Source organism: Rhinolophus ferrumequinum, chromosome 25, assembly GCF_004115265.2.
Source record: "Rhinolophus ferrumequinum isolate MPI-CBG mRhiFer1 chromosome 25, mRhiFer1_v1.p, whole genome shotgun sequence".
Taxonomy (NCBI): Eukaryota; Metazoa; Chordata; class Mammalia; order Chiroptera; family Rhinolophidae; genus Rhinolophus; species Rhinolophus ferrumequinum.
The window spans coordinates 22,824,235-22,961,467 of record NC_046308.1 but is presented as its reverse complement, the minus strand read 5'-3'; the positions used below and the strand labels follow the sequence as shown (position 1 = coordinate 22,961,467).

The 137,233-nt window shown below is 43.1% G+C and overlaps 2 protein-coding genes and 1 non-coding gene across 3 annotated transcripts in view; all 3 read right to left on the bottom strand.

Moving 5' to 3' along the window:
• Positions 1-18,144: 18,144 nt before the first annotated feature.
• On the bottom strand, positions 18,145-106,003 carry MAPK1 (mitogen-activated protein kinase 1). Its single transcript, XM_033097341.1, has 9 exons — positions 105,650-106,003; positions 54,020-54,202; positions 51,868-52,057; positions 45,063-45,179; positions 39,162-39,276; positions 38,725-38,856; positions 28,571-28,680; positions 26,458-26,583; positions 18,145-22,048 (listed from the first exon to the last, which is right to left on the bottom strand). The coding sequence occupies exons 1-8, from the start codon at positions 105,766-105,768 to the stop codon at positions 26,467-26,469; spliced, it is 1,083 nt and encodes a 360-aa protein (XP_032953232.1). The 5' UTR covers positions 105,769-106,003; the 3' UTR covers positions 18,145-22,048; positions 26,458-26,466.
• TRNAS-ACU (transfer RNA serine (anticodon ACU)) lies at positions 50,399-50,472 on the bottom strand. Its single transcript has one exon. It is a non-coding gene; the product is annotated as a tRNA-Ser (tRNA).
• A 12,755-nt stretch (positions 106,004-118,758) lies between the features above and the next one.
• PPM1F (protein phosphatase, Mg2+/Mn2+ dependent 1F) overlaps positions 118,759-137,233 on the bottom strand; it is a 25,432-nt gene continuing 6,957 nt past the window's right edge. The window contains exons 3-8 of the mRNA XM_033097883.1: positions 133,996-134,141; positions 129,360-129,562; positions 128,567-128,755; positions 126,670-126,813; positions 124,196-124,289; positions 118,759-122,833 (exon numbers count right to left, since the gene is read on the bottom strand). Of these exons, the coding sequence (XP_032953774.1) occupies positions 122,469-122,833; positions 124,196-124,289; positions 126,670-126,813; positions 128,567-128,755; positions 129,360-129,562; positions 133,996-134,141 (1,141 nt within the window). The 3' untranslated portion in view covers positions 118,759-122,468. The remainder of the gene's footprint in view (positions 122,834-124,195; positions 124,290-126,669; positions 126,814-128,566; positions 128,756-129,359; positions 129,563-133,995; positions 134,142-137,233) is intronic.

Below are 137,233 nucleotides of genomic sequence, written 5' to 3'. Positions count from 1 at the left end.
CCGAGGGGCTCAGTGGCGGGGCCACACGGGGCGGGGCGAGAGGGTGGGCTCAGGGAGAAGCCGAGTGCGCCGGCGCGGGTTGACCCGGGCTGGTGCTCTGGGCCTGAAGGTTTCTTTTGGGTTTTGGAGTCGGCGTCCCGGGAAGCCTATGGGTCACCCACACTTGCAGCTCGCGTGGATCGGCCGAGGACACGCTGGGCCCATAGCTCCCGGGACCGACGCGGGGCGCGCGGGTCCGCGGTGCGTGGGGCCCGGGTTTTTCTGGCTAGACCCTGCTCGACCTGGTCCCCAGAGTACGGGGTCTTGAGTGTTCGCCTACTCCAACCACCTTCCCTGAACTCTCCAAGCCATTCTACCTGAAAACCTCTGTATCTGTACCTGGCCCCTAAGTTTGCTCCGCAACCCCCAAATTGGAACCGACAGAAAACCCATTCCTGGGGGCAGCTCTCCCGGCCCCCAGGCAGCCCGCCCCCTCTCGGTGTCCACACTCGTCCCCCACGCCTCTCATGACATTATTTTGTTGGCCCCACAGCCTTTCAATATAGATTGATTTTTAAATTACATAATAATTTTTAAAAACCCGTACTGTTGAGGTCACAATGTATATAACATTTTGATACATGTTAGCATCCTTTAGATCCTGTTTCTTTTTTGCAATGCAATGTATCTGTAAAGATCTCTCTATGTGTCTTTGGGTGTGCACCTGATTTATTACTTACAAAGCTGCTGGATATTGCCTTTTAAACATTTGTGGGAATTCAGCCGTTCTCCTAGCGATGTCTCCAGCTCCCTGCTTCCACAAACCTGGCTGCAAAGTAAGACCTCATGATCAGTTAAGATGTCTCTTTCAAATAAGTGTTAGCATCTCTTCATTAACTGTTAAGCCTTTCAAGTCTCCTTCTGGGTTTCCTTTTTCTTATGACTTATCAAGATTACTTTGTCTTAAATATTAGACTTTTGTTGTTTTTGCTATTGCAAATGTCTTTTCTCAGACAATTCTTTGTTGAAAAAAAAATCCTAATTTTGATGTGAGCCAAAGTTTATATAATTTTGTATTCTGCTTTTTGAAGGGGCATTTTTCTGTTATTGCAGTTTTCTATAAATACGTTTAGTGGCTGCACAGTGTTAAACTTAATAGGTAATATATACCTACCTACATAACTATGTGTGGTGGTTGGGTACTTCAATTATTTCTGCTGTTTCTGCAGACCCCTTCATTCTTTGAAAATTTTAGCACCAGACTCATTACTACTGTGTTTCCCCGAAAATAAGATCTAGACAGACCATCATCTCTTGGACCAAAAATTAATATAAGACCGGTCTTATTTTACTATATGACCAGGTCTTATATAATATAATACAATAATATAATATAATATTATAATAATATAATGTAGTGTAATATAATATAATACTGGGTCTTATATTAATTTTTGCTCCAAAAGACACTTTAGAGCTGATGGTCCGGATATGTCTTATTGTTAGGGAAACACGGTATTGTTCTTTGCATTATGGTCCCTAACTTCATTTTTGGAGACATAGCTTTTCCTTAGAATATAAGTTATTCCAGTGATGTAAGTTATTCCAGATGATCCTTCTAGCGCCCTGGCCTGTCACCTCACTGGCCTGTCTCCTGCAAAGATATTGTCCTCTGCATGGCCCCAAATACAAACCCTCTTGCTGACCACTGATCAGTGCCTTTCAAAGGTTTGTTTGTTTGTTTGTTTTTTAAACTATGACCACAGTAAGAGATACATTTTATGGGTATGCAGTTTCTGTTTGGGATAATGAAAACTTCTAGAACTAGATAGTGGTGATGGTTACACAACAATGTGAATGTACTTAATGCCACTGAATTATACACTTAAAAATGATTAACATGGCAACTTTTATGTTCTTTTATAGTACCACAATAAAAAATAATAAAAATACATTATTCGTTATGATCCAATAACACACATATATTAACAAAGTTTCATGATTTAATATGTACTCTTGTTGTGTGCAATGTCCTATCATTTTCTATCCTTTTCTGTTTTGTTTTTATTAATGACATCCTGCACATGACTCTCTACGTGATTTCACAAGGCGCCCACCAGCCATAGACAGCAGTCCGCCACCACTGTCCCTGTCCTCACCACCCTCTACAACCTCAATGTTGGGCACTCTGGGACACTGCTGTGCTCTCTGGCTCCCTCCTATTAGCGTGCTGACCACAGTCACCGCCACAACACACTGTCCCCTCCACCTACCTGCTGGCCGCCCTCTTCCCTCATGTGCTCACTTCCTCCCCTAGCCCCCTTTTCACACCACATACTTGCCTGGCAGACCCCCGTCCTGGGTAAATGCGACTGCGTGGCTGGCGAAATGCTTTACCTTGGGGAGACTAGTTTCTAGGGCAGTGCAGTCCTCCTGGCAACCCTACACCTGCTCCACCTCTTGTGTCCATTCAGCTTCCCACTTTCCTGGAAGATGATCCCACGCGTCCTCCCCCTGCTAGCTCTGTGTCCTAATTTGCTGAAAACACCCACACTGACAGGAGAGCATACCTCCTGCTCCCACCACTAATCTTCCACCAGCCTACCTCCCTGCCCTTCCCCCACGAGTTTGTCGCTTGTGTCCTCTCCAACACCCATATGTCACATGCAGTCCATCCCTGTGCATGCCGGAGGGTCGCTTTCGTCATGACCTTCTCTTTCTCCTGTATCCTCAATCCCATCTTTACTGAGTTGTCCCCGAAGAATGAGGCACACTGTCATCTCCACATCCCTCCTTCACGGTCATCGTGCTTCCTGCAACTCTTCAGAGCAAGGATTGCCCAGGAGCAGCAGAACTGCCCCCACCCCCATTTTCAGGTTTTCATCCCAACCACTGCACCTGCATATTGCCAAACCTCATGTCGGGGTTCAGCCACATCTTACTGGATGGTCCAAGCAGCATTTCATACAGGCAGGTGCTTTCTTTAAACACTTTCTTTATTTTGGTTCTGGGGCTCCACTCTGTCTCACTGGCCACACCTTCACCAGCTCACCAGCTCTCTCCTCCCTCCTGAGGTTGGAGGCCCTGAGGGCTCCATCTTTGGGCCTTTCCTCTCTCCTACATTCTTGTGATAGGTGGTCTCCACCAAGCTCATGACCTTGAATACCCGTAGCCTGACACCTCCCAACATATAGCTCAGCACAGACCTCCCCGCCCCCGGAACTTCAGGCTTACACATCCCACTGCCCACTTGGAGCCTCCCTCGGAGGTCTCTGACACACCTCAAACTCTACATGCCCTACATCAAGCTACAGTCTTTGCCACCTTGACAAAAGGCACCACTTCCTTCCAGCACGGGCCAGAGCCTCAGAGCCACTCTCACCTCCTCTCTTCCTGTCACACCCCACGGCCGACCCCTCAGCAAATCCTTTGACTCCAATTCCTGCTGCCGGCACCCAGGGCCTGAGCCACTCTCATCTCTTGCCTAGATGGTTGCCATAGCAGAAATGGTCTCTGAGAGGCACATTGTTCCGACGTAACTCTATTCTTCATAGACTCTTTTAGAACAAAAGCCAGATCTGTCACTCCTCGAAGCCCCTAGGAGCTTTCTATTTCACTTAGACTAAAAGGCAGGGTCCTTCCAATGGCCCCACATGACTTCACTCCTCCTTGTCTCTCGTTTCCTACGTCTGTCCCTGCAGGCAGTTAGCCAACCTGAACGTTTAGATGGAAAAGTCCACACGGGACCACCCTCACTTCTGACCCCAACTACAGGCTTGAGGCTCCCATGGAGGCTCTTAGGTTTGGTGATTTCCGAGAAGGACTCACGGAAAGCTGTTATACTCAAACAGTTGCTGTTTACAACAGAGAAAGGATACAGATTTTAAAATGAGCCATTGGGAAAAGCACACACTGGAGAGTACAGGAAAGTGCCAAACTGGCCTATATAGAGAGGACAGAGGTCACCAAGCCTCCTCTCCTGGCATCAGCAAGTGACGACACTCACAGAGTGGCCAAGCAGGGGGAGCTCACAGAGCCTGGGGGTTCAGTTTTTATTGGGGCTCCATCACACAGGCATGATTGATTGAATGCTCATGTGGTTGACATCAGTCTCCAACCCTCTAGGGTAGGCATGACCTAAAGCACCCACCGTAAATCCTGTATTTGGTCCTTCTTGTACTCAGCCCCACCCTGGCACTATCTGACGTGGTGTCCCCACTTTAAATCACATTGTTAGACTATCAGAAATGACCCAGGCCTCCAGGCAGGTAGACACTCCTGTCAGGGCTCACAAGATCACCTCCAAGCAGAGGGCAAAGGCCAGATCATTTTTTGGGGGGGCAAGGTTAAATTCTTTTCTATGCAGTCACCTTGCTTCCTGCTCCCTGGACACGCCTGCTCCTGGCTGCTTCTTCTCAGGGTCTCTGCACTTGCTGCCTCTCTTGATTCAGGATTCTGCTCAGCTCTGGGGACCAGCGGCCCTCACCCATCCTTCCCTCTTTCTCCTCACCCAGGTTTGGTTTTTCTCTTTGCTCACCTCCACACCCCAGAATCTGCATTTTCTTCTTTGGTTTATTGTCTGTCTCTCCTCATCAGGATGTGAACCCCTAAGGGCAGGGAGTTGGTTTGTTCTCAACCATATCTCCAGCGTTTATTTGCTGAATGAGCAACCCCTGCAGGATGACTGAGGAATCACTGAGCTCCAAGGTGGCCCAGAGCTGGCCTGGGAAATTTTGGAGTCTCTCCAGCCTCATGCAGCAAGCACTACAGCATGTGCTGGCTGACAGGTGCTGGAGCCGGACCTGCAAGGGGCTCACACACAGAGATGGCTGAGGGTTAGGGCAGTCAGCATTCCCAGAGGATCCAGTCTGGCTGGGTGGTACAGGCTGAATTGTTTTCCCCCAGATGTGACTGCTTTTGGAGATAGGATCTTTAAAAAGGTAATTAAGTTAAAATGAGGCTGTTAGGGTGGGCCGTAATCCAGTCGGACTGGCGTCCTTACGGAGATTAGGACAGACACAAGGGACGACCGTGTGAGGACACAGGGAGAATGCAGCCGTCTGCAAGCCCAGGATAGAGGCCACAGGAGAAACAAACCTGCTGACACCTTGATCTCAGACTTCCAGCCCCCAGACTGTGAGGAAAAAAATCTTTGTTAAGCCACCCAGCCTGTGGTATTTTGTTATGCCAGCCCTTGCAAGCTAGTACACTGGGTTTTAGGGGTAGACAGACACCTAACGCAGTTCTTCTACAGGGTCTTCCAGTCTGCCTTCTGTCCCCAAATTCTGCCTGAAACCCTCAGGTTGGCCAGACCAAGCATTCTGCTTAGGCGGGCTGCCCTGCAGCAGATAGGGGACCTCACCTCCTGACAAGGGGCTCTCCTCGGCCAACGGGGGGATGAAGGCTCTTGGTAGTCCCTTGAGGTCTAAAATTCTATGATTTGCTGATAGTCAAGTGCATTAGCAAGTATCCAGCTACTGTCGGCATAGCAACCACAAGCCATCTTATGTTCTTTCCAAACTAAAAATTTCCCAGCTTCAGAACTGAGGAGAGAAAGATGTAAAAGCAGAGATGAAATTAAGTTACTAATGAAAGTGGTTGCCATGGCATCATGATGTTCTTGCAGTCTGCCAGCTGCCACTGTGATCTCCCCCTTTTTCCTGAAAATGAAGTAGTCCAAGAGAAGAAAAATGAAGTATATGTCTTAATTAGAAATAGTAACGAATTATGGAAATTTACAGTTTAAGAGTAACTACAGAGGGTGCCAAAAAAATGTATACACATTTTAAGAAAGTAAAAAAACTATTAAAATTGTAATACTCAGTATATACCGATAACAAAAGATGAATACAAGTCATGTTTGACTTCAGCAATTACAAGAGGTGCTCAAAGTGGTTACCATCAGCGTCCAGACACTTTTTCTTTTTAATTGGGAAATATTAGGGAACACTGTGTTTTTCCAGGACCCATCAGCTGCATGTCAAGTCATTGTTTTTCAGTCTAGTTGTGGAGGGCGCAGCTCACTGGTCCATGTGGGAATCGAAACAGGAACCTTGGTGCTATAAGCACCTTGCTCTAACCACTAAGCCATTCGGCTGCCCATACACTTCTGATGACAGCAAACTACTGCTTGAGCAACATTGACCCAAGTGTTCACTTGTGTACGTTTTTTTGGCACCCCAGTATACATCCAACATACAGTGTTTCTTAAAATTTAAATAAACCACCTGGGATCTTGTTAAAATGCTGATGCTGAAATACAGTATGTCTGAGGTTGGGCCTGAGATTCTGCATTTTAAGTTTTAATTATGGCAAAATATACATAACATAAACTTTACCATTTTAAACCAGAGATTCTGCATTTCTAACAGGCTCTAGGTGATGTGGTGCTGCGGGTAAACGGCCCACGTTTTGTACATCAGGCCTTTCTTTGCACAATAGAGCCTTTCTTTGTACCAAAGCCTGAGGGAGGTGACAGGAGTATCAAAATGAGCAAGACACACAGTGTGCTTTCCAGGAACTTCCTGGCAAGTGGACAAGAAAAGGGGCAACATCTGAGGAGTGGACAGAAAGCTGCCTGATTCAGAAGTGTGGCTGGTATTTGCGTGTTGGAGGATCAAAGCCCGGAGGAGGTAACATGAAGACACTTAAAACTCTGTCATTGCTGTTCTGACTTGCAAGTTTGCTAGATCATTTTTTAAAGCTGGGCATAGAGGCCGCTTACCTTCTTTTTTGCCATTACAATTAATGCTGGTGCATATGCCTTTGTATATGTGGCTGTTCTCTCTACAATTATTGTCTGGGGAAAAAAATCCCCTGTAATGGAATTACTGAGTCAAAATACATCTTCTGATAGACTCCGGCCACATCTGCCAGAGTCCACTGTATTCATTTACAGCATTGTTAACAATGCCAAAGGGTACATTTTTGGTTCTTACGACTTCACAACATTTGGTTTTTGTAATTTTGCTTTTGCTGAAAAACCAGAAAGTAGGTTAGGCACAAAATGGCACTTCGTCTTTATTTTAATTTGCATTTCCCTATTTATTAATGGACCTGGATGCTTTTTCTCATGGAAGCAGATAATATTCTTTGATTGATTATCAGTTGGCAATGAGGCAAAGTGTTTGTATTTTTGTGATTCATTTTGTTTTAGAAAATTGACTTTTATTACTAGTCACTCATGGCAGATATGCCCTTAGCTTTAGTGGTTCCCACCTCTATCCCACACCGTGTTATCCATATTAGTCTGTGTTGAAACCAGAGGCAGACGTATTTCCCTCCAGTTCTCCAATTTGTCCAAGACATTGGATTTACTCGTTTTTTCTCCAACCACACCTGCTGAGTGAATACCCTGCCCTTCTAGATGCACTTGTTAGAAGAGGCATGGGTAGCAAGAATAAAAATAGGGGTGATTTTTAGTTTCTACATGTAAAGAGCTTCAAAATCATCATTCCTGCCCTCAAAACAAGAAAAAAGCTGGATAAACTAAAATCCCATGACTGTTCTTAGAGCCATCAGAGAATTGAGGTCACAGGAACCCCCCCCCCCCCGCCTCCTGCCCACCTCAAACTGTAGAGACAGGAGAAGACAGAGAATCACAGCTCACCAGAAGCCACTGGAGCTAGGAACTAGTAGGAACACTCAAGATGATCTCTTAAATGGTAACATTGACGAAATGCTGGAGGCTGAGAATGGACTAGCTTAAGCACTAAAAACTCATGGGGACCCACTCTAAGGGAACCCCACACTTTCGTAGGTTTTACCTCCAAGGATCCCCACCAGATTCTCACAGTGAAGACTGGAACAAAATCCCCTTGGTTTTGACTAGGGGGATAGGAAAATTAACCATTTGAAATACTCCCAGATTGTTCATTCTCCATAACAAAGCCCAGCCAGCAAGGTAGAGGACTTCCTCAGAGCCTCAGCCAACATGGGGGAAGGGATACACCTAACTCCAGCCCCTCTAGCCTTTCTGTTTTACATAAGGGGGCAAACAGACCCTGAGAAGCACTTGTGAAGACCACAGCCCAGAGTGACAGGCTCACTAGAAGACTGAAACTTCATCATATGATTATGGAACACTTCCCATCCCTTCAAGCCTTACCACTCCATCAATAGGGCTCCCGCACACTACAGAGGTTTACAGCTGGAAGAATGGCAAGGCTCAGCTTCTCTTTAAGAAGGGGTCTTTAGTGAAAACCAAAAATGACAGGGGAAACGAAAACAAGGACACTGGAGGAAATTTCAGCCTCTGACACCTACAGTTGAGCAAACAGTAAACACAGCCTAACTCTAGTCGGAAAAACAGAACTTCATACTAATGGCCCATCTACCTCAGTTCTATTACCCAATATGTCTGGCTTTCAACAAAAAATTACGAGAATTTAAAAAGAAAAGAAAAGAAAAAACAGTCTGAAGAGCAAAGCAAGCATTAGAACAAGACTCAGATATGGCAGAGATTTTGGAATTACTGTACTGAGAATTTAAAACAACTATGATTAATATGCTAAAAGCTCTAATGGAAAAAGTGGACAACATACAAGGACAGATGGGTAAAGTAAGCAGAGACATGGAAACTCTAAGAAATAATCAAAAGAAAATGTTAGAAGAAAAAAACTAACAGAAATGTGGAATGCCTTTGACGGGCTCATCAACCGACTGGACACCATAGAGTAAAGAACCAGTGAGCTAACAGAATGCCACTAGAAATTTTCTCAATTGAAATGCAAAGAGAAAAAATAATGGAAAAGGAAAAGGAACAGAATGACCAAGAATTGTGGGACAATTATAAAAAGTGTAACATACACATACTGGGAATTCCAGAAGGAGAAAAATAAGAAATATATGAAGTAATAATGGCTGAGAATATTCCAAAATATGACAGAAACCAAATCATAAATCCAGGAATCCTAGAAAACACTGAGTACGATAAATACCCCGAATTCTAGACATATTGTATTCAAATTGCAGAAAACAAAAGACAAAGAGAAAAACTTGAAAGAAACCAGAAGAAGGAGAAGAGAAAAAAATCCTTACCTATAGAGAAAAAAGGATAATTACATCAGACTTCTTGTCATAAACCATGCAAGCAAGAAGAGAGAGGCCTGGAATATTTAAAATGTTTAAGCAGATCTGAGTTTCTGACATACTATTTTTCCTTCTCTCTGAAGAATTTTTTTAAACATTTCTGGCAAAGCAGATCTACTGGCAACAATTTCCTCAGTTTTTGTTTGACTAAGAAAGTACTTATTTCTCCATTTTTGAAGGATAATTTCTCTGGATACAAAATACTAGGTTGCTGTATGATGTTTAACAGGAGTGGTGAGAGGAAACATCCTTACCTGTTCCTGATCTTAGAGGGAAAACATGTAGTTTCTCATCATTAAGTATGATAGCTGCAGGTTTTTTACAGAAGTTCTTTATCGAGTTGAGGATGTTCCCCTCTATTCAGTAGTTTGCTGAGAGTTTTTATGATGAATGGGTGTTGGATCTTGTCAAATGTTTCTCCTGCGTCCATTAATGATCACGTGATTTTTCTTCTTTAGCCTGTTGATGTGATGGATTACATTAATTGATTTCCAAGTATTAAACCAGTCCTCGCATACCCGAAATAAATCCCACCTGGTCACGGTGTATAATTATTTTTACACAGTATTGAATTTGATTTTCTAATTATTTTGTTGAGTATTTCTGCATCTATTTTCACGAATGATGTTGGTTTGTAGTTTCCTCTCTTGTAATGTCTTGGTTTTGATATTAAGGTAATGCTGGCCTCATCAAATGAGTTAGGTGTATTCTCTCCGCTTTTATTTTCTGGGAGAAATTTCAGAGAATTCATATAATTTCATCCCTAAAACATCTGTGCCTGGTGCAATCATGCTCCTAGGTATTTATTTACCCAAATGAGTTGAAAACATGTCTACACAAAAACCTGCACATGAATGTTTATAGCAGCTTTATTCATAATTGCTGAAAATGGGAAGCTACCAAGATGTCCTTCAATAGGTGAATAAACTGTGGTACATCCAAGAAATGGAATATTATTCAGTGATGAAAATAAATGAGCTATCATAAACAGAGAGTACAATGGTGGTTACCAGGGGCTGGGAGGGTGGGGGAAATGGGGAAATGTTGGTCAAAGGGTACACGCCTTCAATTACAAGATGAATAAATGTTGGGGAATCTAATGTACAGCCTGGGGACTCGAGTTGATGATATTGTATTGCATACTTGAAATTTGCTAAGACAGTAGATCTTAAGTGTTCTTGTCACACACACACACAAAGCTAACTATGTGAAGTGATGGATGTGTGAATCACCTGACAGTGGTAATGTAATCATTTCACAAAGCACATGTATATTTAATCATCATGTACACTTTACCTATGTACACTTTAATTTGTCAATGATATCTCAGTGAACCTGCAGGGCGGTGGGGGATGAGCTATCTAGCCATGAACAGACACAAAGTAACTTTAACTGTACAGCACTACATGCAAGAAGCCAGTCTGAAAAGGTTACATTCTGTATGCTTTCAACTATATGACATTCTGGAAAAGGCAAAATTGTGGAAACAGTAAAAAGATCTGTGGTTGCTGGAGGTTAGGGAAAAGGTGAAGAGGTGTGCCTAGGAGGGAGGAGTGGGTATGCAGAACACTCTGTGCTACCAGCTCAATCACTCTGTAAATCTAAAACTGTGCTAAAAACAAGTCTACTAAAAACAATAAGGATATGAGCAAGAGGGGCTGAGTGGCCAGATTTGGTGGAGAGGAGCTCTCAGGGGATGTGGGGATCAGGAAGTGACTAAGAGGGGATTTGAGAACCACAGTCAATGAGAGATACGGGCTCCCCATGATCCGAGAGAATTCTGACAAAGGAATATTAACTGCTTTCCAGATTCAATGCACATATTAGAGTCTTGGGGGGTAGAATGCAGTTGTAAATACAGCTCAAAGTCTACTTTTTGCAGCGTAAACAGAAGAAGGCATCGATGGGAACAGGTGAAATGAAAGATTTTTGTGGAATGTCTTAGAATTCTTAGGCCTATATGCAGCCTCCCTACTATGTAATATGGCATCTTCATGAAATGTTCTCTAATTCTAGTGATTCCCTAACCAAAGTAATACAAAGTACGACACCTCTTGACATACCTTTTTTTTTTTTTTTTAATGCTTTTAATGGGGAAGGAGAACAGTGTGTCAATCTTAGTTGTGGAGGGTGCCGTTCAGCTTCAAGGTGGTGTCCTTTCAGTCTTACTTGTGGAGGTTGCAGCTCAGCTCCAGGTCCAGTTGTCGTTGCTAGCTGCAGGGGGTGCTGCCCACCATCCCTTGTGGGAGTCGAACGAGCAACCTTGTGGTTGAGAGGACGCGCTCCAACCAACTGAGCCATCCGGGAGCTCAGCGGCAGCTCAGCTCAAGGTGCCGTGTTCAATCTTAGTTGCAGGGGACGGAGCCCACCATCCCTTGCGGGACTCGAGGAATCGAACTGGCAACTTTGTGGTTGAGAGCCCACTGGCCCATGTGGGAATCAAACCGGCAGCCTTGGGAGTTAGGAGCATGGAGCTCTAACCGCCTGAGCCACCGGGCTGGTCCTTGACACACCTTTCTGTTGACTGCACTATAGAAGTTCCCCTGCGTACCAGAATGCTACCTGAATCTGAGGACACTGGGACAATTTGTCAGGCCAATCCGTGTGGCAGCAGAGCTGCCACAGGGTGGGAGTGGAGAGGCAGTGCCCTGCTCCTGGCCTGGTTGTTGGCCTGTGATCTTGGGCCCTTTCTCTGTCCTCCAATTTGTTCTGACACTGGAACCAGAACACCGGGAGCAAATTCACCCTCAGGGCTGGGTGGGGAGAGGGCATGGGATCAGTTGGCTGGAGCTGTGGGTGGGGAGCCAGGTTGGGGCCATTGCAGGAGGGGTTTCACAGAGATCACTGTGACCTGGTGATTTGATTCCCTGTGACTGATGTCGAAGTGGGACAAATGGTGGGGACATGGTGCCGAGGACCAGAGATAGTAGTGGCAGGGTGGGGGCTTCCTTAGGGGTCTGACGTGACTTTCATAACCAAAACATGTACATCTGTTACTCCAAGAAAAGACAAAATGCAGAGCCAAACCAACAGAAAACAAATGAAATGGGAAGGGGAGTGCAGGTGTGGAACCCACTGCAGGCGTAGGACACACCTGTCCTCGTGATTCCTAGAGGCGCTGGCAGGCAGGTGCTGTCAGCCCAATTTCACCAGCAGAGACTGAGGGCTGCGATGGCCTTGCCTGAAGTCCCTCAGGTACTCAGCAGTGAGGACGAGATTGTGTCCCATTCTCTACTTGACCCCCAACTCATCTGTGCATCTCGCTGGAGCAGCGAATCAAACAAACCTGGCACTTGGACCCAGGTGGGACCTGGTCAACCGCTTGGAGGCCAGACAGTGGCCCATCAGGGTGGCTGGGGGTGCGACTGCTTTCCTTTGGAATTCCTTTGCCCACAGAGACCTGTGTTCTTTGATCTCAGGTAGGGCACCCTCCCACGACCACAGCATGTCAAGACCCGGGAGCTTACACCTACATGCAGCCCCACAGCACGTGGTGTGGGAAATGTGAGCAACAGAGAGGGTGAAGGTGTCCGTGCTAGCTCGGTGTGCTTCCCAAACCCCACAGGCCAATGCAGTCACACGCCAACCTAGGGCAGAGAGTCAGCCGCTGTGAACCCACCATTACCCATCAAATAAGGTCTCTAGTGCCTATTGGCAAGATAGTCTCATCCATCCTGTCTGAAAACAGAGAACACTTGCCTTGGGTCTGACTTGTTCTTACGGAGCTCTCAGATTTGTTGATTCTGCAACCTCCTTTCCCATTGGAGAGAAGCTTGGTGGCGGGACAGCCCCCACTCCCCACCCCCACCCTCCCTTCTCCTGCTAACTGTCCTGGGGGCAGAGGTGAATGCATAAGCCCTGGCTGCCTTCATTTGTGAGAGCAAACAGGCAAGACAGGCTCAGGCATTCTGTTTTTTCTTTTGTCATGACATCATCTGCCATTTTTGTCCTTCTGATTTCACTAAAATACTTTGTCTGCACATCGCAGGCAGTAGAGTTTGCAAAACGAGCCAACACTGTCCCTGCCCGGTTTTATTCCCCAGTGCCTTCTCGCCAGGGGAGGCCACCACTGAGAGTTCAACTCCCTCATTTTGAAACTTGCTTTGGCCCAGCATTTCCTTCTTAACCAAGACACTTTCAGAGAAGATACATCTACCTCTGCAGACTTAGGGATTAGCTGTGGCAGTGTCTTTTTAAATGTACCAGTTGGTGCCTCTATCTCATGCCTGCATTTGCTCTCCATTAAGCACTTAGCGTGTTTGTAGTTTTTACTTCTGTATAACTGTTCATTTATCGCCTGTCTTCCCTGCCAGGTTGTCACGGCCACGAGGGCAGCCCTGTTTCGTGTAGAGCAGGGCACACAGCATGCAGTGGCTGCTGCCTCTGCATTGACCCGGGGTCCAGCACCAAAGCTGGATGCTTCCTTCTCCATTGCCTTTAAATTCATCTTTCTCACTACCTACTGCCCCACCCCAGCCTTTATTTGCATGACTTCTCTAGTGGTCTTTATCATTTTTCCTGCACTTTTAAACCAGAATGACCTTACCTAATCTACTTGCGAGGTTCTCCAGCTGGTGGTGACTCCCTTGCTGCTGGCCCTTCCTTGGACACCGTGGAGGTGTTAACTGTCATTCATCTGCGGCCTTGTTCCTTCTTCAATTGCTGTCTTTGGTGGCAGGCACTCTGCGATCATTTTTTTGGTTCCTCTAGGGCAGAAGCATTATGCTATTCTGTGGGAGGAGACAGGTGGGAGTGCTGGGCTGCCCCACCCTTGCTTACTCAGAGCAGGTGAACTTTTGCTGATTTCATTTCATGAAAGGGCACCGGTGATAATTTAAAAACCAATGCCGTGTGGGATGTGTAAGAGAAGCAAAGACATCCTTTTTCAAAAGCAACAAAAGAAACACACACATTATTCTTTAAATCAGCGTTGGCTTCTCAGTACCCATCACGGTCTCTTCCTGGTCTTGCACTAGTACCCTCATCTTCCCTCGGTATTTGATCCAAACTCAGAAAACCCCCATTCTCTAGCCTATAGTCAGTCAGTTCCCCATACTCTCGGAATGGGAACGTTTTAGTGTGGAGGTAGTGGTAACTTTGGGAAGGGAATAAGCACTCTGGATTCAAAGGAAACAAAAAAGGGAGCACAGGTCCCTGGGAATGGTAATATGGCCACTGGTCCTTGCCTGACTCTCCAAACTGGCCTCGGTATCAGCTCGGTGGTTCTCTGCAAGTGGACAGCCAGCTCATGTGTCGCACTGGCAGTCTGCAGCAGACGTCCCTCCGGTGCCCAGGCCTGAAAGCTTTGATCATGGTGCTGGCCACTGTACTCTCCCTTCCCGCTACACAGATGTGCCTTCCCTGGTCTTCCCACTCGTTGCCACAGCTGACAACAGGCTTGTTACCTTTTGGTTTTACTAAAACATGTGTTGGCTCCCCTACTCCTGTGGCCAAAAAGTTCAAGAGTAATCCTCCCCAACTCCCGCCCAGTTAGGTGCTCCCCTACCCTAACATTTTTATTCTTCAACATTCCCTTCCCAAGCCAGTGAGCCACAGCATGGCTGTTTGGGGTTACCAAACAGCCTTTGGACATAGCCCAGCACATCACAGGCTGCAGTTCTGAACCAGCTTTGAGTCAGGACACAGCACCACACATAACTCAGTCGGTTGAGTGGAAAGCACTTCTACACCCAACGTGTGAACACAGGACATTATTATATAGATTCTCAATTTTAGAAAGAAATCAGGAAAAGGAGGATGAAAGGGAAGAAGGAAACAGAAAATAATTCTTCCAGGCATTAGTGATTAAAAATGCCTTTCATTTCAACATAAGGAGGTCCCTATTTTCTCTAAGCCCCCACAGCACTGGGGGCTTTCAAGTCCACGTGAGAGTGACGATGACCTAGAGGGTCTGATTCTCTCAGAAAGACACACAACTTTTCTTCTAGATGAGGATTAATTTTTCAAATTCCTGTTGTAATCATTCAGCTTTTGAATCTAGACACTTGTGGACACCACAGAAATACTATCACAAAGCCACTGGACATAGGGCTTCTCGGCCTTTTATAGCTGAAAGGTTTCCCTTTCCTGCTGAGATCTGCAACATTAGGGATTTCCTTGAAGACAGGAATTGTCCTTGATACAGACAGACCAGTGCTGGCTTTGCATCAGGTATATGGCAGGTACTGTCTGCTGGTCTGATCTAAGAGACTAGTAAATCAGCATGAAGTCAAGCAAAAGGAAATCCACACGACCGGTTTCTTCCACCGGGTGATTTGTGACTCAAAGTGGACAGGGTCTCTTCCTTTTCTGCTCAATACTGACCACCTCCTGTCACATCAAAACCCCCCAGGGTGACAACACCCAGTGCTGGTCACACAGTTCCCTGAATGGCCCTAACTCTGACAACTTTCTGCTCTCCACACTTATCCCAGGCTCTGTCACGCTGAGTGCCTGTGAGATTATAGAAAAATATATATTGGTCTCTGCCCCTGGTTCCTGACACAGGGCTCTTGAAACCAGCCTAACTTCCTAGGTGGTAAGAGGACTAGGAGTGTCTTCTGTTCCAACATTTGGTCTATGACCCTGGTTCCTGACAGAGCTTCTGCAAACCTTAAGTTTCCTGGGTGATAAGCCTTTCTTTTGTTCTGAGGTGACTCTGGGTGGGCTCCTGGATGAGGGCTGGTCACTCGAAAGACCTGGCCATGATTAGAAGCTTGGAATTTTCAGCCCTCTCACCCCCCATTTGTCTTGAGAAGGAAGGGCTGAAAACGGAGTTAATGATTGATCACGCCTACATGAGGAAATCTCCATGAAAATCCCGAAAGTGCAGGGTTTGGGGAGCCTCCACACAATGGCAGTGTGACGCACCCCAACTTCATGGGGACAGGAGCTCCTGCACTTGGGACCCTCCCAGACTTCGCCCTACGAATCTCATTTGGCTGTTCATCTGTATCCTTTATCGCATCCTGGTACATGCAAGTGTTTCCTGGCATTGTGAACCGCTCTAGTCGATTAATCGAACCCAAGGCGGAAGTTGTGGGAACCTCTGATCTACAGCCAGTTGGTCAGAAGCACAGGTAACAACCTGGGTCTGTGACTGGCATCTGAAGTGCGGGGCGGGAGGCAGTCTTATGGGACAGAGGTCTTAAGTGGGATCTGACGCTACCTCCCGGTAGACAGCGTCAGAATGGAGCTGACTTCTGAGACACACAGTTGTCCCAAGAATTGCTTGGCATTGTTTGGAAAACCCCACCCCACCAGTGTTGGAAAGTTGGGTCCCAGAACACTTACAGCTCCGTTTTCAAAAAACTTGGACATGACGGGAATCTGACCACCACCTCCTACCTTTCCACACCTCCCACATCCACTCAGCAGTGCTGGGGCCTGCATGTCAGACCTTGTGGTCAGTCACCTCACTGTCCTTTCCTAGGCCCTTTGGGCCTCTGCTTTACCCAGCTAACGACATCACTGCCAGAGAAAAATGTCCTGGCTCCACAGGTCTAGCTCACTTATGAGTGTCACCTCACCAGGCCCGCACAGTGGTGGGCGTTCCTATTTCTGCTTTCCTTGGTGGCTCTTCATTCTCGACAGACTGTTCCCCACTTCACCTGAAAAAGACATGTCATGGGGCAGAGCCTCACTCCATTTTCTCCTCTTGACCTAGAAAGTGACCTTCGTCTTCAGCTGTCCTTGGTGCTAGACTCAGAAAGAGCCCCCACGTCCCATGTCCACTTTGACCCCCTCGTTACTTGCCCTCAGCCCTGCACGGCCCAGCTCCGTCATCCCCTTAGTCTCCCGCTACTCACACTCAAATGTGGTTGAGCCCGCTCCCCTGAGAACCCATCCCTTCACTGCTTCTCTGTGGACACACCCACTCCCTTCCCTCTCTCCAGCCAGGGCTTCCGGTCTCCAGCTGCTGTAACCCCATGACCTGGGTTTGGTTTCTGCTCCTCTCAGAGGACTGCTCTGTGGTCACTGGTCAGCTCTGAATACTCTGGTTCTGATTAAACACAGCAAACTGGGTTACCCAAGATGCTGGTCCCTATCACCAACTGGAATGGCTGCATTACTGCTAAGGCAAGAAGCTCATCATAATTACAGTGGAAAAGAATATGATTATTATACATTCCTGTGTTAAATAAGGAAGAGGATTATTTTAATCGCTTTCTATAGGATTTGGGTAACAAAGAATTTAAATCTGTCAAAGGGAAAGCAAATGCTATACTCCTATGAGTGTATCAAATACTCATCACAAACTCCGTTTAGGTGGAATCAACTCATTTTCCTGGAGAAAGTTTTGGACAGGTTCTCCTCTCTCAGATTAATAGAAAGCAGTTAGTTTGGTTAGCAGACATTTTAGTGTCACCTTATAACAAAATTTAAAGAAATAAGTAAGAATTTAGGAAGATTTGCTGAGTTCTTGTTTTGAGATCCTATACTAGACCATTTGAATGTATTTTCATAATCTTTACCACATCCAGAGGAAGGAGATTGGTTTCACTTTACAGTTGAGGGTCTGAAGCACAGAGCAGCACAATGACCGCACAAAACGAGCTGTAGTTATAAGCAGAGGGTAGATTCTGAACCCAGTTTTATGGGCCCAAAACCTGTGCTCTTTCTACACCACACTAGAAATATTTCCAATACTTTGTCTTGCAAGTAAGTATGTTACCGCACAATGTCCAATATTGACAAGAACCAAATGTCCAAGAGTCCCTAGTATATTCATGATTTCTTGGTCTGAAAAAAGGCTGCCAATGACACCTGTCCTGGTGGCAGAGTCGCTTAACTTTAGGAAGGTGAGACGAGATGCACGTGGGCACTGCGTTAGGAATCCCACACTGCCGCCTTCTCCTTTTATAGCCAAAGGTCTGAAGAATAATCTGGAAAACCCGATGAAGCACTAAAATCCCAACGAACTGCAGAGCACCAGCTTATGGTTCTATCACTAATTACTATAAGCAAAGTCAAATCAGGAAGACACACTTATTGGGAACCGTTCTAATAAAGGATTAGACGAGTTCTTATTTTTCACATACGAAATTCCAATTAAACTATACATGCACAGTACTATGTTATTTTGGTAACACAGGGACACAATTTAATGATTCTAATTTTTTTGTAGTTTTTTTTTACAAGTCAGGTGCCATAAACATTCAAATAATCCATCTTTTAAAAAGTACGTTTACAACATCAAAAGAATTAAGATGAAATATAAACCTTTCTACTTACAATTTTTATACAGATTAACCAAATCACAGATACCACAAATAAATGTTAAACTGTAACAATATAATGAATAAAACATTCAGATTCTTAATAAAATCTTCCTTTAACTTTTTTTTTTTTTAACTTACCATTATACTAAATAATCTATGCAGAGTTTTGGGGTACAATACCAAGAAGGCACCAACAGTACAAAGCAGATACAAAGCAGTTTCAGAACTTTCTTGAGTGCTCTACACGGATAAACAGCACAAAAAGGCAACAAGCTTTAGGTAAACCTGGTGCAACCCTAGAGAATTCCCTCTGGATTCCATTGTTTCTGATCCATTCTGCCGACCTGGATTACAGTGAAAGAAACCACATATTTAGTTTACTGTTACAAGCTTCTCATCTGCACTATGGGAGTATCATATCTCAAACACCAGCATAACAATTTTAAAGCACAAATGCTTTAAAAATGTATAAGCAAAAGGATTGCTCAGATTTTCAAAACCACTACATTTACAAAAATATTTCCCTTAAACTTGGGATTGCTCCAAAACATTGATTTACAAATATAAAAGTATTATGGAAGGACCCAAAGCATGTGTGCATATGTATGCGTGTATTAACATACTGTTACCATACTATATAAAAGTTACCAATTTAAAAACCGTATTAACATATAAGCAAACAAAGGTAAAACAGTCTCCTCTGAATGGTCTGAATATTACGTGGCACGCGGCGTGGGCAGTATACTTGTCTGACTCCTTAGAGGCAACCACTGATGAACCACGTGTGGCTCCTGAAAACTAACAGGTACCTACGTCCACACCCATCACCTACGCCTGCAGCAGAAGGAATCACATGAACACACCACGCACTGTGTACTGCACACATATACAGTAAAATTCTTCAATCTGTGCATCAAAATGGTCTGCGTGTCTCTATGAGCTTTGAAGACTTGTGTCAGCACAGAGTTATCATCGTGAGTTCTCTCACATCCATCCCACCGGCTTGTTAGGGATTTTATTTCACACTAAATGAAAGGATTGGAATGTTTCAACAGGAATTTTTTGCTTACATTTTAGACACCAAAAAAGCCGTTAGTCTGAAAGCATACTAATCATGGAGGCATTTGGTATCACTAATATAAATTTATGACCTAATCTGTACACTTTTAGAGATGCGAGAAGATCCAAATGGTGAGTCTACCACACATAATAGCCAGTGCTTTTCACAGGTACCTTGGTTATGACAATTCTGACATGTTAAAGTTTGGCATGATGAATAAAAAGCACACAACTTACGGCTACAGTGATTCTAGAATGCAATTAGTGAATTCATGCCAATCTGACTCCACGGTACCAGCGAGTGGGAAGGGAAAGAGCCCACAGTCCCCAGGGATTAGTAACCAAGGCTATGGCTTTCTCTTTAGAGGACTGCAAATTAACCTCACAATAATACTAACATTCCAATGAAAAAGTACAAAGAAACAAGAGTAATAAAACTCAATGCTCCTTTTAAAATGGAAACTGACTTATCAATGTATCAAGTAACAGTCAAATCTATATCCTGTCAATGCTATGTGGATCTTGACATGGCAGCTCTCAGCGTGGTGGTGAAGGTCATGTATTGTAGGGCAAGAATCTAGATGTGGTTGTGATTTCTGAGGATGAGGCAGCCATCCTTCTGCAGCCTGTGTGGTGTGAGCATCAGCACCCTGGGCCGGGTGGTGTGGGCAGCCCTGCCCAGTGCTCAGCCATGCCTGGCCGCAGCTCTGGGACACACAGGCAGGCCCTCTTTAGAAAGAACCAGAGAATCCAACCTGAGACATTTGGGCTTCTTCATCAGAGTCTGACATAATATTTTAGACCTATGATTTGAATAAGGAACATGTCAGAAAAGATCTCTGCAGTGCAGAGGGGAAAAAAGGACCCTACAGAAATGCTTTCTAAATCATTTCATGTAAACCAAAGTGTTGGGGTAGTGCCCAGGTGGGAAGCCGAGGCCTGTGTGCATTTCTGTTCTAAGCACAAACTGAACCTGACTGTCCATTCGGACACGCCGATCCAGAGGAAATCGACACTGAATCTTAACATGAATATGAAGATAGAAGATGTACATTTATTTTCATGAATTACAAGTGCATTTCTGTTCATATTAGCAGGCAGTCTTTATATAACCCATTCTCCATTGCTGTCAAAAATCAAACAAGAAAAAAAAGGACAGCTGAGAAATGAAAAGCTAAAAATAGAATGATTTTTCCTAAGTGATCTGCTGGATAGCATTTTCCGTGGAACACAACTCAGAGGTAACAATAGATTTTTCGTTTCAATCATAGGCATGTGGCACTTGGACAGTCATCTCTGCACAGAAAGCTGTAACAGTCATGCGAGGGTACAGTAATTATTGAACAAGGCAAATTTCTCACCACAGAGAGCAGTGGGGGAGTCAGGAGGAGGCACCGCACTGGGACAGAACACCGAGTCCACGCCACCGTGTGCAGTGGCGGGACAAATACTTAGAGAGATCAGGGGAAGATGGGAGAGCTCCAAACGTGACTTAGTGCTAGCTTTTTCTGATGGTTTTAGCTCAGCAGTAATCAGAAATGGCTGAGAGTACTTGACGACAGAACAGTGCTCCATGTCATGAGCTCATGAAGGCTGTATTACAAACTGTTATATCGTAGGTTGAAAAATGAGCTTGAGATGCTGACATGCTGTAGGAAGAAAAAGAATTGTACACTTTCTCATTTAAAGACGCAGTGTTTATCCTCTCTGCTAAATCCTCTGGCACTGAATGTGGCACACCATGTGATGCAGCTCGGGGTGTATACACCCTGGCAGGTGGAGCTCTGCCCTGGGACAACGGGCGTCCTGCTGGCTACTTCTCCAGACACTTTCCTGAGCACCTGCTGTGATCTTTGTACCTCTCTCATTAAATCGCGAGTGAAGCTGCCACTTTAAAGCTTTTTGCATAAGTCTTACAAACACTCAGTACTGCATATAACACATGTGGGCAAGTGTTATACCTCTATAAATGGTACAAGTAACCATAGTAAATCTACAGAGTAAACTGCTGTGCAGTACATCTTTTTTTTATTTAGAAAAATGATTGAGTTTTCTAACAGCTGGGCAAATGCACATACCTTAAATATGTTAGTGACTAACATGATAGGAGGAAAGACGCTGACCAGTACCCCCACAGATTCCCAGGATGGGAGCACTTACTGCAGGCTGCAACGTCATCGCAGGTGTTTCCAAGAGTTCCTGCTCAGGGAAACAGTTATGGTGAAAAGGTGAAGTGCAAATAAGTGGCTGTCACTGACTTAAAGTGCCCTAGGTAGTAGCCTTCCCTTATCATAAAGTGAGATGCCAGTGACAAGAGCCAATTTGGAAAGAACTATCTCTGGTGTGACTGCATGGGTCAGCGGGTGTCATGAAAGAACGGATTCAGGAGGAGGAACCACTGCATCTTTCAAACCAGAAAGCGATTAGTGACTAAAGCAACGGTAAGCAGTAGGTGCACTGAAAGTACATACTGCCACAGGTCACCAGTGGGTGACACACACAGGGGTGCCAGGAACAGTTCTCTGGACTGAAGGAATTCTTTGAAAGCATAAAAGCCACAACTACCAGAAACCGCCCCTCCGAACGGCTCAAAAGAGTCAAGGTGGAAAAGCCGAGACGGGCTGGAGACAGGACCAGGGTCAAGAACTGGGAAGAAGAACACCGATGTCCGAGCACGTCCAGTCCGCTGAGCCCTCGTCCTATTGAAAAACAAACAAATAAACCTATGAGTTAAGAATGAGTCACATTAAAACAACATCATCAGCAGCATCAGGAAATGGTTAAAGTGAAAAGAACGAACTGCATTAAAACATCACCAATGGCAACATCAAGAAAAACGGAAAAGTGACAAAGCAAAGGAAAAAACCTGCAAAAAGGTAACTTCACTTGGAAGCACGTGGGCACACATAACACATGGCAGTTCTGAGGGGCGGGGCTCGCCTTCCCTTTGCAGGCACCTCTTCTCAGACATTTCTCAGAGGATGTTTCCATAACCCTCCTAGGGAAGACTCATAGCCTAGCTGGCTTGTGTTCCCAAGATGCCTTTTGTTAACCACACAATACTCACCACTCCAATGGTCAAGATCAGAGCCTGAGGGCCTTGTAAAACAGACGTCTATATGCAAAAAACTCTTCTCCCTCTCCTAGTCTTAATAAAGTCTCCCTCTCCCTGGATGACCAGGTAGGACGAAATCAAATACACACGCAGCAGAGAGCATGTTGTTATTAATCCTCAAGTTTTCTGACTTTGACACAGGAGAACAGCAAAACCAAGTGCTGGTTGAAGTGTGAGGTCGGCAGGCTTGGATTCTGGAAAGGCAGGGAACTATACCATGGTTCCCAGGGCAGAAGATGGTCTGGCATCTGTTTTCCTGCCAGGCCTCCAAGACAAGCACCCTGACAGGCAGCAGGTGGCAACCTGATGACAGCCTTCACTTGTTTTCTCCACTTGACAGCATTCACCTGGCTCTCCAGATGTTTGCAAATGGACCACCTCTAGAGGTCCACCAGGAGCGCCACACTATACAAAGTACAAGAAGCATATTTCCCCCTTCATTATCCCGATGTGTCTATTTTACTTGGAGAAATTATATTCTGAGTTAAATCTACTCTAACCATTAATTTATAGGCTAGTAGTTCTCAAACGTGAGCATCTGAGGGCTTATTAAAACACAGATTGCGGTGGGGTGGGGCACAGACAAACCACACTTTAGAACCACTCACTGCCTAAAGCATCCACTGTATGGAATGAATTAACTTCATCCCTAGGTCTCCATTAGTTTTGTATTATCTTTGGGAGAAGTGAAAACACTGCCACTCAAGCCATGTTCTATGTCTTGGTTCTGATGAGGAAGCCTGGTTAAGATGTCCGGGAGGGTAACCAAGTGTGTCAAAACGCAGACACAATCGATCTTCTCCTTGGAGACCCTAACTGGTGTGAAATGTTTGCTAGTATGATGATGTAGCAGAATGTCACCTCGGTATTTCACAAAGCACTTTCAGATGGGGGGCTTTTGACTACAAGAGTCGGGGGAGGAAATATGGGTGTGATGGCCCAACTGTGACGGGGAGACTGGCTCAGAAATGGGAAATGACCTCTATTTAGAGGTACGTCACTCTGAACTGCAGCCAAACCTACTGACTAAATATAAGTCAGATGAGATCTTGGCAACTTCCTTTGAAATGCATGAAAAGAATAAGATGGATTGATGGGTATGTGGAGGAACGACGGACAGATATGTGAGAAAGCAAATAAAGTGAAACGTTCATCATAGAAACCTAGGCGGTGGGAATGTGGATTCTACTATAAAACTCTCAACGTTTCAGAATAGTTGAAAATTGCCATTTTAAAAAGCACTGGAAAAAAATCAGGTATAAGTATGTACTGCACCTTCTGTGTCTCTGGAGGATGTGAACTAAACACAGCGCCTGCCTTTGCCACCTCTCTCCACTGGTAACAGCCCCAGTCCTGGGCTCTCAGAATTGGGGTGGACCCTGGTCCCCACCTGCTACCTCAGACTGCAGGAGGCATCCAGCCAGCAGCCATGTCCTGCGGCCCCAGGAGCACCCTCGTCTTTGTCTTGTTCCCTGTGCTCACTGCACCGTCCTCCTCTAGCAGCCTGGCCAGCAGGTCCCATGGGTCCCTGCTCTCCTAGGTTCCCCAACATCCTTACTGCCCCCAGAATCACCTGCCCCAATGCTTCAGGATCTGAAACTATCTTCAAGGGACAGGCGGGATCCTTCGCAAGCCTGGGCTGTGGCCTCTTCACAACAGGCTCTCCAGGGGCTCCCAGGCAGAGCCTGACTCCCTGGCTTTGCACCGCTGTGCCCCTCCTCCATCAGTGGAGGGCCCCTTCCCAGCACTCTGCGATGCTGGCCCTCCTCAGTCTTTGGGGCCCATACCCACCCCTGGTACAGCACTCACGGTACTGCACCCGGCTCCTTGCGTCTCCCATGTCCAGCCATCAAGCTGCGGGAAAGCGAAGCCTGGGTCTCATTCCTCTTTGTTTCCCTCTGCCCTGGCGTCAGGAAGTGCTCAAGGGTGATTCATCGAATGATGACGAACTGATAACTATGTCAACCCCAGATGCTCTTTTACACTAAAAATGTGGATGACAGTTCTGTGTATCTCTGTCCCCTATGGGACCGGGTGTTTCTTTGAGGCCACATTCAGGTCTTGTTTGTTCTGCTCACCCAAGTATCTGAGCCTGGCCCGGAGTAAGCATGCAGTATGTGTGTACTGAAAGAGCGGGGAAATGGAGGCCACCAGCTGGCTTCAGGAAAATGACCTATTAAAGGGATTGTGAAGGAAGAAGGGCAACAGATATATATTGCTCAGCTCCATCTGCTAGGCCGAAGGTCAGCAAACCTGCTCTGTAAAGGGCCAGATAAAACTTGACTTACAAAACCTGGTGGCAGCCAACCCTGTGCAGACACAGGGAGGGAAGAGAAGGCTCTTGCGAGAGAGGGCCGATCCTTTCCACTGTGAACACTGAGCAGAGGGGCCAGGAAGGAAGTCCCACGGGGACTCAAGGTATGAACATGGCTGGGTCCTGTCAGTGAGTGACCGCGCAGATCACCTCAATACATTGGCATGCCTGTGAGGTTGGAAGAGAAGTGAATCCAACTCCAGCAGGACTCTGTCCTCCTCAGCAGCTGCTAATCTCACTCTTTCTCATTCAGACTCTGCCCAGGCACGGGCTTCCTCAACACTTCACTTGCTTCGAGTTTGTCTTTTTAGGGTGTCCAGTGTGAACATCAGGCTAAGCAAGGGCTTAGCAGTGCCAGCACCTCCTCCTGATCCCCAGTTGCGAGGTTTAGAAAATCTGGAGTCTTTCAGACTTGCCTTTCCTCCCGTCTCCTGAATTCACTGCTTCTCACCACACAGCCCTAGTCCAAACCTACAGACACTTTGGTCTCATAGATTTGTTTGGCGATTATCTCCCACCCAGGCTCCTGCTCCAACCCTTTCTGCTTTGGTATCATACTTCTGAAAGCACTGTTCCCAGCGCTCTTACTCCGCCTGGCTGTGGCTGAGCTGGCCATGTCTGTTCTCAGCAACTTTCTACCCTTCTCTTGTCCTTTATTCTTAATGACAGGGCTGGAAACCTATCAACTGCACTGGACTTCCTTGGCGGTTGGCTTCTGGGGAGATTCTGCCAATGCAGGCAGGCACTGAGAGGAAAAGCCACGTTTCCTTCCTTTTTCCGCTTCCAGATCCCTGACGTCAGCGGCAGTACAGGCTGCTGACCCCTCCTCGGGATGGTGATGCTCTAACAGCTGAAGCCACAGTGGGTGCCAAGCGCCCTCCCTTGCATGGCGATCAAGGACCCTGGCTAACACCATTTTTCTTTTGCACCTTTTGCTGGAGACTGGGGACAGCCTTCTGCAGTTACCGATCTGCAGGTCACCCTGCCTACCCCTTTGCCCTGCCCTCCAGCCCTTCTAATGCCTTCTGACAGATCACACGCCCACAGTTTGAAACACCTTGAGCAGCTTCTGCTTTCAAGCCTGGATGTTGCCCAACAGAGTCAACCAGGACCCCAGCCTGAGCCATTGCCCCAGACCCTGATATATGTGAAAATAAAAAGGACAGGGCATGAGAGAATGGAATAGAGATCCAGCGAGGAAACCCTCGAGTGTGTACCACTGCAAAATCCACTCTTCCATAATGCTGGCAGGGTGGCCTCCTGTTCCAATACAATCACAGCACTCCCTCGCCCCTTGCTGTCGTCTGCACAAGACAGTGCTGCCTGCCGAGCGACACCTCCAGCCCCTCACGCTGGTCTGTCCAAAGCATTTCCCCAGCAAACGCTTCAACCCTCGGTTGTAAGTCTTTACTTCAGTGTTCACTTCTACAGAGTTCTAAAGCAAGCCCTGTTCTCTCTCCTACACATTCTCTAAAATCGAGATTTGCATTTCTTTATTTTGAGCACTTGTTTTTAAAAATCTACCAGCATCACTGCATTGTGCACCACCCCTTACAATCTAAGCCCATGAAGCTTCCACGCAAGCCCATGGAAACGCCTCTTTCTTTTAAATAACTTTTAATTGATGTTTTCTCTCACCCAGTAGGGTTTGTCTATTGTATTGTTAAAGTTCCAGGTACCTGACAAATTTAAGATCTGTATCCTGGCTGGAATCTAGCGGTCTCTTCAAAAATGAGTTCCTTGAGCTTCTCCTTAGGCAAGTCGTCCAATTCCATGTCAAACTTGAATGGTGCTTCAGCGATGGGCTGTCAGAGAAAATAAACCATTTAGTGAGACAACGGCTTTCATGGTCAAGGCAACTGCTTACTGATTCATAAAATAACTATGGCTTAGATTCTGAAATTTATATAAGATTGATGTCTACTGAAAGACGAGAGCTATGGTGTGGATGTATGTACTTGTGCCAACGCTCCTGAAGGCGCACTTCTTGTGAGTACATAATAAACGGACGGGGAGCAACGGAACCCATTCCAAGCGTTCATCTGAACTTATTCCAGAATAATTTTTCCAATGTTTTAAGGCACTGAAAGTTGAAATCACAGAAAACTTGTTTTATGGGGGTGGTGGCAGTATGTTTATACAGTTAAAACCCATGGTACTCAAATAAAAGCATTTGATTAAATACATTATTACAGTATCTTTATATGAAGAAATATAGAGCTGTTAAAAATAAAGCTGCAAGAAAGATTAATATCATGGGAAAATGTCCATGCTTGTATTAAACAGAAGGAACCCTATTTTACTTTTTAAATTTTAGATACAGAAATGTAAGACTAGGAAGGAAAACTCCAAGATTTTAATAACTGTTACAAGACTACAAAGTGATCTTTCTTGTATTTTCCCTGCAAGTTTTCATTTCTGTTTTTTAGCACACAGAGAGTCTATAACCAGAAAGCTATTTAAGTACATTCTTAAACTAATTATGTCAAAGAAGCCTCATATGTACTAAATTACAAAAAATGAAATTAGTCAATATTATTTATATTTTAAGTACTCCCAACAAATGCAACGTTATAGAATTGACCTAATGACGATACCAGCTGTCAATCATTGAATGCCTGGTAGTTATAAGGCTCTCCCAGATCTTATCCACGTATTCGTCATACCAGGCCTTTAGGGGAAGCAAACATGGACCCCACAATCTGCACTAAGCTTTGACCTCTTGAAAAGGGGAAAAGGATTCATGTCCACGAGAAAAAAACAAGTAGCTAGCTAGCCCTCCCTCAAGGGTGACTCTGTGTGGGATGACACTATGTGTCCTACCTACACCGTTCTTCCAATCCTTCCAACCCCCTACTGGGTATGGAGTACCACGCCAGCTTCTGAATAGGACACAGGGACTTTGGAAATCTCTACCTCACAGGGCCAGTAATAGCCTCAAACCTTATACTCTCACCAAGTTCCCTGTGATTTACTACGTTGTAGGTATCTTTGCAAGATGCCTCAGTTGTTTCTAGAGGAGGGGATAGAGGTAGGAGGGAAAGGTGATTAATAAATACTTCTTTTTGGTTTCTTCTTTCTCTTTATTAGCTTTTAGTTTTTCCTCTCTTTCATTTCCCCTTTAATACACTCCACTTGGCTCTCCCTCTTTTAAAAACAGGAGTCTATAAAGGCTTGTTTTCTATGCATATGAGCCTCAACTAGAAAGGTCCCAACTTTGGTTCATATTGCATTTTTCTTACCTTTGCTTGGATGCCCAGAATGTTTTGGAGACCCGCCACACCCACCTTTGGACTCACCTTTTCCCACAATAGGTTCGTGTCCCCACCTCCAGGGAGGCACACCAGATGTGGAGTCACCATGCCACCATAGGAACTGTCCAGGCTGACTTCTCCCCCTCACTCTACAACACCCCTCACCCAGCAGGCAGTGGATCTCTTCTCCATTCTCAGGGTGGGCACTCTGTTTCAGGTATCTCTTCCTGCCAAAGACCATGACAATGGTCTCCAGCCTCGGACCCCTTCCTTATCTGTGCTCCCGTTTAGGCATCCCTGCTGCAGATGGCCTGGAGGAAGTTTTCTGAGGGAAGGGACTTGCAGGATGGGGGAGGGGTTGAGCTGTGCTGACAGCACTACTCCTCGAGGCAGACAACATGGGCTTGGTGGGAGGACCAAGTATGGCACCATGTCCTTCTCAGGACAATCTAAGCATGGTATCTGGGCCCATCCTGGTTGGGCCTGCTGCTGGCTGACAGACATCCCTGCAGAAGCAGCCAGGAGTACAGGCTCTTACCTCATCACTTGGGTCATAATACTGCTCCAGATATGGGTGGGCCAGTGCCTGTTCTACTTCAATCCTCTTGTGAGGGTTAAAGGTCAACATTTTGTCCAGTAAATCCAGAGCTACAAAGAGAAAGGTTTTGCAGTGGTGAGAATCCAAAAGAATAGTCACTGAAATACTTTCCATTTCCTGTTTAAGTAAAGTGACCTGAAAACAACTGAGCTAAGCCTGCGTGGGGGGAACAGCCGGTATACTGAGTGCCAAACATCTCTGAGCTTCCTGACACTGTGACCATCTAACATTCGCGGACCCAGACTCAGAAAAGTGATGGGATCAGCCAAAAGCTGAAAGTGGAAGATCAGAATTCAAATGCAAGTCTTCTTACCAAACCTGGACTTTTCCTAAATCACTACTCTGCTTTGCAGGTGTCAAAAGCAAAGTTTTACATATGTACTTCTCTTAAGTCAACTTCAAAGTGATTTCTGCAATGGTCAGTTTATCTTTCAACAGAAGACCTCCAAGGTCACAGAAGAAAACAATCACTTGTTCTATGTGGTGTCAGCCCTTCTTTCCAAGTTCTGCTGAGAGTCATGTGTGAAGTACAGGCAACCAGGTGTGCTCTGCAGCTTGGCATCTTTCTCCAAGGCCCAAAATGAAAAGTATTTTCTTGACCTGGCCAGTAGTCAGCAGCCGAACGTTTTTTATGTTGAGATTGCGGCAGCAGGAAGTGAGTATGGGATCAACAGTAATGAGACAGAGGGGCAGCCACTGAACAGCTTACCACATTGGACTCTGTAGCTAGTGTCCAGGCATCACCTGAAGCCATGAGGATGGCCAAAGGGCATGGCTAACTGCGGCTGGGACAAGGGTTAAGGAAAATGTGACGGAATACTTCCCGTATTTAGCATCAGGAGTAGGTTTCAATGAGAAACAATACATGTTAGAAAAGACATTAAGTAAAGAGATAGCAAAAGGGGCTTTTTAAAAAAATGTCTTTCATTTAATGATGCTCAGACCAGTGATTTTTAATTTAAGCAGCCGGTCCTTTCTTGAAATTAAATCCTAAGAGGAGCCTCAAGACAGGGAGCAGATAAGCAGCTATCCCAGCCTCTCTTAAGTCCTAGCTCACAGCCCCGAGCCATCCCCGAGAAATCCAGGGCCCCAAGAAACCAATCTGAAAATCTATTACAAGTCTGAAAAAGAACACACATTTTAACAGAACACAGTGACACTAAAATAAAAAATCACTGGTATCTACTTAATGAAGCAGTTATAATTTATTAGGATATCAACCTCATCCATCTGCAAAATAGCAAATGCCACTAAGGCCTAAGAGTAGAATGGTAAAGGAAAATCATTTTAGTCATTTAATTACTAAAAAATGTTTTCAACCCTTGAGAACAGCACACCAGTGCACTTTCTGAAGTGACTGCCCGTGTACCAGGAAGTCACCTCGAGAGAGAGCAGGTGGAGGCTGGGGAAGCACCTTACTGCCTGAGTTCCCTAAATGGTGTGTGTGTGCATGTATGTGCACACGTGTTTGCATGCTCTGCTCTGATTCCTACTTATGACTCCCCTTGTTGCATGCCATAATAAATATGGCAAACCACATGTTGGATATAAAGAGAAATACCACATCACAAAGAACTTTTCTCATGTCCATGAAGTGAACTGTAAAAAAGTTTTTTTTAAAAGCACACCTAATAGATTTCTACAAACAGTACGTTTTCAAATTTATGTTTGGCCGTATCAAATAATCTTTTTAATACACGTAAGTGTACCTTAAGAAATCAGGGAACAATGACATTTTGTTTTACAGGCTAGAGAACTTTTCAGAGCAGAGCAGAGCAGCTTGGAATCTAGACCTGTTGGGATTTGACGGAAGCACTGTCTGGGCAGGAGAAGTGTTCATTTCTGTGGCCATGACACGGGGTCTCGGGCCCACAAACAGGACAGATTTCAGAGGAGGCTCTCTCAAGGGTCAGGACAATGTAGCATGATGGTCAAGAACTCAGGCACTTCCGGCTCAAATCTGAGTCCCATGGAATACCTTGCAGATGTGTAGATACATGACACACCTTTTGCTGAGTGAGTTTTAGTCTTATCAGTGATATAGGTAACCTATCGCATTTCCTGCTCCTAACCTCCCGCCCCCCCAAAAGAGCTCACAGACATTTACCCAAGAAATTTCTTGAGATTAGAAGTCATTTGTCCGTTTGCCCAATTATATACTGTCTGTGTTGGGAAAGGTCCAGGAGGGCATGGCCACAGTCTGATTCTAAGAGCATTTCTAAATCATTTGGGGGGTACCTTCTGCCTCCAAATCTTGTTAGTATTAAATAGGGAAGTACCTCAATGCACCTAGATGTTCTTCTGAAGCTTAAGCTTTTCTAAAAGAGATGTTAGTTCCTTCAGGTTAAAAAATCCTAGGCCCTTAATCTTCCAGGAACAATTTCAAAGGAAGATATTTTTTTATTTTTTTGTTACTTGAAAAATAACTAGATCTTTAGCCCCCCTTTACAGCAAGTGCTCTTTCTGCACTACTCACAGTAACAGAAGGGGAAAAGAAGAGAAATGGGAAGCAGCTGGCAGGTACTGAGCCCACAGTCAGTGCCCGGCCTCCCTCCTCCCACACCAGACAACAATCCACTGGCACCACTCCGACGGCACGAGTCACGCCGCTTGTGCGCATGCTTCCCTGGATACAGGTTTTATTTCCCCTCAAAAGACTGAAGTCCCTCTGAGGCTGACCATGATTTCAGACTCTCCCTGATGCCCTCCCAGAACGCACACTTTGTCTTTAGCTTCAGTGGGTGCTTAGCAACATGACCCCACCCTTGTGGTTCAGCCTTTTGTCCTTCCCCTCCGAGGGCAGATCCCAGGCTGGGTCACCTGACTGGCTCTCCATCGCACAACTTCTTCCATCTCATCTACCCAGAGAAACTTGGATCCTGGATCACCTCCATCCTCAGCCTGAATTTCTGAGTGGGGTCAGAAGACGTAGCTGTGTAAACTGTGCTTCTCAAACTTTCTGACCTCAGAACCCTACTTTTAAAAACTGAGGATCAATTTCAAAAAGCACCTGATTTGGCTTCTAATTCAAACAACCGCACAAGCGCTTTTCCTTGCGAAAAACCACTACATTCAGTATGAGGCAGACAGGTTCTATGTGTACTTCCCATTTTGTCACATAGAACATTAAAAAAGACACATATGAAGGATGGGATTTAATTAGTGATTGCTTATTCTTGCTTCATTCTCATTGCAGTTGGCGTCGGTTTTCAGCCGCGGGGGCATGGCACTGCTGCCGCCTTGTCCTGTGTCGACTGCTTCTGCACCAAGAGTGCAGGTGGCAGCACAGAGCTGGTAAAGAATGCCTTAGTGTCGGCATGAAAATAGTTTTATCCTCATGGACACCCTGAAAGGACCTTGAGACCCTCTCCCTATTTAAAACCAATCCACCCTGACATGTGGCCCGATCACAACCACTTCCCCCTCATCTGAACCAGTCATTTCTGTCCTTTTCATTTCAAACTTCACACTCACTGTTTTAACTACTCTTATGTGGTCACCAATGACCTTTTAATTGGAAGACTCTCTGCTCTATGAAGAATGCTGAACATGTCCTCTTTCTGTTTCTGTGACATCTTGCTCTAGTTATTTTCTTTGTCCATTCTTTCGACAGTTCTCAAGAGTTCCTATTTCATTGCCCACTGTAAGTTCACGTTCTCCAGCTTTTTACACATCTCATTCTTCTATCGTCTCAATCTCTTGCTTGATTTCAAATGCCATGTGTTAAATAACTCCCAAATCTATCTTTAGCCTAGATCTCTTGATGAGACAAGTAAACAGTTACCAGGAGCGGGCTTGTGAGCTGGTAGGAGGGGACAGGCAAAGAATTAACAGGAGCGAGCTTGTGGGCTAACAGGAACAAGGTAAACATTAACCGCTTGGGTCTGAATCCCCTGGCTGGCACTACACCTGCAAGCTGACAGCATCTTACATCCATCATAAGTGAGAACTGAACAGTTCCCAACTGCAACGGTAACCCCCTGCAAACTAACCATCACCCATCATAGACGAGAACAGAACAGTTCCCAATCACAATAGCAACCCCTGCAAGTTATTATAACATCCATCATAGATGGGAACAGGACGGTTCCAAGAAGACAATTATAACAGCAGCCCCCTTGCAAGCTGACAAACACCCTACATCTTGCATGGAAAAATATAAAACCCTAGCACTCCTTCTCATCGTGGCAGCTGTCCCCCATCGGACTCTGCCCTGGCTACACTCCATTTTGCCAGTATCTCTCTCTCTCTCTTTTTGACTTTCGAAAGATTTTTCTTTGGATACTCTTGTAGAGTCTCGTAAATTCTTTTACATTCTGCGAACAACCAGGGGTCAATTCTACACCAAGACATCTCTCACCCAACCTTCAGATTAATATATACAAATGTCTAAAAAAAGGATATAGCTTATGATCCTATTTACAATTAATATATATATTTAAAGGGCAATAACAAAGCCTAAAGCTTTTCAAACAGCAGGTTATCTGAGAAATGGAGACAGACTTCTTACATGAACTATTTTTTTTAATTTTAAAAAATAAACAAAAGTGGGAGAGAAAGAACAGGATTCCTCATCTTTTTCCATCTGTTGGTTTTACTTGCCAGTGTCCACTGCCCTCTAATCATATGGAGCTGCACTAGCTATGCGGGAGCTCTCAGGCTTGCCCACACTCTCTTGTCTGTGCTGTGGAAATGGTGACATTGGCTGGGCCACAGTCACCTGGGTGGGTTCCCTTCGCTACAATGACTAGTCAGGGATGGGGATAGAGAGGCAATGAATATCAGTCCCATATTTGGGCTGAAGCTATCAGGAAACCAGTCAGTGTGAGCCTGGAGCTGCTGATGGCCATTTTTGTCACCATGAGAAAAAAAGACTAACAATAAAGATAGCAATGCTGTAAGAATCAGAAGCCCAAATTTTGGTCAAAGTGACTGTGCCCAGGAATCCCACGACTACCGAGCTTTTTCAGTTAAGGGAGCCAGTAAAATCCTTCTCCAGGCCTAAGGCAGTCAGCAGTAGGTTCTCGTGAAGGCATCACACAGCTGATCTTCTAATCTGTGTGAACGACTCACCCAAGATCCCCTACCCCAGCACCCAGTCCCATCATTCAATGGTAACCACTGCTGATCTTTTGACAGTTTGTAGAATTTTTCTATGCGTTTTCTTTTACATAATTGAGATACTATATATAATAAATGTATTATTTCCCCAGTAAATACTGCTCATTAGTATTTTCTCATGCTATAAAACTTTTGACAAAAAAAACAAGTATCACTTTTAGTGACTTTTTTTATTCCTTTAAGGAGCGCCATCATAATTTACTCAACCATTCAACAAACAAAACACTGGCATTTAGGTTGCTTTTTTATTGCCTAAGAGGTGTCTTATATTTAACATGGTACAAACTAAATTCTCAAATGCTATTCCCTAAAGTGCTCTTCCTATAGTTTTCCTTATCTCAGAATTTCTTAATTGTGATTCTGTAGATTTCTTAATGTGTAATTTCTGTCAATTATGTGTTCTTGTCCTTTGCTCATTTATTTATCCATGGAGTTTTTAGATTTCTCTCTACTTTTTATATACTAATTAATAACTAATAATTCACTTAACCCTCCCAAATTACCCTATGAAGTGGAAAATGCAGTATGTCTTAATTTGACATGAGGAAATTATGAAATAGAGAAGTTAAATAACTTGTCCAAAGAACAAGACATGAGGTGCTGGAGTCCATCTGAAGTCAGGTACCCGATCCCAGAGCACACAGCTTAACCACTGTGCTGTGCTGCCTTCAACATGCCAGTTAAGACAGGGATCTTTTAACTCTTACGCAGTTTAGAACATTTTACACCTATTGTCCACACCTGCTCTGTTTCATCTACCTTAAGTTTTAAAGTTTTATGTAATCAAACCTACTATCTTTTCCTTATGCTTGTTTTCTTGGTTTGTTTATTTTTAAAGCTTAGGAAGATACCTAGTCATTCTCCATGCACAGATCAGAAAAACATATATACTCTAAATATTGTTAACTTTTAATGGTATGATTTTAAAAAAGTATTTAATCATTAATTCTTTTGGAATTTACTTTGATGCGTGAGTAATGATTTCAACTGATTTTCTTCCAAATAGCTATTCAACTAGCCCAGCACCATCTGTTGAATAATTTTGGACTCTTAAGCTAGACTCCTCTGAAGAAAAAGCTACAATACTACTGGTTAAAGGGACTCAGCAAACAGAAATTTCCAACAAACATGTACAAAAATATTCAATCTCATTTTTCATAAAAGAAAAACAATTAAAATGCCACTTCTCCCCCATTGGGTTGGCAAATCCAAAAGTTCAATACCCAGAATTGCTGGAACAAAAGACATGTGACAGAATTGCCAAATTGTCCTCCAGAGAGACTCAACCAATTTACACTCCACCAGCTGTCTTTGAGAACATCTGTTTCCCCACAGCCTTGACCACACAGTGGGTTTTCAAACTTTTTGACGCTTGCAACTGTGACGAGTGGGAAATAAAGGGAATTCCTTACTTTTCAATGTTCATATCTCATACAATGAACAAAATTGAGTACCTTTCCCTATATCTAAGAGACATTCACATTTCCTTTTCTGTGAACTATCATTAACCAGACTTCAAAGCATTAACGTTTCAGCTTGAAAGTTTTAATCTCTTGAGTTCCTGGAGTTCTTCCATTCATTTCTTTATGTCATTTTCATATAAATCTAGACTACTGGCTGTTTTGTAGGCAAGCTCTTAATCCGTCTTACTGCTTTCTACGTCCAAGGCCTTAGAACCCCCTTGATGGCACAGAACCAGACACCGAGAACTATTACATGAATGAATTTACCTATGTTACAGTTAAAAACTACAAACAACCTTGTTACAGATTAAATTCTTTACAGCTCCTCCCCATTGATGGGTGGATTTATTTCTTCACCTCTTGAATCTGGGCTGACTTGTGATTTGTTCTGACCAACAGATTGTGGCAGAAGTATCTGCATTTCTGAGATCTGGCCTTGAGAGACCTTGTAGCTTCTGCCCTGGCTCCTTTGGAATATTTCCATCATGAGAAGCCCAGTCTGGTCTACTGTAGGACGAGCAGCAACAGCACGGAGAACCAAATGCAAAATGTTGTGAGGCCACCTTAGATCATGCAACTTGAGGTGAGCTGAGCAGACCCACCCAGTTGCGCCCGGCTCAATGGTCTTACGGACAAGTATGTCGTGGTTGTCGAGTTGTGGAGTGGCTTGTTATGCAGCAATAGATGACTTCAATGTCCAATATGAGACCAGCTAAAGACACTATGGGTCATCCCTACCAGGGGACACTGTAGTCTCTCTTAGGAACCACAGATTTGGAAAGATGTCCAAGGCATATAAATGGAAAAGTTTCAGTCCTGAGAGCTCAGAATCTAGACCTACAAAGGCCAGTGGTCTGGACATTCACACAACCCTGTGATGCAGCTATTATTACTAACGCTACTTTATAAATGGGAAAACTGAGGCCCAGAAGGTTAAGTGGTTTGTCCAAAGTTCATACAACTAGTAAGTCTCTGAGCTGTGGAGAGAACCCAGGAGAGGTCTGGCTGCAAAGCCTATGTTTCTAACACATGAGGCTGTACCACTCACTCTAGCACCGCCAACTCCTTTCTCCACTTCACTCTATTTATACTCCTTCCCTGCTTCTTCATTATATTCATCTAAAACCTACGTTTTAAAATTAACTTCCTAGATTTTAGTGGTGTTAATTATTATCTGAATAAGACCAATTTCAAAGTTCATCATCTTAACATAAGGAAAATAAGCTAAGAAAAATCTTAGAAAAAATCTGGTAACAAAACCCATGACTAACTATAGAAAAGATTAAGGCTATAAACAGGAAGGAAGCCTGGGTGGTTTGTTTGTCGGAAAGTCTTAATTATGTACTTTTATTATGTACACACCTCTTTAAAAAGGCAACTCAGGAAATAAGATTTAGGTAACATGCTTGGGACAATATAATACAGTCAGGCACTGAATAATGTTTCACGACAGACCAGATATATGATGGTGGTCTACCTACCACTATCCAGCCTAGGTGTGTAGTAGGCTTTGTGTGAAGTACACACTCCACGATGTTCGCACAACAATGAAATTGCCTAACAATGCATTTCTCAGAATGTATTCCTGTCATTAATGGTGCATGACTGTATACAAGCCAATCTAATCAGTAACATATACAATGCATGTGAAGTTCTGAATTTTAAAAATCCTACAATTAGAATACATTACATAATTATAACTAAATAGGTAGAAGTTGTGCACTCATTGATACAGCAAAACGTTAAAGGTTATCTTGGGATTCTGGTAATTAAGAGTATTTCTTATTCTCTTACCTATTCTTTTTTCCAATTGTCTACCATAATATACCACCTTTATATCAGATTTTAAAAGATAATTCCTCCTATATCCAAAAGAAATTCAATTTTAAACCACTATACATGACCTGAGTCATATGCTGACTCAGGTCAATACATGAAATAAATTCAACATCTAAGTAGACAGTTATTAAAGTTAAAAATACAGAAACACACACACACACACACACACGCACGCAAAAATTAGAAAAAGCTAAACTTTCAACAGAAGATTGAATGAAATTATTTATTGTAAAATCATTAAAACATAAACCATATGTATGTACTTACAAGGAAAAATACTCAAAACAGAATTCTATTAACAGTGACCTTTAGGGAATAATTATAAAAAGAATTTCACCTTCTTAGTAAAATATTCTGATAATTGTTGAATTTTTACAAAAATGTTAACTTTTATAATAATTTTAAAAATAATTTTAGGTAAAATATGCCTGTGTATGGAGACAGAGAAAAATATGGAAGGACAAGCACCAAGGTGCTGGCAAGCCACTATCTCTCTCTCTGGTTCCTTATTCTGAATCCCTCTTCCACTTTCAAGGACCCTGGGCCCACCTAGATAATCCAGAATAATCTTCCTATCTTAAAGTCAGCTGACTTTAAACAATCTTAACTCCCCTTTGCCAGGTAATCTAACATATTTAGAATCTGGGAATTAGGGCCTGGACATCTTTGGGGGCGGGATCATTATTCTGCCTACCACAGCTTTATATAATAGTATACATTTTTTTAAAAGTAGTTGCCTACTATATTTAAAAGACACATGTTAAATAGGAATAAAGGAAAATACAATTATTAGATAAAGTTAACTTTAATTAAAAAAGCAAAGAATAAAATCTAAGGTATCACCTTTTTCTTTTATGAATCGTGCTCTTGATGTCCTAAGAAATCTTCATCTAAGCTAAGGTCATGAAGATTCTGTCCTGTTTTCTTCTCAAAGTTTAAGTTTTAGGTCTTATACTTAGGTCTTGTTCCCTTTTTCCTTTTTTGCATATAGATGTCTAATTATTCCAACACCATTTGTTGAAGAGACTGATACAAGCAACAATATGGATAAATCTCAAGTAGAAGAACCCAGACATAAAAGGCCGCATACTGCATAAATTACATTTATATGACATTCTGGAAAGAGCAAGACTATGGGAACAGAAGTCAGATAAGAGATCACCAGAGACTAGGGGGAGGGAACTGAGTACAAAGGAGCACAAGGCACCTTTTGGGGTTGATGGAAATACTCCATTATCTTGAATGTGGTGGTACATGACTGTCTGTATTTGTCAAAATTCAAAGACTTACACAACTAAAAAAGGGTGAATTTTACTCTACATAAATTATTCTTCAATAAACTTCACTAAAAATGATGAAATGACAAGATAAAAAAAGGAGTAATTTGTTTTGCAGAATCCTAGACTTTCTGAACTCCAAAAATGTGAACTTAATCCAAGTTAAAAAGTAGCAAAGAAACTAAAAGGCAGAAAGCTAGACAAGATACTCCCAGACTCCCCCAGCCTTCTACCACTGCTCCCAAATAAAAAGGGAAGAAAGCAATAAAGAGTGAGCACTAAATAGGCATTATCCAATAGCTATAGGCTAATTTTTCAGGCTAGTGATCTAAAGATTTAACAAAACAAACAAAAAGCTAAGCCTCAGAAAAGTAATCAATGAAATAATATTTACCTTTGGAGTCAGCATTTGGGAACAGCCTGTTCCATGGCACCTTATTTTTGTGTGGAAGAGAAAGCAAATAGTTTCTAGCTTTTAAATTGATTATGCAATTCAGGTCTTCCTGTGATGGGGATCCAAGAATACCTATCAGATAAAATAATTAGCTGTTAATCATCAAGGCCAATGTAAATTGACCACACACCATCAGCTATAGGGCAGAACGGACCCTGATAATTCATGTCTTCTCACACCACCTCCCAATGTTTACTTTTTTTATTAACAAGTTTTTACAAGGGTCCTTAACATTTTATATCGAGGAAGATTACAAATTCACGTCTTTTATAGGTTACAGAGTTGTGAGAACTCTTAATTGAATGAAGTGACTCTGATGTCAATAGTGGGCAAGTAAACTGAGTAAATCCAGCCCCTAACGTGCCGAGAACCCTTACCCAGAATGTGGTTCAGCTGGTCGAGATAATGCTTCCCTGGGAAGATGGGCCTGTTGGAGAGCATCTCTGCCAGAATACAGCCTACAGACCAGATATCAATGGACTTGGTATAGCCCTGCAGTAGAAAGGGAGAAAAAATGGAGAATGCTGTCTGGTGTTATATGACACACGAGATCTTCCTATATGACAGACACATGGCCAACAGGAGTTTTAGCTTCTCCTTTAGCTCTACAATTCAGAAATAAATAAAAATAGAGCATGGAGAAACCAATAACAACTTGGCTTTCTTAGGAGATGTTGAACAACTTTATTTGTATCTTCAAAGTTGATTAACTTATTAAATTAGAATTTCCAAAGTATATTTCATTCTTCTTTTCACATGATTTGAAGAAAAGAATTAAAATCCTTATAAGCTGAAGCTAGATAAAGGAAAAAGCAGTAAAACCCACTGCTTTAAAACATTTGTGGCCTACTCACTCATTTTGGAAACCTGGAAACCAACTCAAGAGAAGGGGCACTGTTACACTTCCAGAATATCTTTATACATTTTGCAAATCGTTTTTTAAAAAGTCAAGCTGAAAACACTTGATCTCTGCAAAAAAAAAAAAAAAAAGGTATATGCTGGTTCCATCATATTTTACCAATCCCAATTTCTTGTCTTCTTTTTCTATTTATTTTTCAGGTATAATTTTTCTTTTAAAGAAATTCTATGGAAAGACAAGGAAGAATTATCTTTCTAAATCATACAACAATATAAAAGAGATGTTTCTCCAAAGGGTGTAAGCTGAATTTTATGGAAAATGCTAGGTGTACTAATAAATTGCAGAAGAAATGTAAAGAACAGCTAGAGAAAAATAAAATCAATTAAATATTAAAGCTTAGGGAAACTCAGCAACATTTTTTGGGAAATCAAATAAGGAATTAATGATCAGATCAACAGCTATGATAAAGTGGGGTTCAATTTCAAAATAATCCTTTCCAAAATTCTTATAATCCAAAATAAATTTTGCTTTGAGCCAAAACAAAATAAAGAGGAACATTTTAAAAACACAAAAAATAAATAACTAAAGGGACCCAGGGCTCTCTGGAGAAATGGCTGCTCCAACTCTGGGACAGGAAAATACTATAAAGTAAACCTGGGGTATTGGTGCCTAAAAGCAAGGAAATACAGTGGGGACACGTCAAAAGTGGCTCCCACGGGAAAATCTGGGACAATATAAGCATCAAAATACAGAATGGCAGATAAGGATTATAAGCCATTGAATAATTAACTATGAATAATTAACCATTAATTGAATATTAACCATGAATTAATGAATGGAGAGAACTAAATAATAGAAGGAATGATAGAGTTATGAGATCATCAATGGATGGTAATACTAGTTCGTGAAAGTTTAATGAAGGTAACTTACATAGTCTTGAAGTATTTCTTCAAATACTTCAAATATTTCTAACAAATTCTTATTAGTTATTAATATAATTATTACTATAATTAACCATAATTATGGTGGAGACTTGGAGGACATCATCTTAACCAAAAGATCAACATGCATTCCACTGGTATCGACATAAACCAGATATGCCCCAATATAATGCACTGAGAAGAAGAAAACATTGTGTCTGTGGCATTCATGCTCAAAATGCATAATACAAAACTGAGGTGTATTCTACAAAATAGCTGACTTGCAACCCTTTGAAAATGTCAAGGTCAAGAAAGCCTGAGGAACTATTTCGGATTAAAGGAGACTAAAGAAACAATGCGTAGACCAGGGCAGGAGGTGGTGAGAAAAGGTACAAAGATTATTATAGGGAAAATATCAGAAATTTGAATCTAAATTGTGCATTAGATATTAGACCAGTGTTAAATTTCCTACTTTTGATTAGTGTACTATGGTCACGTTAGAGAATATCCTTCTAAGGCAGGGTTTCTCACCCTTGGCACTACTGACATTTGGGCTGGACAAGTTTTTGTTCTGAGGCTCTTCTGTGCCCTGGAGGATGTCTAGCAGCCTCTCTGCCCTCTAACCACTTGATGTCAGTAGCATTCCCCTTTCAGCTGTGAAACCAAAAATGTCTCTAAACACTGCCAAGTGTCTTTGGAAAACACTACAGCCACTGTTCTAAGAAAATAAACACTGAAATGTAAATGGTAAAGGACACACCTGTAAGTTATTCACAAATGACTCAAAACAAACACAAACACACACACACACACAAAATGAAAAAGCAAACAGGACAAAGGATAAAGAATTGTTGAGTTGATTCTGGAGTGAAAGGTATGCACAAGTTTTATCCAGCAGCAATCCAAGGGTGGGCCAGAGGCCCACATGGCTTCTAAGGATCAGAGAGGTGACACTACTTTTATACGACTACTATGTTTTCTTTTCACCCTTCTCTCATAAGTCAAATCCCTCACAGGAGATTTTTCCAGAGGCTATGTGATGTTATACATGATATACATGTGATATAATACATGAAATGTAACAATATTCAGCAAACCTGCATAATGAAGTGAACCAGTACTTTCCAAATGCTTGACATTACAAAATCATGCATGGGCATAAATGTAAGCTAGATCAATGGATTGTAATAAAACAGTACAAAAGGTTCACTAACATGGTTTCCGATTCCATGTTGCAATTTTAGGTTGGTGCAACAGTAACTGCAGTTTTTGCAATTATTTTCAATTGCAAAAACTGCAATTACTTTTGCACCAACCCTAATAACTTTTCATTGGTTGAGTTGTGGTGGTAATACCAAAGAAGAATAGCAACAAGTAGCTGAAAAGACTACTAAGGTACTCCCTTTCCCCAATTATGTATCTGTGTGAAGACTTTTCTCTATTAACTTACACCCAAACAACATACTTAACAGACTGAGCGTAGAACCAGATGAGAATCCAGCAGGATTCTGTTAAGCCAGACAATGAAGAGATTTGCACAAATGAAAATGCCACTCTTCTTACTGAAATGTTTTTATTGTGGAAAAAGAAATGACAAATACTTGAAAATAAATTACAAATATCTAATTTATGCTATAACATGTAGTAGGTTTATTATTGTTGCTTTAAAATTAATACTTTTTTAAAGTTTCAATTTTAATTCCTATATAGTAAACACTGAGAGATAAAACCCACGTAAACAAAACCTGCTTGGGGTCTTCTATAATTTTAAAGAGACTGAAGGACCCAGGGTCTTAAGGCTAGAATGGCTGAGAACGACTGCCTTGTAATTTTCTTAAAATGTTTCTGCAAGTTGAAAATTCTGTCAAAATGAAATGTTACAAATTCATACACATGCACACAGTGCTCTAGCTGCCCAAACTGGGACAATATGAATATTAAAAAAATAATAACAATAATGGACAGCACATTAAAAAGAAAATCTATGAGTCCACAGTAATGTTTTAAAAACAAAGGTGGGAGACAGAGGAAGAGAAAGAGAAAAAAGGGGAAACTTCTTTATAGAAGAGTGCCAGCTACCGTTGTTTCCCCGAAAATAAAACCTGGCCGGACCACCAGCTCTAATGCGTTTTTTGGAGCAAAAATTAATATAAGAGCCTGTCTTATAATGTAAGACTGGGTATAATATAATATATAATATAATACCAGGTCTTATATTAATTTTTGCTTCAAAAGATGCATTAGAGCTGATGGTCCGGCTAGGTAATAAATGTAAAAGGAAAAATAAATTTAGAAAAATCACCATTTGCAAAGTCCAATACTGTAACTAACAGAAGCAAGGGTCATCAAGGGGTAAACCACCAGGGGAAAGGCTGCTGGGAAACAGAAGATCCACATATATGGTTTCCAAGAATTTGTGGGGTTTAATGTGCAGGAAAGGTATGACCTAAACCTAGCCAGGTGGAACCAGTCCGAAGAATTCAGAATGTAAACTATTCTGCAAAACAATTCATCTGTACTCTGCAAAGTATTTCAATGTCAAGAAGAAGACAAGAAGGGCAGGAGGACTGTTTCTAGACTGAGTACAATGTGTGAAACTTGAACTAATGCACTGAAACCAAAAATAACTGTACGGAACTTTTGTGGAGGGCAACTGGGATGTCACTGAATTAACGCCGCTGATCTTAGGTGTGCAAAGGGTACCGTAGCTGTGGAGAGAGAACACCCCCCCTTTTTAGAAGTATTAGTATGCCCAAAGGATCTAGAAAGAAAGTGTTAGTTTATGTTGGTGAAGTGTCAGAGGGTTTGACAAAAAAGAGAAAGGAAAGGAGGGAGGCAGAGACAGACAGGGAGATGTTACTAGTGGGTGAACCTAGGTAAAGGGTATATGGCTGTTCACTGTACTTTCAGTTCTTCTAGCGTTTGAAAAGGCTCTCAATTAACAAATACACTGCCAGAAGTAACATTCGCAGGCTGCCAACAAAAAAGAATTTCACTATAGTTAACTCGGAAGGAGAAAGGAGAGCTGGGCACCTTGAAGAACAGAGGCCACCCTTCCTGGCTACTGCCGCCTGGAGGGTGACTGAGAAGTCAAGACAGCTGTGGCATGCTGGGAAGGAGGATACAAGTCCTTGAAGCTAACCAGGATAAAAAGCACACTGACAGCTCTCCTTTACAACTGGCAGGCACCAAATATATGCATTTCATTGGATAAAAAGCACACTGACAGCTCTCCTTTACAGCTAGCAGGTACCAAACACATGCATTTCATTGCCACTGGTTTGGAATGGCTGTCACGTGGTCAGTCCAAAGAAAGAACCAGGTGAGCAGGATTATTTGTAATACAGAGTTAGAAGAGAACTGACATAGCATTTTCTTCTTTAAAACATCCGTTATGCCAAATCCTTCTTTATAATGGAATTTATTTTAATGGAATTTTACTTTTATAACTGAACTAAACAAATGTTTAGTTCAAGAATATTAACTGCTTTAAACATATCCCATTTCCTCACATAAGCAATCTAATGTTCATCCCAAAGCCTTCTACTCATAATGGATGAAGAGAATCCGATTTCTGGTTCTTAGACCTCACACACGAGGCCCAATGTCTATTTTTATTGCTTTTCTTCATGTAATCTTAACGTTACATTACGGTAAATGGAATTAAGTTCAAGAATCTTATAATCTTGAGATATTAGATACAGGAAGTATGTCAGGCTCACTTAAATCCTCCAAATATGACACCTTATTCATATACTATTTGCAAACAATACATTAAAAATATTGAATCTCCATAGAAGCCCTCAAAGCTTGCCACCTAAAAAGCCTAACAAAGATGTCATACTTCACTTTTTCTTGCTCTTAGGTATTTATTTAATCATTTCTTCCGACCAAGACACAGACCTCGTTAGAAGAGTTTGCCTGGTATCTGGATGCACTCTTCACACCCACTTGGAGATCAGAGGAACACATGTCATTTGGATTACCATATAATTTTGAAAGAATCCACAGCAGTTCCTTCTTTCCACACTTATGTTTTCTCCAAATTCTATTATAATTTTGAAGAGATTCTTATGGTCAAATAAATCTGATCTTTACAGAACAGCCCTGGTCCACGTTCACAGAAGACTCACTAACAGATAACCTCTAACACAAACCCAGCCTCACCCAGCAGTGGCAGCAGCAGGTTTAAAAGCTGCCACCGGTATAAGGTCAAGAGAGCTGACCAAGGGGTGGGACAAAGACCATTTATTTTAACAGTGACCACAGAGGCACACCCTCAAACTCAATATAACACATCAGGTACTACTCCAGCTGAGGTGGAGAGGCCGAAACCCAGGGCCCAGAAGTTCAGTGCAACAGCAGATTATGACCGCACCGTGGTTCTGGCCAAACACAGGCTGGCCAGACAGGCCAAGACTCAACCCAGGTGGAAACAGGCTTACCGAGAGGGAGGCTTTTTCTTCCTGGTTTTCTTTTTATGCAAACTTGGCCCTTACCTTGGAATTCAACATAATTTCCGGAGCCCTGTACCAACGTGTGGCTACGTACTCCGTCAGGAACCCTGTGTGATCATGGTCTGGATCTGCAACACGGGCCAAGCCAAAATCACAGATCTGAGAGAGAAAAAAAGGTGACACCTTAGGGATTCTACCCAATTTAATATCGAAACATCATAAACATAAAAAAGACAACAGTAATAATTATGGTAATAAGTCGTTGCTACTGTTACGATGTGGCAGATATTTTGCTGGGAATTCTACACATTCTTATTTAATACTCACAACAACCTGAAAGGCAGTGCTAACCATCTACATGTGAGAGCCGAGGAACAGGCTGGAGGAGTCTGTATCAGGACACGTTTGAAGAGGCACATCCCACCTTTCATTATCTTTTATCCCACATCAATCTCATTTAGGTCGTTTGACAAAAACTGTGCTGTGCAAAACTGAAGTCACCAAGGAGCCTCTGGTGCTCATGAGCCTTTCTAGGGCCCTCACCTACTGGCACCCCCAGGATCATGAGTGCTAGGATCAGCTCCTCAACCGGCAATTCTACTTCTCAGACTTCACTGACTGCTGTTCTTCCACCTGTTCCACGAGTGTAGGTATTTCCAAAGAGTTTTCCCCTTCCTTGTAGTCAAATCCACTCCTAAACCTTCAAAGGTGTCTCTTAAACTGAAGACAAATCTTTTTTTTAAATTAAATATCCAGTTTCTAATTTCTCCTGATTCACAAAAGTACTGCTGGCCTTTCATTATCTGGCCATCTAATACTTTGGTGCTACTCCAGACTTCAACATATATAAAATATAACCACAATATGCTTAGTTCAATATAATTGCAGGATATTTTAAGTCCTTGGTTCTTGGGGAACTAACCTGAGAAAGAGAGAAGTATGTTAACAAAGATAGGCCAGAGTACAGAAGACAGCTTGGAAGACAGACTAGTTTGCAGGCTTCCTGCTTTAATTCAGCTAAGGATCAGGGCCAGAACTCAGGCCATAAATGGAGGCGAGAGGAAGGGCCATGCCTAAGCGATAGTCATAGGACTTAAATGGACAGCAATCTCTGCTTAGGTATCTCATAGTAGAGTGCCTCCATCATTCAGCAAGATTCAGGAATGCTCCCATTGACCTCACAAATGTCTTCCTCCGGCCTTGGACACTGGCATCACCATGTAGTCCCTCGGATCCCACAGGCCCTGCTGTTTGCTTCAACTGTAGCATTCAAGAAGTTACGTATCTGTGTTGCATAATTTCCGTCTTTTGACACATTGTCACTGTACCTTCAAAAGAAGCAAATAGCACATCTGCTTCCCCAGTTACTATTTCAAAGGCCACTTTCTATGTGTACTCTCACAGAGGTGCAGTGAGGAAATCCTCAGTCCAGCTCCGTGGCTCTGACAGCTAACTCTAGCCACCGCACTCGTTCAGTCTACATAACCTCCACCACAGGCACTGGTCTCACCTTTCAAAGCTGGCTTGCTTGCCAATGCCAGTACACCCCTGACACCCATGGGCCTGTCAGAAGATCTGGCTGATGTATGGCCATAAGCTTTTAAGGGGGATCACCGTGAGTTCTAAGTTTGGCTTACTTTATCGTGAGGCTTTCATGTACCTGCACCCTATTTGTTTCTTTAGAATCTTTTCTACCAATTCCTGTCAAGTAAATTGCAGCAGGAAGCCTTCTAAGTACTTGTGTCCAGGAGGTTCACCAGCAACATGATCCCACCTGGCACAATTTCCAACTTAGAGAAGCAATGAATGATTGATTTCTTCTTACACCTCTGCCATTCAGAGCCCTCACCTGCTATGTTGGACTACCACGGACACATCTCAATTCCGTGTGGCCTGAACTTTTCAATATCTGTGATCCGTAGTTTCTCTTTTTTTTTAGGGCTAACACTTTATTTTCTGATTCAAGTTCAAACAGAGCTAACCACTCAGTGTGCCTTCTGTAGTATAAACGGACACTTGAAGCCACATTCTGAATCATGCAGAGAAGAAATACTGTGTCTTGTCAGCAGAAAGAAACGAGCACAAGCCCCAGACCACGGCCACAGACCCTTCACTGTTCTCTAGGCACCGTGTCACACAGACTGGCTGGGTCTAGACTTGATCCATTTTTTGGTGGATCATTTGAATCACAAAACGAATCCCACATGGATTTTTTAAAAAATCAGAATAAAATAAATTCACAGGTCAATGAGGACAAATATTGAGGTTGATGTCTTCCACACCCCTCTCGACTTAGACGAAAGCTAAACTGTTGCCTATGTGTTATTTCTAAAATATAAGTCGCCTCTCTGGCTCAAAAATCTTTTAACCAATCACCTCTACCTACTGAATGAAGTCCACGTTCTTTAAGCATGCGTTTCAAGACCATTTACAAACTGCCACCAAGCCATCTTCCTGATCATGTCTCTCCCATCTCTCTCAATAAAAAAAGCAGTAATATTTGTGACAATTCCTTGTGAAGGGAGACAGATAACTAGCATATGGTACAAGAAACAAAATGACCCACAGTACTCCTACCTGGCTACTCTTTGGGCAACGTAAACTCAAATTTTCATGAAACAAAGGAAGCTCCAAAGACAGGTTTCATTTCGTATCTTCCAGAGTCCAGGCACACCCAGAACCACATATGTTGTGATCCCAGCATCCCAAGACTAATGGGATTTCTGTGGGCTCAGCCTAGCAAAAAGCAAGGATAGACTGCTCGAGAACACATCCCTGTGGCAGTTTACCAAAAATAAGTTAGCAGACTTTCCAATCCCTTGTGTCTGTGGTCCTAAGACAAAAAGGGAAAATCTACAAGAGAGGAACTCAGGAGGGCCCTGAGAGGCCAGCGTCTGCTGGGTCTCAGGGCTTCAGATAACAAATACAAAGCATGTTTATGGAAACCAAAAAGAAAGCTCATGCTGTTGGCCTTAACTGATACCAGAGTTCACAGTTAAAGGCCTAAGACACTGAGAAGAGCTGATAATCTGACAGCTCAAGAGTAAGAAACACTTCAGTCACATAGAAGGCAAAGGAAAAAGGAAGAAATGACAATTACCTATTTGAAAATTCAAAAGGCCCTAAATAATAAGAGGTGAGTAAGGCCACAGGTTACAAACTTTCTAGGCACAGGGGCCTGTGGGATGAACAGCAAGGATGACCCCAAGGTACTGAGGATGTGATGGGTGCACAGTGACTCCAGAGATCAAGCGGAGAAGACTTTTCCCTCTCAGTGCTTTCTCAACCCAGATCACCTGAACTGCCACCACACCCTGACCTGCCTTTTGGACATGCTCACCATGACAAATCTGTGACTTAGTAACATACCACACTCATCTTTGGAATGAGAGTCTCTCTGGAATATTTATGCTCATGTGAACAGCCTATACATACATTTTTAAAATGGGTGAATTATGCTGCCGTAAATATCTAGACCCTCCTATTGTGTTTCTGAGTCTGTGCATTAAACTGGGTTTTAAAAACAATTCCTGGAATAGTGCAGATGACCAAGAATATAACCTATCAGTGTAGGTGTAAATTTTGGTGAGTAGTGAATAACATGGCCCTACGTAAAGAGAAGTCCACAGTATAGAGAAAACAAAGTAGTGTGATTCTATTTGTTGTCTTTTTTATTTCCCTCCCTCCCCCGCCGTTTGTCTTCTTAAAGATGAGCATTTTCATGCAAAAGTAAGTCAACTTTCCCCAGAAATATTATGTACTTAAAACGCTGATTGAAAATCTCTCTCCAAAAACAAGCAAAAGCAATCTGCCATAATAATACTGTGGCAGAAAGAAACAGAAAAACACTAGGAGACAGAAAAATAGTCATTGTAATTTTTCAAGAAAATCACTAAGAGCCAACAAAGTGTGGCCAATCTTAAAAGGACCTTCATTCCTTTTGTTCTCACCTGGCTTTTAATTGCACAGATCCATCAGAAAGGATCTGGTTACATCCCATGTGGAAAATACATGAATCTAATTTGGAAGGATCCTAAGAGGTAACAAAGTCCAATCCAACAATTTCTGATGTAGGAAGCTGACAGTATGTCAGCCACCCTGTTTTAAACCCCCAATGACAGCAGATAAGCTGACCACCTAATGACAGAACCCACTGCCTTTTTTTAGATAGTTCCAGAAGGCTCTCCATGATTCCTTCCAACCAACCTCTCCAGCTCAGTGTCAGTGACTCCCTATTACTCATCCAAAGCTGCATCTACACACAGAAGGTCTCAGTTTGTGCACTAGTCCCTTACTACTTATTTTTATTTCTGTTGTTCCTTCTGCTTTCAATATCCTATGCCCAACACAGCCACTTGTCTACTGAAGGCCTTGCCATCCTTAGAGGGATACCTCCTTCTTCTTGATGCCTCTCATAGCCCTAGCGAGAACTAACCCACCTCTCTCCTTTGCGTTTGTACACCATTCTTTTCAATATCTCAGTTACAGCAGATATTACAATCATTTATCGTTTCAGATTTCTGACCTATCCGTTTTCAGATTTCAGGGACAGACAGTCATCTCTCTTGCCAAGTATACTGTATTGGGCTTCTCACAGGAATGTCTGTTGAACTGAAGTCCAAGAAATAATCACTGCTTTAAATCTATTATGTACTTTTTAAACAGCTTTATTGAAGTATAATTCACATACCATAAACTCACCCATTTAAAGGATACAATTCAAAGGATTTTGGTATTCACAGGATTACATAACCATTACCACCATCCAATTTTAGAACATTTTTATAACCGCAAAAAGAAATCTTGTACCCATCAGCAGTCTCTTTCTAATCCCACCGGTCCTAGGCAACCACTAATCTACTTTCTGTCACTATGGATTTGTCCGTTCTAGACATTTCATATAAATGGAACTATACAATATGTGGCCCTTTATGATTGGCTTCTTTCACTTACATTATAATGTTTGCAAGATTCATCTGTGTACTAATATGTACTAGTACTTCACTCTTTTTCACTCTATTATATGAATCTACCACATTTTATTTATTCATCATCATCTGGACATTTGAATAGTTTCGACTTTTGGGCTATTCTGATATTATGAATATTTGTGTACCATTTTTTGTGTGGACATGTTTTCATTTCATTTCACTTAGGTATACATGAAGGAGTGAAATCCTCGCCAATATTTATCATTTGACTTTTTGATTATAGCCATCCTAGTTTGTATGAAGTGGTATCTCACTGTCGTTTTGATTTACTACTAATGATGTACTTATTGGCCATTTGCATATGTCCTTTAGATAAATGTCTATTCAGGTCCTTTGCCCATTTTTTTGGTTTTGTTTTGGTTTTTTTAAAGAGGGCGCAGCTCAAAGTGGCCCATGCGGGAATCGAACCAGCAACCTTGGTGTTAGTAGCAACGCACTCTAACCAACTGAGCTAACCAGCCCGGCCACCCCCTTCCTTTACCCATTTTTAAATTGGGTTATTTATTTTTTAATTGTTGAGTTGTAAGTTTTTCATATAGTCTAGATATGTTTCTTATCAGGTCTATGATTTTCAAATACTTTCTAATTCTGTGGGTTATCTTTCACTTTTTTGATGATTTACTTTGTAGCACAAGTTTCTAACCTTGATGAAATCAAGGTTTCAAGGTTATAATTTTTCTTTTGTTGCTTGTACTTTTGATGTCACATCTAACGCAAGACTGCAAAGATTACTCCTATGTTTTCTAACTATATTCTGGTTTTACATCTTAAATTTAGGTCTTTGATCCATTTTGAGTTAATTTTTATACATGATGTGAGTGAGCTAGGGTCCAATCTCTTTTTTTTGGATGTTGCTATCCAACTGTTCTAGCACCATTTACTAAAAAGACTATTCTTTCTCCAATGAATTATACTGGCATTCTTATCGAAAATCAGTTGATCATAAACATGGATTTATTTATTGACTCTCAGTTCTATTCCATTGAGCTACATGAATACTCTTACGCCAATATCACTGTCTTGATTACTACAGCTTTTAGTAAAGTTTTGAAATCAGGAAGTGTGAGTCCTCCAACTTTATTCTTTTGTAAGATTGTTTTGGCTATTCAGAGTCTCTTGAATTGCCACATGCTTTTGAGGAACAACCTGTCCATTTCTGCAAAAAAGCCACCTGGGGCTTTGACAGGGACTGCAATGAGTCTATAGATTATTGGGGAGTACTATTACCTTAACAATACTAAGTCTTCCAATCCATGAATATGGGATGTCTTTCCATTTATCTAGGTCTTCTTGAATTCACATGCATTTTTAGCAGACTGAATCCACATCCCTTCATCATATCTAAGAAATCTGTAGAACTCCTTACTCATTTAGCTCTGCTATTAAAATAGAAATGTATTTGTTGCCCATTTTCAAGAGAATTCTCAGGACTATAAAGGATCTAGAGTTTCCCTATTTACTGGGAATGCCTTATTAGGTATTAAAGTCATTGAGGTTTTCTGAGGATTCTTGGTATAAAGTGTATTGAAAAAAATTGACCAATGAAACATCATTTTTTAACTTACACATAATGCACATGATTCTATTTATTTATGTAAGTATAGAAGTACACATGTATGTTAGCAGCATACGAAAAAAATACACCAATCTGTTATAGTGGTTACCTCTGGAGAGGAAGGAACAAGGGGATGGAAAGGAAGAGAATTAGCACTCTTGCTTTTTTGTCTTTTTGCCATAAGAATGTTTTCACGTATTTCTGGTGTAACTTTAAATATGAGTAACAATAAATAGCAACATGCCCCAGTAAAAGAGTTTTTTCAATATATATCACCCTAAGAGTAAATAACCTGGCTGACCTTGAGATCGCAGGTGGTGTTGAGCAGCAGGTTGGAAGGTTTGAGGTCACGGTGCAGTACGTTAGCTGAATGGATATACTTTAACCCTCTGAGGATCTGGTAAAGAAAATAGCAGATATGGTCGTTGCTGAGGTGTTGTGTCTTCAAGAGCTTGTAGAGATCTGTTTCCATGAGGTCTTGTACTATATATCTGTTTGGACAGGTTAAGGTGACACACCAAATAGCTAGTCACACTTAGCAAAACACTGAAAACAAAATGAACCCATTCCCCCAAAGGTCCATTATTTTATCATGAGGCCCACGAGGTAAATGAGAAACTAAAACTTGGTATACTCTTATGGAAGGTATCTGAGATAATTAATTAACTCCTCTTGAGACAAGAGACATTATAACTGCGTGATATGACTGATTATGGGCCTAAACTGAAACCTGAAACAGGCTGTTATGGAAATATAGGCTAATCTTGAAGTTTCGGCTTCCGTGTTCTCCAAGTTATTCACCATCAATAAAGCCCTTCGAAGGCTTGTTGGAAAGGACTGGGAGAAGGCATCATATACTTCCTCCTCTCTCTGGCCCAGCAATAACTTGTAATGTCACTGTTCTTTTACCTTCCTTCTTGTCCCCTTCTTTTCCTCAAAAATCAACCATAGAACTTTTGGAAATACAGGCGTAAAACATATTGCTACTAAATTCAACCCTCAGTTTATCTGACTATTCAATTAATGTTAAGATCCTAAATTAATAAGACTATGAGAAAGTCATGCTTAGAAGGAACTTGTGCTAGTTTTGCCCCTCTTGCTTTCATGCCTCTCCATGTATCTAAGTATCTAGAATTTTAGCTATGGCTAACTTCTTTCTTATAGGAATTAAATTATAGAAGCCTTTAGCTTTTAACTTTACCGCAATAGTACTTCATTAGCAATGTTTTTGCATTTCTTTTATTCATTTCTGTGTAAATATTATTGTTATGTCTCCTACAGATTCATGCTAGATGAGACATAACGTGTTTCCCCGAAAGTAAGACCTAGTCAGACAATCAGCTCTAATGTGTCTTTTGGAACAAAAATTAATATAAGACCCGGTATTATACTATACTATACTACATTACATTACATTATATTATACCCGGTCTTATAGTAAAATAAGACCAGTCTTATTAATATAATATATTATATTAATATTAATGTAATTATAATATATTAATTATAATATAATTAATATAAGACTTTTTTGCTTCAAAAGACACATTAGAACTGATCGTCCGGCTAGGTCTTATTTTCGGGGAAACACGGTAGTATAGGATTCAAAGGAAACTGACTTGAAAACGTGTCATCTGAAAGAGATTTGATTTTTATGACAAAAGGTAAAGCAGGACAACAGGTGGTAGCAGCAGGAGGCATTTCACTTAAAATATCACTACAACTTATTACCAGAGCTGTTTAAAAATGGAAAGGGCTGCCTAGAGACAGTAAGCTGCCTCTCCCGGGAGGGGCAGAATTCAAAGTAAGCAAAGTGGTAGAAAGCTGTACTAACAGAAATCGGAATTTTCTTCTGGCAGATCCTCTTCAGTACATATAATACCTATCTTTCAAATGTAGTCTTTACCCAGGTAGTATTTTCTGGACCTGCTTAGCCCATATTTCTAAATGCTGGTCACAGTTAATAACAATTTCAGAGCTGACTTGCCTTAAAGATCATGAGGACAGTAACTTAATTTTAAAGATGAAAAAACTGAGACCTAAAGACAAAATGACTTTGTTTAAGATCAGGACAGTCTCGATTTAACCAGAGAGGGCACCCTCTTTCTTTTCCTTCTCACCATAACAAACCAAACCTTGAATGGAGAAAACATGCTTGGAAATAGTATTAACCAAGATTTTCCATAATTACATTTAAAGAAATCTTTACTGAAACTGACAAGAAAAAACATCAGATTTGCCAAGACACTAAAAAAAATGGTTACAAGACATAAAACGAATCAGAGAAAAATTTTATATAATGCAAGTGTTATAGTACACGGCAAGCAGATTACAATTTCCCTTTAAAAGTGCTTTATATACTTTTCCTTTGTTCTGGTAAGTCCAGGACACTTCAAGTTACATTTACTAAATAAGGTGACCAGGCAGTGGAGTCAGCTGTCTGAAAAGGATACACATCTTTCATTTGCTCGATGGTTGGCGCTCGAATAATATCATTGATTCCAATGATGTTCTCGTGTCTGAAGCGCAGTAAGATTTTTATCTCCCTCAGGGTTCTCTGGCAGTAGGTCTGGTGCTCAAAAGGACTGATTTTCTTGATAGCTACTCGAACTTTGTTGACATTATCATAAGCAGAGCTAAAAAAAGAAAAAAAGGAGGGGGACAGATGGCATTAAAAACAGTTTTCAGAACATCTTGGCAGAAAGAATGCAAACTGGTGAAGTATTAAATGTTTAGCACTCTGGGTAAATACCTGTTTCATACACATGAAGGCAGCATGTACATTATCCACAAAAAGGCCTCAAGCTAGGGAGGACGCAGCTGGCACCGTACAGCACAAACTGAATCTCCAACCTACCCGGGCCTGCCTGGCCCTGCTACCTGTGGATGCCCATTTTCATAAGCCCAGCAACATGGGTTTATGCCACATATACGCAAAACCACTTTCCCACCGATTTTTAACAGCAATGGCATTCTGGTGAGACGAACCATTCCTGCCTCCAAAACAACTTCCGACTGTTGTACCAGACTCCTCTGACTCAGCAGAAACATTCCAATGACCATCAACTGCATCTTTATCTCTAACAAAAATGGACTCAAGAGGACACCTTGAATGCTCACACCAACTCTGTCTCACTTGCAAAATGACATGACTCTTTCCCCTCACCCCCAAAGAAATTTAACCAAGGTATCTGGGTAGTTTTATAACAAAACCTATAAAGTATTCTTCAAAAAAATTCTGTCATAGCTGTAACAAAGGTCAAGTTCTTCCAAAGTTGCCCTTAATATCTGAATTCCAAGCAGAAGCAATAATAATTATATCTTTAATTTTATGCTGAATTTGAATCTTGACTATTACTATCTATATTATGCTCAGTATTCTATTGCATCTTTTCTATAAGAGCTTACCGTATTATCTGGTCCATCAATTAAAGCAATGAAATAACACTGACAGGCAGTAAGACATTACCTCTTATTTCCTCATAACTGTTAGAAATCTAAAACAGTAAAATAAGTTTATTCTCCAGTTTGTGCTTCTATAATATTTATCAGTCTACTTATTCTGAGAATTATTTGATGCATTTGCCTGACTCCATCACAAAACTATGCTGTAGGAGGCACCTTATCTTACTCAGCTTCAATTCTCCCACACCATTAATATACTGTACGCAGGTACCCCCAATATTTTAATATGAAATAGATTTCCTTAAATAAAAGAATCATTACTCAAATCTTATTTAGCTTTGGTTTGCTGAATGAAGGCCTAAACTACTAATTCCCAGGTAGGCAAAAAACAACCCCAACAAATTAAATTTAAAAAAAGGGTATACTGCTTAAGCAAGTTTATTCAATATTGGGAACATTTTTAAAAATTTTGTGAGTAATTCAAATCATAGAAGGATCATGAGTACAACAGGAACAGAGGTTAAAATCTCTAAGATATTGGTTTAAACTTAACATTATAAATTTCTAGTTTTAGTGAAATGTGGTAATCAAACATGGCAATAAATTTGCTTTCAAGAGCAAGACTGTTGGGGGGAAGGGTTTATGGTCAGTGTGCCCCTCCAACAGTATCAACACTCAGTGATGAAATAAATAACCAAGTAAGAAAGCATGAGATCCTCCTCCTTGGTTCCCACCTGAAAAGAAGGTGTGACCCTGTCTGTGGGGTTGGGTCTGTTCCTATCTGTTCTCCTAACTCCATTCTGCTGTCTTTTTGGTTTACACTATCTGCTGAAAACTGATCACGGAGAGTTTACACTCTTCTACAATTACTCTGTTTGCTCATTTCTCCTTGGATTTCTCAGTTCTGTTTTATATATTTTATCATGCCTTTTACCATAAATTATTTGGTGTCTTTAATAGTGTTGGTTTTAAAATCACTTTGGCATTACCAATCCCGTTTTCTTTTTCTCTAAGAATTTCATTTTTGCTCATCCCCCTTCTCCCAACTACTGCCGTGCTACAGCTTTTGCTTTAAATGTGTCTCCTGTAAACAACTTATGGTTGCAGTTTGGGATCGTAAACCCATCTGTGACTACAGAGTCTTTGGATGAGCTAATTTTAGATAGTCATATTTTTCTTTTAACTGATAAACTTGCTGTTTTCAAAAATAAAAATTCAAGGTTAAATAAATTGTTCAGGGTTAAAAGAATGAAGAATTTCCTAACTCATCCCTATAAGATGAATAATTATTAAAAATAAATAAGTAAGTGCCGCCAGTACCAAAATGGCAATGTAGGAAGACCCCCAACTCACCTCATCCCACAAACACATCAAATTTACACCTACAGACAGAGCCATTGCCCCTGAAGAAGAAATGAGGGCTGACCGGACAGCTTCTGTACATCAGATAAGACAGCCCACATGGAAATGGCTAGGAGATGGAGACAAGGCGCCACGGGAACCCCAGCCTCCCAACCTGACTTGCAGTGGGAGGGAGGGGTCACTGCAGGGCCTGCAGGCACTTGCCAAAGCTGGGGTACAATGAAAAACCAATGGTTTAAAGGGCACCTAGAGTATGCCAGAAGAACATCCATTTATTAACCCTAGAGCACCTCCAAACTAGAAGGGAACTGCAACACAACATTTTTACACCATATACAAAATTAAACTCGAAACTGATTAAAGACTTAAACACAAAACCTTAAACCATAAAACTCCTAGAAGAAAACAGGCAGTAAATTCTTTGATATCAGTCTGTGCAACATATTTTTTTTGGATATATCTCTTTGGGCAAACACAACGAAAGCAAAAATGAACACACGGGACTATATCAAACTAAAAAATTTTTGCACAGAGAAGGAAACCGTCAATAAGACAAAAACGCAACTAACTGAATGGGATATTTGCAAGTGATATATCTGATAAGGGGTTAATATATCCTAAATATACAAAGAACTCCTACGACTTAACATCAAAAAAACAATACAATTTCAAAAAAGGACCTGAACAGACATTTCTCTGAAGAAGACACAGAGATGGCCAACAGACACATGAAAAGATGCTCGATATCACTAATCATGGGGGTAATGCAAATCAAAACCACAATGAGGTATCACCTCATACATGTCAGAATGGCTGTTATCCAAAAGACAACAAATAAGTGCTGGCAAGGATGTGGAGAAAAGGGAACCCCCATGCACCAGTGGTGGGATAGAAAATTAGTGCAGCGAATATGGAAAATAGTATGAAGATTCCTCAAAAATTTAAAAAAAGAACAACCATATGACCCAGCAATTCCACATCTGGGTGTTCATCCAAAGAAAACAATAATTTGAAAAGACACATGCAACCCTATGTTCACAGCATTGTTTACAACAGCCAAAATATGGAAGCAACCTAGGTGTCCACTGATGGATGAATAAAGAAGATGTGATACATATATAATGGAATTTACTCAGCCATAAAAAAGAATGAAATCTTGCCATTTGCAACAACATGAATGGACCTAAAGAGTATTGTGTTAAGTGAAGTTGGACAGCTGAAGATAAATATTGTATGATCTCACTTATATGTGGAATCTAAAAAAACAAAATAAATGAACAAACAAAACGAAACAAACTCATAGATACAGAGAATAAACTGATACTTATCAGAGGAGAGGGGAGGAGTGTGGGGGTCTGGGTAGAAAAAGGGAAGGGGATTAAAAAGTGCAAACTTCCAGTTATAAGTCACGAGGATGTAATGTACAGTGTAGGTTATAAAGTCAGTAATATCGTAAAAACTATGATGGTAACAGACGGTTAAAGGTACGTAAATGTTGAATTACTATGTTGTACACCTGAAAATAATATAATATTGTATGTCAAGTATAAAAATAATTTCAAAAAATAAAGAATTGATGATAAAGAATAAAAACCAAAACTAAAGGCTAATTTCATTTATAAGCACAAGCTTTAAAATCAACAAAAAGTAAAGAAGCAAATATAATTTGATAACATTAAAAGAATAATCTATTATGGCCAATATTTATGAATTCAAGAAGAGTTCAATTAAAAATAAGACATCATGTGAAACAGACATTTCTCCAAAGATGATACACAAATGACTAACAAGCACATAAAAAATTGCTCAATTATTAATTAGAGAAATGCAAAGGAAACTCACAAACTATCACCTCACACCCACAAGGACTGCCACTATCAAAAACAAACAACAAAACAACAATAAAAAAAACCCACAGCAAAACCCCCAAAATAAGTGTTAGAATGTGGAGAAACTGGAATGCTTGTGTACAAAGATACACAAAGTACTAAAGTCGGGAATGTGAAATAGTCCAGCTACTATGGAAAACTATGAAAGTTCGTCAAAAAAATCAGACATAGAATTATCATATGATCCAGCAATCCCACTTCTGGGTATATATCCAAAATAATTCAAAACAGGATCTCAAAGAGATATTGGCAGACCCATGTTCACTATAGCATTGTTCATAACAGCCAAGAAGTAACCCAAATATTCATTGATGGACGAATGGATAAAAAAAAAGTGGTACACACATACACTGGAATATTATTCAGCCTTAAAAAAGGAAATTTTACCACATGCTACATCATGGATAAACCTTGAAGACATTATGCTAAGTGAAAGAAGCCGGTCACAAAAAGAAACTACTGCATGATTCCATTCATATGTGGCATGTAACGTTGTCTGCCTCACAGAATCAGGGCGCAGAATGGTGGTTACCAAGGCCTGGGGAGGGGAGGGAGATACGAGGAGATGGTGTTCAAGGGAACACTTTCAGTCTTAGAAGATGAAAAAGTTCTACAGATTCGTTGCACAGGAATGTGAATATACTTCAAACTACTCAAATGTATACTTAAAAATGGTAAATTTTGTATTATGTTTTTTACTACAATTAGAAAACAAAAATTTTTTAAAGGGGAAAAAAAATCAAACATTTCAATAGATGTCAAAAAGAATGGTAGCGGTTACATGAACCTACACATCTGATAAAACTGTATAGAACTAAGTCCACACTTACACAAATGTGTGCATATGAAACTAGTGACATCAATGAGCTCTGTAAATTTTGTCAATGTCAATCTCTCAGCTGTAGGTATTATAATGTAGTTATGCAAGCTGTAACCATTGGAGGAAACTGGGATCTCTCTGTATTTCTTACAACTGCATGTGACTCTACAGTCATCTCAAAAAAACAACAACAACAAAAAACAAAAACACAAACCACTTAAAAAGAGGTCTATCAATAGGGGAGTGGGTATCCATACAGTGGAATATTATGCAGCTGAAAAAAGGAGTGATATGGAAAGAGCTTCAGGATCTATTAAGTGAAAAGAAGAAAAGGCCTAGCACTAGACAATATGCTATCTTTTTTCTAATAAAGAATGAAAGATACATATTAACATTTGTTTATGTTTGCATAAAGAAAGTCTGGAAGGATACACAAAGTACTAATATGAGTGGTGGTAGAGGGAGGGACAGAATACCAAGCTGGAGTGGGATAGACAGGGGAACAAAAAATCTTTATTGTATATTTTTTTATATTGTTTTGATTGAAGAGCCATGTGAACCATATTTTAAAGATTTTATTGGGGAAGGGGAACAGGACTTTATTGGGGAACAGTGTGTACTTCCAGGACTTTTTTCCAAGTCAAGTTGTTGTCCTTTCAATCGTAGTTGTGGAGGGTACCATTCAGCTTCAAGTTGTTGTCCTTTCAGTCTTAGTTGTGGAGGGCGCAGCTCAGCTCCAGGTCCAGTTGCCATTGCTAGTTGCAGGGGGCGCAGCCCACCAACCCTTGCGGGAGTCGAACCGGCAACCTTGTGGTTGAGAGGACGCGCTCCAACCAACTGAGCCATCCGGGAGCTCAGTGGCAGCTCAGCTCATGGTGCCGTGTTCAATCTTGGTTGCAGGGGACACTGCCCACCATCCCTTGCGGGACTCGAGGAGTTGAACCGGCAACCTTGTGGTTGAGAGCCCACTGGCCCATGTGGGAATCGAACCGGCAGCCTTCGGAGTTAGGAGCATGGAGCTCTAACCGCCTGAGCCACCGGGCTGGCCCCTAAAAATTTTTAATTAGGAAAAAAACACACGGCCGGCCCGGTGCTCAGGTGGTTGGAGCGCCGTGCTCCTAACGCCAAAGTCGCCAGTTCGATTCCCACATGGGCCAGTGAGCTGCACCCTTTACAGCTAAGATTGTGAACAACAGCTCTCCCTGGAGCTGAGCTGCGGTGAACAGCCGGAGGTCGGCGAGAGCTTCCGTGGGATGCGGTTTGCTGCCATGAGTGGCCAGCAGCCCGTGAGAGCTGCCATGAGCAGCCGACAGATGACTGGAGACCGGCTGCCTCAGCCGGGGGAGCACAAGGCTCATAACACCAACATGGGCCAGGGAGCTGTGTCCTACACAACTAGGCTGAGAAACAACGGCTTGAACCGGAATGGGGTGGAGGGTGCAGAAGGGAGAAAAACAAAAAAAAACAAAAAACCCATGTGGGAATTGAACCGGCAACCCTGTTGCCCAGAGCTCGCACTCTAACCAACTGAGCCACCCGTCCGCTCCTTTTCTGTCCACTAAGGAGCTCCAGCTATTGAGATCACCCAGTCACATTATATTCCACAGCAAAGTACTAGTGGAATACCGGAATACTCTTTAAAGGAAAAGGCACAATTACTTTAGAGTTCTTGACCAACACAAAAATATTTGAAAAATAAAGAATTATTGGGAAAAGGTACAAAGTATCTTAATTTAACCTCATTCCCACCTGAGAGAATAATCTTTAAAAGTGGAATTGGGTATATTATTTAAACAAGACATGCGCAAACACCTGAATAAAGGGAGAAACTTTTACCTAGCACTGGGTTAGTATATACCCATGACTTTTCTAAAAGGATACAAAGATTATAAATAACATTGTCTTCTTCTTTTTTTTTTTTTAAGATTTTGTTGGGGAAGGAGAACAGGACTTTATTGGGGAACAGTGTGTTTTTCCCAGGACCCATCAGCTCCAAGTCAAGTTGTTGTCCTTTCAATCTTAGTTGTGGACGGTGCAGCTCAGCTCCAAGTCTAGTTGCCATTATTCAGTCTTAGTTGCGGGGGGCGCAGCCTACTATCCCTTGGGGCCTGGTCGACCGGGAGCTCAGCGGCAGCTCGTTGGCCCATGTGGGAATCGAACCGGCAACCCTGTTGCCCAGAGCTCGCACTCTAACCAACTGAGCCACCCGTCCGCTCCTCTTCTGTCCACTAAGGAGCTCCAGCTATTGAGATCACCCAGTCACATTATATAAATGCAGCCTCAAGTCCCAGATGAATTCTATACTGAAATCCATAAATTGTGCAGAATGGGAAGGGGTCAAAGTGAGCATACTTAATTCTCAAGACAATTTCCTACTATTCGTCAATAAAAGGGAATCAACTATTGATATAAACCACACAGATCCTAAAACAATTATGCTGAGTGAAGTCAGACCAGAAGCAAAGTACTTCTATTCATATAAAACGCAAACAAGTCAGAAAGTAGATCAGTAGGGTTGCCTGGGGCTGCTGGCAGGAAGGGACTACACAAACGGAAACCGTAACTTTGGGAGGTGATGAGTATGTTTAGTCTCTTGATTGTGTTGATAAGTTTTGACACATAGCCATGAAACTATCAAACCGTACACTTCAAATATGTGCAATATACATTGTGCATCAATTACTTCTTTAAAAGCAGTTTAAAAAAAAAAAGGAACCAAGGTTCTTTGGATACATGGCTGATGCCAGGGCCGGGGTTGGGGGGCACACGTTCCAGAACCGTATCTAACCAGTAAATGTGGAAGTAAAAGCCCACAAAATTCTGGAGTAGATTATTTAACACATGTTTTGTGATCACTTAGGTAAGAAAGGGAACCAACATGAGTCAATTATGAACAAGTCATGCTCAACTAACTTCATTTCCTGTTTTGATACGGTTGCCACAACAACACAGAGTGATGCCAGAGCTGTGGTGGAGTCAAGCCACACTTGTGAAGCACTTCCCATTTGTGAGACTTCATGTTAGGACTGGTGGCAAAAACAAATAATGATCCGGCTTTTAAGAAGCTTGTAATTGAATGAGGGAAGGAGACAGGAACAGACAACATACACTTCCTTTATCATAGTAAAGCACATCTGAAACACAATAGGCTGGGTAGATTAATTCCAAATAAAGGTATTAAGGAGAGGATTAAAAGATCAGGCCTGCAGAAACCATATCCTGAAGGATGAGCAAGCTTTTGAAAGAGGAGCAAGGCTATAAAGAAAGGCAAGAGCCAACACAGGAGAGAAAAACGAGCAAGACATCTGTGGGGACCAGTGCCCGCCAGCCAGCCAGGCCCCTCCTCATCAGGAGATTTATGGGGTCCGGGGAACATGCCCACCAGGAGCCCCAGAGTCCCCCGTCTCCTGAGTCTGCTTCCAAGGCCGTGCAGGCCTCCCGCATGGCGGCTCTGCTGAGAGGAGACCGCTCCTCCAGTGCGTGCACAGGTTTGCAGGGTGTGCACCGCTCCTGGAATGTTAGGCTGGTGTCCATGCACAGAAGCTCCAGCTCACGTGGGGCACAGCGCTGGGGCTGGGAAGAGAAAGGGCTACGCCGGAGGCCTGCTCGCCTTGAATTGCTGGCACCGAACTCTAAAAAGCCCAGGAATTTTCAATTTGAACCTGACCTTCCACCAGGTCTTTAAGGTTTATCAGTCATGGTAGGAGAGAATTTATTATAGTTAATGTTTCTTGGTTTGATTTATACGGTATATGGGGCTCCGTTTGCATTCTTGACCCAGGCCTTGCAAACATTAGGGGCAGGCCTGGGTTTGGGAGGTACAAATGAAGATGGCGGGCAGGAGACAACAAGGACAGTCTTGAACTTCTGGACTAAAAAATCTAAGGATGCTTGCGGGCGATTCAGATGGAGGAAATGAAGGTCCTATACTTCCAGCATCATTAAGGAGAGAGATCAAGGTTACGAATTAGATATGGGAATCGTTAACAGAAGCCATAGTGGTAGCACTGCTGAGGGGAGATATCGAAAAAAGAGGTCTGAGGATAGAACTGGAGCAGTCAGAGGAAGAGGAACTGGCTGAAGAGAGTGAGAAAGTGGTAACTAATAATGGAATGCGAACGCTGGCTGTCCAACTCTGAAGCCCATGTGCTACACCACGGAGAACAGGACAAAGTGGTGCTTCAGAAGCCAAAGAAGGAAAGTTCCAAACAGGAGATTGAGAAAGACAAAAACTGGAAAGCACTCACTGAATCTGCAATGAGATGATTTGTGGTAACATGGGTGTGAGTAAAAGGAAGGGAATGGGGACAGAAAAGGGTATAGGTGACAACTGTTTAAGAAGGGAAGGAGGAGGAGAACGACTGGCAGATTCATGTGGACACCTGAGAGGCACAGGGTGTTATGAAAGCAGGAGCTGGTTGAAGGCTGGGGGGATGAAGTGGGGTGAAAGAGAAGGTTCCCAAGAGATAGCTAGGGGGATGAGAAGGCAGGGTGCAATTCAGGCAAAGGAGATGGCACACGTAAAGGTACACAGGTCTGTAGGAACCTGGGCAATGGAGCGTGGGACACATGGGGACACAGCAGGGTAAAAGATGGAGGCATAAGCAGGAGCCAGGCCACATTTAGATTATCTACAATTTTATCCTGGGGAGCCACCAAAGGATGTTAGGCAGAGATTTTAAGAACGGCAACACTGATGTTTTTATGAAGGTTCCCTCAGGTAGCAGATTGCTAAAGAATGTCTGGGAAGGGCAGTGCATGAGGCAGGAGCCCTTTTAGCAACTGGCAATGATGGTGGGAGCCACAGCTCTGGATATAGTGGCCATGGGCAGATTCAGAGGGAGTGGGTCCTATTTCACAAACCTCCTGTTTCCCAGCTCAGTCCTGTTGAAATGCTCTCCATCCAATAAGACTAAATTCCTCAAGAGCAGAACTATATGTTATAAATTACTCGTGTCTTCTTTATAGCATCTTAACCCAATTTGTGTGGAGAAACAAAATACTGTTCTTATCTGATGCCTCCTTTAAAGGAAGACTTGCTAACAAAATTCTGTAGTTAAGCCACAAATGCCATATGGGAACTGGAAGAGGTAAAAACTGTTAGCCACAAGCACTTCAGGTCCCGACAACTCAGCTTCTTCCTGTCTTAGCCCCTTAGCTCCAAGATACCTGGAAAACCAATGAACTCCTTCCTAATAGCCCAAGGATATTTCAAATGTAGTCTTGAGCCCGAGTTCAAAGCCAGGAAGGAACATGGTATAAGCTGCAACATAGGCCAGTTGGCGCTTCCTGTCTTATACTGTTTGATAATGAACTATGGACCAGAGATGCATTTAAGATTTGCTAAGTGAAGGATGTCATTTGACTGAAAAGGCTAATTCTGTTTTGTGTTCAGAAGATTTTGACAACTATTTGGATACTTACAGTTCTGCTCAAGTTAATTTACTAACCAATTACTGCTACCCTGTTTTCCCGAAAATAAGACCTAGCCAGCCAATCAGCTCTAATGTGTCTTTTGGAGCAAAAATTAGTATAAGACCCGGTCTTATTTCACTCTACTCTACTAATACCGGGTCTTACATTAATTTTTGCTCCAAAAGACACCTTAGAGGTGATTGTCCGACTAGGTCTTATTTTCAGGGAAACACGGTATTTAGTATCATAGGGTTGAAAATATTCTACTATATCCCATGCCCAGATCTTGGTTTCTAAATATCTGCCTCCAATAAAAGGAACCAGGGCTCCTTAGAGAAATGGCTGGTTCTAGGGGTGAGAGAAGGGAAACTACAAGATGAGCCTACAGCATGGTGTAATGCCAGAAAGGAAGGAAGTGCTCAAAAAATAAAATGGGGGCACATCACAGGACCAAAGGAATCAACTGGAAAGAGCTCCCAATGGCCAAAACTGGAATAATTTGAGCAACAAAATAATGCAGTATTAGATTATAACCCAAAGCTTAAAAGAAATATGCGTAAGTCCATATTAACACGAATGATTGATTAAATACATAAATAAATGGGGGAGAAGAGACATATTGACAGAAGAATTTCGAATATGTATAGATACTCTCTCCTCTAGAGGGAGCTGATTTCTCCCATCCCCCACACCTATAGGGTCGGCTAAGTTTAGTCACTTGATTCCAAGAATAGAATTTGGAAAGGGAAAAACTAACTTTACAGCTGCGCAATCTGGCAAATATCACCTCAACCAAGTGATCAGTTATCACCACCAGTGATGTCACGTGACATTCTGAACCCTGATAGGATGAGATGAGAAGGGCATTTCACCTCTGTGATATTCTTTCCCCAAACCGGTCACTCCAGGGTAATAATGAGAAGAACATGAGACAAACCCAAGTTGGGACATTCTACAAAATACTTGATCAGTACTCCTTAAAACTGTCAAGGTCATGAAAACAAAGAGTAAGAAAGTCACACACCAGAGACGAAGCAGATATGACAACTAAATGCATGTGGTATCCTGAACTAGATAGTGGAACAGAAAAAAGGAAATCAGTGGAAAAGCAAAATCTGAATAAAGTTGGGAGTTATAACACACTAATGTTGGTTTCTGAGTTTTGATAAATGTGCGACAGTAATGTAAGACATAATCAACATCAGCGGAAACAAATTGGGTGGGGCATATGGGAACCTCTGTACCATTTTTGCAACTTTCTGTAAACCTAACATTATTCCAAAATAAGTTTATCTGAAACAGGCATTCCCACTAATACCTCCAAAATTGATGAAACAATGTAGATAATGAGGGCTAATTTAACGAGTAGAAGGAAACATAAACATTTCATAATTAGCTACTTTAATCTCCCTTGAAAGTAAAGGTGAATGCTTGATGAAATAAAAATATTCCTAAAAAGGTTAACTGAAAACTACCTAACTGAATTTCATAAGTGAAAATTCCACCTCAATCATGTGACATTTACTAAATACCTAAATACTCACTGCACATTGAAATAATAATAATAATAAAAAACCCACCTGCCTTTCTCCCTTTGAGCATCCTTAAGAATAGGGATGATATATGAAGATATTTACTACATCACTATGTAAAAGAATAAAGCCTGTATCACCAACCATATGGATTAATATATTATGAAATGTTAATATAAGGTTTGACAATTAAGCTCGTGAACTTGTTGTAATGATGTTGCTAACCTTTTTTGATATCAGAGGGATTATTCATTATGAATTTGTACCAACTGGACAAACAGTTAACCAAGTTTACTACTTGGAAGTGCTGAAAAGGCTGCGTGGAAAAATTAGGCAACCTGAACTTTTTGCCAACAATTCATGGCTCTTGCATCACGACAATGCACCAGCTCACACGGCACTGTCTGTGAGGGAGTTTTTAACAAACAAATGTATTAGAACACCCTCCCTACTCACCTGATCTGGGCCCCCAGTGACTTTCTTTACCTGAAAATAAAGGCAATATTGAAAGGAAGACATTTTGATGACATTCAGGCCATCAAGGGTAATATGATGACAGCTCTGATGGCCATTCCAGAAACAGTTCCAAAACTCCTTTGAAGGGTGGACTAGGCGCTGGTGTTGGTGCACAACTTCCCAAGGGGAGTACTTCGCAGGTGACCATAGTGATATTCAGCAATGAGGTATGTAGCACTTTTTCTAGGATGAGTTTGTGAACTTAATTGGCACACCTCGTAGGTGATGTGATTATACAGCCATTAAACTAAGCATGAAGATCATATTAATTAAAGGTAAGATTCAAAATAAAATCAGACTCAGCTTAAAAATATTTATCTAGAGGAAAGGAATTTATAAAACAAGCTAGATGATGAGACCATGAGTGATTTAAGACATAATTTAAATTGTCTTTTGTCACACCAGTTCTGTCTATTCTACTGAAAGACAAAAATAACCAATGAAGTGTATGTAGGTTATCTAAGACAAGACAGCTCAAAATATGGAAATAACTTGATTTTAAATGAATTCTAAATACCTTCACAGGTTTTTGTTTCTAACCATGCTGAAAGAACAGGTACTGTTTACTCTCCTACCTTAAATAACTCAAGAAACCAGATCATCCTATGAAACAAGCTTTCTGACATCTGACAGCAGCAGCATAGGGCACCCAGGTAAGTCCTCTGATTACCCTGGCTTACCACCTCGAGTTTTCAGGCTGCAGTGCAGAGAAGGGAAACCCAAATGGAGCTGGCAATCTCCCTGAGTTGAGGACAGAATTCCAGTTTTGGAGAGTCCAAGTCAGACAGAATTTGTGGGGCAGAGTACAGCAAAGGAGAGGACTTCAGAGAAGGCTGGAAGATCTGCAAAGGGTTCCCTTTGAGTCTTCAGCTGAGTAATGATCAGAGCATGTGCATAATGCAATTCCAAGGCTGGGGGAAGGAACCACTAGAAAGGAGCAGATGGACTAATACCCCTGGAACACGGCTGGGAATGGCTCTTGTCCTATCACCCAGAGGGGAACAACTTCTTTACACACAGGCAAAAAATCGCATCCTCAGAAGAGTACTGACTCAGTACTGGTGCCAAATTAATCTTTGACTAAAGGCTATTTTAGACCTGCCTAAAAGCAGTTAAAAGCAAGCTTTGGGAGGGGAAAGGGGAGCAAGCTTTGAAACGATCAAACTGTTTCCAGGTAATTTAAATGTATTCCAGGCGGAAAAAAAGCCCAAAAATATTTAAAGGGATACCCAAAAAAATCTAGCACTCTGTAAAATCTACAATGTCATGCATCCAAACAAAACTGACCAATATCCAAAAAAGCAGAAAAATATGATCCATAATGAACAGAAAAGCCAATTAAAAAACACAGACCCAGAAATTACAAAGATGATAGAATTAGTAGACAAGAATGTTCAAGTAGCTATTATAAATATACTCCATATGTTTAAGAAAGTAAAGCATAAGGAGCAAAATAGCTGTAAGACTCAAACTGAACTTCTAGAGGTGGGAAAAAAACAATGGTTGAAATCAGCAACAGATTATGCACTTAAGAAAACTCTGGTGACCTACAAGACACAGCAATAGAAACTAGCCATAACGAGAAAAAACACTGGGTATGGGAGAAAAACAGCTTCAGTGAACTGTGGAACAAGATCAAGTAGCTTCACATACATTTAATTGGAGTCTAACATCTTCACATGTACAAAATCTGAGGGAAAGTAAGTACTTATTTCTAGAAAAGTATTAATGTCAAGGAAAAAAGCAACATACAAGTGCTCTCTTAACACTGGTTTTAAAACGAAGTAACAGACACAACTTAATAGCTGAGAAAGACTGTCATTACAACAGAGTGAAAACTTATTCTCATAGAAACTTACAATAATCATGTTTTATATTATTAAAAAAGCAATTATTTTCAGATTCCCACTTGGACAGGTAGGAATATTTTTACATATTCTGGAGTGTGAAAAAGAGAAGATCCATTTCAAATCTACTACTATTTGCCGGCTAGGACTGACAGCAGCAGACTTTTTTGGGGGGAAAATGTGAAGGAAAAAAGAAGGCCTTCTCCAAATTGCTGTATAAAAACTGTAACTTTTATACTTAAGAAAAGCATTATTTCAAAATTTCAGGATTTCTAGTTGTTTGGTTATTAGAGCTTAGGAACTAGAACTTATTCTAAAAAATTAATTTGAATAGCTTTACTTGTGGTATAGTTCCTTTCAATAATATTTATTTACTGTGCCTCATATTAGTATTTCCCCTGCCATCCTGAAAGTACTTGCTTTTTCTAGGTCCATCTGGGTCTGACCGTGGCCCTGAAGGTAGGGCTCTCAGCACGATTACCATGCTCCAGGACTACCACCTGGGTGGAACCACGATTACCACCCTCACAAGCTCAGAGCCGACTTGATCCCTGTAGCTACACTTCCAATACAGCCACTGCATTCTTCCACAAGCTGTCAGTGCTTGGGGTTTGAGCTGCTCCACACAACCGGTCTAAATTGCCAACTTCGAATACTGTCTGCTCCTGATCACACCTCCTCCTTCCAAAGTCTTATTGACTCCACTAGTATAAACAGCAACACTTAATATGGTTGATATCATACTTTCAAGTCTTGTTTCCCCCAGGTCAAGACTTCGGTTTTTTGGTGTATATTATTTATGAAGCAGATGAGTACTCAGTAACAATAGAAGTAACACAGAATTCTTAGGAGCTTGAGAGTTTTTTATAAAAAATGATTGATAGCACTCAACTATCATATCTATAAGGATTATTGGTGGTTTTGTGGTGACTAAGTATCAAGGATAAGAAATGTCCACGTCTATTAAATTATTTTCTCATGGTATTCTGATGTAAAAGTGATAAACATTCAAAATGAGATCAAAACAAAATTCTAAACATTAATTATTTATGCATTTACTTTATATTGTTTGCTTACACTTACTGATATATTATTGCTTTACCTCGTTTCCTGTATGTACATCACTCAAAATATTTATAGTTTACTGGGAACTAAGTTGTGCTGATAATGAAAATAAATTTCATGACAAATTCTTATTTAATAATAGCTACAATTTATTGAGTACTTATCATGTATCAGGCACTGCTCTGTGTTAGTAACTACTAGTGGACGTCTTTCAGAAAGTGGTATTTTAATGCTGGCAGATAAGATTTAAAAATGGGCAGCCTATGAGAAAGACCTGTAGAAAGGAGGAGGTGCAGGAGCTAAAGCATGGAAGATAGAGGAAAAGTGCTGGGTTCATCAGTATGGCTGCAGTTTAGAACCTATCCAGGGAAAAAGCAAAAAAAGTGACGTCAGACTGAGAAAGCTGAGAAATCTATACTTTATTCTGATAACAGAAAGAATCCTCGGACCATGCGAGTGACACAGTCAGAATTCTGAAGGAGGCTAAAACTAGAATTAAGACCAGTGAGAAGACTACAGTTATAATTCTCGAAATATTTATACTCCTCACTACTTTGAAATTATAATAGTTGTTAGACCTGCTGCTTGATCTTGCTATTTAAGGCATTAATAAAGCAGCACATACATTAAAGATGTATTTTCTCAATACTTAAAAAGTGGTATTTCAATATAACTGATTCTCTTGGTAACTGTATATAATTTATTTCATTATTTAAAAACATTAATCTGAGAAGGAGCCACAGGTTTCACTGCCTGAAAGATCCACAGTACGAAAAAGATTTAAGAACTCTCGTTATTAGGCAGTTTACAGATTCAGAGGAAATGGCAGACAGAAAACTAGTACAGAAGTTTGTATTCAAGAGAAAGAAATGTCAGTTTTGGATCTTGAAGGAGGCATACTGAATGACTTCAAAAACATTTAAATGTTAAAATCAATTTATCAAGTATTTATTAATCATTTACATTGCATTAAGTGCTATGGATACAGCACTGTAAAAATAGAAAGCTCCCCGCTCTCATGAACTTTATATAATATGGAGGAAATATAGAGACATATAATATGTATTATGAACATATTAATACATTATATTAATATATGGCTATATTACAAGTATATAAATAAATTATGATGATGCTAAGAAAAATGCAAATCATATAATAAATGTTATCATGGATAACTAGAGAACTTGATTTTTTTTTTTTCCTTTTAAGGAGGGCGCAGCTCACAGTGGCCCATGCAGGGATCGAACCAGTAACGCTGGTGTTATTAGCACCACGCTCTAATCAACTGAGCCAACCGGCCACCTCACTGAGAACCTGATTTAAATTAGGTGCTTAAGGAAGGCTCGTCGTCTCTAACGAAGTGACATTTAAAACAGAGACCTGAAGGATGAGCAGGAATTAGCCAGGTGGAGCAGTGGCAGAGAAGGTAAGTATTCTATGGAGTGGGGAGGGCGTGAGGGCTGAGTGTCTGTGTCTGGAGTGCACCAAGCAGAAGGAGAATGGCTCAGGATGAGGCCGAAGAAACAGTGACCTTGGCAGTTGTGCTAAGGATTTAAGATTTATCTTAAGTGCATTTCCACTTTAAGTTGGGGACTAAAAGTGCCCGATTTATATTTTTAATGATCTCTCCAGCTGTGTTATAAAGAATGAATTGTAAAAAGGAAAAAGTGAAAAAAGGAAACCATTTGAAGCACTGCGGTAGTACCAGTGAGATGATAGTGGCTCGGACTAAGCAACAAGCACACTAGTGGCATTTTAAGCAGGTCAGCTCATTGTCTGAAACCGAGCCACCCACTGCAGGACATTTAGCATCATTTAGCACCAGGCAGAGGGCACGATGAACTAGCAGCACTCTCAAGTCAGTAAAATAACTTAAGAAAGAAAAAGCACCACACCTCTGAGGGGAGGAGTAAAATCCTTGGAGTGAACAAGAGTGATGACAGCAGAGACAGGGGGAGTGAGCAGGACTGAAAAGCAAAGGTGCTGGGTGGGACCTTACGGATGAGCTAGGGGAATAAGCCAGATACCACCAAGGTCAAAAGGAGCTGTGCAATACATAGTACTTTTATTTAGAACATATAAAGAACTCTTATAAGATGAACCAACACAATATTTAAGATAGGTAAAAGACAACAAGACACTTCTGTGTAACAATAAACATGAAAAACTGACTGGTGAGTCATAAGGGAAATAGAAATTAAAACCACACAGCCATTAGAACAGCTAAAATAATAAAAAGACTGACCATACCAAGTGCCGATGAGGATGTACAAAAGCTTAACTCACACTCTGACGATGGAACTGGAAAATGATACAACCATTACAGAAAACGGTTTGGCAAGTCTAAAACTGTTTGAAAAGGCATAATACATACGCTTACTATACAACCTGGCAATTCCACTCCGAAGTATTTCCTTAAGAGGAATGAAAATATACGTCCACAGAGACTTGTATACAAATGTTTGTAGGTGCTTTATTCCTAATAGTTGCAAATATGGAACCCAAACATCCATCAACAAGGGAAGGGCAAACAAACTGCACTATCAACACAATGGAACAGTGCGCAGCAACGCAAAGGAAACTACTGATACATGCACCAAGGATGAATCTGAAAACCACAATGCTAAGTGAAAGAAGCCAGACACAAAAAGAGTACAGGCTTTTTCATTCCATTTATATGGAATTCTAGCAAAATTGAAGCTGATCTACAGTGATAGCTGAGCCTCGGATACCTGCGGTAAAGACGGACTGCAGAGGGGCGCAGGGAGGCTTTCTGAGGTTACGTGATGTTCTGTCTTCACATTTGCCAAGATTCACTGAACTGTGCACCTAGCTTTATTGTATATAAATTATATCTCAAAAGGTGATAAAAATTGAGCTACGCTATACAACTATGGGGTTGATTTTCTTTTATGATTCGTATGCTCACATTGAAGTCAACTCAAATGGTCGAAAAGGTTTTGAGCAACAGCGGTGTCATTAGAATAAATCCCAGCCTTCCACAGTCATTTGTAAAGCTTTTACATAAATAGAAGTTTCCTGGGATGTTCAGATTTTCTCCCTATCTTTCCTAGTCCTCTGTCATTATAGTCATTTCGTGACAGAAACTCAAAAATATTTGTGGATTATAAAGTTTGTCTAAATAAAGTAGATATCTTATCATGCACAAGCACTACATACTGTACACGGTGTTAAGCAAACTAAAATGCTACCTATCAACTGTGAATGGGTTATTTTTAGAGAAAGCTATTAAGCTGTTCTCTGAGCTACCATTTTGGTGAACTTTAATTATCTGAACACAAAACTACAGTACTTCGTTTCACAGATAAAAATTAACTTGTCATCAGATGCTAAGTAAGTTAGACTGAACCAAATTAATATTCTAAAAATACACTTAGATAGATAATACAAATGACTGCTTTAAAAGAAAACGTATTCCTTACTTTAGCTGGATTCTCTCATAATTTACTAACCAAGAAAGCCAGTGCAAAGGTTTTTTTAGAGGGTGCAAATCATTAAGTGAGCAAATAAAAGCTAAAGTCATTTTAGCTATAAAGCCCACATAATTTTACATTAAGTATAATGCTCCAATATATAGATATCACAGCTTAAAATCTGGTATCATTAACATGTATGCAACCTCTCTAGAAAAAGTGCTCTGGACAGCCCAGAGCTTGAATAAATTTGGCTGTCTATATACGCATTTTTTACTCTCTTCAGTAATAAAACAAGGGCCAAAGAGTCAGATGAATTACAATTCTGGCTCTGTCCCTTCCTAGCTGAGACATCACTGAGTTACCTAACATCTGTGAGACACCATTTGTTTGGCTCAAAAATGAGGAAAGCTCAAGGGTTGTGAAGAGTGTAGAGACAGCAGATATAAAACCTGAAAGATATTAAGACTTCCAGAAAAAAGTGGTATAGCCATTATTTATTATTATCAATTATATTTATCACATGATACCCTAAAAAGTAAGTAACATCAGACTTCAAATCAGGAGGTGTGCATTTTAGTCGTAACTCAGCTGTACCCTACATGTCTGCTCTGAGAGTGCTAGCCAAGTTATAAAAAGGAGAAGATTCCATTATTCTGTGTCAGGCTTCTTCCAAACATTAGAGTTACAAAATAAAACAAACAAAACTTAATATGTACACAAGAGAATGGGGGGAAAAACCCTCAAACCCAGTTGTATGCTTGAATATACACACATATGTGAGCACAGACAGAAACATAGAAAGATGAAGACTTGTAGTGACTAATACTCAGTAAAGCTTCCCCAAACTTTGGGTGGACTGAATGAAGTACATAAATTATTAAAGGAAAAAGCATAAAAACCTAACATTTCCCTCCTACAAACAGTAAAGATTAGTCTCCATCACTAGAGCTAAGACACCCTACCAGGATTTAGTACCGTGACTATCATCATGCTAAAAACCCACAACCAAGAAACTCAGTTGTATTGAAGTATGCTAGGGTAGCACAGAGTCAGAGTTAGTTTCTCTGCAACAGATACTCTTTAATCTAAAGCAGTATTACTTAGAAGTGACATTTGTAATTCGACTGTGCTCTGAACCTGTCATGAGAGAGACCCTGATGAAGGACACGGGTTACTCAGTTTTGGATCATTCCCCTACATCTCCGTCCCCCTCACTTATTCCCTCCCATCTTCACTGGGCAAGCCTTTGAGAATGGTCCAGGTCGGGCAGGCTAGCAGTGGGCTACAACAGCTGGAAGTAATGAAAGACTAAGAGCATCACGTCTCCACCAATGCCAAGCATTCATGGGTAGCAGCACAGGCAGCTCTGTGTGCCTCTAAAGTAAGAAATGAGAAAGGACCACAGTTTACCGGGCACTTAGTACAGTGCTAAGAGCTTTAGAAAAATCCTTACATACTGTCTTCACCACAACTGTATGGAGCATGACCCCTATTTTATAGATGAAGAAACTGAGGCAGAGGGGGAGGAGTCAATGAACTTGTCTATGATCACACAGTACGATTCAAACCCAGGTGTGCTGACCTCCCAAACCCATGTTCTCAGCCACTGCACCGTATCAGGCCAACAGGCCTCCACTGGCCATGCCCTCTTGGTAGTGATGAACTAAGAGTCGGCTCCTAATTGAGTCAGATTCTGACAGGTCAACTGAAAAGAAGCTGAAGACGGCAAAATTGAAGTGAGGACAAAAATAAAAATAATCATAATGATCACGATACAGAAAATGTTCTGCTTCTGAAAATAGCCTACTCATTTTGAAGGCTCTGGCTATTTAGATCTTCTTTCTCAGATGAGCCAAAATCTGTCTCCCCCAAAACAGGAGGCAAATATGTGCTGTAAATAAGGTGGGAGAGCAGATTTGAAGGCAGAAGATGTAAAGGCAAATAAGACACAGGGGGGTAAGAAAGGGACCTGAATGTGGATAAGTAAAAAGATCATGTTGAAGACCAGTGGAAATTAGCATCCAGAGATTTTCACTGATGCCAACCATGACAATTAAATGATTTTCTCCAGCACGTATCATCAGGCTGTAAACACAATCAGACAAAATAAACAGCTGGGTTCTTGTATTAGGTTGGTGCAAAAGTAATTACGGTTTAACAGGTTAAAAATCATTGCAAAAACCGCAATTACTTTTGCACCAACCTAATAGAATGGGCGTGGAAATCACGAGAAGTGAGACTCTGCTCAGAGGAAAGGTCAACAGTCAGAACCCAGACCAAAGCCAGACAGGACCAGTAGACTAGGAAAACCATACAGGTGAGGGTGTCAAGCCAGGGGGTTCAAGGGAGAGAGGGCAGGAGGGTAGGGAGCTAGTCTAAAACAAGGATGGACTTCGTAAGGGTGACCTTTGCACCCCTTTTAAGCTGTACCCCAACAGGGAAAGGGGGAGAGGCTCAGATGACTGTCATCATTACTGAAACACGAAGGAGTTGAGAAATTCAAGTTTCTTATGAACTACTCTGTCAGAAATATTAAACACCTGCCTCAGACATGTGAAAAATGACTCTCTAAGAGATGGGGGAAATGGTTAAACTTGAGGCACACAGTATTATTATCTAAACTCAAAAGAGTTGCCTGCACAACTAAGCAGGTGGTGAGATATTACATAACAGATGCTAAACTAGGTAAAGAAGAAAAATGTAGCACATAATTATAATTCTAAAATGCCAGTAAGAAAATCTCCAGTCAGCTCTGCAAAACTATTTTTACTTCTTTCCATTAAAAAGTTTCTGCAGTTAAAGTTTTTTTTTTTTTTTGCAGCCCATCATAGAAGAGGAAATAGACAAGGAAAGGAAGACCTTGAACAAAATTTGATAATCATTCATATGTATGTGAAGTTATGAGGTTGGTAGAAAAGTAACTGCGGTGTTTGCAATTATTTTTAAACTTTTAAACAGCAATTACTTTTGCACCACCCTAATATAAAATATATGCAAGTAACTCTCATATATTACTGGTGGGAATATAAACTAGATAACCCTTCTGGAGGGGAATCTGGCAATACCTAGCAAAATTACAGATTTGTGCCCGTATCTTTTGATCCAGCAATCCCACTCCTAGGAATCTATCTACCTTCAAGAAAAACCCCCAATGACATGAAGATACATATGCACAGGGTTATTCACTGTAACATTATTTGCAATGGCAAAATACTGGAAACGACCGAAATGGTTCCACATTGGAAGGAAGTGGAATAAGATATGGTACATCCACATGGCGGAGTACTATGCAGCTATAAAAATGACTGAGAAAGAATTCTAAGAACTGCTATAGAGTTATCTTCAAGATAAACTGTTAAGTGAAAAAAAAGCCAGGTATAAAAGAGGTTTATAGTATGTTATTCTTCATATAAGAAAGAAGGGTTAAGAAGAAAATTTATGTGCTTAATTGTATAACAGTATAGACAGGATAAACCAGCAACTAAAGAGAATGGCTACCGACAGGGAGTGGGGAGGAAAGAGGGAAAGGGGAGGATGGGAACAGGCTGGCAGGGATGAGAAGGGAGTCAAACTTCTCAGAGTATACCTTTGTGTGTAGCTCTCTTAGAATCATAGTAATGTATCACATACTCAGAAAATTAAACAATTAAAAACAACCAAGGTGTGAGAAGACTCCAAACTGGAACACAAACAGTAATAAGTGAACCTACCTAACTGTATTACAAATGAATAACATAACCACACTGAAGAGCATGAGGAAGAAACTAGCCTAAGTAACTCTGGAAAACAATATTCTAACTGGATACAGTAAAGCTAAATTCAGAAAAAATTGTAGATAAATCCTGTAATGTAGTTAGTAAATTTGTTTCTCACAATATTTGGTTAGCAATTCTGAAACTATGTATAGATGGGATTAAACACATAAGTAAACAAATGGAAAAGCCAGGTTGCTGAAAGAATTATACCCAAGGAGAAAGGCTAAAATAAACTATGTGGTGCTATATTAGAATCAGAGATATCAGTATGAACTCATAGTTTTTAATATACACAGACAGATATAGAAACACACGTGTGTGTAAGTGTGGGTTGGTATATATACATTTCCCTAGCTCTGTTTGCTGAGAAGACCTAGAAGCACCTACACCCCAGGAGCAGTGAGCAAACTTTGCACTTAAGAAGACACTCAACAAAGGGTGGGGTTTGTTGAAAGGACCTAGGAGTCAATTGGAAAGAACAAACAAAGGTCGAAGCTGCAACAATTTGAGCAACAAAACAAATAATGACAATATTAAATTGTAACCCACAGAATAAAACAAATATCCACGAGTTCATGCTGATTAAATAACTGAGTAAACAAATGCAGGAGAAGGGACAGCTCTTTCTTACAGAAGCATTCCAATAAATATGGAAGGAAAGAGAGAAACAGAAAAATTATTAGACAAATATCATGATAATTTTTTCAGGTAAGATCCATGGATGGATGCTTAAATTAGTGAGTGAAAATCTGAGACGAAAAAGGGTATCCGCATAGTCTCAAAGTACATCCCTTAAAATGTTTATTAATTATGAAGGGTTAAATAGGGGGACACCATCTAAACCAAGTAATTCAAGTTAACATCTCTAGGAATAAGATATATTGACGTCATGAACTGTCTGACATCATACATCGAAAACGGCACAACATCACTTCTGTGCCCTTGTCAAAAATGCATCGTCTCATTCCACTCATGAGAAAACATCAGACAAATGCCAAGTTGAAGGACAGTCTACAAAATAACAGTCCAGTATTTTTTGAAAGTGTCATGGTTATGAAAGACAGGGAAAGGCTGAAGAAATGTCAGAAGAAACTGAGGAGAAACCATAAGTAAATGCAACATGGGATCCTGGAAGAAAATGACATTAGTGGGAAAATGAAGAAGTCCAAATAAGGTCTGCATCTAGAATAGTGTGTTTTGAGCGTGAGCTCAAAACAACAGGGTTGCAGGTTCGATTCCCACATGGGCCAGTGAGCTGCACCCTCCACAACTGAAGACAACAAGCTACAGCTGACCTGCCGGAGGGGTGGCCAGACTGCTCAGTTGGTTACCGCCAGAGCTCTCAACAACAAGGTTGCGATTCAATTCTTGCATGGGATGGGCTGTACCCTCTGCCACTAAAGATTGAAAACAGCTACTGGACTTGGAGCTGATGGGCCCTGGAGAAACACACTGTTCCTCAATATTCCCCAATAAAATAAAAACAAAACAAAACAAAAAAAAACTAGACTTAAAAAAAAATCAAATCATTTAATAATGATATCAATTTTCTCTTGATCATTGTAAATCCTGCATTATTTTAATGTTCCTTATATTTTCATTAAACATAAAAATTATGCTAATGTTTAAGACCATGACAACTATATAAAGCCACCCAATGAGAGGGCTAGGATCAACCCTTGGTCTTCTCTCTGAATTTTGTTTTGTTTTTCCATTATACAAAAATATGCCCAGAAAGTCTTACACCAACAGAACTTTGGGAAGCTTTTAAGTGAGAAATGATACAGAATGCCTACTCCTTTAAAACCCAACAAAATAAAGAAGCATGCTATAAACAAAGAACAAAGATAAGACACAACTGAAGGAACACAGAAAGCAAATTTTAAAGGGCAACCCAGGAGCTGAGAGTGGTAACTAAGTACAAAACCATAAAGGCCCAGGAGAAAGGGAGCAGACTTGGCAGAATCAAGTCTACAAGAATGGACATGAAGACAGAAAAGGGCTCACTAACAACGTTTAAAGTGTCACATATAAGGGGAATGCTAAACAAAGATCAACCGGAATATATACTGCAGAACCATGACGTAACAAATTTAAAACAAAACAATTCTGCAAATAGCAGAAACGGGATTTTTTTTTAAAAAGAATGAGCCAAGCAGATGTAAATTATAAGATGATGATTTGTAAGATAGCAATGACAGAAATCAGACCGTCAAGTAGAAGACAATGAAGGTGCAACGATCACAGCTGGAAAACAGATAAAAGAATTAATCTTCAGTAATAGCGGCCCACAGAAAGAGTTAAGATTGTTTAGAAATCACAAAGAAAATAATCAAATAATATTTTCCTAATTTGAAATGAAACAAAAAACAAAGGACATCACTGGCAAGAATGAAAGAACAGAGTGTGCCTACCTGTCAGAGTTAAACCTAAGAGAAGAGGCTCAGAAAAGGGAAGAATAACCAAGTTAAGCAGCAGGGATAAAAAAGATCTGAGAATATAGAAAGAGAACTAGAAGGTGACATACACTTGGGCCCAACTAAGAAAATTAAAAATAAACATGATTATTCTTGAAGTTGATTTTATGGAGTCAATGCCAAATAGTAACTAATAACACTGAAGAGTAAATCCTGACAACTTAACAAAATAGTAAAATGCATGTGGAAAGATAAAGAAGAAAGAATACAAAAGTGCGCATGCACACTGGCAGGGGTTATGGAACCGGGGCTGGCTGTTAGCGGAGAAATGGGGAGTGACCACTAATGGGTGCAGGGTTTCTTTTGGGGGTAATGAAAATGTCCTGAAATTTGGTATCTTAAAAACAAAAACAAAACAAAAAAAAACAAGCATGGTCCCCCCCCCCCAAGTCAAGTTGTTGTCCTTTCCGTCTTAGTTGTGGAGGGCGCAGCTCAGCTCCAGGTCCAGTTGCCGTTGCTAGTTGCAGGGGGCACAGCCCACCATTCCTTTCAGGAATCGAACTGGCAACCTTGAGGTTGAGAGCCCACTGGCCCATGTGGGAATCGAACCGGCAGCCTTCGGATTTAGGACCATAGAGCTCTAACCACCTGAGCCACTGGGCTGCCCTGGTCTCATTTTTTTTAAAAATTCTTTTTACATGGTCTCACTTTTTTTTTTTTTAAAGCAAGCATAGTGATAACCTGATATGAGAGATCCCTTCACTCTGGAGAGCTAATAGCAACCAAAACAGGGCACAAGAGCCTAGAGCAAAAAAACTGGCTTTGAATTTTGGGGGTAGAGAAGAAGGAGAGAAAAGACATCCTGATGACACTTTTTATCTTAGCCAACCTACTTCATCAGAATAGGGAATTTGACAAGAACTCAAGGTAGGAACTCTGCTAAGAAATTAAAAAGTTACAAAAAAAAAAAAGAAAGAAAATTAAAAAGTAGACATCTGGGGAAAAAAAGAGTGCAAAGCCTTATAATGCCAGGTAAAGTTAAAAATAATAAGTTAGGCCAATGGAATAACTAGATTTCAGAAATATCTACACATTTAATGTGAAAACTCATGTAAAATTAGACAAAGTGGAAAACTATACTGATAAAAATAAACTATTAATATGGAATAAGATAAATAAAGCATCTATATTTAGCACTCTTCTCGACAATAATTTCCATACAGGTTAAAAGGCTAAATTTAAAGATTAAAAGCCTTAGTGTTATTTCACCAATTCTGAAGCAATAAAAAGACACAGCAAATAATCAGTTCATGAATGTGACTATATTTTTAAAGCTTTTAGAAAATAAACATTAATACCCAGCTTCTAGTGCATAAATGGTCCAATAATTTGCATACAGTTCAAATTTGAGTAAAACTGAAAAAAAAGTTTAGCTTTACAAATAAAACAAAAACAAGGCACCTATGAGGTTCTATCTCACTTCTATTCAATCATAAGTAAAAGAATATCATGTTGTCACAGCAAAGAGGGACTTTTAAAGATAACAGTAGCAGCATAACTTCAAATGCTGTTTCTGGAGAGCAATCTGGCCACATACTACAAAAGCTATACTTTTGACCTGGTCATCTCATTTTTGAGAAATAGGTTCCAAGAAAATTACTGAAAGGGTTGGGGTGGGGAGCCTGTTTGTGCTACAAATGTTTATAGAAGCATCACTTAAAAATAGTGAAAACCTGAAACAATCCAAATGTCTATCGAATGGGGAACTGTTATATAAAGTACCTGATTTTAATACAATTTGATGTTATGTTGACATTCCATGTTGGTTTCAGATACATGGAAAGGGAGAAAAATAGAACACAATAGTATAGTATAAGCATTAAGCAGGTTTAAGGGGGGAAAAAACGAACTTCCTGAGAACAGGTCCAACAGAGCAGAGGGAGCTGAAGGGCAGAACAGTGAACACGAATTGAAACAGAAGAAAATCAGTGCCTGAAAGGGCATGGGGGGCTGGGTAGGGTTGGCCTTTTTTTTTAAGGAGGGGAGTCATCAGGAGGTAGGAATTTGGATGAGGTCACCCAGAGAAATTGCATGGAATGTGAGATAGCCCAAGAACTAAGAACAACGGGTCAAAGACTTGGAGAATTCGGTATGTTTCAGCAAAGTAGAGGAAATTTTAAAAAAAGAAAATGCTTTATAACATCAAATCTCCAGAAAGACCAAATTTTTTTGGGGGGGTACATGGAGAGGGGCGCTATGGGGACCTTCAGGAAAAAGCCACCAATCCAGAAGGATCAAAACTGAGAAGGACTGTACATTATGTGCACAGCCCTCAGTTCTGAGTGCAGTGCTGGGTCTGAGCACAAGAGGCAAGCTCAGGAGTATTATTAGAAAGCAAAGGAAGCAGCACAGACCGTGCTGAGAGAATCTGGCTGTAAGGACAGGAGCAAAAGGGTCTCTTTCTCCCTCTTTCAGATTCTGGGGTAAAGCACAGGAAAGTTCAAGACTAAATTAAACAATGAAAAAGTACTGGATAGAGGAACAAAAACTGACGTTTTCAACAAGTGTTTTAGAGCAAAAGGCTTGTTTTGTTGATTTTAAAAGTCTTTCACCAACTGGCTAATACAACTTCAGAAAAATAAAAATATGATTTTTAAATAATATTTTAAATAAAAAATATTGTCCAAATCCCTAGTAACTTAGGAGGCCTCTAAGATCGGGAAGAAAAAAAGGATGTCTGATCTCACTATTTCTCTTCAACATTATGCTTGAGGTTCTAGCTAGGGCAATTACGCAAGAAAAAGAAAAGGTATCCACAGTGGAAAAGAAGTAGTAAAATTATCTCTATTTGTTGATGACATAATTTGGTATTAGAAAATCCTAAAGAACCCAATTAAAAAAAGTAAATGAGTTCAGCAAGGTAGCAGAATATAAGATCAATATATAAAATATACAATATATAAAATCAATTATATATATTTAAATTATTGTACATATTTCCAAACAATCCAAAAATGAAAACAATACCATCAAAATATATACTTAGGAATAAATTTAGCAAAAGAAGTGTAAAATCTACACTCTGAAAACTATAAAACACTGCTGAAAAAATTTAAAAGCAATTTAAATAAATGGAAAAATATCTTATGTTCACGGATCAGGAGACATAATATTGTTAAGATGGCAATACTTCCCAACTTGATCTACAGATTCAACACAATCTATCAGAATCCCAGCTGGTGTCTTTGTGGAAGTTGATAGCTGATCCTAAAATTCATATGAAAACTCAAGGGAACCAAAATAACAAAAACAATCCTGCAAAAGAACAAAGTTACAGGACTCATACTGCCCAATTTCAAAACACACTGCAAAGCAAGTAATCAAGACAATGTAGAATTGACACAAGGACAGAGATACAGCAGATGACTTCCCTAACCTCAAAATCTAATTCCCTTCCCCCTGGAATATAGGCCAGACTTAGCTTCTCACAAATAAAATGGGGTGGAAATTATTCTATATGTCTTCTGAGGACAGGTTATAAAAAGGTACTCTCTCCGGGGAGAGCCTGGCCAGCCACGATGAAGTGAGGATACTCAAGCAGCCTATGAAGGGGCCTCCATGAGAAGAAACTGAGGCCTCCTAGCCCTCTGTCCCCCAGCCCCTACCCCCACAAGCAGCATCAACCTGCAGACATGTGGGTGAGCTGCCTTGGAAGCAGATGCCCCAGCCCCAAGCAAGGCTTCAGATGTCTGCAACCCTGGCTGAAATCTCGGCTGCAATCTCGTGAGACCCTGAGCCAGAACCGCCCAGCTAGGCCCACTCCTCAATTCCTGACTCACAGAAAGTGAGATAACAAATGTTTATTGTTGTTTTAAGTCACTGAGTTGTAAGGCATTTATTACACAGCAACAGATTCGTAATATAGCAATAATTAGCAATGGAATGAGGAAAAACAAGATAATGGAAAGCTTTGTAGATGTCATTTGGTCTGGAAAAGGAATAGACAGACTATGAAGATTACTTAAAAACTTCTTTCTTCCAAAACTGGACCATTAACAGCACTGCAAAACAATGGGATCAGTGACAGAAAAATACGGAAAATCCTTTTCTAGGTTGTTAGCAGTATGTTTTAAAAACTAAGTAATTTTAAATTACAAATATGCACAATATGGATGATTCTCACAATGTTGAGTAAAAGAAACCATACACAAAAGAATACGTATTCTATGATTCCATTTATATGAAGTACAAAACTAGGCGAACTAATCTACATGTGAGAAGTCCAGATAATGGCTACTCAGGTGGGTAAGTGGTGGGTCGTGGCTGAAAGGAAGCACAAGGCAGGCTTCTGGATGCCAACCATGTTCTGTTCTTGATCTAGATACTAATTACCTAGGTAAGTTCAGTTTGCAAAAACCCACTGGGCTGAACAATTAAGATACACGTACTTGGCATATTTCAATAAGAGATTTTTAAACAGATAAAATGTTATTTATTATTGCTATTAGGAATAATAACTGAACCCCATAATTAATGCTTTTCTTCAGTTACAGGCCTCTCATAAAAAAACTTAACTACCACAAAGCAATTCGGCAGTCTCATCATATGCATTAAAATCATTAAAAAAAAAATCAAGTTCATACTAACTCCTGGAACAAAGAGAAGAATGCTTTCTATGCAGAAAATTCTCTCTGAGACCACGGAGGGAGGAAAATACCTCTCCAGCCCCACCTCCCATCCACAGATAAAGCAGGCTGGGCTTTCCGCTAACCTCTGGTACATACTATTCTCTGGGTACGCCCCTCCCTCTGCTCCATTAAGTGATGACGGAGAACTTGAGGGCGATGCTCACCTTCCCCATCCTCAGGGAGGCTGTAAACCCTGTCATCTGCAAGGTTTATTATACACTGAAAGTTAAGGAACATTTTATCTTTATTTCCTAGGTTTTTAATGGAATTTTAAAAGTCCTCATGATAAATTTTCCAGTTATTCAGATTAGACTTCATAAATACTCTGATACTCATAATCCCACAGGTGACTGGGAGAATTTCCATTTTCAGTGTCTGCAACCCTGCTGCTGAAGGCCCTCTCATAAGGCTGAGGAAAACGGAAAGTCTCCGTCACCTGTGGGATTGAGTATCAGAGTATTTATGAAGTCTAATCTGAATAACTGGAAAATTTATCATGAGGACTTTTAAAATTCCATTAAGAACCTAGGAAATAAAGATAAAATGTTCCTTAACTTTCAATGTTTAACATCATTAATTCATTAACAATGGTGATACTATACGACCATTTGGTTTAAGAAATTCTTTTATAATCGTCTAGGAACAAAGGGCATAGGTGGGAAAACACCTACGTCTACACACACACAGACTAAATTGTAAACTCCCTACTGTATTTAATACAGGTTCCTCTGAGGTAAGGGTTGTGGTCTTATTCACAGTTTTATGTCAGCAAGTACTTAACACACTATTTATTGAGCCACTCCCACTTTAGCTGCCAAATATCCACTGCTGGCTGACAGCACACCAAATATACGGGTACAAGATCCAGCAAAACAAGCTTTCCACCTCACTCCCATTAGGATACCTACTATTAAAAAAACAAAAAAACACACCAAAAAAATGTGTGGGTGAGGATATGGAGAAATTGGAACACTTGTGCACTGTTGGTGGGAATGTAAAATAGTGCAGCAGCTTTGAAAAACTGCTGGGGTATGAGGGGTTCCTCAAAATACTAAACACAGAATTAACATATGACCTGGTAATTCCACTCCTGGGTTTCTATCCAAAAGAAGTGAAAGCCTTAAAGAGATGTTTGTCCCTCTGTGTTTACAGCAACATTATTCACAGTAACCAAGAAGCGTAAGTCATCCACTGTCCGTCGATAACCAAGAAGGAAACCCTGTCATTTGCAACAACACGGGAGAACCCTGAGGACACGATGCTCACTTATTTGAGGTACCTAGAGGAGTCAAATTCAGCGAGACAGAAAGCAGAATGACAGTTGCCAGGGGCTGAGAGGAGAGGAAAATGGAGAGTTGTTTAATGGGTAGTCTCGGTTTTGCAGGATGAAAAGTTCTACAGATCTTCTATACAACAATATGAACATACGTTACTGAACCGTACACTCAAAAATGGCTAAGATGGTAAATTTTGTTATGTGCATTTTATTACCATTAAAAAACAGTAATTTTTAAACCTCAAAACAAGCTCCACAAGTTACCTGTGTACACAGGTGTCCAGACTGTACCCAAGTCATTCATTACAACGCTCTATTCTCTAGCCCTGTATTGGGATGCAAGAAAAATGCTCAGGATTACATAATGATTTAGTTTAGTCATTTTAATACTCAAAAGGCATGCTCTATTTCAAAGAGTGAAATGAGTCTCAGAAGTTAAATGACATGTTCTAAGTCACCCAGCTATTAGTGCCACAGCTAAGATTTTAAATGCAGTTTCTACATTGACAAATGAGACATGTTCCCTACTGCTCTTAAAAAGAGAGTTTTTAAGAGTGAAGAACTTGGGGAGAAGGTTAAGGGATTAGAAAGTACAAATTGATAGTCACAAAATAGTCACGGGGATGTGAAATACAGTATGGGTAATATAATCAATAATGTTGTAAAGATTATGTAAGGTGTCAGATGGGTACTGGACTTATCAGGGGTATCACGTCATAGATTGTGTAGATGCCAGACCACTGCGTTATACACCTGAAGCTTAAGTAGAATAATATTGAATGTCAACTATAATCTCACACACACACACACACACACACACACACACACGTATACGATCATGGGATGTAAAGTATAACATAGGGAATACAGTCAATGGTATTGTAACAGCAATATACGATGTCAGAGAGATAGTAGACTTGGGGGGGTTATCACTTTATGAAGGGTATAAACGTCTAATCATTATGTTGCTTTGTACACCTAAAACTAATACAATAATAAAAAAAAGTCCAGAACTTATTTCTTCTTTCATTCAGGTATTCAAACAATATAGGGAAGTGAATGTAAATGTGAAGAGAAGATGAAAACAGCGACAGCACAGATCTAGCCAGCCTCAATGTACCCATTACTGGTACTACTATATACATATATCTGCCTAATTCAACAAATATTTGCTGAGCACCTACTCTGTGAAATACATGTACTAGGTACCGGGGATACAGCAGGGAATAAACTCCTCATTCTCAAGGAGTAGGGCCCGTCCTTTGATTCATCTCTAGTTGACTTTCAAGCACACAACAGCTCTCTCAAACTTTCTGCACACATTCCAAGCCTCTGATCCTTCATGCAATGCACTCTTGGCAGATGCCTGAACTTACCTCCTACTTGACTCAGAAACTAAGGCCACTGGACAAAAAAAAAGCCTATGTACACTCAATTTGGCATGGCTTCCACAGTGCCATCTGTTCCTCCAGCACCCTTATTTTCTTCTCTTGAGCCAAGGGGGACGATCTCCTCTATCCACATCTGTAATCTCACTACATGTGTAACTGCTCCAGAGACACTGGAAGTTCAATATAGGCCAAAGGCTGGTTTCTTTTTGCTTCCCTGGGCCTTCCTCCCATGAATATCCCTTCTTCTAACATCGCCAATCCAGCCAGCAGAAAATAGATGACAAGATAAAGTTCACTAGAGAACTGAAATTATAAAATAGAATCAAAGAGACTCCGTTAAGAGCATGAAAAGGTAACTCTCAGAATAGGAAAGATACTTGCAATACATAAATCTAAAAAAACTCTCATGGTCCAGGATCTATACATAACTCCTAGTATAGAAAAAAATTTGCAAAAAACCTGAACACTTCACAAGAAGAAAGCCAAAAGGCTGATCTGAAAAAGAGCTAAAATAGTCAGGGAAATGCAAGCAAAACCCACGTTTACCACTTCATACCCTCTAGAATGGCAAAAACAAAGATAGAAAATACCAAGTGCTGAGAATATGGAGCAGTCTGAACTCTAATACACTGCTAGTGGGTGTGAACATGATTTAACCATTTTGGAAAACTGTTTGGCAACATCCACTGAAGTGAAACCGTTTGACGCCGCCATTCTGTTCCTAGATATATACCCAATAGAAATGTGTACGTTCCCCAAAACACATGCACTAGAATGTTCATGGTAGCTCTATTAATAATGGTCAAAAACTGGGAACAATCCAAATGTATTAACAGTATGGTGGACAAATTGTGGTACAGTCACACCATAGAATGAACAATCCACAACCATGCAAACATGGTATTGAGTAAGAGAAGCCAGATACAAAAGAGAACAAATAGGATTCTATTCATGCAAAGTACAAAACAAAATGAATCTATGCTGTTAGACATCAGGATAGAGGTTACCTCTGGAAGGAGGACTAGAAAAGGGGGTATAACCAGCTTCTGTCTGAGGTGCTAAGGTTCTGATTGTTGATCTGGACACTGGTTAGTTACATGGGTGTGTTTAGTTTGTGAAAATTTATGGTATGTGTACTTTTCTGTATGTGCCTTATACTTTAATAAAAAAATAAAAAGAGGGGGAGAAGCTGAAACGAACAATATCATGAAATTGAGGATAGTAGCTAACTTTAGAAGGGGATATGACAGGGAATTTGTAAGGTTCTCACAATGTTCTAGTTCATAATTTATACAATGATTCAGTATTTAACGTTATTTTTCAAAACAGTATATGTTTTACATATGTTTAAATATTTCAAAATAAAATTAAAAGAGGTAAGAAAATATACTCCAATAAATGTAGAAAAAAATAAATTCCTAAAAACTATAAATTAATCAAAAAGAAATAGAAAAAGGAAAGTCAAATAACCAGTTTTTAAAGAACTTTGAATGGTTTAACATGTTACCAACAAAAACAAAGGAACATCTAAACAAAGCAAAACATAAAACCACTCAGGTCCAGACTGCTTTATAGGCAAGTTCTACCAAACTTTAAAGAAATCCATCATTCCAGTTTAACAGAAACAGAAGTAGAAGAACAGATAAAGAAGGAACACTTCCTAACTAATGTTGTAAGGGTGGTCTAATTTTATAAGGGTGGTCTAATTTTGATACTAAAACCAAATTAGAAAGGAAAAAAATTACTGGCCAATTTCATTTATGAATACAATAAGGAAACCCTAGTTAGTTATTAGTAAACCAAATCCAGCAATATCTAATTATGATAATACATCATGACCAAGCTGGGTTTAATCCCAAGAATGAAAAACTTGTTCAGAATGAGAAAAATCTATTAATGCAATCTGAAACTTTTAACAGATTAAAGGAGAAAAAGCACATAAAACTTTATAGATGCAGTAAAAAAGCATCTGTGGAAATTCAACAATCATTCTGGAAAAGAAAAAAAATAACAAAACTTGTCTAACCTAAAAATAAAAGGCCTTTTAAAGTGAGAGATAACAAGCAAACTGATTTCAGGCAGAATCCCAAAGTGTTCCAATTAGGAGACAAAGGCAATAGGTATTTATGAGAAAAGGAAAGGGGAACCATTACATCAATTAAAGGCAGGCACTTCTATAGGTGCTGATAATAGTATAATATAGTGACACTAATTCTAAACAATGTTTTTAATTTTCAGTCCCATAATCATCAGTCAGTAGTCATAAATATCTGCTTTTTATTTTTTTATTATTTTTTACTAATTCTTTTTTTCTCCCTTCTTCTGCCCCCCCACCCCATCAAGCCATTGTTTCTCAGTGTTGTTGTGTAGGACACAGCTCCCTGGCCCATGGTATTATGAGCTCCCCCTCCCCCCAGCTGAGGCAGTTGGTTGCCAGCAGCTCACGCTGGCCACCCGCCGCTCATGGTGGCACACGATAGCCCTGTGGCAGCACTCAACCTCCAGCTGCTCACGGCAGCCCAGCTCCACAATTTTAGCTATGGAGGGCGCAGCTCACTGGCCCATGTGGGAATCGAACCGGTGGCCTCGGCATTAGGAGCACGGTGCTCCAACCACCTGAGCCACCGGGTCAGCCCTGATCTTTGCAAACAGTTCATTCAAGAAAAAGGTTGCTTAAGTCCCAGTCCAGAAGATATTTTGCCCTGTTTAACATTCCAAAGATTTGAGGCATAAGACATGCACGCAAGTTCCTCGGGCATGGCAGCTCCAGCTCCATTTTAAAGTGGCTCCATTTTTTTTGACAACTGTCAAAACACACGAAAAAAAAAAAATCTAATATGGAAAACGACACTAAAACTGACAGCCCCCCATTCAATTAGATCTTTCCTTTAAACATCAGTCAGCAAGATAAAAGAAATCTAAGCAATGCAAAGAAAAAAAATTGTCATGATTTTCAATTATGCTTGTCCAAAAAGATTTAAACAGATTATTGGAATAAGAGTTTATTGAGGTTGTGAGACATAAAATTAATAAAAGTCAAATGTATTCTGTAAATCAGCTACAAACAGATACAAATTATAATAGCAACAACAAATGTAAGATACCAAGGAATAAATTTAACAAAAGATGTACAAGAATAATAGCATAAACTTTACTGGAAAAAATACGTAGGAAATATGGTACTACCTAGTGAACATGCATATGCTCTACCACCCAGCAACTTTGCTACAGGCAATGGGTCTAAAGAAACTCTTGTATGTCAGGAAAGATGTACAAGATTATTCTCAGAAAACAATGTAATAACAAGAAACAATACAAATGTCCATTAAGACTAGAATGGGTAAATTGCAGTATGTTTATACATGATATTTATAAAGCAGTGAAAATTATTAACTGTACTAAAAAACACAATAATGATGAGTAAAAACAAGCTAGTTGAAGAATACATACAATATGATTATACTTATATAAAATTCAAAATCAGGAAACACTAAATACTATATTGTTTAAGAATAATCACATAAGGGAATACACATGAAGATGCTTAATGGATAACAAGCTCTCAAAGAAACAGCAGTCATGGTGGTTGTGGAGAACCTGGAGGGGCAAGAGAGTGAAGGCAGAGAGACCAGACAGAAACCAAAGTGGAAGGAAACAAAAAAGCACCAGGCCAATGATGTCATGGGGAAATTCTATCACTTAAATACATGGTAGTTTCAATGCTATCTCAGAAAACAAAAGAAAGAAAACTTCCAAATTCACTTTATGAAGCATGTGTAATAGTAAACCCAACCCCAAACCTAACAAAAACTTAGTGCGCGCGCGCGCGCGCACTCACACACACACTCACACACACATACAACTAGAGATTAATATCACTTGTGAATATCAACACAAAGTCTTCAAATATTAGCAAACAGAATCCAACAACACATTATAAAAAATAACCAAGCAGAATTTATTCCAAGAATGTAAAGGAGGCTCAATATAAGGAAATCCATTAATATGATCCTATTAATAATGCTGGAGAAAAATCACATGATCATCTCCATGGAGGCAGAAAATACATTTGACAAAATTCACTCTTTTATGTTAAAAACAACCAAAACAGGAAGTGATAGATACTTCCTTGAGTAAATAAAACACACCTCAGCCCAATGTCAGAATTTTATTTAATAGGGAAACACTAGATAGAGCCTTTCCTGCTGAAGTCAGAAACCATGTAAGGCCAAAATATTTTCCAATTTACATTTTTATACGTAAGCACTAAATTCTACCGTGTTTCCACGAAAATAAGACCTAGCCTGACAATCAGCTCTAATGAGTCTTTTGGAGCAAAAATTAATATAAGACCTGGTATTATATTATACCATACTATATTATATTATAAGACCCGGTCTTATAGTAAAATAAGACCGGGTCTTTATATTAATTTTTGTGTCCAAAAGACACATTAGAGCTGATTGTCCGGGTAGGTCTTATTTTCAGGGAAACACGGTAAGATGCTAGACAAACAATTACCAGTTCTTGAATGCTACATGCTGCCTGCTGGGGTAACCAGAAGCATTCTTATAGTTCCTATAAAACTTTGGCCTTCTAATGACTATTTCTGTCTTGTACTTTCTTGGTGGCAGGAAATAAATGGCTCTTCCTAGCAGTTATTTCAGAGTGAACAGATAATCACAAGTGTCTTTTCTTTCTAGCTCCTTTTGTACTAAAGAAAGAATTTATAACGGTCCTAAAGAATATCACTTTGATCATCACCTAAATGGTACGGGATCAGTTACCCTGAAAGGATGCTTGAAAATATTAGCAAAACATATGACAGACAGAATGGTTCAGTAAGGGAATGAACATTCCTACTGAGTCTTTGATTAATCTAGCATTACTATCGACTGGTTTTTCATTGGTCTGAAACATAACATCAAATATTTTTATATGCCTATATGGTCCTGCAGTAAAAATTAACTTATGTGAAAGGATTACATTGATCCTTACAAAAGGGCATTTGCTTCAACCATGGAACAGAAATGATGATGATTTAATGAAGGAAATAAAAGGTTATTTGAGGATAGATTCAGCACTGCTAAACTGAAAGGGGAAGAAAAACTTCAAATAAGCCTTAAAATTTTTAAACATTTTCACATTTCTATTGACGCAATAAATAACAGTACCCTGAACTTAACTTAGTTACTGACTTGAGATAAATTTTTGTAACCAAGGTAAATTCTGTAGGTTTTACTCTCTACAAGCCTGATCTGTGTTCAGTGGCAATTTAGATATTAATTGGGGAAATGAATTATTTTTGCTTTATTTTCTTTAGCTGTGCACCAAAAACTATTTCTCCTATAAATAAGACTGTACCAAGTTATTTTTTTCAGAATTGCTTTTAATCAGTTCTATTTAAGTATTTCCCTATTTCTGCAACTCTACATTTTTCATTATACATTTCTTCCCAATGACAATATGAGAGCATTAATATTCATTCCAGTCATTAGGTTAAAAACTCTTCAAACACACATGAATAATGTAATCACTCGAGATAAACTAGTTAAGTACTCTGGTACACTGTAGTAATAAGTCCCAAGTTTACCTTTAGATCATACAAAATAGTCATTTTCCTCAAGGGTTTAATTTTGGGCTTTTAACATTAAAGTAAATCATTTTTCCAGTTTTTAATAGGAAGTTTTCCTATTTTGTTATATCTCAATGATGATTATCCAGGTTTCTCAGGTAAACTACACTAAAATAGAAAGCTCTCCAATTACAGGGAAACACATAACACATACATGAGTCCTCTTCAAAAAAAAATATATACAAAAAAAAAATAAATATATACATATATACATATATATATATTTATGTATATATTTCCCCGAAAATAAACCCTAGCAATGATTTTTTTCAGGATGATATCCCCTGAACATAAGCGTCTTTTGGAGCAATAATTAATACATAAGATTTGATCTTATTTTCAGGGAAACTTATTTTGGGGAAATTATTTATATATATATATATATACACACACACACATATATGTATACACACACATACATATATACATATGTGTATATATACACATATATAAATTATATGTAATGTTCCTGAGGGCAGTGACATTAGAGCTGAAAGGAACGCTAGTGATGACCGTAATCGTTTAATTTTACAGATAAGAAAAACTAAAACCGGGCTGGCCCGGGTGGCTCAGGTGGTTGGAACACTGTGCTCCTAACGCCAAGGTAGTCGGCTTGATTCCCACATGGGCCAGTGAGCTGCGCCCTCTACAGCTAAGATTATGAACAATAGCTCTCCCTAGAGCTGAGCTGCGGAGAGCAGCCCGAGGTCAGCGTGGGCTGCTGTGTGCTGCCGCGTGCTGCCATGAGCGGCCAGCTAGCCGGTAAGAATTGTCGTGAGCGGCCAACAGACTGGCGACCAAATGCCTCATCCGTGGGGAGTGCAAGGCTCATAACACCAGCATGGGCCAGGGAGCTGTGTCCTACACAACTAGACTGAGAAGCAACGGCTTGAACCGGAGTGGGGAGGGGAGGTGGAAAAAGGGGTAAAAAAAAAGAAAAACTAAAACCTGCAGAAGCAAAGTGACTAGCACAAGCCCATACAATGCGTCAATGATGGCAGGGACCAAGACTCCTGACTCCGAGGCTAGTGCTCTTTCACTTGGCTGAAAGATGCCTTTTCTGGCTTCCGCCAAATTTGGGCACATCCTCACACAAGTGCTTTCCAGCAAGACTGAGACTCACCAATAACTCTTTAGTGAAAAGGAACCAAATCTCAAACTACAGAAAAGTTGTATAGGGTCATCAAACTTTTACTCTCTGAAGCATTTTAAAGTTCACCAATATGATACCTCATTACTTACTCCCTAATACTTTAGAGTTTATTTCCTACAAACAAAATAAGAGCATTCTCTTATAGAAACACAATGAAATCATCAAAATTGTTAACTGATACATTATTACAATCTAATCTTCAGACCCCATTTGATTGTGCCAATTCAGAATCACAGATCACATTTATTAATAGTTGTCACATCTCTTTAGACTCCTTCAGTCTGGAACAATTCCTCAGTCTTTGCCTAAATTTCATGATGTTGACATTTTTGAACATCACAGGATAGTTATTTTATAGAATATTCCTAAACGTGGGTTTATCTGATGTTGTGTCATGATTAGACTTGAAGAGTGCTTCAAATTCCCGGGTGTTCCTATTCTAAAGGAAAACCTGGAGAATGCTGAAATATTTGTATCAAAATCAAATGAGAGATGAGAATTTTTTAAATGGGCAAAAATATGAATAGACACTTCATCAAACAAGATAAAACAATTGGTTAATAATCACATAAACAGATTCTCACCATCATTCGTCAGGAAGGAAATGCAAAGTGCAACCCACTAGAGAGAAAATTAAGAAGACCGACTAAAGTGTTGGTTAGAATGTGAAGAAGTGAATGCCTCATACAGTGTCAATAATGGTACAGCTACTTTGGAAAATAGTTTGCTGGTTTCTTACAAAACTAAAACACATCAATTTTCAAAAGTGTCAAGGCATTAAAGCCAAAGAAAGTCTGAGGAACTGCTCCAGCCAGAAGGAGACCGAAAGAGACAGGACAACGAAACGCAACATGTGATTGCTGAACAGAGTCTAAAGAGTCAGAAGTAGGAAGGTGTCAGTATTAACTTCCTGGTGGTGTTGGCTGTGATATGATTATGTAGGAGAGAGTCCTTGTTTGGTGAAAATACACAATGAAGTGTTTTGGTGAGATGGGGCATTATTATCACCAATTTACTCTAAAATGATTCAGGAAAAAACCTTTTTTGGCACTGTCCTTGTAATATTTCTGTATCTTTTAGAAATGTGTTTAATGTGTAGCATTTAAAATGTTTTAAATCTTTTTATTACAGAAAAAGCCCTCCCCTTTCCACTCTATACCCTTATCCCATTTAAATTTTCTCCATAGCACTTACCAGTAAGTGGAACGTTAAGTGCACCTTAGTCTGCTTTCTCCACTGCAAAGTTAGCTGCTCAAGGGCATGAACTATGTTCACCACTGTATTCTCAGTGCCTAAAATAGTGGCCAGTACATAGGTTATTTATATTTGCTCAATAAATTAATCTGCAGTCTTATTATGGTTTAAAATAAAATTTTACCATCCCCTTCTCCCAAAACACACATCACTTATGACTCAGCAACTCCACTCCTAAGTACCCAAGAGAAATGAAAACATATGTCCACACAAGAACTTACAGATGAATGTTCACAGCAGCATTATTCATAATAGGCAAAAACTGGAGAAACATTCCAAATGTCCATAATCTGGTATAGTCATCCAATTAATTACTATTTGATGACAAAAAACAACAAACTACTTAGATCCTGACAACAACATGGGTGAATCTCAAAACATTGTAAATGAAGAAAACACCAGATACAAAATCCTGCATCTTGCATGATTCCATTTTCATGAAAGATCTAGGACAGGCAAAACAGAAAGCAGATCAGGGGTTGCCTGGGTGGGAGTGGGAGAGGAAAATGACTGCAAATGACAAGAGGAAACTTTTTGGAATGTTGGAGGTGTTCTAAAATTGGACTGTGGTGATGGTTGTACAGTTTTGTAAATTTACTAAAAATTACTGAACTTAAAATTTTATAAATTTATGCCGATATAGCTGTTTTAAAAGAAAACTAAAGACAGCCTCCTTTTGCTTGCTGTTTGGTTAAGTTTTTTAAAAATTAGTATGTGAATAAGGCTTCACTCAATAAGGGGGATGAGCATTTTAAAATAGCTTGCTAACCTGGGCTGGCCCGGTGGCTCAGGTGGTTGGAGCGCCCTGCTCTTAAATACCAAAGGCCGTCGAGTCAATTCCCACATGGGCCAGTGAGCTGCGCCCTCTACAACTAAGATGGTGAACAACAGCTCTCCCTGGAGCTGGGCTGCCCTGAGCAGTCAGAGATTGGTGTGAGCTGCCATGGGCTACCTTGTGCCACCAAGAGCAGCCTGTGGCCAGCGTGAGCGGCCAACTGATGGTCGACCGGCAGACCGGCTGCCTCAGCCGGGGGAGCGCAAGGCTCATAACACCAGCATGGGCCAGGGAGCTGTGTCCTACACAACTAGACTAAGAAACAACGGATTGAACTGGAGTGGGGGTTGGGGGAGGCAAAAGATAGCGGGTAAAATAAATTTAAAAAAATAATAATAAAATAGCTTGCTAACCCAAATTAAGATCCAAACTGCAAAATGTGGGACTCTGATAACTGGTAGGAGCTGTTGTCTTCATTTTCTCTACATTTACCTGGCCCCTCAAGTTGACTTTAAAAGGAATTGTCTGTCACCCCAATAAATTAAAAAAAAAAAAAAAGGAATTCTCAGAATCTGCATTAGACTCATATAGCAGCCATCCACCTCCAGCACCTAGACAAGAGTCTGAGAGTACCTGTGCTTGGAAACACAAACCCACCAACGCTAGTAATTAAAATAGCATTGCAAATCAGAGCAACAAAGTTTGAATTTGTGTAGAGGATCCTGATTGGCTGAGAAATAAACTACTAATTTTCATGGTTAGGATGTCCCACCAACTTATTTGTGAAGCACAGTTTTATTTCTTGCACTAGAGTATTATTCTTAAGCGGGGGGGGGGGAGCGGAATTTTATATGGCTTCAAATTCTCAAGATTTTAGGGGACATATGTAAGAAAATGGAAAACAAGTATCCCTGCTTACTATAGAAGACTGCTCAGAGGTGCTTTATGTTCATTTAATAACAGAAAGAACAATCCACTCAAAAAACTGTTTTGTGCATAAACCACCTTTTTCAGTTTCCCAAACGCAAAAAACACGGAGGGCCACTTAAAATTAAATGACGTATCAATAGACTTTGAAATAAGTATTCTAGACCTGTGTTTGTGATAAGTGCTAGAAAGAGAAAAAGAAGGGAACTCATTAGAAGGAACTTAAAGCCAGGGAGACCTGAGCAAGCCTTTCTAATCCTTTTTGAGCCACTCCCATTGCGCCAGGCGTCTGACAGACAGTAAGTCCCCTGAGGTGTTTTGTTCACTGATGTATCTGCACAACTAGAATGTCCCTAGTACATACACTATTTGTTGAATTAATTAGTAACTGGAAAGCCCAGGTGGAGTTAGCTGTTCTGTCCAGAATGATCTCCTAAGTGGTTTTACTATGTTACATAGTAATTTATTTCCTTATCAGCCTGTCACCAACACCACACTGCAACATCTTGAGGGAGGGCAGGAACACGGCCCAGGGCCTGGCACAGAAGATGCTCTCTGACTGTTAAATCAAAGAATGGGAGAGTGAGTTGCAGAAGATCACACAACTGAAACTTGACACATCACCTATGTGACCCCAAGTCTAAAATTTTTATTTCTGCACGTTCTGCTTCACACTCCAAGAGGATATTCTGGGGGACTGAGGTGAGGGAGGATCAGGTTGTACCAGGACCATTTACTTCAAGGGAATAACAACAATTAGAGCATTAACCAAAGATTGTGTGCTCAGCACTTCACCTACGTATCTCACTTAATTTTCACAACACTGAAGTGTGTGTCACTATCTCCTTTCTACAGGTGAGGAAAGCAAGGCTCAAGTCACACATAAGTGGTCAAAGCCCACACTTATACCCACTCCATGGCACAGATCCCCAGAAAGAAGATAAAACTCTGGGGTGAGGGCTGTGGTCAGGTTTCAGAACACTGGCCTCAGACAATCAGGTCAAGAAGTCACTCAGTGGGTGGTAGGTTCTTAGGTGTTTATTGTTAGGTTGCATAACTCCCATATATGTCACATGTTATATATGTATCAAACATTAAGTAAATTTTAAAGATGCCACCCAGTTTAGCTGCCACCCCCATACTGCCATAGAGAGAAGGCAAAAGAACACTAAAAGCAGCCCAAAGCCCTTCTCCTGCCTCAACTACTTCTCCCTCTCCTCTCCTCCCCTCTGTCCCCACAGGCTCCAACAGCAGGGAACAGTTCCAGCCTGGAGAAGAGAAGGGGAAGCAGAACCAAGTACTTTAACCTGGCAAGTCAGCTGTCAACAGGAGACATCTTTTGACTACCCCCAACCCTATGGCTCATGCCTTAGGGATGTCCAGCCGTATCAAATGACCCCACCTTAGGCCTCGCTGACTGGACCTGAGATGGACACTATCCCAAGCTGGATCAGATTCTCTCTTCCAGGAATCAGATGAATAGCGCTCTCAGCTCCTGGTTGTCAATGAACTAAAGATACATATCTTGGGGAAGCTTGGGTCAGCTATCTTCTGCCAAATGCATGGGGAAGTGGTAAAAGAGCAAAGGAAAAAAAAAAGAGCAAGCTGTGCAGAGATGCAGGATGCAAGAAGATTTTGTAAATGTAAAGAGGGAGGGAGGTAGCTGCCTTGGTCTATTTTCCAGTTCCTGGTTGCAACGGTACCTGAAGCTTTAACTGCCATTTCCTGCCCCTGTGGTACCATGAGAAAGACCCCTGGATCTCAATCATAAACTCCTCAATGTCTACAATCCATTTTCTACAAGGTAGTGCTTGCAACACTCCAGCACCATACCCTACTTTTCACTCAGCTAGCTCCAAGTCATTCTCCAGGTCCCAATTTAAGCACCACTTCCTCCAGGAAATCCTCCCAGACTCCTCCTCAGACTATCTTAGCCCTCCTTTTATATCCTCCAGTAGCACTCTGCACCTCATCATACTCAGTTATTACTTTCCTGTTGGATTGCAAATACCAGAGTAAAAACCACTTCTGTTCACCACTTTGACCCTACCACCTAGCACATAGGTCAGGTACACGCTTAATATTAGCAAACAAACGAAAACCAAGAAATTAGTAGAGGTAAGTAGGAGGGGTGAGAAGAAATCAACACTATCCTCCTGATAGAAAACTAAGCTCCTTTGACTCTACCTCCTTCACCCCTTCCAGGTATCCAATTTCTTCCTTTCACCTCAACAGGCCCAAGTTGCCTATGACAATCATTTTATATTTTGATGCCAATGCAGGAACCCAGGCTGCAGTAAATATGTTTCCAGGTAGCTTGGTATAACAGGAAAGTGTATAGTAGTTAAAAAAAAAATCACAAGTTTTGGGACCTAGACAAATCTCAGTTCTACTAGGTATTTATTGGCTATGAACCTTAGACAAGTTACTTGAGACCTGATTTCCTTATCTGTAAAGTGAACAACAAAAAAAAAAACCCTTAAAGATGAGGATGAAAATGAATTTCATACCATAGCACCTAAAGCAAGGCAGCTTGCAACAAATGTTAGTCAGCTGATCGTGGCAAGTCTTATGCAAACTCCCACCCCTACACACCACTTTTCAGTTTCTACTGGCCTTGGATTTAGAACCCAAAGCCTGCTGTAAGACTGAGAATCTGAGAGGGACCTTGGAAAACATCTATCCTGATTGCTTTTCAATGTGTAGGAGCCCTAAGAAGTGAGTAAGACAAGCAAAAAGGGAAAAACAGCACCTCAGGGTTAGGCAGATGGGTAGGTGGAGTAGGCTGGATGCAGAGTGGGTAGCTCTGGTTGTTTTTTTTACTTAGTAAGTACATTAATTTGAAGAATAATGTTCCTGGGAAATTATATATGGTTCCTGGGAAATTATATATGGTTCCTGGGAAAACTCAACTTGGATGCTTTTCATAAAATTCTTTTTATAAATACTTGAGAATTGAAAACATACAAATTAAATTCATAGGAATGGTGTATCAGTTATAGCTAACCACCTGGTGCACATTATTAGAAATGTTATAAATATCAAAATTAATTTTGTTCTGAGTTTTATTTGTACTCAAAACTCTGTTCAGAAACACTGGATTTTCTGTTGCTCATGTAAGCTGGTCTCCTCACATCTTTCATCTCCAAAAAGCGTATGAGACTATCAAAAATTAAATTAACAGTTAACAAGCAAAACTAAGAATCTGAATCCAGATGTTTCCAGGTTTTGAGCTTTTATAGATGAGACATACTACTGCTGGTCCTGCCTTTCAAACAGGGGGTGCAAATACTTACTGTGTTTCCCCGAAAATAAAACCTAGCCAGACCATCAGCTCTAATGCATCTTTTGGAGCAAAAATTAACATAAGACTCAGTCTTATTTTAATATAATATAAAACCAGGTATAATATAATATACTATACTATAATATAATAATATAATACACCGGGTCTTATTTTAATGAGACTCAGTCTTATATCAATTTTTGCTCCAAAAGACACATTAGAGCTGATGGTCCGGCTAGGTCTTATTTTCGGGGAAACAGGGTACCAGCTTTCCAGGGAGGGAGGGAGTGCTACAGCAGAGAGTAATAAGGGCAAGTTTATGGAGAAGATGAGCCTTAGAGAAAGGAAGGTAGGACTTGAATAGAGCTCAGTGTGTCTCCTGGGGGTGTATTGGAGGGGTGTACTACTGGCATCTTGACAGAACAGTTCTCCAGTGGAGGGACTGTACCAAGCACTGCAAGTTGTTTATAATGCCTGCCTCCGCCACATACACACCAAAGGCCAATAACAACCCCCAATCAATGTAACACCCCCCCAAAAAAAAAGCCCAAACACATTTCAAAATACCCCTGGAGAGGATGTAAAAACATACCCCTAGATAAGCAGAAAGAAAAGAGAGTAAGCACAATGGGTAGAAAGCATGAGAGGGGAACACAATTCACAAAATTAGATGAGGAACTGGCAGAAAGAGCACCATCCTTTAACGACTCTCACCTACAAAATCAAGTCCGAACTCCTTTGTAAACAATGTCCTTCAGGATTTGACCCTGTCCATCCCAACTGTCTCAACTCCAGTTTTCTCCCTGAGGCACCCTATATTCCTGCCATCCCAAACAACTTGTGGTTTTCCTGATCTGATGTGCTGTTTTCACATTTCTGTACTTTTGCATGTACATTTTCCTCTATCTAATTTCCTCAAAGTAAACTCCTATTCATACATCAACATCCAACTCAAAAGTTTGTGAAGCCATACAAAGAGCCCCATGCCACTCAGGCCTTCTTCTTTTCTCACAGCATTTCACACATTCCTTGTGTATAGCACTGGTATATTCTCTGTATTCTTGTCCAATACAATCCCACTATTTGGACTAAGAGCTACTAAAGGGCAGGGACCATGCGAATCCTGGCACATAAAAGGTGCTCAATAAATATTTTCCGAGTGAATGGCCTTGCATGAAATGTTTTCAAAAAGACCAAAAAGCAATACCAGCAAAAGCAGACAACAGTTATTTTCTGTTATTGAAAGCATGTATTTTCTCAACTCTGATCTTTGGTTGAGTGTCACTTCGGTACCAGACGGACTGGGATGCTCTATCACTTCCTAGCTGTGTGTTCTAGGGCAAGTTAACTAAACCCTCTGTGTCTAGTTTCCTCACTTACAAAGTAACTACCTTTGCGGTGTTGTTATGAGGATTAATTAACGTATGTTGTTTTTTATAAAAAAAGTACTGACTAAATGGTAGTTCTACTAAGCTGTCAAAAATCACAAAAACCTTAATAGGACAGGATACCATACCATCAGGAGTGTGATCACAACGAAATTTTGGTTGGTACCATCTGTTTTCTAGGAGAGCTGAAACTCAACAAATCCAATGGCTAGCTTGTCTCCTTCAAGCTGCTTCATTTGCCCTCTACTATTCAATACCAACCACTTAATGACCACTATCAACCTTGGCTCCTTTGGTAAGGTACGCTCCCGGTTCTCTGGTCTCTCTGACCACACTTCCTCCGTCCTCTTCAGTAACTTGCCCTCTATTGACACCTAAAGTCAGGCATTCCTTTGGCTCAGTTCTCACATTTTTTTCTCATCTTGTCCACTCTCAAGGCTTCAATTAGTATCTCTATGGAGATGATCCTATGACCTGTCAGTCACGTTCAGAAAGTATTTCAAACCTAATTTACACAACATAGATTATTTATCTAATCTTAGTTAATTAGATGATCAAGCATACAACTTCAATTTCTCCTCTCATACCCCTTTCTTTTCCGGATTCTTACACATCTCACCAGTCCTCAGGTTTTTCTTCCTTCGCTTACCTCTTAAAGTATTTGCCAGAGATACCTCTTTGATTTTTCTATTCTACCTCAGTGGCTCGGCTCTTAACTTTTCTGGGATAATGGACACCTTTGAAAATCTATTGAATGATATGGATTGTTTACTAAACAGATGGACATACAACATCTGCTTGCAATTTCACCTAACCAATGACCTCAAAAAACAATCTGTGCTCATCCATGCAAGACTACCACTTACATAAATTTTCATCTCCAGGTTCTACTTCCCTGTTCCAAGATACCTTCCGGAAATAGTCTAAATGGCCTACAGGCACCACAAACTTAATCCAAACCAGAGCTTATTACCTTGTTTCCCCAAAGTAAGACCTCGCCGGACCATCAGCTCTAATGCGTCTTTTGGAGCAAAAATTAATATAAGACCCAATCATATATTAAGATTCGGTCTTGTATTAAAATAAGACCGGGTCTTATATTAATTTTTGTTCCAAAAGACGCATTAGAGCTGATAGTCCGGCTAGGTCTTATTTTCAGGGAAACAGTATTTTTCCCTAACAAACCTGCTCTGCATACAGTATTCCTTCTCAGATAATGGCGCAACCATATGCCCAGGCTCCCAAGATAGAAGCCTTGGAATTACTGTGTTTCCCCAAAAATAAGACCTAGCTGGACAATCAGCTCTAATGCGTCTTTTGGAGAAAAAATTAAAATAAGACCCGGTCTTACACTATATTATACTATACAAGATCTGGTCTTATATTACAGTAAAATAAGACCAGGTCTTATGTTAAAAAAGATGCATTAGAGTTGATAGTCTGGCTAGGTCTTGTTTTCGGGAAAACACGGTAATAACAATGTCTATACTCAACCAATCACCAAGCCTAGTCTCAGAAATTCCTCTCAAATCCAAATCCCACCTCTCTCAGATTTTTACCCTTTAAGATTGCATTATCATTTACTTCTTCCCATGATTGTCTTTCTACCACTCTTGACAAGAGCCCATTACTCATTCTCTTTATAAGGTCTCTCACCTCCATCTGCTACCGTCCACTGCCACAGTATTACTTCACCTCTAGATAGCTGCAATAGCTTGATTCCCTCACCTCAGTTTTTTTCTTATTATTTCGACCATCATTGATCTATCGTCCCCAAAAATTTCAAAATCGACCATGTGACTGCAACTTTCCAGAAACACTGATTCTTCTCTATTGCACAAATATACAATCAAATTTAGTTTTGCCTTTAGTCCTGTAAAGTTTGGCACGTAAGTACTTATCCAGGATTAGATTCCACAGCTCACACTGTCACTTCTGTCTATTATCTATCAAAATCACACCCACTCATAAAAGGCCCAATTCAAACTCCACTCTTCATCTTTATATCCTCCACATAATGATTAGGAAAGAGCTCTGCATAGAAAAGGCAAAATTCCTAATGAATTGATTCAGGAAATGAAAATGAAACAAAACCCAGAAAATCCTTAAATCCTTCTGGAAGCATTACACTTTTTAAAATATTGATATTCAAATATTAACATTTTAATCAAGAAGCCCTCAATAAACCCCGCACTATTAATCAATATTTATTAAATGCTAATAATGTGCAATGTAGATTAACTACTTACTAGCGTATATCATCAACATGAAATCAAAAGCTATAATCTGGACCCAGAATTCTAATTCCAATTGTATTTGTATTTTATTCAGGAAAGGAAAATCACAGTAAGAGGACTAGGCCTGATAAGAGATTTAGAAGGTCAAACAAGTCTACAGCAGTGATAGAAAAGTTACCACACCTAAAATCATCTTCAGACTAGTAAAAATCCTATCAGAAAGGGGAAAAAATCCTTTCAATGAAATATCCTAAGATTTTTTCAGTCCATATTTCTTAAGATTTTATTGGGGAAGGGGAACAGGACTATTGGGGAACAGTGTGTACTTCCAGGACTTTTTTTCCCCAAGTTGTGGAGGGTGCCGTTCAGCTTCAAGTTGTTGTCCTTTCCGTCTTAGTTGTGGAGGGCGCAGCTCAGCCCACCATCCCTTGCGGGAGTCGATTGGCAACCTTGTGGTTGAGAGCCCGTGCTCCAACCAACTGAGCCATCTGTGAGGCAGCTCAGCTCAAGGTGCCAGTGTTCAATCTTAGTTGCAGGGGGCGGAGCCCACCATCCTTTGTGGGACTCAAGGAGTTGAACCAGCAACCTTGTGGTCAAGAGCCCACTGGCCCATGTGGGAATAGAACCGGCAGCCTTTGGAGTTAGGAGCATGCAGCTCCAACCGCCTGAGCCACCGGGCCAGCCCTTCAGTCCATATTTTGGATGCTAATTTTTTAAAAAGGGCCGAAGGATGTGATGGGCAATTCTGAGCCTCTTATAGTGAGACATGTTTACTGGCATACTTAACCAGCAGGTGCAACAGCAATCAGATGTATGACAGAGAAGTGATGTTGTGGGCAGTATTGTTTCTCCGTTACTTCCTAAGGCTTTTCTTTCTTTTAGGCCTGACCTAATTTAATTTCTCTATTGGCTCATAAGCCTCTGAGTTCACGTTCATTTTCATAGTTGTATACCGTGCAGCATTTTGCTCCTGAACAGAATGAGAATACTCAAGATTCAAGTAGTCTTTCTTTAAAAACACAATTTTAACTGGTCTTTTTATCTAGCTAACATATTTGGTAAACTATGCCCTCTATGTTTCTAAAATTATGATAATTCAAATTTGAATGTGTTTCTGAAATAGATTTGCTCATAACAAAATATGCTCAAATTCTAAAACTAATACCGTGTTTCTCCAAAAATAAGACCTAGCCAGACAATCAGCTCTAATGTGTCTTTTGGAGCAAAAATTAATATAAGACCCGGTCTTACAGTAAAATAAGACCGGGACTTACAGAGCTGACTGTCCGGCTAGGTCTTATTTTCAGGGAAATGGTAGTAACACTATTTAAGGATAGCAAGATGTAATGGAAAGAGCTACAGCATTTGAATTAGGATCTCAGTCTACACTCTCAAGTGTGACTCTTTAATTGTATGACCTTAGAAATTCGCTTCACCTCGAAATACTTTCTCACCTGAAAGACAGATATCACCACCTTTTCCTCCCTCAAGGTGGCTCTTCAAATAAAATGAGATAATGTACCTAACAAAGTACCTGCCACTTAGTGTTCAATAAATGTGTTTGCTTCCTTCATTCAACATAAAAGACAAGTCACAAGAAGATTTAGGTGTAAGGGAATCTACACTCCCACATGTCTCCATCAGCATAAAACACTAGCTAGTTGGTTCTAATAAAAATAATATCGTCACCCGCGTTCCCCGTTTCCAAGGGATATAGATTAAGATGAGGAACCCTGCACGTAACACTGCAAGACCTCCATTAAGGCTGCATATATACTAACCACTAAAACATTAACTGAAAAAGACCACAGTAATTGTTCTTTAACGTGTGGATGTATTTATGCTGGTAAGAGAGCTCACTCGGGGTAAAGAAAGAGAGTCAAATTAGGCCCAATTCCAAACGACTCTTTAATAAATCAGGAAAACGTTGTTGGCTTATCCTTCCAGAAACACAAACAGCACGATATTAAAATCCATTTAAAAACTTCAAGATTGAAATATTACACAACACTGGTGCCACTAATGCTTTTTAGAAAGCCTGCGCATTAGAGCACCATTAGTACCACTGAAAATATTTAATGAAAGCCGTTCGAGGAAAACACAGGCGAGAGAAGGAAAATAGATCCATTTCGGTGTTCTACACACAAGACGAGGCGAACCGCTTTCACGATCCCGGCCGCCACCACCACCGACCCACAAGCATCTAAAGGAATTCCCGGCTTTACAATCGGATGTCAAAAAGAAGACCACCATGCTGGCATTAGGGGGAATGTGGGGGAGGCGCTTCTGTTCCCTTCCTGGGGGTCCTGACTCAAAATCCGCGCTGCGCCGGAGCCCGCAACACCCGGGATCCTGGCCTCCGCCCCCCGCGCCCCTCCCGACGGCGAGCGAGGGCCAGCCCGCGAAATGCCGCGAGCAACACCCAAACCTCCACCGGCCCCAGGGCCCCGCCCGAAGCCCCAGGGGCGCGGGCCGCAGCGAAGCCCAAGGTTGGGGGCGCGGCGGCGCGGGAGGCCCAGGCGCGGACGAGGCCGCGGTTGCGTCCCCTGCGGCCCCGAAAGATGGGGTGGGCAGGCGCGGCCAGGCCTGCGGGCGGGCGCGGACACTCACCACACCATGCCGTAGGCGCCCTCGCCGATGTACGAGAGATTGGTGTAGCGCGGCCCCACGTCGAACACCTGCCCGCGGACCATCTCCGGGCCCGCGCCCGCCGCCGCCGCCGCCGCCATGTTGGCTGCCGGGCCGCCGCAGCCGCCTCCGCCGCGCTGGGCTGAGCTCGACGCTCCGCAGCCGCCGCTCGACCTACGCCGCGCCTCCCGGAGGGACCGCGCCGCAGCTGGTGCAGCTGCTGCTGCTGACCGGGAAGGAGCAAGGAGGGAACCGCTCCGAAGACCTGGAGAACCCACAGCAACCCAGAACGACTGATTGCCTGACTGACTGACGGGCGGGCCGGCGGGCGGAGGGAGGGGCGCGCGCCGAGGAGGGCGCCGGGCGGGGCCAAGCAGCGTGCGCGAGGATTAGCTCTCCGCGGCCTAGGGGCGTGGCTGCGCGGGCCGAAGGAAGCGGCGAGCTCAGGGCGGAGCTCCGCGGCTGAGCCAGCCGCGGCGCCCGCGGTACTGCCGTACGTGGTCACGTGCTATTGTGGCGGTCGGGGGGGAGGGAGTTCTGCGCAGAAAGTGGCTCTTGAGAGGCTGGAGGTATCCGAGTTGTTGGGAGAGAACCCAAAGGGGTGATCCTAAGAGACGGGCAGGGGAAAACCCGGACCGGGGTCCGGATTAAGCCTAAGAGCGACCCAGGGCAGCGTGTGAGGGACAACGACCCGCCACACACCGGCTGCAGGCCTGGGCCCGGCCTGTGCTAGTCTGTGGCCCACACACAAACTTAGAGACCTTGAGACCAGGACAGAAACCAAAAGGCATGACCGGGACCGAGAAAGACATTTGCATACTGAGAAAGTATGAAACACAAAGGTGGCAGGATCCGCTAATCAGACAGAGAGGATCGCTCAACAAGTGTTCGTTGGGTACCTACCAAGTTCCTGGGCATCCACCCCCATACAAGTTACATTCTAGAGGGAGAAGATGGACACATTTACATATATATGTATATATATATATATATATATATATATATACACTAATTACTCAAGTTGTGTGGTAAAGGTCTGAGATGTTAAGTAAAGGGTGCTATAAGGAAACAAATTTTACTATAGGATAATTGATATAAACAAGAGTTAAGTTCCTACCGTGGCCAATCCATGTTATTTGAGGACCTGCTGAAGTAGGTTGAGACGCTTAGAGAAAGACACAGAGATTCAGAGAGTGAGACCTAGATTGGTACAGAGGGACAGAAACTTAGAGGACATACTGATAAATACAAAGATGGAAACGCTAAACCCAAGCATCAAGAACTAGGGAAAATGAGACATACACACTGAGGCTAAAAAATAGTCACAAACAACATAGGTTGAAAAATAAAAACTGGAATCCTGAAGCAGTTGAAAGCCAAGAATCGCTAAGACGAGACAAAATGATCCAGCCACTGCTTCTGAACCATTTCCTATACTATCTTTGAACAGAGTAAGGGTGGAAGACCTTGCATCCTGATTGTCCAACACTGTGGTCTTGAAAGCCGTCAATGCTGGACTTCCAGACATCAGCAAAGATCAACTAATCTATCTCAAAGGTGAATGAGCAACTTTTTAGAAAAGCCCTGTGGGAAAAAACATATGTGGCACATGAGAAAAGAAAGTGCTAGAGCCAAAAATTAGTACTTTGAAATATATTTAGTTCATGAAGCAGAATTCAATTTTAGAAAACACCTAATTCTTATTCTCTGTTTCAAGAGGACATTGCATCTTTTAAAAACAGGCCAAGATAAATGGAGAGTAATATGAAACTAAAACCACAATAACCAAAGTAAAATTCATTGGTCAAAGCAGTAAAGAGCAGATTTGACAATACAGAAGAACAAATCAACAATATTGAATATAAACACAAGAAATATTCAAAGTGATGGAATTCTGTAAGAGAGAAGAAAATGGATACAAGAATATCATGGAGATTCAAACTATAGGCATCCCCCAAAAGAAGACATAACAAATCAATAATTAAAGTTATAATAAAAGAAAACTTGCCTTAGGTGTAAAAAGATCTGAGGTATAGGTAAAAAATTGAGTGAGTTTACTGGGATCCAGAAAAATTAATCAGCAGAAACCAACTTTAAGACATAATCTGGAAATCTGGAAAAATTCTTAAATTTCAGGGGTAAAGAACAAGCAGTAAGAGAATCCAATCAGAGGGGGGGAAAAGATTATTTACAAAAAAGCTAAAAACTAGTTGTCTTCAGACTCCTCCTCTGTAATAATTAAATGCCCAAAGGAAAATGGAATAAGATTAATAGCACTCTGAGGGGGTAGGTTAGAAACCTCCATGGATGGTTTCATTCCCTCCAATGCTTTAATTCCTCCCAGATCTTTAACCATTACTCAGAATATCTCTCCTGAATTCCAGGTCAGCATGTCCCTCTGGACAGACCACATGACATCCCACAGGTGCTTCAATTCCGCATATCCAAACTGCCAATGGTTAACTGCACGCATTCTGCACTCACACTTCCAGAGGGTTTGAGTCTTGGCTGCTCCACATACTACCTGTGTGACCTTGGCCTCAGTTTCCTCACTCTTCAAATGAAAATCACAATAGTATTAACCTCATAAATTTGTTGTACAGACTAAATAAAACAGTATACATAAAGAGCCTGGCACATAGTAAGTATCCAATACATGTTATGTTATTATTATCTACCCCACCAAACCTGTTCTTCATCTTGTATCTGTGGATAGCATCATCTTCACCCAGATACTCAAATTGGAAGTTTGGGTATGATCCTTAACAACTCATTTTACCTCCCTCTCATCCCTTCCCCCCATCCAAACAATCACAGACTCCTGTAAATTCTATTTCTTTAATATTTCTGAAATAGTCACTACTCAAAACATGGTCTCCAGACCAGCAGCATCTCAGGTCCCTCTTCAGACCTACTGGATCAGGATCTGCATTTTAACAAGATCCAGGTGGTTCGTACGCATATTAAACTTTGAAAAGCACTGTTTTAAATGTATGCACTTTATTCCCACTGCCATTCACCTTGACTCTTCTGCCTTCAGTGTTGCCCATCTCCAATGGCTTCTCCTCATACCCAGGTAGTCTTTCCATAACAAAATTGACCATGTCACTCCCCTTCTTAAAGCAAGTCAGTGGCTCCCCACTGCACTCAGACTGAGGTCTATGCCGACCATCCCTCCACCCCAACTCCTTTTACTCTGCCTTCCATGTTCCATACTAATCTCCCTCCACCCTTCCAGCGTTTGTGGACTTTTTAAAGCCACCACACTATCATGGCATGATGCACCTGATCACTAATTTTCTCCGGAGAACTTCTCTTGCCTGGCTCCATGCAACCTTATAATTAGAGTTTAGCTTTGCATGTGGTTTTCTGACAGGGAAAGTGCACTGACCAGAGGACAGCACTATTCAGGTCCTCTGGAGATTACTATTCATTCTAAGATGGGATTTACTTATACATCAGTCTCTACTGAGTCAGATCAGCATGATACAGGCCCAGAGGGAAAGGTTATCTAGCCTCAGTGACAATAACAAACTTCTGGAAGCACAAAGCTGAGAACTAGACTCACTGAAATAAAACTAAACTACTATCAAAGCATAAGACCCTAGTCAGATGGCTAGCTGGCCACCTGAATGTCTTCCTTATTGTCTCTCTAGAGTGGTAACAATTCACAGATTTTAGAAAACAATGGCCATCTCTTACTTTTGCCTGTCCAGCATCAACTCCTCCTTCTGGTAGCACAACCAAATTTTCTGTTGGTGAACTGTCTTCTGTCTCTTCTGCACTCTTGTGAGCAAGCATGTGACCCAGGGCTCCCCAATCAGAGTCACAGATATTAGTTCAAAGGATGCATGTGTGACCTGATCCAGGACAATGACACTCAGTCTTTTTAAGAAACAATTGGGGGGACGGCCCGGTGGCTCAGGCAGTTAGAGCTCCATGCTCCTAACTCCGAAGGCTGCCGGTTCGATTCCCACATGGGCCAGTGGGCTCTCAACCACAAGGTTGCCAGTTCAATTCCTCAAGTCCCGCAAGGGATGGTGGGCTCCGTTCCCTGCAACTAAGATTGAACACGGCACCTTGAGCTGAGCTGCCGCTGAGCTCCCGGATGGCTCAGTTGGTTGGAGTGCGTCCTCTCAACCACAAGGTTGCCGGTTCGACTCCCGCAAGGGATGGTGGGCTGTGCCCCCTGCAACTAGCAACGGCAACTGGACCTGGAGCTGAGCTGCGCCCTCCACAACTAAGACTGAAAGGACAACAACTTGAAGCGGAATGGCACCCTCCACAACTAAGATTGAAAGGACAACAACTTGACTTGGAAAACAGGCCTGGAAGTACACACTGTTCCCCAATAAAGTCCTGTTCCCCTTCCCCAATAAAAAAATAAATAAATAAAAATAAAGAAACAATTGGGAAGGGGGTGCTCCCTTTCTGTTGGGGTGCTAGGGCAGTGAGTACGTGTCTGGAGTCAAACATGCTACGAAGTGAGAAATTCTCTCTGAGAATGTAGGTGAGAAGGAAAAGCAGAATTCAGATTTGGGGACATAGTTTGAGGCTGTTCTCAGCTGAGCCTGGACTTTATAGGTTCATGAGTCAATGTATTCTCTATTTTTACTGAAGTCAATTTGAGTTAGATTCTTATCACTTGAAACCACAGAGTTTCTGACTAATACACTACCCAATTAACTCCCTTTTCTGGAAAAATTACTCAGAATTGTACAATACATCACCAAGATATGAATCAGAAACTCATGAATGATGAAATGAGAAAAGAACTGACAATGAGCCTTGCAACTAGCGAAAGACAGAGAGGTAACTGAATAAAAACACAACTCGGTATAGCCTGTTTGATGCTGATAAGTTGAAATAATTGTTGCTATGGTAACAAATAAAATGCAAAAGAAAAAAATTGAAAGAGGCATTTTTAAAATAGAAGGGCTTTTAACCTCAGATTAATGCAATGAAAACCAAAGAGGGAGAAAGAAGGTAAAAAAGCAAGGCACTAGGTCTTGTTTTACATCAATAAAGATAAAAGTTATTTTTAAAAAATAGTATAATTTTATATATTTTTTCAGTGTGAAAAGCTTTTTTGTGGCATAAAAATCTTTATGTCTACCTTATAAATTATTATAGGAGATGAAGGGGAAAATCTAATTTATACAGCAAAAATCAAGAATCCTGTTCCAAGAAGTGTACTAGACACTTTCTTCACATTGAAAATGGAAAAGAAATGGCAAAGAATCACAAAAACGGTATCAGAAGACCAGAAAATTTGATGATGGAAAGTGATACTAGGTGTAACAAATAAGGCAAATGTAAATAAAGAAGAAAGTATGAGTAACAAAATTTCTATATGAAAATCTCAGATCAGCTCAAAGAGCAAACTCTGAACATATACTGTTGTTTAAAAAAAGATGTACCAAAAATATATATATTGTGTAAAAAAGCATTGTGAAATCAAATGCACCAAATAACACAGCAACACAAAACAGGAAACAAAAATCTTTAGAAATACGGTTAGTTTCAATAGTAACAGTGATAGTAAAATATATTACACACCACTACCAGACAGATATATAAAGTAAACAAAAATGAAGATGAGTTAAACAACAGAATTAGTAAGGCATAAGAATACATGTTGAATTCTATCCACACCTACATAAAATACAAAAAAGTATCCCACACTGGACCACAAAAAGTTTTAGTAAATTCAAATAAACAAAATATTGTTCAGGTCAAATCCTCTGATCACAGTACAATTTGACAAGTAATCACACAAACTTAAATAGGCAGTTGGAGCTCCGTGCTCCTAACTCCGAAGGCTGCGGGTTCGATTCCCACATGGGCCAGTGGGCTCTCAACCACAAGGTTGCCAGTTCAATTCCTCGAGTCCCGCAAGGGATGGTGGGCTGTGCCCCCAGCAACTAGCAACAGCAACTGGACCTGGAGCTGAGCTGCACCCTCCACGACTAAGATCGAAAGGACAACTTGACTGGAAAAAAGTCCTGGAAGTACACACTGTTCCCCAATAAAGTCCTGTTCTCCTTTTCCAATAAAAAAAATTTTTCTGAAAGCAAGAGAGAGGTGTCGTTATTTACAAGGAATTCTCAATAACATTATATTAACAGCTGATTTCTCATCGAAATCATGGAGGCCAGAAGGCAGTGAAACGACAAATAGAAAGGAAAGGAAGGAAGGAAAGAAGAAAGGAAGAAAGGAAGAAAGGAAGAAAGGAAGAAAGGAAGAAAGGAAGAAAGGAAGAAAGAAAGAAAGAAAGAAAGAAAGAAAGAAAGAAAGAAAGAAAGAAAGAAAGAAAGAAAGGAAGAAAGGAAGGAAGAAAGGAAGGAAGAAAGAAGATGTGTCAACTAAGAATTCTATATCCAGAAAAATTATCCTTTTTTTCCATTCCTCCATTTTTATTCATTTCTTCTAAGTATGGGCCCAACAAACAAAATATCGTTTTATGATCCCCATGTCCCTAAATACAACTAATGTTTCTGCATTTATTTGAAAGGAAGAAGCAACTCATATCATACATAAAGAAATATTACAAACCAGTTATGCATATGTATCATAGTGATCTACCCTTTTGGGGTAGAAAAGACATATTATCACATGGTAGTTTTCTTAGTAGTTACAATTCACTCAATTATCTTATTTAATCCAAATCAGAGCAAAGTTTTTATGATAATACTGGTGGAATTAGCTTATCTTCTAGAAAGCTGGGACTAAGATAGAGCATTTTCCCCAGGTGACTTCAGAGAGAAGAGATCACTAAGGCACTAGATACCCAGACTTCTGGCTGGATAGGGCTAGTTGTACTCAACAGAATACAAATTGCTTCTCATCTAGTATTTCTAAAAATGTATCACTGCTATTCTAACATTAAAAGTAATGAATTTCTACATATTCAGTCTCAATGTAGCCTCTTCTTCATTTCCTCAGTTATAGGAGTTCTGTTCAGCTAGTCTTCAGATGGTTCTACAGGTTGATTGTTCTATAATTTAGTTGTAATTTTAATGTGGTCATAGGAGGAAACAAGTACAGCATTTACCTACTCTGCCATCTTGCCTGGAAGTCTCTTCATATATATCAGCAAAATTATCCTTAAAGAATAAAGGAGAAATTAAGATATTTCAAGATAAACAAAAGCTGAGGGAGTTCATTATTAGTAGACCTACCCTACAAGAAAGCTTAGCTTTCTGTTCCCTCTGCCCAGAATGCTGTTCCTCCCCTTTCCAGTGATGAGACGTCATGCCCTCTTCATGCATGTTTAAGTGGTCTATAGTAGCCCAACCCCTTGTTCTCCCCCGCCCATATGTTAATTTGCATACGTCTCAGGTCTTATCTACAAACTCAGTGCAAATAGATGTTTGTTAAATGGGTGGATAGAAAAGATGTCTTGAGCCAGCCCGGTGGCTCAGGTGGTTGGAGCTCCATGCTCCTAACTCCAAAGGCTTCCAGTTCGATTCCCACATGGGCCAGTGGGCTCTCAACCACAAGGTTGCCAGTTCGATTCCTTGAGTCCCACAAGGGATGGTGGGCTGTGCCCCCTGCAACTAGCAACGGCAACTGGACCTGGAGTTGAGCTGCGCCCTCCACAACTAAGACTGAAAGGACAACAACTTGACTTGGAAAAAGGTCCTGGAAGTACACACTGTTCCCCAATAAAGTCCTGTTCCCCTTCCCCAATAAAATCTTTAAAAAAAAAAAAAAAAGAAAAGATGTCTCCCCGGCCCTAGTACACCCAGGACTCCTAAACGCACCTGCCACCTGCCCCCCACCCTGCCCCCAGTTCCAGGCTCCAGGATTCCCTTTCTGGCAGTGGGCCACTCTGACCCCTTCAGCCCCCTGGTCCCCGACTTCCCCTTCTGTTCTCCAACAGCAGCCAAAGGGAGTTCTGAAAAGCATCAATCTAACCAGTGTCAGGGCGAGACCCATCCAGCAACTTCCAGGTGCACTCAGAATGTCACAGGTCACTAGGCCTCCCTCTGTGACCACCTGGTCATTGTCCTCAAGCTCAGGATCCTCACTCCGTCTCTAGGTCTCTCTGGGCCTGCCTTCTTCTACTCAGAAGGTGTTGCCAACTAGGCAGGCCGCCAGGCCTCCGTCCACGTGCTTGGTCCTCCTGGCACTTCCCGCTCACTCCTGGGCACACTGCCCTGCCAGCAGCAGAGCTCCATGGAGAAGGGGACTCTGATTGCCAGTTCCCCACCCCAAAGTTCAGACCAGAGGGCTAGCAAACATTTATAAAGGAATGCACCATTTTGGTATCTTGAAATAACGTTAACGCTCTTTTTTTAAAATTTAAATTCTGATTTTAAAAGTAAAACATACTCATAAAAATTTGGAAAATGCAAAAACTAAAATAGAAATCCAACCACCCTGAGGTAATTAGGATTCCAATTTTCTATGTGTGGGTAGAATATATGCATTTCTTTGTATATTTGTACATGTATGTACATAATTAGACACATTTTCATATTTTGGTTTTGTTATTTAACATCATTTATTTTAAGTTTTTCCCCTGATTTTTACATTTTTCTAATTATTTATATTTCCTAATTTTTCTATTTAAGCTCCTTAAAATTATTGAGGAACAGCATTTTTAAATGCTGAGTAGGATTCCATCCTAGGAACAACTCCAGCTCGTGGAGATCTAGGCTGTGTTCCATTTTGGGCTACTGTGGCATTTCTGGAGTTACTACCTTCATTATTCATTGTCCATGCCTTTTGTTATGCATAGTGACCAGATGTCCTGGTCGTTGCCTGTTGTTCCAGGTCAATCATTAAGGGTCTGTCGGCCCTGCTCATTCTCAAAGGTTTACCCTTGGGACAACAGATTATATGAACCCTCCTTAAGAAGGTTCGGAGGTACCTGGAGATGATGAGGTAGGGGGAGGAGGGCGGAGGTGGCTCCTGGGTTCTGTTGTGGGCAACTGGGTGATGGATGGCGATGTCAATCCCTGAGATGATGAGGTGGAACTTGGTGGGAGGGTGGTGAGTTTTGGACACACAGTGTCAGAAGTGTCTACATGACTTTCAGGGACATTGTCTGCGAGGTAGCTGGAGATGCAGCCTTTGCCCACCACAGGTCACTTGGCATGGGGTGAGGCGCTGGCGATCCCCACTCTCTTACCTGGGGTCACTCAGAAGCTTGGTGGAAGAATCAAGCCATCCAAGCATTCCATCAACACTCAGCTGGAGCTCTAGCTCAGGAGGGTACCCATTTTCTAATTTCGAACCTCTGTCTTGGTCCGTAGCTCCGGGGCCCATCAGTGGGGAATCAGTAATGGGCCCACTCTCCTCACTGACAGAGAAAAGATTTGGGGCCTAGAGAAAGGAGCTATTTCTCAGGGTGAAGATTGGGTTTATGGAATGCATCCTAGCACTCAGAGTGAAAAGTATAACCACCGATTCACATCTAATTCAGTCCTCATGCTAATCCTAGGAAGGGAATGCCATCCTCTCCATTTGCAGATGAGAAAACAGAGGCTCAGAGAGGTGAAGTTCCCTTGCCCAAGGTGGCAGAAGTTGGCAGAGGCTGGTTTTGACCAGGTCTTTGCTTTCTGCCCCTCTGCCTGCCATACCTCTTGCTTCTAGAGGCAAGTCCCCCTCCTGTGCACCTTTGTTGACACAGAACCACCTGGTGAATGATCGCCTTCGTTCAGTAGATGTGACAGATGCATGATGACAGCATCTCAGGGGCAGGCCCCGAGCTGAAGATACAAAGATGAAAAGAACATGGCCCTTGCCCAAAGGAGGTACAATGTAATGGCAGAACTACAAAGCAGCATGTCTCTTGTTCAGATGAGAAAAATGAGGCCCCAGGAGGGGAGTGACCTACCCAAGCCCACATGGTCATTTAGGGGCAAGAACAGAACAATCGTCCGACTCTGACCCCTGTTCCTTAAAAAAAATGTCACCCAATGGTCAATACACACCCAAGTTACTTGCTTTCTAGGGTGATCAAGGAAATGCAAAGTGCAATCTCAAGGAGATGGAATTTTACACTCATTACATTGACAAAAATTAAAAAGTCTGATGGCAGCAAGTGCTGCTGAGGATGGAGAACAGCAGACATTCTCTGCACTGCCACCCCAAGGCACAAGCCCTTTGCATGACTCCGCTGGCTGGGCGAAGACGCAGGTAAGCCTCTTGGCGGTGCACCTGTGGTCACAGGTGCCCACACCTGGCACAATGCTCTACTGCTGCTGTCTTGAAATTCCTAGTAATATATCAAGGGGTCCATGTTTTGGTTTGCACTGGGCCCTGGAAATTTGACAGCCATCTTTCCCAGCAGTTTCACTCCTTGGTATATCCCCAAGAAACCTGTGTATATATGTGTATATGGAGCGCTGAGAGCCCTGTTGAGAATGTTCATGGCTGTTCTGTTTCTACAAAAAGCCAGAAACCCACACAGCACGCATGGATGAATCTGAGAAACAGAACACTGAGGGACGAAAACATGAAGTAGAATACATACAACAAACAATAAAGTCTTTTCATTTTCCTTCTTTTTATACCTTTTCATAAAAAGACCAGCAAAAAGGAATAATGGTGTGTAAGGAGATATACACATGTGGTAAATCTATAAAGAAATCATCTTTAAAGATGACAGAGAAGGTGAGCGCTCAAAGGGGCAGACAGAGCTTCAACATTGTTGGCCAGATGCTGCTTGAGGTTGGTTGGTGGGTCTGTAATTATTATGCTTCATATCTGATCTCTGACATCGATTCTCAGTGTATTTATATCAAATACTTCATATTTTAAAAATGGAAGGACCTGCTCACGTGTGCCACACTGGCGGGATCAGGCATGGAGAGATGGATGGCACGCAGCACTCAGCAGCCTGTGTCTGCCACCGTGGCTGAGCCAGGAGGCTGAGGAGAGGCTGCTGTGAAAGGGGAATGTTCTCCCGCTGAGGCCCAGCCCTCCTGGGCTTTAGCGGTGGCTGCTGAGAACCAGCTTCATGAAGTGAGGTTTCAATTCTCGAACATGATGATGCAAGCAGATGTTAAATGCACCAAATTGCAGCTCGTTTTTGCCAATGAAACACACTCATAAGTTTTGACTCTAAAATGTATAGCTCTTATATTGAAACTGTTTCATCTTCAGCGACTTTACATTGTTTTAATCTCTCTGGGCAAGAAGTGCCTTTCAAGAGGTTTTTTTGTTTTGGTGTGTTTTTTAACTGAATTTCTAAACACTTACCTTGGTTGTTTTGTTCCATATCGCAAATCAAACTGTTTTCCAAGTTTTATCATGTTGTCATGTTGCTTTTATAATTTAAGAAAGGAGGTGAGGGGGGTGGGAGGGTGAAGTGGTGAAGGAGGAGGAAGAAAAGGTGGTCTCCCCTGCCATAACCAGAATGACTGAGGGAGATAGTGGTCTGAGGAAGCCCGCCTGGGGGGGGCCATGGAGCCCCCAGAGCCCCCTGCACTGTGCCCAGAGCTGGCACCTACCCCGGACTGTCTCCTGGGGTTGGAGCAATCCTCAAAGCTGCTCTGAGGAGGCTATGCCCACTCCTTGGCCTTGGGTGTCCTGATGTCCAGGACTCCCTAGCCCAATCCCAAGATGAAGTGTGGCTTCATGTGTGGGCCCAGCTGAGGCTCTGTCATTAACTGGGTCAGAATCTGCCTCTGCCCCAGACCAGCCTGATGAGGATGGCAGAGGCCTGTGCAGGCCCAGAAGAGGCAGCTGGTCGGGGAGTCCGGGACCCTCTGAGGGAAACTCTGGGGATAAGCTGGTCATCGGCTTTCCTAGCCAGGCTTCCAATCTCTGTTTCCCCAGCCCTGGTTGCTTCCCCAGGCTGAAGCCCCAATCTGGTGGGCATAAGACCCAGTCCCCACAGCCCCAGCTCCCGCCCCTCCGCCAGGCAGACCATGTGCCCTTAGATGTCTGTGCCAGACTTGACCTCTGGGTGCAGGTTTGTCCTCTTGCTGGCAGGGCGCTTGGCTGATGTCCCCCCCCCCCCCCCCCCCCGCCTACCTTTACAATGGCCTGGTCTGGAAGGGGCCACTCAGCTCCTGCCTGCCCTGTGTGCCCGGGCCCTCAGGCCTCCCCTTACCCCCCCCCTCCCCCCCCGTGGCTTCAGAGAGAATGCTCTCTCTGGCTCCAAGCTGCCTCCCTGGTAGTGGTGGGGGGAGTGCAGAGCCACCATCTGGCTTTAGAGATAAGATTCAGACATGAGGCAACTCATTAAGGAACAATCAAGACAGCATATACTTAAGACTGAGGATCTGCTGGGCAGACTCAGCAGGAGCTTCAGAGGCAGAGGGGGCAGGGGAGGGGAAGGCAGATGTGTGAGTAGGTGGGGCTGGGGGGGCAGGGCCTGGTCGGGAAGCCCCAGTTCCTCCAACCCCCAGTGACAGGATGGAGAGAGATCAAGCTGTCTTCCCTCCTCTGGAGGGTGGGAGACCACGGCCCCCGACTGCCTAGAGCAGGAGGCGGCACTGAAAGCTCTCAGGGGTGATCTTGGAAGGAGTAGGAGAAATCAGGCTAATAAGGCCCTAAAGTGGACAAGCGGGTCCCACGGACAAGTAGGCAAAGGCTTGGCATCTGGGGCAGGAAGGAGGCAGCAATCCCCGGCTAGCTGGCCCCAACTCACCCTAAAGTACAAACCACCGCACCTTATGTTTTGGGGAGAAGTCCAGACAGCATTTTGGGGCTGTGGCTCAGCAGCTTCTGCAATGGAGGCATTTTTGATGTCCATGTTCCGTTGAGACCTGAGTTCAGCCAGGAGCATGAGAACCTCCTGGCTGAGTGTTGTGTGGACAGGGTCTCCATTCTTGGTGGCCCAAGAACATCAAGGACACCTGCTGGCTCCCCACGGGCCTCCCCACTCGCCAGTCACCCCTGTGCAGGCTCACGGTTAACACGCACTCCTGCTGCTGGTGTGGGTGGGCTGGGAGCCCCGGACTGAGAACCAGGCCGGGCAGGCTGGCCCGAGGGCTGGGCCTGCAGGGCTCCCTCCAGAATTTGACTATACCCCTCGCAAGGAACTTCATAGACGGTCTCCCTGCACCCTTGCAGCTTCCACACATCCTGGTCACACAGGGGAACCAGGAGCTCAGAGGTGAGAGGAGGCGGCAGGACTCAGGACTCGAGGCAGGTTTCAGAACTCATGGTTTATTGATACTTGAGCACAGCGGCTTGGGAGGAAACCACCTTTCTGGTCTCCCACCCTGGGACTTATCCCTAAAGACAGGGGAAACAGCCATCCTGTCTTGGAACAAGACCCCTCCGGCAGAACCTCACTCCCAGGAACCCCACTGGGATGTGTACAGATAAACCCTTGGCAAGACTGGCACGGCTTGTGAATGGCAAAGCTTGGCGAATTTGGCAAAGCCACGGAGACTTGGAAAAGTGCAGGCCTCTGGGGCTGCCCACTTTGGGCTACCGCCAGAATCAAACCCAAACAGCTTATTTTGCACAGGCCCACCTGGTTTCTGTCTAGCTGGGCTGTGGGCGAGGCGTAGGAGCCGTCAGAGCTGTGCCCCCCGCCCTGGGAATACTGCTGTAGTAGCTGAGGAAAGGGTGAGGCCGGAGAGTACTCGCAGGCCTGGGGAGGGCAGGAGACAGGACTGCTGCCAAAGGCAGGGACGGCCCTCAGCGAGCCTGTGCTTCTCGCTGGGATCCACCCCTATTGCTCTTTCCCTAAAACAGACCCATTTCCTAGTCCTGGATGCTGAGGACAGGCTGTTTTGGGAGGCCGGCCATGCATTCGCCTCCGGGATTTCAGCGGGTTGGGAGCTTGACTAGCAGCCCTGGAGAATCCAGCGGTGCCAGCTCCCTTTCCAGGCCTTCCCACCTCACAACTGCAGAGGGAGCTGGCTGCCTTCGCCTCCTCTCCCACCCCTGCTGACTGGGGCTCAGCCCTACCTGTAGAAGCAGGGCTGTATTTCTCCAACTTTTGTATTCCATATAAGGCGCTGGTATCAGTAGCTTGATTCTTTTCCAACCCACTTCATTTTAAGAATAGACACTAATAATACTTAATCACCCTTCCCCGTTGGCAATGGGGGAAGGGCCCGCAGCACTGGTAGCATTTCCCAGGATGTGCTGGGTTCACCCTGAGTGGCCCCGGCACTTCCAGAATTCCAGGAGCTGCTGCACAGACTCAGTGCAACCCTGTATCCTACAAAGGGAAACTGAGGCCCAAGAAGGTACAACAACTTAGCTCACATAATGACCTAGTGGCAAAGGTGGGACTTGAGAAGGGGACTGAGGTTTCCAGACCAGCGTCCTGGCTAGGGGCCCTCTTGGGACTGTCCTGAAGAGGAAGTGGACCAGGACGCTCAGAGGTTACAGATCGCCCAGCAGTTCCCTGTGCAGCCAAGTCAAGATGGAGGAGACCTGCTCCGTGCCTAGGTGCTTGCACGGGCCAGTCCCCGTGCAACGGGAGAAAAGGGCTCCCTCGGCTGCCAGGACAAGCCTGGAGAGAGGTTCTGGGGGAGCCTCGGGCCAGGACACGAATCCGGCCACCAAGTGATGTGATCCAGACTCCACGAGGTGAAGCTCCTCTCTTGGCAGCAACCAACGGAATAAGATCAGCAAAGAAAAGAGAAAAACAGAAGCACACCTCTCCCTCCTCCACTAAGGTCATGCCCACGGGATGCCAGGCTGGTACTGAAGGGAGGGACCACATCCAGCTTGTGCTGGGAGAGGCTCATGAGAGGGCTTCTAGCCCCGGAAGAGATGGTGGCAGGGCTTTCAAGTTAAATGGGGCAACCCCTAGTCATGCTAGCTGCCAAACATTCTCTGAATTAGGGACCATGTTCCAGAGGCTTTTTATCGTGAAGCCTTGAGCAAGGCATCAACGACATGGCCTCAGCATCTTCATCCTGCTGTGGGACTGGGGTAAATGTGGAGCCTGCAGGCAGTGGCCCATGGCTCCCTGCCTTCCTGCTGGACAGCCCACCCACCTCAGGAGAGGCAGCTCTCACCATCCTCCCTTGTCCCAGGCTGCCCTCAAGTGCCACTGGGATCAGGGGGCTCCCTGGGCAGACCTTCCTGGGGACCTTCTATTACAGGTGGACTCTGAATGCCTCCACAGGACTTCAAGGACCTGGCACCAAGCTCCCTCCCACTGCCCAGCCCCCTCCCCCTTCTCCTGAAGCCTCCATTAAGCCCCCCACTGCCCTGCCCAGACCTGTCAGCCTCTGCCTGCAGCAGCCCTGCCCCACTGTGAGCCCTGGTCCTCCCGCCAGAGACCCCTCTCACCTGGGGCCTGACCTCTACCTGGAGCCCCCACCCAGCTCTGCCACTTTCAACGCCACACAGGAGTTTTATCTGCTCCATTCAATGTGAACAAATGTAGTCACCTGAGTTTCACCTTCCCAGGGCACTAGGGGACATGAGCTCTTTCACAGGCAGTCAGGCTGGGGGCAGAGCAAGGCATCAGAGCCCACCAGCCATGGGCAGACAGGGCTTTGGCCCTGCAGGTTGAACAGACTCCCAGCCGCATCCCCACTGCCTTGAAACAGTCCCACAGGCTACCTTGGACTTGCCAGAGCCTCTTATGTGTGTTTCCCTATGAAACCAGTTCATCCACCAACACACAAGACATTCTGGAACACTGCAAACAGCAGAAAGGCCTTGTCTGCTCATGGAGCTCAGGCCCTCAGCCTGGGGTCCAGCCAGACACCGAGCAGCAGGGCCAAGGGGAGTGGGAGGTAGGCAGGGGCCAGTGACCCTGAACTCCCAGAGCCCTGGGCGTGGCCCAGGTCACACGGCACAGCCCACGCTGACTGTCAACAGTGTGTCACAAAGAGGCAGAAAGACCTCTTCTAGGAAGAATTCTAGCCCAAGTCATGCCTCTGTAACAAAATAAGTCCGACTTTTGTGAAAACTGAAACATGACTATTAGAACCCACCATAGGCCAGGCAGATCTAGCCTTCCCTAAAGCTGTTTAAGGCACTTGAATGGCTTATAAACACTACCTGGAAAGGTTGTTTCAATCTTGATTTAAGAAAAAAAATTCAGTAATACTGCAAAACAAGTGTCCCCTAAAAAAATCAATACTTAATTTTTCTAAGAAATAAAATAAATGCTAAGCTCTGCTTAAGTTATATGACACAACAGGTTACCTTGGCACTGACAGAACAAAGACAAAAACCTGAAATACTGCTTCTACATTAGGCTTTTCCCTGGGGAAAAAAGAAAGACCACAAACAGGTATGGCATCTCTGCACGTCCCCTACCTGCGTGCTTGGGGGACAAGAGGGGACCAGGGAGGCCAGGGCCACATATGTCCCAGCTGCTATGAAGCGGGCAGTTGAGCACCGCAGACCAGCTCCAGATTCTCTCCCCTCTTTGGAAAATGCCAGGCGCATCTGTGGACACGAGCCCTCCCAGCTGCGGCCCAGGAGCAATGGCTGAGAAACCTGTACTGGGCGCCCAGGGCATGCTTGCAAATGCCCATGGCTCTGGGTCTGCACGAGGGTCCCACACGCAGTGTCCTGCTGCCCCCCCCCACACTGCCGGCATCTTTGGTCTGGCTGCAGCCAGCGCCTGTGGGAGCAAGAGCTGGTCCAGTTTTTGGGTCATCTTCTCTTTGGTGAGGTTTCCTTCAGAGAACCTGGCCATCCCACTGCCTGTCACGAGCAAGGTGTAACACCCACCGCCAATGCAGTTCCGCAGCCACCAGGATGGGCTGATGATGCAAGCAGCACGAGAGGCTTGGGGGTCCCAGAGGAAAGCATGGCTCGGGTGGTGCCCACCTGCCCACCGCTGCCTGTCAGGTCCTAAGGCATCTGAGGGGGAGGGTCACGAGGTGGGGGCCGGGGCCTGGGCCTCCTAGCTTCTCTGTGGAGTGTTGTTCTCTGGCTCTGAGAGGTCAGAGGGCAAGTCACGGCTTTTCCCGTTTGCCCCCTGGGCCTCACCCTCCAGTAGGTCTTGGGGATCCCTGAGGAAGACTACCATGACCGTGATGTTGTCATGGGAGCCCCGCTCCCTGGCTGCAGCCACCAGCTCCTCGGCGACTTGCAGCCCGCTGCCCTGCTGCCTGACCAGGTGGCTCTGAACGAGGCCAGGCACCTCCTGGTGAGGGACAACATCGAAGAAGCCGTCACAGGCCAGCAGCAGGTAGTCCTCAGAGCCGGTCAGCTCCCAGGAGGCCGCATCCGCCTCCCCAGAAACATAGGGCTTCTGGAAGATGTCCCCTGAGCATGGGAGAGAAGCACGTTGTGTCAGAGGATCGCTCTGCTCGCTGCTCCATCCCATCCCACCAGATCTGGCCTCAGTGACGTCACCCGTCCTCCAACACCTGCGCTCATGGACGAGGACACAGGGTGAAAAAAGAACTTCACATGGAGGGTGATGTGACAGATTTATTCTGATGTCCCTGAGGACAGGATCCAAATCTAGCGGGGCCAGGGCTCAGCTCCACAAACCAGCTTTCTCCCTGTGGAGTGAGGCCCAGCGTGAGCGGCCCAGGATGTTACACAGGCTGTGGCCCTGGCCCTGGCCCTCCTGAGCTCCCAACAGCTCCCCTCGGACACCTGACAGGCACTCAACTAAACGTGCTCAAATGCTCACTTTTCCTCTGTCACACCTGTTCTTCCAGTTTCCCCATCGTGGAAACCGGCACCATGATCCCCAGGTCCTTATGCTCAAATCTGGGGGTTCCTTCTGATTCTCTCTCACATCCCACATCCAATCTGTAAGGAAGTCCTGTCAGCTTTACCTTCAAAATGTAGCTTGAACCCACCTCTCTGCCTTGTTTCTACAACTCACACCTCCCCAGGCTTCACAGAGCATTCAGATGGTCCCCGCCTTCTGCTTTGGTCCTGACAGTCACTCTCCACGGATCCTAAACTAGACCATGCTGCCCCTTACACGGAACTGCCCAGAGCTCCCCTCCCCTGGGGAGGGAGCCCGGCTCCCCAAGCTCTATATACTGGTGTGTCCTGAGACACAACAGCAGAAGCTGCAGAGAGAGGGGCTGTAAAGAAGGCAGTATGTTTAGCAAGAAGGACAGACGTTTCAGGAGGCTGGAGGGATGGATGCCCCATCGCAGGGGTTAGCAGAAAGCAGGTAATTTCTAAGTACCTGGAGGAGAGGTGTGACTGCCAAGTCCCCAGACAGGCCTGGCAGTAACGGGATGCTGAGAAAATAGGATCGGGTGTCAAGAACGGGGGTGCTTTTACTTCAGATTTTAAGACAGAATCATTAGCATGAATGGGGGGGAATAAACCTCACTTATAAAATATTTTAAAATTATCTTCTAGGTAGCCACAGGTTTCCTACTAGATTTTTCTACGTGTTTCAATGAAGAGATAATGATATACGACTTAATCACAATTATTGGTGTGAGATGCAAGTTTCTCAGGTATCTGTTCCTGCACTCTTTAAGTTCCCAGGGTCCCTCCACAACCTGCTCGATAACACAATCCCACAGACCACAGCTGCCTTTTCAGCACATGACACTGCCATCCCCAACAGCTGGGTGAGCCCGTGGGCCTTGAAGGGTCTAGAGGCCTGGGCCCTGGGCGACCTTTCTCTCCCGCCCCTCACCTTCTTACCAATGGCTCTGGAGACGGCCAGGGTCCCATTGACTCTCCAGCAGTCCATGTGAGACACGAAGCCACCCAGCGCTTCGATGCGCTCCTTCTCTTCCTGTGGGAGACAGCCAGAGTGGGGCCTGGGCACGCCGATGGCAATAGGGTGCCCAGCGCTGCCACTTCGGTGGAGACAAGCTGGTTTCTAAGACAGCGCTGGAAGCCACAGCTCTTGAACGACGCCCAAAAGCAGCATTAGTAGCACGGTGAGAAATTATAAATAACCTGGCCTTCATTTGCTGGAAAGGCTAAATAGGTTATGGTGCAAATACAGACGGGCCACCCACGAGCACTGACTGACAGTCGGTTCCTAAGCAGCATTTCAGGGTCAGGGAGATGCTCACGAGGCAGCAGAAAGAGCATAAGCCCCGGCCGGGGTCAGACAGCAGGCCCCTCAGTTGCCTCATCTTTCACACAGGACACTGTTCCTTCCCTGTAAACTGCTGGGACAGTGAAACCAAGGGTGTGCCATGTGCAGCCACTCGGCAGGGCTGGATGAAACCTGAACCGGGCCCTGGACGGGCCCTGTGCCCCTGGGTCCTTGGCCAACTCCTCTACCCCCAGGTACTGCCTGGCTCCCCACAGGACTGTGATGTTCCAGGCCTGAGAGAATGGATAGAGGCCCCGCCCAGCCATGAGTCCTAAAAATGTCTTTGGTCCTATAAATTCCCCTGAAGGAGAGGTTTCCAGGTGTGAGCCTGCTTCCTGAAGGGTGGTAACAACAGTGTCTGCTATTTCACAGATGATGAGCCCGACACTTGGAAGGGGTGGAGCCAGGACTGAACACCGCCATCTGTTGCTGCTCTTTGCCACGTTGCCACACTGCCAGGCTCCGAAAGTGTCTGGAAAATGCTGCCTGGGAAAAGTCCGCAGTGGGCCTCAGAGGAGGTGCTGGACACTGAGCTTACATGGGTGTGGGCAGGCAGGAGCAGAACCAGCAGAACCAGAGGTTTGCATCTAGTCCTAACTTGGGCCGAATTTCACCTGACTGCTTGTCTTGGGGTAGGAGCGCCCACCAGGGAGCAGGCACGGAAGGCCTCAGAGTGACAGAGGATACCTGCCACTTCCTGGCTATGTGCTCTGGGCAAGTTACATAACCTCTCTGGACCTCAGTTCTCTCCTCTAAACAATGGGGAAAGCATGTGTAGGAGGCTGTGAGCCATGGCGGGGCCAGGGAACGCTGTCAACCCTGACTGTTACGATCACTGCCTGATACTCCCTGCAGTGCTCTGCAGAAGCCACAAAAGAAAAGACAGTTCCATACGATTACATAAAACCAACACTTACATGTGGAAAAGCCCATAAAGAAAGACAAAAGAGAATTTGCAAATCACCACACAGACAGGGAGCCAAGCTCCCTAACACATATGAAATGCCTACAGATTGATAAGAAAAATAGCAAGAGCTTAGGAGAAAAATGGGCATGGGACAGGAATGGAGTGTTCTCAGGTAAGGTGACTTTTGAAAAGATGCTCCAGCTAGCTCTGTAAGAGAAATACAAACTAAACAAAGGCCTTCTTCTCACTTCTCAGATAGCAGGACCCCACAGAGCCTGAGGGGGCAGTTTGGCAAATCTGTACACTCTGACCCAGCTATCACACACACTTCTAGGAATGTGCCCTGTAGATATACCTGACCCTGAACAATGAAATTCTGTACTAAGTTATTTATTGCTGCCTTGTTTTCAGTGCCAAGAGACTGAAAAAAATCTCAACGTCCAGCAAGGAGAGATGGGAATGAATGGAATTCCAGAAGCCCTGTAAGAGGGTGGGAACACTTCATATGCCAACGTGGAACACCCAGCAGACACAGGTTAGGTCAAAAGGCCGGTGCAGAGCAGCATGTGGGGGGCCTACCTATGGGCATTCCCCAGATGTGCAAACTCTTGCTCTCCCCCTTGGGAGACAGACTGGACACTTCAATGTGATGTGGTCCAAGTAGGAACGTCATCCTGTTCAGGTCAGGTCCCAGAAGCTCAGCCGGGTGAGTGACCTCAGGGTCCCAGCACAGCCTCTGCTCAATGAAGCCCTGAGCCTGCTTCCTTCCAGCCCAGCGTCACCACCTCCCTGCAGCCCTCCTCCCCCAGGTGGTCGGCTGCTCCTTGCCTGTGTGTACAACAGAACCCTGCACATTTACTGGGCTGCTTACTGGGCAGATGGCCCAGCTCTCCCCTGTAGCTCTTGGAAGGAATGGCTCACTTGGGACCCCCGGCTGTTAACATGCCACTAGGGGACCCTCTGGCCACTCGAGTCAGGCAAGGAAGCCCTCCTTATGGAGGAGTGCCAGGAGTTTTCTGAGAGGATGGTCCAAAGGCCCTATTCCTTCCTAATCTGCCCCAGCAACCCCCAGCCAGGGGTCCCCTGACCAGCTGTTTCCCCCATGGGCCCAGCACAATGGGGACAGGGGTGTCCCAGGTGGGGGTGGAGGGAGCCCCTTACCTGATGCTCGGGTTTATGCGGCTCCATCAGCTTCACCACCTGACCTTGCTTCACCAGGATGACCTGGGAGTCCCCAAGCCAGGCGATGTGCAAGGTCTTTCCTGTGATGAGCGCACACACACCCGTGGTGCCACTCTGCAGCCGCTGTGGGGAGAGAAGGCCCAAGGGGAGAGAGTGGGCTGAGCACCTGCCCCCCAGGCATACGGGGTCCAGAAAGCGCTCAGCCAGAAAAAGGAACGGAGTGCGGATGCACGATGGGCACCGTGAGTGTCACAGGATTACGCTGCGTGGAAGGAGAGCACATCCTGTGTGAGCTCATTTATATCAAACTCTGGAAAATGCAAACTCAATCGTCTATTGTGTCAGGAAGTAGAGGAGTGGTTGTCTGAGGAGCAGGTGGGCAGGAGGGCAGGAAGAAACTTCTGGAGGTGATGAATATGTCCGTTATTGTGAGGGTTTTACGGGTGCCCAAACCTATCAAGTTGTACACTTTCAACATGTGCAATTAATTAACTATGTGTCAATTTCATCGCAATAAAGCTGTTTAAAAATAATAATACACTAAACTAAACACCTGCTTCAGAGAATCCATTCTCAACTCTGAGAGGCAGCCCTGAGCTCGGTGAACTTTCTCACCTCCTAGGGATGACCGTGGCCAGGAGGGCTGAGGCATTTCAGCTTTTTACTGGTTCCCAGCTTATGGTTTTAGATGCCATACAGTTTTCTGTTAAGTCCAGCTTTGCTGATTTGTGTTCTGTGCTCAGAGCATCTGATGACAGTGCAGCCCCCACCCTAAGTCTCCTCATCAGCTGTGTTACCAGGGGCAGGTCTTGTAAACTCTCTGAGCCTCTGTTTTCTGATGTATAAAGTGGATGCAGTCTTAGCATCTACCCCACAGGGCTGCAGGAGGACCCACTGAAGAGAACACAGGTAAGGTTCAGTTGGGAATAAGTTCACAGCGGAGGCCGGATGCATTCTTTCTTCTTTCAGAAACAGATGCCTCCTCCCTGCATGGCTCTAACTCCCAATGGGCATCAGCACCTGCCAAGACCCTGCCCAGAAGAGCAAGGGCAGGTGGGGCTGTGTACTAATCATGAGTTTTCTTTTCTGTATGTATGATGCTTTGACAAATCAGGGGCCTTGCTAATCTTAGAGAGAATGCACCCCCAGGGCCAGTTAATTCCTAAGGTTAGCACCTTAGTCCTAAGGTTAACGTCTCCCCCACCAGCACCTTTCATGTACAAGCCAGCCAGTTGGAAGCCCATGTGCCCAACTACTTCATTTGTCACTCGTGCCAGGCCAATGCTGCCCCTGGCCTGGCTGGATGGGGACCACCCCTGTAGCTCAGAGCCCACAGAGGTGATTCCAACTATCGAATTCTAAGCTTGCTGTGACTTGCTGGTCCTGCCTCACCCATGCCTTCCTGTGGAGACCACAGTAAAGGCTCTGGCCATGCTTCCCTCTCTCCCTTGGCCTCCTGACCAACCTGGTGCTTCCCTGTGTGGCCCTGCGTGGCATGGCATCTCCTCTTGGGAACTGTCATCACTGTGTCTGTCATCTTACTATGCTTGATTAAAATAAGATCCCGAGCACATCTTCACACAACCTGCCCTTCCCCATGAGGCCTGCACACCCTCTGCTTCAGGACGGGTCCACGCTGCTGCAGGGCCAGGCATGCTGGATCAGGGGCAAGCTTATGCTGCTTCTATTCAAATGAAAAACAAGCCCCCTCTGATTGTAAGAACGAAATCACACGACTGCCAGCAGCATTTAGTGAAGACCTGCCAACACCACTAACCACTTCGATTTCTATCCCTTTGCAGGGCCGGGCCTCTCCGATGCTAATATTTACTGATCCCCAAACTGTACAGGATGCGATTCATCTGTAGGTTCTCACCTCTCGCTTGGCTTTCAAGAGGAACATCTCATCGGTGTGCCGGAAAGCCTCTCTGAGGGCTCCTGCGGGGTCTGTGGGCAGCTCCGGCTGGCGGGCAGTGTTGGCATGTACATGCACAGCGGCGTACTTTGCGGCATCCACCCCTCCGTGACCGTCAAACACAGCAAAGTAGGCACGGTCCACAGGGCCCTGGTGGGGAATGCAGTGGGAGTCACCGCCCTGCTGGCCTCACGGCTGACCTAGGCCTTGACCTGGCCAGAGGCTCTTGTCTGGGGGTGGAGCTCAGGAACTGACTGGAAGGGTCTGGAAGATTCAGCATGGCCTTTACCATCAGACAACCCTCCGGAGCCTCAGTTTCACCATCTATACTGAGCTGCTGGGAACATATGATGAGGTAAGAGGTACCAGGTCGCTCCTAGGGCTCGACAGAGCAGGGCTCAGCAATCATGAGTCCGGGCGAGCATGGTGCTCGGGGCCTCCGCTTCTAACAGACTTGGGAAAACCACTTCTTGTCTCAGTCCCTCAGCTAGGAAAGCAAGGTGGCCAGTGGCCCAGAAGCACTAGAATGATGAATTGGGCCTCCCAGACCTCTGGGAAGCACTTTGAGAGCTGCCCCGCACCTCGGCTTTCAGATAGCAGCTGCAGGTATCACTCCTGCCGTGGCTCTGTCCGGAAGCTCTGCTCAGCATCCCACCACCTGTGCAAGCTCTTCTAGGCTGTCCTGATTGGGGTCACTAGCCTCACGCACTACCCCGGGGCCCGGGAGGTGGAGCATTGGAGGAGGAACACTCACAGACAGGCCGAAGAGCTGGTTGAAGGTGGGAAGGCACACGTGCCGGTCCTCCATCTTGCGGCGAGTGTTCCGGATGGCATGGATGGAGACCAGCCACTGCTGCTGTGGAGCCCAGGCAGTTGAGGGCACCTGCTTCTGCCACTGGCTGCATACTTCCCAGAGCTGGTTAAAGAAGCTGTGCGCCAGGCCCTTGGCATCCAGCACTGATGGGCAAGATGGAGGACCGTTAGGGAAGCACCAACACAGGCCAGCTGACGATCCACTCGCTCTCCCTCACCCCATTCCTGTGGCCTCTGAGTTTTCACAGGCCTGCACAGGCCCCACCAGCCTGTCACATTCTGGGCACACCAGCCTAGTAAACTACGTGTGACAGGCTGCGTCACCAGCAGTGAGAAATGTCTGGTATGGCAATATGCACCAGGGGCTTCCTGTCCCCGGTGGAGCACCTCCACTCATGGGAGCCACCCCAAGGAAACAGATGGCAATGGAAAGATGATTTGAGGTCAAAGTAATGGATCACTTATAATTGTGAATTAATTAAAAACAACATATATCCATGACAGAGTAAATTATGGTTTATTCTCTTGATGAAGAATTAAGCTGCTATTAAAAATGATTTTTGCAACTCAATAGGTAACTGCCATACGGCCAGACACCCCTGGGGAGTTATCCCAGAGAAGTTAAGACTATGTTCACACAAAAAGCTGTGCCCGAATGGACACAGCAACTTTATCTGTAAAGCCGAAAACAGGAATCGGCCCGGATGTCCTTCAACGCGCGAGCGTTTAAACAAACTTGGGTACATCAAGCCACAGAACATCACTCAGCAGGAGAAAGGACAGAGCTGTTGACACACATGGAAAACTGATGTCTCTCCAGGGAACTATGCTGAGTGAAAAAAGCCAATCCCCGAAAGTTATCTACTGTGTGATTCCATTTCTATGCATTCTTGAAATGACAAAATTATAGAAACAGAGATTAGTGACTGTCAGGAGTTGCGGGGGGGGGGGGGGGGTGTTAGGGTGACCACACAGGGGCACATGACGGAAACTTGTGGGATGAAATTGTTCTGTATCTTGATGATGTCAGGATCCTGGTCCTGATCTATCACTAGAGTTTTGCAAGACGTTACTCTTGGAGGGAACTGGGCAAAGAATGCCTGGGATTCTAATGTGTTGTGTAACTGAGCCTACGGTTCTCTCAAAATAAAGCGAAATTTAAAAAACTAAAGGGTAAAACAAAAATGGACTTTTATAGAGCTGGCAAGCATGTAAAATGCTTATGTTATGATATTAAGGAAAAACACTGATATTAAGAAAAAATGTGAAAAAAGGAAGATGGGAAATTCCACATATAGTTTAACCATGAGTACGTGAAAAAGCCTTCAACCACCTGGACCCAGAAAATAAAAGGCAAGGAAGGCACGAAACCACAGTCAGCAGTGGGTATTTACAGGAGGTGGGTTGGTGGTTTATGGGTGATGTTTTTTCTTAAGTACACCTTTTTAGTGCTTTCTTAATTTTCCATTATAAGTGTCAGTCCTAGGTGATGGTTTTAAAATACGTCCATAAATTCTTTGATACTTTTCCCTTCAAGACTGGGAGCTCAAGTCCCTCCCCTTGAGTGTGCAACTTAATGACCTGCTTCTAATAAATAGAAGAAACCGGAGGTGACCACGAGTGGCTCCAGACACTAGGCCCTAAGAGACGTTGTGGCTTCCACCTTTCGAGCCCTCCATCTTTCTCCCTCTCTCTCCCTCTCTCTGTCTCCCTCATGAATCACTGGCTCTGAGGGAAGCCAGCTCCCATGCCAGGAGGATGCTCAAGCAGCCCTGTGGAGAGTCCACATGGTGTGGAAGTAAGCCTCCTGCCAATACCCGTGTGACTGAACCATCTTGGAAGTGGAGCCTCTGCCCCACGGGCCTTCGTCTGAACTCATGAGATACCCTGGGCCAGAACCACCAGGTCAGCTGCTCCCAAATTCCAAACTCACAGAAACTGTGGCATTAATAAATGTTCATTATTTTAAGCTGCTAAATTTTGGAGCAATTTGTTGTGCAGCAACAGGTAATACCCCCCACAACACGGATTTAAAACAAAACGAAACAAACAAAAAGCAAATGCTACCTAAATCTGGCTGGTAAGGAAAGATTAATAAAGAACAGGTCCAAAGAAAACCTCAGGTGCTACACCTCAGAGACTCAGTTCATTTTGATCCACAAACCCCTCCTGGGACCCTGCTGGCCCAGATGTTAGCGGCAGGTACAGGGCTGGTCCCATAGGAGGGGGGCCCCAAGGCAAGTAACGGGAAACAGGGCAGACTCAGGAGTGTCACAGGCCACGCTCAAAAGACTTGGGGAGTTGGAGAAAAGCTCCTGCCCAAAGGCAGTGGCTGCAGAAGAAAATGAGGGGAAGCCAGGGGAGGCATGGAGGGTCTGCGAGCACAGGCGGCCTTGGAAAGACACATCCGAGGGAATCCACACATCGAGGCGGGAGTTTCTAGAATTGGCCGCTGCCACCACACCAGCATTCGGTGGCCATTCAGGCATTTGATGAGAACTGGGTTTTGGCAGGCCTGAAACACCCAGGGAGGTACACGGTAGTGTTTACTCTTTCGCCTTAAGAGAGTACTGTGTTCCTGTCAACGTGTTTAAGCTTGACTCTGGGCTCCAGCAAAGGGCAATTAGCAATGAGAATAAGCTGCAGGAGGATCACCTGACCCACAGACTCCTGATGCCACTCAGAAGGCCCGCCTGCTTTCCTGGCAACTGCTCCCTGGGGAGGAGCTGCTGGTGGCTCCACCTGACCCGGCAGCACAGAGGTCTTAGTCATGTTTCTGCCCTTGGGTGGTGATTCTCTTAAGACCCACCGATAAACTTTACTACGTTCTGCTCCCATGACAGAGACGAGCTTGTCCAGGCGGGGAGCCCAGGCCAGCATGGAAGGCAGGAGCAGACTGCAACTTCCTCCTGCGTGGGCCCTTCCCTCCTTCAGCAGCGAGCGGGAGCCCCCAAGTGGAGGGCTCCGTCATTGTCAGCCAACGCACTGTTCCTTCCCGCCAGCAGGTGGTGCTGATTTCCTGCGGGGCGGCGGGCCGGGCGGGGTCCACCGATGCTCCCTTGGCCAGGCAAGGCGGAGAGCCTGCGGGCTTTACAGAGGACACTGCTGCCTGTCACTGAGCCACTATCTGCACCTCCCAGGCGGAAACACGAGGCTGTGTTGGGATGGAACACAGGCAGGGAGCCAGGGAAAAGGGCAGGAGACGTGGATGAGAAGGGCCCTGCACCTACTGCAAGGAGAAGCTCCGTGTTTTTCTTCTCTTTTCTCCACCTGTTCCTCATTTTGCCCTCAATGCTTGCACTAATGCTGAGATGCTCAGATAATACAAGCATACCTCGTTTGATTATGCTTTCCTTTATTGTACTTGACAGACGTTGCGTTGATTATAAACTGAAGACAAAACCCCCCAGTAGCAAAAAGATCACCACTCACTCTATTGCGGTGGCCTGGAACCGAACCCACAATATCTCTGAGGTCTGCCTGTAATTAAGTAACCTGAGGGAGGTGTGAGCAACGCTATGTTGGCAATCATATGCAATATATAAGTGAACCAAATCAACACACTACACCCTTAACTTACACAGCGTTAGATGTCAACATATCTCCATTAAAAAAGATTAATAAAGTAACACAGTCAAAAAAGAAATGGCAAAGAAAGGGAAATCCGCTGAGACTCCCTCCCACTGCCTCCAGGGCCAGGCTGCCCCAGGACCCTGGATGTGCTCTGCATCCTGACTGGCCCACAGCCCTGCCTGTGGCCTGAGCTCTACTTTTCCCCAGTGAGGGTGGAGCAAATGCCAGCTCCCAGCCCGGGCCCACCACACACTCTGCCATGGGCCACACCCCAGAGGCTCTCGCTCACTGTAGTTCAGATCTGACATGAACGGACGGACACTTTGTTGAAAATGATAGAAAGGAATTACTAGCATAGTAACAGGAAAACATGCAAAATAAGAGCCCGGCCTTTTTAGCATGAGGCTCACTCTCTGTTTCTGGGTTCCTCTGGAAAACATGGCTCAGGGCTGCCCCGCTGACCACTGTCCCAGAGGCAGGCTGCCTCCCCCAGTTCTCACAGACGTCACGGACTCTCCACCTGATGGGATGGGGTCAGCCCAGGCCCTGGCATTTAATACCAGCTGGACCTCAAGGCCGCCATGGGGAACCCGCTCCCACATCACCATGGGGCGATTGCTGCCCGAGGCAGAAGAGCAAGAGTGCAACGGAGAGCACCTCGGTCAGTGTCCTCCGTGTAAAATGGAACACGCGGCATTCATCCCCTGGCTGTACTGCAGCCCAGCGAACGGCCGCTGCGCTCCGCCGCGACTTCATGCTTGGAGTGCTATCCTCTGCATCGTGATCCTGCCACGCTGTCATGAACACGCATGTCCGGCACTGCCCCTTCACAGCCATCAGCCACGTGCTGCCATAACCGCCCTTCCACCAGCAGAACGGGAAAGGAGATGGAAACCAAGTGAGCCCCGCCTTCTTCCACCCTTGTGCTCCCTGGCGGCCTGTCCCTTGCCTGGCTGGCAAGCCTGTCTCCGGCTAAGTCTGGGGCCCCGAGAGCGAGAACTCACGGGTCACAGGGGCCTTCTCCTTCTCCTCTTCCTCATCGTCCTCCTCCTCCTGCCTGGGCAACTTCCTGAATTCAGAAAGGTCCATCTGCAGCAGCTGGGAAACTGCCTCGTGGGCTAGCGATGAAGCAAGTGGTAGCGGAGCGTTCCTGGGATGGGAATAAGAAATGAACTGGGGATGGCTCCTAGGCAGAAGCCAATGCCCCGGCGCCTGCCCAAACCCTCCAGAGGGAGACCTCAGGCCCCCTCCATCCGGGGAGCCCTTCTCGAGGTAGTGATAATAGCTCACACCCCAACATGGGGCCTCAATGAGTCGGTTGACCTCTGGTCCACGGGGAGCTGGGTGGATGTCCACACAATGCCATTTACTAGGGCTTTCACTGCACCGGACGTGTGCTGGGGCTGGTGGCGAAGGGGTGTCACAGATGTGTGAGCTGTGTACACTGGCCTCGGTGGCCAGGCCAAATAAACTGCCTAACGTCCAGCCTGATGACAGCATCTGGTCACCAATACCGGCTGGGGACCCCTGAGGGTTGGGGAGTCTTATGGGTTGAATTATGTCCCCCAAAATTCGTATGTTGAAGTTCTAACCCTCAGTGCCTCAGATGTGCCCTTATTTGGAAATAGGTTGGTTGCAGATGTAATCAGTTAAGAAGAGGTCACTCTGGAGTAGGGTGATCCCCTAATCCAGTAACACGGGTGTCCTTATCAAAAGGGGAAACACAGACACCGCAGGGAGAATGGGTGAGGAAGGATGAAGGCAGAGACCAGAGTGATGAGCCTACAAGCCAAGGGCAGCCGCCAACAACCACCAGACGGAAGCAGCCCTGCTGCCCCTGGATCTTGGACTTGCAGCCTCCAGAACCCTAGGACAACACGTTTGTGTTGTTTAAGGCACCCAGCCTGAGGTCCGTCATCACAGCCACCCCAAGAAACAAATCAAGGGAGTGTGAGACCCCTGGGCTGCATCTGGAAGGTTGAGCTGTGCACGGCCCAGGGGGTCCCCTGTCCATCAGGGCAGCTGGTACAAGGGAACACTGGGAGGAGGGGGGCAGGTGTCAGGGCAGTGGGGAGCCATGACCTTGGTGTTTTGAGGAGAAATGTGACATGACGGCATTGGTCTCTCTGGCCTCGCTGTGGAGGATGGACTGAAGAGTAAACGCTGTGGGGAGGCCAAGGCCCGAGCAGAACAGGGCGTGGTGGTGGACAGGAGGGGACAGAGCAGGTGCTGGGCAGGAGTCAGATGGGTTCCACGTCCACAGCGAGTCTCAGCTGTCTCAGCTTCTGCTGAGGTCTAGAGGTCTGCGGCTGGTGGGCATGTGGTCTGGACTGGAGACCAGGCCTTGGAATGAATGGGGGTGGGGGCTGTAGCTCGAAGAAGCTCTCCTGGGCGGAGTAGCCTGGGGGCCGGGAGCAGCTGGAAAAGTGGGATGACTCCAGAGGCAGCTGTGGAGGAACGATTCCAGGAAGCAAGAGTTGGTTGAGTGCTTTGGAGGTCACAGACACCCAGAATAGAGCTGGGGGTGGCCATGGGTAGGAGTAGGAAAGCAAGTGGAGGGAGGAAATAGAAGCTCCTAGTAGGAAGTCCTGAGGATAGAGAGACTGAGGCCAGTGGAGAAGGATATCGGAAATACTGCCACTCACACACTTTTCAATGGGCTCCCAGGCCGACCTGCCTGGCTCAGGGGCTGGCTTCCACACCATGTCCCTGGGAAACCCTCCCTGGTTCCCCCAGCAATAGGGGTCACTCCCTCTGCCCCTACAGCTTCTAAGATGCATCCTGACCCCAGAATCTGCCTCCCCGCCAGTGGGAGCCCCTCGCAGGCCAGAGGACGTGTGTTAACCCATGTGCCTTTCACTGAAGGTTGGGCCAAGGCTCAAGGCAGGTGGCCGGTGATTCTCAACTGGGCTCACACTCTTAGCTTCGCCCAGAGGGCAAGGACCTCCCAAAAGCCTGGAGGATGGGTCACGTCCCTTTGGGGCTGGACGTTCGCGGTGTGTCTATAGATGATTTTAGGAATGAGAGGGTGACTCAGCAGAGAAGCCTCTGGAACTATCTTTGAAAAACAACCAGCCAAGACATGAGAAATGAGTTCCTCTGCCATTCGGGATTTCCTGCCAATCGCTGGGTTTTCCTTTTTCACAGGAGAGAGAAGGGGTGTCTGTTCCCCTTGCTCCATGTGAGGTCAAGCTTTGTGCTTCCTGAAGGCCCTCTGAAGCCCCGCCACTGAGGCCACGAAGGGCAGAGGAGCAGCTTCCGGCAGTAGGGACCCACACAATGCCTGGCTGTGGGCCACAGGCTTGCTTCCTGGACGCCCCTCCCGCCTCATCCAGGGGTCCCGCCCAATACACCCTCAAGGCATTCAGGCCCTGCCTCACTGGGGCTTCTAATGTGGCCAGAAGACGCTGCAGTGAATGGGACAAGGTGTGTGTAAGGCCCAGGGAGCCGAGACACCCTCTAGTCCCACCCACCTCGGGGGTTTTCAAGGAGTTTCTCCAGTTTAGCAGCAGAGATGAAAACGCACATAAATAATACAGTGTAAGGTGTGCACTGCTTGGGGACCTGACATGTGACATGGAACTGCTAACAAGGGGAAAGACAGGACATAAATCATCACACCCTTGAACTCAGTGATGTGACTTCCAGTCTCATAAAACATACCATTACGATCTGAAAAAACTCCATGGACCTACATGCTTGGGCCCATTACACCCAAGAGCCCTCGAGCTTGAGCTCCAGGGTTGGGAGGCCGCCCAGTGGGAACGTGTACGGATAGTCAGATAGGGTGTAGAATATGTGAGTCTACATAGGAAAGGACTACTAGAAAAGGACAAAAGTAACTGAAAGTAAATCCAGTAAGATGGCCGAAAAATGTAAGACTTTAAAATACTGCATTTTAAGGTGCTGTAAGGTGGAGCTGCAGCGGGGGCCTACGGTGGCCATGGCAGCTCTGCAGAGGCCTGTGCCACCCCCTCCTGGTCTCTCCTGTCACTAATGGTCTCAGGCCTGTTCTGTCGTCCTGCTAATTAACGAGTGCCCACTTAACACCTGACCCAGGGCCTGTGGCCTCCTCCCGCCCTCTCAGCCTCATCTGCTGCTAGGGCCTCAGGGGGCCCCACTCCACCTCAGACAAGTCCTGCTTTTCCCTACAGTTGGTTTGAGTCACCTGCCCTCCTTCATAACACTCACTCTCCCCAAGGCCCTGCGCCCCACAGTTCCTTCAGCTGACCCCCGACTTCT

What these genes read in the sequence shown, in the direction of transcription:
- MAPK1 (XM_033097341.1), bottom strand. Translation starts at nt 105,768, where the DNA reads ATGGCGGCGGCGGCGGCGGCGGGCGCGGGCCCGGAGATGGTCCGCGGG. An exon ending in GGCGCCTACGGCATGGTGTG is followed by an intron (nt 54,203 to 105,649) that starts GTGAGTGTCCGC and finishes TTCTTTTTTTAG; the next exon opens with CTCTGCTTATGATAATGTCA. An exon ending in ATTATGACCCAAGTGATGAG is followed by an intron (nt 26,584 to 28,570) that starts GTAAGAGCCTGT and finishes TTTCTCTGACAG; the next exon opens with CCCATCGCTGAAGCACCATT.